General features: G+C 52.9%; 8 protein-coding genes, 1 long non-coding RNA gene, 1 other non-coding gene and 1 pseudogene across 23 annotated transcripts in view; 3 read left to right on the top strand and 8 right to left on the bottom strand.

The window, feature by feature from the left end:
• Positions 1-10048: 10048 nt before the first annotated feature.
• Positions 10049-10781, bottom strand: LOC101443393 (large ribosomal subunit protein uL30 pseudogene; annotated as a pseudogene).
• A 10053-nt stretch (positions 10782-20834) lies between these two features.
• CCDC65 (coiled-coil domain containing 65) lies at positions 20835-31268 on the top strand. Its single transcript, XM_004446937.3, has 8 exons — positions 20835-21170; positions 21767-21934; positions 27313-27482; positions 28451-28589; positions 29650-29847; positions 30052-30270; positions 30588-30740; positions 30851-31268. The coding sequence occupies exons 1-8, from the start codon at positions 21039-21041 to the stop codon at positions 31166-31168; spliced, it is 1497 nt and encodes a 498-aa protein (XP_004446994.2). The 5' UTR covers positions 20835-21038; the 3' UTR covers positions 31169-31268.
• On the bottom strand, positions 22954-23057 carry LOC111762541 (U6 spliceosomal RNA). The gene has a single exon (XR_002795643.1). It is a non-coding gene; the product is annotated as a U6 spliceosomal RNA (small nuclear RNA).
• Positions 31269-31729: 461 nt separating the features above from the next.
• Positions 31730-35002, bottom strand: FKBP11 (FKBP prolyl isomerase 11). Its single transcript, XM_004446936.5, has 6 exons — positions 34760-35002; positions 34499-34564; positions 34024-34111; positions 33691-33724; positions 33246-33316; positions 31730-31975 (listed from the first exon to the last, which is right to left on the bottom strand). Exons 1-6 carry the CDS (start codon positions 34883-34885, stop codon positions 31755-31757), a joined length of 606 nt encoding a protein of 201 aa, XP_004446993.1. The 5' UTR covers positions 34886-35002; the 3' UTR covers positions 31730-31754.
• Positions 35003-35083: 81 nt separating this feature from the next.
• Positions 35084-40624, top strand: LOC139440142 (uncharacterized). The gene is made up of 3 exons (XR_011650229.1): positions 35084-35220; positions 35845-35981; positions 36779-40624. It is a non-coding gene; the product is annotated as an uncharacterized lncRNA (long non-coding RNA).
• A 1116-nt stretch (positions 40625-41740) lies between these two features.
• Positions 41741-61112, bottom strand: ARF3 (ARF GTPase 3). The gene is made up of 5 exons (XM_004446938.5): positions 60782-61112; positions 46644-46885; positions 45712-45822; positions 45376-45500; positions 41741-44667 (listed from the first exon to the last, which is right to left on the bottom strand). The coding sequence occupies exons 2-5, from the start codon at positions 46789-46791 to the stop codon at positions 44506-44508; spliced, it is 546 nt and encodes a 181-aa protein (XP_004446995.1). The 5' UTR covers positions 46792-46885; positions 60782-61112; the 3' UTR covers positions 41741-44505.
• Positions 61113-64473: 3361 nt separating this feature from the next.
• Positions 64474-69950, bottom strand: WNT10B (Wnt family member 10B). Of its 2 annotated transcripts, XM_023586761.3 has the most exons (6): positions 69669-69950; positions 68685-68804; positions 68281-68543; positions 66235-66608; positions 65188-65638; positions 64474-65094 (listed from the first exon to the last, which is right to left on the bottom strand). In XM_023586761.3, exons 2-6 carry the CDS (start codon positions 68756-68758, stop codon positions 65036-65038), a joined length of 1221 nt encoding a protein of 406 aa, XP_023442529.1. In that variant the 5' UTR covers positions 68759-68804; positions 69669-69950; the 3' UTR covers positions 64474-65035. The 2 variants fall into 2 exon arrangements, with proteins under 2 accessions (XP_023442529.1, XP_058163893.1); XM_058307910.2 differs by having other exon boundaries at positions 65048-65638.
• Positions 69951-76748: 6798 nt separating this feature from the next.
• Positions 76749-79824, top strand: WNT1 (Wnt family member 1). Its single transcript, XM_004446940.2, has 4 exons — positions 76749-76852; positions 77581-77834; positions 78549-78814; positions 79324-79824. The coding sequence occupies exons 1-4, from the start codon at positions 76749-76751 to the stop codon at positions 79810-79812; spliced, it is 1113 nt and encodes a 370-aa protein (XP_004446997.1). The 3' UTR covers positions 79813-79824.
• Positions 79825-90650: 10826 nt separating this feature from the next.
• DDN (dendrin) lies at positions 90651-94700 on the bottom strand. The gene is made up of 2 exons (XM_004446941.3): positions 94492-94700; positions 90651-94069 (listed from the first exon to the last, which is right to left on the bottom strand). The coding sequence occupies exons 1-2, from the start codon at positions 94698-94700 to the stop codon at positions 92152-92154; spliced, it is 2127 nt and encodes a 708-aa protein (XP_004446998.1). The 3' UTR covers positions 90651-92151.
• A 2834-nt stretch (positions 94701-97534) lies between these two features.
• On the bottom strand, positions 97535-109377 carry PRKAG1 (protein kinase AMP-activated non-catalytic subunit gamma 1). 5 transcript variants are annotated; one of them, XM_012522505.4, is made up of 13 exons: positions 109279-109341; positions 105611-105659; positions 101951-102128; positions 100398-100507; positions 100131-100212; positions 99976-100034; positions 99792-99837; positions 99631-99685; positions 99233-99359; positions 98961-99126; positions 98774-98811; positions 98387-98533; positions 97535-98231 (listed from the first exon to the last, which is right to left on the bottom strand). In XM_012522505.4, the coding sequence occupies exons 4-13, from the start codon at positions 100467-100469 to the stop codon at positions 98124-98126; spliced, it is 900 nt and encodes a 299-aa protein (XP_012377959.1). In that variant the 5' UTR covers positions 100470-100507; positions 101951-102128; positions 105611-105659; positions 109279-109341; the 3' UTR covers positions 97535-98123. The 5 variants fall into 5 exon arrangements, with proteins under 5 accessions (XP_012377959.1, XP_004447006.1, XP_004447004.3 ...); XM_004446949.4 differs by lacking the exon at positions 101951-102128 and having other exon boundaries at positions 109279-109377; XM_004446947.5 differs by lacking the exons at positions 101951-102128; positions 109279-109341 and adding an exon at positions 109094-109165.
• A 111-nt stretch (positions 109378-109488) lies between these two features.
• KMT2D (lysine methyltransferase 2D) overlaps positions 109489-135607 on the bottom strand; it is a 39491-nt gene continuing 13372 nt past the window's right edge. For 2 of the 9 annotated variants that reach the window (XM_058307914.2, XM_058307913.2), the window contains exons 17-56: positions 135322-135486; positions 135121-135230; positions 134975-135022; positions 134140-134361; positions 133806-133925; positions 133615-133728; positions 133261-133391; positions 133028-133175; positions 132776-132841; positions 132519-132629; positions 132176-132322; positions 131988-132072; positions 131544-131785; positions 131362-131435; positions 131066-131116; positions 129143-130948; positions 128857-129039; positions 128631-128767; positions 126556-128402; positions 124883-125006; positions 124654-124738; positions 124482-124548; positions 124149-124381; positions 121204-124056; positions 120925-121065; positions 120633-120800; positions 120344-120503; positions 119471-119546; positions 119119-119294; positions 118881-119011; positions 118112-118244; positions 117906-118033; positions 116582-117722; positions 115284-115420; positions 115053-115183; positions 114491-114538; positions 113059-113344; positions 112773-112846; positions 112541-112649; positions 109489-112450 (exon numbers count right to left, since the gene is read on the bottom strand). In XM_058307914.2, coding sequence (XP_058163897.1) covers positions 112358-112450; positions 112541-112649; positions 112773-112846; positions 113059-113344; positions 114491-114538; positions 115053-115183; positions 115284-115420; positions 116582-117722; positions 117906-118033; positions 118112-118244; positions 118881-119011; positions 119119-119294; positions 119471-119546; positions 120344-120503; positions 120633-120800; positions 120925-121065; positions 121204-124056; positions 124149-124381; positions 124482-124548; positions 124654-124738; positions 124883-125006; positions 126556-128402; positions 128631-128767; positions 128857-129039; positions 129143-130948; positions 131066-131116; positions 131362-131435; positions 131544-131785; positions 131988-132072; positions 132176-132322; positions 132519-132629; positions 132776-132841; positions 133028-133175; positions 133261-133391; positions 133615-133728; positions 133806-133925; positions 134140-134361; positions 134975-135022; positions 135121-135230; positions 135322-135486 — 12301 coding nt within the window. In that variant the 3' untranslated portion in view covers positions 109489-112357. The remainder of the gene's footprint in view (positions 112451-112540; positions 112650-112772; positions 112847-113058; positions 113345-114490; positions 114539-115052; positions 115184-115283; positions 115421-116581; positions 117723-117905; positions 118034-118111; positions 118245-118880; positions 119012-119118; positions 119295-119470; positions 119547-120343; positions 120504-120632; positions 120801-120924; positions 121066-121203; positions 124057-124148; positions 124382-124481; positions 124549-124653; positions 124739-124882; positions 125007-126555; positions 128403-128630; positions 128768-128856; positions 129040-129142; positions 130949-131065; positions 131117-131361; positions 131436-131543; positions 131786-131987; positions 132073-132175; positions 132323-132518; positions 132630-132775; positions 132842-133027; positions 133176-133260; positions 133392-133614; positions 133729-133805; positions 133926-134139; positions 134362-134974; positions 135023-135120; positions 135231-135321; positions 135487-135607) is intronic. The other 7 variants (XM_058307916.2, XM_058307915.2, XM_058307918.2 and 4 more) reach the window with 7 other exon arrangements.

The raw sequence follows: 135607 nt of genomic DNA on the forward strand, positions 1-135607 counted from the left end.
AACAGACTCTCCAGGGGGGGCCGGGACAACTGGCTTGAGAACATAATTAGGACAGTGATCTCTGCTGCAAAAATGTCGTAAAATGCACTTCAACTCCAAAAAGTCTGTCGTTTACAAAAATACATGTGTATTTATATTATATGTGACAATTTGAAATTCTTTTATGAATCCCAAAAAGAGGAAGATTATGTTTTTTAACTAATCCATGCCTGTGGGTGTGAGACCCTTTTTGACTGGACTAGTCAGTGAGGTGTGACTCAGGCTGAGTCTCCGCCCTCTTATTGGAGCTGATACAAACGCAGACTCAAGGAAAGGGAGCTGCTATATTATATTTTATATTATATTATATTACATTACATTATATTATATATATGTTTTTTTTTTAATCCCTGCCTTGTGGCATTTTGTGTGCTGTCTGCTCTCTGTGTCCATTTGCTGTCTCTTCTTCTGTGTCTGTATTTATTTATTTCCCCTCCCCCCTTGCTGCTTGCTTGCTGTCTGCTCTCTACGTCCATTCGCTGCGGGCTCTTCTGTGTTCTCGCTTGTCTCCCTTTTTTGTTGTTGTTGTTGCATCACTTTGCTGAGTCGGAGCTCTGCAGGGTGCGGGCGAGCCTGCCTTCACAAGGAGGCCCCGGGACACAAACCAAGGGCCTCCCATATGGTAGACAGGAGCTCACCTGACTGAGCCACAGCCGCTTCCCTACATTATATTATATTAATCCTGCCAAGCCCTGACAGGCTTAAGGAGCAGAGGCCCAGGGAGAGGTGAGCCTGATAGATATGCCTGATAGCTCAGAGCTGAACTCGATCAGAAAGGGGAGAAGTCGAAACTGATAAAGGAACCTGGCAAAGAGACAAGCCCTCTTCCTGGCTGCCCACAGTTGAGCTCTGGGTGACGGTAGACTCTGGAGGGGAAGGCAGAGCTCTGTGGCCGTCTTCATCATGGCAGGATGCTGGGATAAACAGTGGCTGACTGGTGAGAAAGCATCTCTGACAGTGTCTTGGACATTCCACAGCCTTGGAACTGTAAGCTTTTCCCCAAATAAATCCCGTTTATAAGAGCCAACCCATTTCTAGTACTTCGCATTGGCAGCCCTTTAGCAAACTAAAACAACATATAGGGCATTCATTATTGTCAAATCCCTTCAGCCAAAGACCACCAGCAGACACCTGTAATTGAACAAAACTGGGTTTATTGAATCATCACAATAAGAGAGAATGCACACCACGCAGGGGACTGTGGCACATCCAGCAGGAGGGTGTTTAAAGCACTTGGGATTGGGGCTTATGTTTGTTGATTTGGGGGAGAGTGCAAGGAAGCAAGGCTTTGCTCTGCTTTGAAGCTATCAAAAAGTGGGGATTATTCTATGCGGGAGTATCTTAAAAAATCATCTCTAGAAGGTGGGAGGATGAAGCAAGTCTAAATCTGTAATTGGTTTAAAAAAAAAAGAGCAGTCACTCACATTAGCTAGGATAGGGGATGTTTGATCAGTGTTCTTGCTTTGTCAGAGCTGAGACAGAGTGGTCTTGGTTTTGTCTTGCTCTGCCGTGGTCAAGGAGTGGCCTTGTCTGAGGTTAGTATTCTGTGAAGTTATGTTCAACAGAACACCAACGCCTGGCTGTGTGTGCCAGGCCAGGGCACAGCACACCAAGGCATTGCTGGTGGGGTCAGTTCCTGCCTGGCAGGGCCTGCTCTTCTCCTTCTCTTCTCTTCCTGAGAGCTGGGCATTGCTTTTTTTAAGTCTGGTAAGAGCAGAAGGAGAAACCAAAGGAAAGGGTAGAATTTTCCACAAAACTAGCATTGAGTTATGATGCAAAACAAGACTAGGATGCAGAAAGGTGGGCCAGAGAGCAGGGCATGTTCTAGGGGAGTGCGATAGCTTGAAAGATGGAGGCCTGGGAAAGAGGACCTGTGTGGGTGTGATTTAAAGTGTTTATAGAAGGAGCAGAGGGAAGTGGATGTGGCTCAAGTGATTGGGCTCTACCATATGGAAGGTCCAGGGTTCGATTCCCGGGGCCTCCTGGTGAAGGCAACCTGGGCTGAGGGGAGAGCCAGCCCACACAGAGTGCTTGGCCTGCATGGCAAGCTGGAGCGTGTGGAGAGCTGGTGCAGCATGGCAACACAACAAAAAGAGACCCAGAAGAGAGACAACAAGAGACGCAGCAGACCTGGGAGCTGAGGTGGCACAAGAGATTGAGCACCTCTTTCCCACTCTGGAAGGTCCCAGGATCAGTTCCTGGTGCCACCTAAAAGAAGACAAGGAAACAGAAGAACACACAGCGAATGGACACAGAGAGCAGACAATGGGGGAGTGGAGGGGAATAAATAAATAAATCTTTAAGGAAAAAAAAAAAAAGGAAGAAACCAAAAACCCACCCAAGCTGGACTAGCATAGGAGGGAAAAACAGAGATGACTGAGGAGTGGGGGGTGCCGAGGGAGGTGGGGAGACAGAGCCATGAAGCAGCCTGCGTTGTCTGGTGAGGGTGAGCTGTGGGCAGGGAGGACGTGTAGGAGCAGGATGTAGTTGAAGGGAGTTCAGCAGGGACAGACAGGAGCAAGCGTTTGGAGTCCAGGGCGTTGGAGAGACCACAGCAAGCAGGACTCCCGGCCTTCCTTCACCCCAGGGCGTGGTCAAGACTAAGGTGGCCCCTTGCTGAGTGGGTGGTAGGGAGTCCTCAAATTTGGAATTCTAACTGCGGAAAGGCCTTCGGAACACGAGAGGGAGCCGAGAGGGGAGGCAGCCTCTGAGGCAGGTCACTCCCTCTTCAGGCTTCCAAATCCAGCTACTTCCTCATCCTCTGGTGAAGCAACTCCCACACTCTCTCTCATCCTCTTAAGGTTCCTTCCGCTCGCCCCCCACTGCAGTCGCCCTGGATATCTGCATATCTTCTTCCTTCCACCTTCCTCCTGGGCGTCTCTGGGAAGCCCTTCTTGATATGGCAAAGGTGGAACGAAGTGTAATTGTCCCCCACACACACTGTTTTCCCACTTTTTTTTGGCGGTACCAGGGACTGACCCTGGGCCCTCATGCATGTGAAAGCAGGCACTCAACCCCTGAGCTACACCCGCCCACCCCCTCCACGGCTCCCCGCCTGTCTGCTCGTCTCCCTCAGGAGGCACTGGGAGCCGCACCCGGGACCTCCCGTGTGGGAGGCCAGTGCCCAATTGCTTGAGCCGCTCGCCCCCTCCCCACGTCTTTTGACTACAGATATAAATCTACTATGGTGGGGAAATGACTGGACCAAGAGTGAGGAGACTCAGGCTTTCTGTTTCTAAATGGAAGGGTTAAAAACCAAAACAAAACGCCTGCATAGATTATGTCCATCCCCTGCTTATAGGCTTCCTATGGGTCATGTCCACTTCACTTCCGACTCAGAACGCTCCCTGGCCCGCCCTGCCTCCCTGGCTGACCTCATCTCCTACTGTTCTTCCTCTGGGTTCCAGCCACGTTGAACTTCTTTTGATTCCTCAGTAATGGCTTTCCAACTTTTCTGTTGACAACTCGCAGTCAGAAATACCTGGTACATCACAATCCAGAACACACCCGAAACTACAGTTTCATGTAACATTTGCCTTTCCTAAGTGCAATGCACTCTCTTTTCTTTCCCCTTCCCCTCCTTCCTCTCCTCCTTCAATGCTAGTTAGGACCCACTAAATTGATTTCATTGCCCATTCTTCTCTGCCATACCAGGCTTAGCCTCAGAGGCTATTCACTAGCTGTTCCCTCTGCCAGGAACTCTCCTGAAGTTCTCATAACTGGTTACTTTTTATCTCTTAGATCTCTGGTTAAAAGTCATCTCCCCAGGGGGCGGATGTGGCTCAGTGCCTGCTTCCTGGGTTCAATCCCCCGTGCCCCCTAAAAAAAAAAAGAAAGAAAGAAAAGAAAAGTCAACTCCCCAGAGAGGTCACCCAGACTAAAATAGTCACCTGATCATTCTCTTTTTCATTCTCCTTACGGCACTTATCACTATGATATTTTTCTGGTTGTGTTTTTTCATTTATCTGTTTTTTGGCTGTCTTTGTCCCATACCACGAGGAGGCAAGGTCCTTCCATGTATTGTTCAGCACACCGAAGAGTGCCTGGTGCTCAGTAAATACTGGTGGAAGGAAGGAATGGACTGAAACATGGCCTCTTTCTCTCTTAGGCCCTCAGGGTTCTTAACTACAAAAGGAGACGTTGAAAAGAAGAGATTGGGCTCCCTCTCTGAGAGCCCCTCCAGCTCTAGCTCTCAGTGTACAGTTTTCCAGAACGTTCGAGCCTGTGCTCCAGACTCCCATTCTACCCGCCCACCGCAACCCTGAGCACTGGCTGAGGTCAGACGCTGCAGAGGCTCCTCGCTTCCAGGCCGGGGAAGGTTAAGTGTATAAACCTAGACACAGCAAATATTGTGAAGGCAGAATTGGAACCAACTGGAAATCGCACAGCAGCACTGAAACAACCAGGGTGATGTGTTTGCCGTGTGCTCACTGCCCTACCCCCATCACCTCACTTAATTCTCACCCCAGTCCCCTGAGGGCAGAAGAGGTGGTACTGGTCAGGAGTCAGCCAGACCAGATTCAAAACCTGACTCTGGCACTTGCAGCCGCAGCACAGCAGAGAGGTTGAGAGCCCAGGCTCGAGCCACACTGCCCAGGATTGAATGCTGGCCTTACCAGTTCCTAGCTGTGTGTGACCTTGGGAAAACCCCTTAGCCGCTCAAATAGCAATGGCATTTATTGCATCACCTCATGCTCTTTCCAGCACATCACCAGGAAACCTTCCTGGGAATTGAGAATCTTAAGCAAACTGGGAGACTCCAAACGGCCTCCCATCCCACCTGACCCCGTGGGGCTCTTGGCCTCTAGACTGCAGTGCGGGAGTCGGAAGCCGTGGCTCTGCATTCCGCAGGCTGGGCTTTGAATCCAGGTTCCAGCACTTACTAACTGGTGACCTCAGACAAGCCACAACCTCCGTGAGCCTTGCTTTCCTCAGCAAGGACTATTTCCTGATCAGAGCCGTGGGTTTCATCCACAGCTGGAGAATTCCTTCTAACAGCCAGCCTCAGTTTTCCAACCCCCAGCACTTCTGCCCCGAGGGAAAGAAAACAAATTGCCAGAGAGAGCCCTAAACCCTGTTATAAAGGGTCTTTCCTTCCCTCTTCCGGTATTCTCCAGACCAAATAATCCAAATGCCTTTCTCCCGCCCCCACAAATCTCAGAACTGGATGTGGCTCAAACAACTGAGCTCCCACCTACCACATGGGAGGTCCCGGGTTCGCTTCCAGATGCCTCCTAAAAAAGGAAGATGACCACACAACAGATAGACACAGCGAGCTCAAACAATGAGGTGGGGAGAAATAAATAAAATAAATCTTATTAAAAAATAATCTAATTCTCCAGCCCTTCCCACCTCTCTCCTTTGCCACCTCCTCTCCCCCACTACTTTTTTTTGTAATTACATTAACATATGTTTCTGTGAATGTGTTTATCTAATTATTTCATATCAGTGAGATCATACAATCTTTTCTTTTTGTGTCTGGCTTATTTCACTCAACCTGATGTCTTCATGGTGTTGTATGTGTCATCAGAACTCCATCCCTTTTTACAGCTAAAATTTCATTGCATGTATATACCACATTTTGTCTCTCCACTCATTTGTTGATGGACACGGGTGGCTTCCACCTTTTGGCAATTGTGAATAATGCCAGTATGAACATCACTGTGTAATTAACTGTTCAAGTCCCTGCTTTCCATTCCTTGAGAATATACCCAGAAGTGGGAGTGCTGGGTCAGATGGGAATTCTGTACTTTTTAACTTTCTGAAGCACCACCTTCTGCCGTGGCTGCACCATTTCACATTCCCACCAATCATGAATGAGTGTTCTTGTTTCTCCACATCCTCTCCAACACTTGTAATTTTCCAGCTTTTTAATAGTGGTCATTCCAGTGGGTGTAAAACGGTATCTCACTGTATTTTTATACTCTTTTTAAAACTTTTTTTTAAATTAGAGAAGTTGTAGGCTCACAGAAAAATGTTGTAAAAATAGTGTTCCCATATACACTCCCCATTATTAACACTTTGCATTAGTGTGGTACCTTTGTTACAAATGATAATAGAATATTGTGTTGTGATGAAACCACAACACTGTGATTATACTAAAAGCCATTGATTGTACACTTTGGATAGATTGTATAGTATGTGAATATATCTCAATAAAATGGCTTTAAAAATATTGTAATTGTACTATTAACTATAGTCCAAGTTTACATTGAAGTATATTTTTTCCCATCTATCACTCTGTTATTAACACTTTGCCTTAGTGTGGTACATTTGTTATAATTCATGAAAGAACATTTTTATAATTGTACTATTAATTCTAGTCTTGTTTTTTAACAGGTTTACTGAGTTGTACAGTACTATGTTTGCTTTTTTAATTTTTATTCTACTAACATAGACATGACCTAAAATTTCCCCTTTTAACCACACTGGCCATACATGTGGGGTTGATTTCTGAACTCTCAACTCTGCTCCACTGTCTGTATGTCCGTCTTTGTGCCACCTCCCTTTATCACCTGTCTTCTGACACTCAGCACCTAATCTAGCCCAAGACTCTGGCTGAGGTTTGAACTGAGCTGAGCTGAAGAGGGCTGGGAAACAGCCCTGCTGCCTGGGACCCGCGGGTCCAGGGAGGAGCGGCTCCCCTTTCGAGACTTTTGCCACCTTCAAGGCACTGTGCTGAGGACTTGCCTTCCATGATTTCACTTAAAACTCCTTCAACTCCATTAGTTAAGTCCTTTTTATTTTAGGAGGTACTGGATATTGAGCCCTTGTATTGAACCCAGGACCTCGTACATGGGAAGCAGGCGTTCACCCGCTTGAGCCACACCTGCTCCGTTAAGTATATTTTATTGATGACGAAACGTAAATGTAGTAAATGTAGCTGGCGGCGCCCGGGGTCCTGGGTTCATCCGACTCCACAGCCCCTTCCCCTAATTGGCACGACCAGCCGGCTGAGCCAAGAACTACAGGGATCAAGTTGTGTTTTCTGAAAGGAGGAGAAAAATGCCACAGTGGGGAAGTTTCCAGGAAGGGAACAAGATTACGAAAAATATAAAAATAAAAAGAATTAAGAAGCCAGAGACAAGCCCAGTTCAGAGAGAATAACCTGCTGAGGGGGTGGGCGAGGCAGCAGGATGGGAGATGGGCGGGGTGAGTCTGGGAATCTTCAGCAGAAAGTAAGGCTGTCTGGGGTGGACAGGTTTGAAGAACAAGCAGGGGAAAGCAGCAGCCCCACCCTCACGCCGGTGAGGCGCTGAGAGATCAGGAAGGTGCCAGTGTGTGAACTTGTGCTTATTTTTTCCGAAGTCCAAAAATACAGTGAAAAGGAAACACACACAAACAAACCTAACCAGAAATGGGAAAAAGTGGTCACGGCGGCAGCTGAGAAATCTGAGACAGGAATTTCAGGAACTGGCATAACTCAGTGACCTGACTTGGAAATTCCACCCCGTGACGAGGCTTTTGAAATCTGCCGGCTTCCGATCAGAGTTTGGAGTACTTTCCAGCAGCCTGGGCTGGGGCAGAGGGGGTAAGAGGGAAGGAGGGCAGGGCCCCCCACGGAGAGGCAGGCCTGTCACCCCAGGGGCTGCGGGCTGCTCTGTTGCCAGTCTGGCAGGGGCCACGTAAGCAGGGCCCTCCATTTAGCTCTGTCTCAGAGTAATAATAATTACACAGCAATAACCTCCTCCTGAGTGCTCTCCAGATGCCAACAGTCTGGTGAAGTAAGTCTCATTTTCCCAGCTTTACAGATGAGGACAGAGGCGCAGAGAGGTTAAGTAATTTGCCTAGCTCTCTCAGCAGGTAAATGTCAGAGGGGGGCACCTTTTTGAGATCACGGATCCCGTTTGAGGATCTGACGAAAGCCATGTACCCAGTACCCAGGAAAAAGCTTATAATGAACTTCTGCACAACATTTTACAGTTTCAGGGGGTCCAGGAGCCCCTAACCCTATTCCATGGTTAAGAAACTGAATAGTGGGGCAGTGTTGAATTATCTCCCACCCCTGTCCCCAACCTGATAGTCCAATGAATAAATCACCCGTGAGGGCAGGGGGGACGGGGACTTACAGCAATTGCCTGCCACCCCTCCTAGCCTGCTGTCCTGGGACCTGGGGTCTGCCCAGGCTGGGCACTCTGAAGTGAGGTGGGCACAGGGTGGCAGGTGGGAGGGGGCGGCCTGGGGAGCTATAAGGGACTCTGTGGGAAGCCAGCGTTGTGCTATATTGGAGGATGACGCTTTTCCCTCACCCCCTCAGGGTATCCTTTTCGGGTTGAGATTTGGAACTGCCCAGCCTGGAAGAGATGAAGGCCTCCTCCCTTAATTAAATGCCCAGGAGTTGCTATGGAAACCGGAGCTTCCAAATCCTGGCCAGACAATGGGGAGAGGAGCTGTCTCCCGCCCAGACGCGGGAAGCTCCGGGGGCCTCGCGGGGGACAGGAACGGGGGGCCGGAGGGTGAGAATGAAAGGGGTGCCAGCCGAGGAGCCCGGCCTCCCCTCCTGCTGGAACTGTGGGAACCGGCCTCTCAGAACCAAGGGGGTCCATCCGAGACCGGGGCCAGCCTCCCAGATGGGGAAGGGCCTGGGGGCGGGGCGGCGCGGCCAGGCGCTGCCCAGGCCCCAGCAGCTCCTTTGTTCCCAGGGGAGAGAGCCAGCGAAGTTGGCAAACAAAGGCAAGAGGCCCGAGGGCAGACGCGGGCGTCAGGCCTGAGTGACGTGCACACACAGCCGCCCCGGGCCACGAGGGCTCGCAGAAACCGCGGCCCCTGAAAGGCCGGTCTTCGGGACTCTCAGACCCCTCCTCCTGTGTCCCCCTAACCCGCCTCTGGGGCCCCCTTGAGGTCGCCATCCTGTCTTTGTTTAGGGAAGGCAGAGGGCAATCCTCCCTTGAACAAGCTCAGGCTCGGGCGATGGGAAAGTGGCCCCTGCTCAGGAGCTTCTGCCAGTCAAAGTTCCAGCTACCCAACCCACCCCCCCTTGGAAAACAGGGCAGCACCCACCCATCCCGGAGCACCCACCCTGCGCCGGCCCCGTGCCCAAGGCGATAAAACAGGCTCTCGTCCAATGCCCCAACAAGACCGCGCAGTCGAAATTAGGGTCTTCTAGGAAAAGGAGGGGTGTGAGGCTGAGTCAGATAGGTCAGGTTGGGGCTCGCAGTCTGAAAGGGGCAGATTTTGTGTCATCTACGTATCTTTTAAAAATAAATGAAAAAGATACTAAAAAAGAGAAGAAAAGAAAGGGGCAGAGCTGGGACTTGATTCCAAATTCATCCAGTTCTAAAGCCTGGGTGCCTTACTAACTTTTCCCACCTTTGCTTCAAAAACTTCTCGGAAATTTTTGTAAGTAAACCCACTCTGTTCTTATCCCTTCACTCTCCCACTCAGTGTTACTCAAATACTTCCATAGAAGCAGTTCCCACTTTATAAGCTGGTTATTTAAAAAGGTTTATATAATAACTCGGCTGTTTGGAACCCAAACATATTTTTTCCTGGGGAAAAGGTGTTAAATGGATCTAGAAAGGCCACTTGACCCAGAATGCAGCTGACAATGGTACATCTAGTTCAGGAATAGCCTGGAGCCCCAGCCATCATCAGTAACATTGTTTTCCTGGAGAACTACATGCCCAGCTACAGGTCACTTTCTCCTCCCTCTTCTCTCTCATCCTGTTGGACCTGTACTCCAGTTGCTACAGTGCATGGAGGGATAATAATTCATAAATCAGGCTACATCCTGCGGACTGACCAAAGGTAGTGTTTCTTTAGAATGGGGTCCAGGATAAAGAAAGAGCCAAGCCTTCCAGAGCTGAAGGAACTGTTTAGATGGAGAAAAGAAGGTTTGAGAGTGGAGGGAGAAAGCAAGATGGCTGCTCGCAACCACAGAGGGCTGCAGAGGGCCAGGCTAGGATCAAGAAAAAGGGACAGGGCATCAGATTTTTTTTAATTTCAATTTTAAAACAATCGCTGTTATTAATTGACCAGATTATAAAGATAATCACGGTTGTACCTTAGTTCATCCTTCTATAAGCCTATTGGTCTGGTCTTCCCTGTTGCCAGCATCTCGCCCTTCTACAAAATGGGAGACCTTCTTCCTTCCCCTCCAGGAGAAGATTATTTGAAGGGCCAAAGGAAGTTGTTGGCTTCTTTGAAGCATTTCCCAACAGTATAGATCTCATGAATCAGCTCCTCTGTGTAGATGATACCATGGTTACCAAGAGGTCGTGCAATCAAAGAATTATCTGTCAAGGCAACCCACTTTTTATTGATTTTGCCATAACCGTGCTTATAGATCAGTTCAGTCACAAGCTTCAGGTTCGGGTACCCCCATGCAATACAGGGTACCACAATTTCCAGCGTGTTCACCGAGGCCTTGTTGAGTTTACCAAAGGTGTCATTGAAGATCTGGCAAAGGTGAAGAAGTTGCAACACTTTTCAGGTCTTTGGGCTCACACCACCATCGATACCTCTGATCCTGATGACAAATGCCAGTCTGGGTTCTGCAGGTACGTAGAAGTTGCCAGTACTGCTTTCCATTCCGGCCATTAGAATCTCAGTTCTCTACATCTGCCTATATTCCTTGATAGTGCTTAGTTTTTTCATCGATAAGCTTCCTCCTGGCCTTTTGAAGCACCTCTGGGCAAACTTCCTTCTCAAGCGCTTGATCTTCAGTTTGGCAAAATTCCTTTGCTTTTTGTTAAGTGTTCTGGCACAGCAGGAAACTACTTCTTCTCTTTGACATCCTCCATGGTTCCAGCCAGAAAAGAGACAGTTATTTCTTTGATAGAGAAGAACTTTCTAACTATGAAATCTCTTTGAAAATGGAATGGGCTTCTTGGTAAGGTGGTGAGTGTCTGCTCCCGGGAGGAGTATTCAAGGAGAAGGTAGGTGACCACCTATTGGGCATATGGTAGAGGGAAAGGAGCAGTGGACCGGTCGACCTCTGTGATCCCACTAAATTCATGTGCCCATTTAGCAAAATTTTATAGAATACCTATATATGCCCAGAACTTTGCTGGGGACAAGGTTTCCAGTGGAGAATAAGACAGGGTTCCCACCCTCATGGAGTTTACAGTCTAGTGAGAGAACAGACTAAATAAATGAACAAACAACTGGATATGCCATTTCAAAATATTATTGAGGTTATGAAGGAAAATAGTAGGGTACAAGGAAGGAATAGCAGCAGGGATCAAATTAAGAGATGGGTTTTCAAAAGGCCTCTCTGAGGAACTGACATTGATGCTAAGATCTGTTGGATGAGTAAGCCCAGAAAAATGTAGGGTGTGCTTGAGAGAGGAATACAAGAAGATCTCTCCAGCCATCCCTTAACCTGATCTCCTAACTAGCTGCCTCTCTCCAGAGTTGGGTCCCTAGGCCTTGGAATCTGGCTGCTCTCCCCATTTGCAAGGCCATACCATTGGCTGCAGCTCCTCCTACTTCCCTGGGGCCACGCACGTAGCAGGAGTTCTCTGTACCTAATCAGCGTCCTGGGAGGTAGAGTGGTAGAACTTTCATCTTTCTTGTGTAGGAGACCCAGGTTCAATGCCCTTGCAACTACCTTACACCTCAAGAGGCAGCACAGGAAAGCAGATATGGCTCAAGCAGTTGGGTGCCCACCTATCACGTGAGGTCCCGGGTTCAGTTCCCCGTGCCTCCTAAAGAAGACAAGCAAGACAGCAAGCTGACACAGAGAGCTGAGGCAACAGGATGACGCAACAAAGAGACACAACAAGGAAACACAGTGAGAGACACAACAAATAGGAGTGGAGAGGGCTTAAGCCATTGGGGCACCTCCTTCCCACATGGGAGGTCTCTGGTTCGGTTCCCAGTGCCTCCTTAAAAGAAGGCAAGCACACAACGAAAAAACGCAGAGAGCAGAGAGCAAGTGCAAAACAATGGCAGTGTGTGTGTGTGAGAAATAAGTAAATAAAATAAATCTTTAAAAAAGAAAAAAAAAGAGTCAGCACGGCTTAGTGGTGAAGACCACAGACTCTGGCCAGACTGCCTGGGTTCAGATGGTGGCTCTGTCACCTGTTTGCAGTTACTGAGCTGCTCTGTGGCTCGGTTCCTACAAGTATAAAATGAGAATGATGATCACGCCTCTCTCCTAGGAGTTATGAGTTCATCTCTCTTTAAGTGTTTGGGACAGTACCTGGCATATAGTAAGTACCCTCTGAGTGTTAAACAAAGTAAATCATTGACAGCAAATCACGGCAACATCTGCTTTCCCGTCTCAAGCACCCTATTCCCTGGCCACACCCTCCAGTTGCGCCTCTTCCTCCCCTGTGCTATCACTTCTTTTCCTCCCCTCACTCCCCTGCTCCCAGCACGGTGCTTTGTGGAGTGGAGAAGGCTTAGGGAGAAGCAGCACACATTTGCACATTTGCACATTTGCGTCAGCTCTGCTGAGACCACCCCATATTCTCCCAGACTGGAGCCCGGGGCCTCGCCTGCTGCTGCCCTCTCTCCCACACCTCTTCGGCACTTAAACCAGGAGGCAGAGCCGAGCTCAGCCCAGCCCAGCCCTCCTCGCCCCTGGAATAAATGATGTTCCTCGTGGAAGGCTGCAGCCAAGCCACAGGGCCCTCGTGATCCCCCACCAAGGCTCCAGCTGTTTCCAGAGGCTGCGAGTATCCTGACCACACTGAATGCATCGCTGACCCATCCTGCTCCTGGAGCTTCGCTAACTGGACTCCCGGCTTGATGGCGAGACTGAATTGACCACTTCGCCCTCTTGCACACGCACCACCCTGCACGTATTCCCAGTGGAGACCTTACAATTCCGCATCATAACCACCGGCTTCTTCGTCCGTGACCTTGAAGGCAGCAGCCGGCTCCCTGTGCCCTGTTGCCCCGCAGGGCCTACATCTGGCACCCACCCCACAGCCTCATCCCTCAGTCCTCTTTGGCGTCTCTGAGCCAGGAACACCGACCTGCTGTCAGCTTTTCAGGTTTGCTCTTCTGTCTCCTCAGGGCGTTTAGGGTTCCTTCGCTGGTCCTTGCCTGGCCAGCTCCTGCTCCTGCATCAGGTCTCGGCTGACTCATCACTTCCTCCTTCAGGCCCCTGGTCTAGGTGGTGGCCCTGTCTGGGGGATCTCAGCACCTGCATTCCCCCCCTCTACTTGAAGCATCTCACCCCCACCCCCAATGGTCCCCTCATCTGTTTGCTCATTGTTTTTGCTACTCACTGTTTGTGCTCATTGTCTGCCTTTTCTTTTTCTCATTGTCTGCTCATTGTCTGTTTTTTTCTTTAGGAGGCACCAGAAATTGAACCCAGGACCTCCCATGTGGGAGGCAGGCACTCAACTGCTTGAGCCACATCCGCCCCCCCAGAGCATCTCTTTACTTGTCTTTGTCCCTTTCCTGTCTGCGTAAGCTCAGGCAGGGCAAGGACCGTATTCATCTAATTCACTATTGTATCCCCAGTGCCCAGCACAGGGCCTAGCCCATAATAGGCCAGGGTTTTAAACCCTGGGGTCCATGGATGGGCTTCCAGGGGTTCATGAAGCTTCCACAATCACGTAGAAATGTTTGCAGGTTTGCAGTTCATTCTTTCCGGGAGAAAGTCTGTATTTTTTATCATAATCTCAAAAGATATGTGACACGCTCCCCACCCCAAAAAAGACTAAGAGCCACCGTGTGCTTTCAGTAAATACTTAGTTTTGATTAGATGCTTCCATTCATGAATATAATAGCCGATACTCAATGAACAGTTACTACATGAATGAATAAGCCTCCCCATCAGGGTTAGGCTTGGATGTGTTTTGTTTTGTTTTTTCCAATGGGCCAAGAAAAATGTCAGAAGAAATCTTTGCCAGTAAAAGTCAAAGTGCCCCTTGTCTCAGCCCCTGACTCTGTGGCCCTAAATAGCCATCCTCCCAGGGGGACCAGCTTAAGACTAAAACTTCACAGGCTCACAACCCCTTCCGGAACCCATCTCCTGTCCTGAAATCCACCTACTGCCCCTTTGCAGCCTGTCTGCTGAAAATAATCCTGGCGAAGGCAGGGGGTGGTGTGGGAGCAGCGGAGGAAGTGCTCCAGGAGCTCTTAGCGAGGGAGACGCTGCCCCCTGCTGGCGGCTCAGCTCCTCTTCAGCACCCGGCTGGGTGGCTTGGAAAATGAGGTCAGAGCTGGAAGAAAGGAGGGGCGCAAGGCAGAGGGGCCAGGGCAGCGGGTGGCCCCCAGTGGGCAGTCTTCCCATCAGTGATTAGGCTTTGTCTTCAAACAAGTCAGGGGCGGTGGTTTCTGCTCTGGAGCTTCCTTAGGGCTCCTATGTTCTACCCGCTTCCAAATTAGGAGTTTGGGGAGGGCAGGGGGCACGGGGTGGTGGTGGAGGGTCTCCTGGAGCTCGGAGGTGGTCCGGTCACGCGGCCTTGGCTCTCTCATCAATCTGTTTTCCCAGAGCCTGGCTACCGCCGGCACCTTTGGATCCTGAGCCAATTCTCTGCCTCGCCTACACTTGCGTGTGGTGTGCCAGCCTCCCTGTATCACCATGGAAACAGGAGCCTCTGCATCCATCCCAGAGCTGATTTATGGAGCTATGAGAAGAATCTGGATTTCAGAGTGGAGCTGCAGAGAGAAAGAGGAAGGGCAAAAGGGAGAAGGTTCCATGGAAATTATGGAGAGAGAGAGAAGTCAGGATGGAGGAGGGACGGCTTTATAAGGGTTACTGGAAGCTTGTCAAGACGGTCACCTCCTTGGCAGGCCACAGGGGCGGTCCTGTCATCCCCGGTCAGCCCACCCTGACCAACCCCTGCCCGTGGGCTGCCGTTTAGTAGCTGTGTCACCTGGAGGAGTTAGTCTCTCTAAGCAGCCTTTTTCTCACCTGTAAACTAAAAATAGTAACAGCACTTACTTCACAGAGTTCTTGTAAGAATCCAGTGAGGTAATGCACAGTGAGTGCTTCGCACATAGTGAGTGCTCAAAAATGTAGTTATTTCCGCACCTGCTTATGTTTCTGTATTTGTTATTTCTGTCTCCGCAGCTGAATTGCCAGCCCTTCTATAATAATACCTTAATAATGCCTCACAATTTTCAAAGTGCTTTCACGCACGTTCTCTCATTTGTCCCACTCCAATTCTGAGAACTAGACAGGGAAGAGAAATTACTCTTCCCACTTTGCAGGGAAGGATGCAGATGCAGAGTTGAAGCTTGTCCAAGTCCCAGCTCTGGGCTGGTGCTGTAACTCGGGGTGCTGTAGCACCAAGGTGCATCACCCTCTTCACTCGTCTCCCTTCTGCTCGTCCCATGCCCAGCACGGTGCCACGGCCAGCGCCTCACTGCTCACTGGCGCTCATCCCCTGCTGCAGGAGTCTCAGGGGACAGCTAATCCTGAAGTGTGGGCGTTCAGGTTTGACCATGAAGGAAGCAGAAAACTCTTAACTGAATCTGTCATTTAAAACATTCCCACAAAAGGGGACTGACTGCTAATGGTTTGGGCTTTCTTTTGGGGATAGGAAATATCTTAAAATCAATTGTGGTGATGGCTGCACAACTCTGTGAATATACAAAAACAAACTAACAAAAAAACCCACACTGAATTGTACACTTTAAATGAGTGGATTGTACAATGTCTAAATAAAGCTGTGAAAAATAAAATTCCAGACCTAGATGTCGCACCAGTGAATTCTACCAAATATTTAAGGAAGAAATAATGCCAACTGTCACAAATTCTTCCAAATAATAGAAAGAAAAGGTAGTCTCTCAAACTGATTATGCAAGCATAACCTTGATACCAAACCTGACAAAGACATTGCAAGAAAGGAAAATTAAACCCATGGTCACAGATGCAAAAGGCTTATATGAGATATAAGCAAATAGTATCTAGAAATATATAAAAAAGATAATTTATCATGACTATGTTCACCTTACTCAGAAAAGGAAATGAAGGAGCGGGTATAGCTCAGTGGTTGAGCGCCTGCTACTTCCCATGTATGAGGTCCCCTGGGTTCGATTCATGCCACCTCCTAAAAAAAAAAAAGGATATTTTAATATTTGAAAATCAACCAATGTAATTCACTATGTTAACCAGGCACGATCAAATGATTTTGGCCACATGTACGGACACTTGATTTATGACAAAAGAAGCAGTGCAGAGCAATAGATGCAGAAGGCATTTGGTAAAATGCAACATCCATTCATGATTTAAAACAATCAAATCTCCTAGTAAACTAAGGAATAAAAGAAAACTTTCTTAATTTCATAAAGAGGAACTTCATAATACCTATAAACAAACATCATACTCAATGGTGAAATGTTGAAGGTTTTCCCCTTGAAATCAGCAACAAAATGCCTACTGTCATTTTTCTAGTCAATATTGTTTAGAGGTTCTGACCAGTACAGGAAGGCAAGAAAAAGGAATAAAAGATTTGAAGATCAAAAAAGAAGAAGTAAACCAGTCATTATTCACAGGTGATATAATTGTGATATAGGAAATCTACAAAAATCTATAAATAAACTAAAGGGCTTATTAATGAGTTTAGCATTATTGCAGAATACAAGATCGATTTACAATAACCAATTTTATTCCTATATGTCAGCAACAAACAGGAAAAGATGTTTACATTAAAAGATGTTTACATTTGAATAAAAAATATCAAATACCAAAGAATATCTCCAACAAAATATGTTCAAAATATCTACACAGCAAACTGTGTAATAATATTAAGAGAAATTATAGAAGTCCCAAATAAATAGAGCAATATATCATGTTCATGAATTGGAAGACTCAATATTGTAAAATTGGCAATTCTCCCCCAACTTATCTAGAGATTGACTGCAATCCCCACATAAAGCTCCAAACGGTTTTTTATGGAAACTGACAAGCTGATTTATAAATTTATATAGAAACACAAAGGGCCAAGAATAACCAACCCACCCTTCAAGAAGAACAAGATGTGGGAAGCATATTTGGCCCAACGGATAGGGCATCCGCCTACCACATGGGAGGTCCGAGGTCCAAACCCCGGGCCTCCTTGACCCGTGTGGAGCTGGCCCATGCACAGTGCTGATGCGCGCAAGAAGTGCTGAGCCACACAGGGGTGTCCCCCGCATAGGGGAGCCCCACGCGCAAGGAGCGCACCCCGTAAGGAGAGCCGCCCAGCGCGAAAGAAAGTGCAGCCTGCCCAGGAGTGGCTCCGCACACACGGAGAGCTGACACAACAAGATGACGCAGCAAAAAAAGACAGATTCCAGGTGCTGCTGACAAGAATACAAGCGGACACAGAAGGACACACAGCGAATGGACATAGAGAGCAGACAACTAGGGTGGGAAAGGGGAGAGAAATAAATAAAAATAAATCTTAAAAAAAAAAGAAGAACAAAATGTGAGTTCTTGCTCTGGCACCTACCGAGACTTAGAATAAAGCTATAATAATTAAGACAGCATGGTACTAGTATAAGGAGAAACAAATAGGCTTGAGGAATAGAAGAGAGAACCCAAACCCAAACACATATGGACACTTGGTTTATGACAAAGGGGACAGTGCAGAACAGTGAGGAAGTATCACTGATGCATATACAAAATCACAATATACAAAAATCAACTCCAGGTGACTTATAGATATAACTGTAAAAGGCAGAACAGTAAAGCTTCTGGAAACAAGGTAGTAACAAATCCTCATGGCCTTAGGCTAGGGAAAGACCTCTTAAACAGTCCACAATAATAATAATAATAAACGTAGGAAAGCTGATGTGGCTCAAGCAATTGGGCTTCCGCCTACCACACGAGAGGTCCTGGGTTCGGTTTCCAGTTCCTCCTAAAGAAAAGACAAGCAGACACAGAGAACACACAACAAATGGACACAAAGAGCAGACAGTGACCACAAACAATGAGGCAGGGGCAGGGGGAGAATAAATAAATTTTTTTAAAAAAGAAAGTGAAAAGGATGAATATTAAGGTATGTGAACTAAATCTCAATTTAGAAAAAAGAAATTTAACAGGTAAGCTGTAGACTTGGAGAAGACATTTGGAAAACATGCAGTTAATAAAGGACTTAAACCCAGAATTTACATTGAACTACTATGAATCAATAAGAAAAACACAGATGATCTAACATAAAAATGGGCAAGAAACGTGAATAGACACACCACAAAAGAAGATATCTGAATGGCAAATAAGCTTTGGAAAAGGTGCTTGACTTCATTAATCATCAGGGAAATACTCGACAGAAACACTCAAATTAAAAAAGACCAAAAATATCAAGTGTTGAGGCGGTTGTGGTGCAGCAAGAACTCTCATACACTGCTGGTGGGAGTGTAAATTGCTACAACCACTTTGGAAAACACCTCCGTCTTTTCTGATAAGGTTTATTATGTGCATACCCTATGAAACAACACCTGCGCACACCCATAGAAATGGATGTATTTGTGGCCCCAAGGAACATGTCCAAAAATATTCATTTTAGCATTATTCGTAAAGGCCCGAACTGCAAACAACCTGAGTGTCCACTGACAGTAGTTGAATAAATATTGTGGTATATTTGTGCAACAGAATTATACACAGTAATGAAAACGATAGACAAATCTTCCAAACATAATGTTGAGCTAAAGAAGCAATAGGCCAGGGAAGCGGACTTGGCCCAGTGGTTAGGGCGTCCGTCTACCACATGGGAGGTCCGTGGTTCAAGGCCCGGGCCTCCTTGACCCGTGTGCAGCTGGCCCATGCGCAGTGCTGATGCACGCAAGAAGTGCCGCTCCACGCAGGGTGTCCCCCGCATAGGGGAGCCCCACGCGCAAGGAGTGCACCCATAGGGAGAGCCGCCCAGCGCGAAGGAGGGAGCAGCCTGCCCAGGAATGGCGCCGCCCACACTTCCCGTGCTGCTGACGACAACAGAAGCGGACAAAGAAACAAAGAAACAAGATGCAGCAAAAAGACACAGAAAACAGACAACCAGGGGAGGGGAGGGGAATTAAATAAATAAAAATAAATCTTAAAAAAAAAAAAAAAAAAAGAAGCAATAGGCCAATGAAACATTCTTATGATTTCATTTATATGCAGTTGCCCCAAATAGGGAATACTGAATTACAGTTTTCAGGGAAGCAAGCTTGGCAAGAAAATGACTACCACAGCAGGTTCTCTTCTGGGGTCGGGGGCAGCTAACAGTGATTGGGAGGAGGCACGAAGGGGCTTCTGCAGGGCCGGGAATAGTCCCTGTAGTGGGTACGCAAGTGTAATTAGTGAGATAGAAATTGAGCTAAATTGTTTAAGTTTTCTGTTTGAGCATTAGATTTCACATTTAAAAACTTTATTGACGCATTTTTGTCTATCATATAGTTCACCCTTTTCAGGTATACAACTCAGTGGTTTTTAGCATATTCATAGAGTTATGCAACAAATACTATGTAATTTGAACACATTTTTGTCAATACGAAAAGAAACTCCATACTCAGTAACCTTCGCTTCTCAGCTCCTAGCAACCACTAATTGACTGGCTTCCATGGATCTGCCTGTTTTGGACATTTTGTATAAATGGAATCTTATAATATGTGGCCTTTTGTCACTGGCTTGTTTCACTGAACTTAATGATTTTGAGGTTCATCCATATCATAGAATGTATCCATAATTCATTCCTTTTTATTGCTTTATAGTATTCTATTTTATCGTTATGCCACATTGTGTCTACCTATCATCTATTTATGATCGTTAAAAGTTTTTGCAATTGGGCTACTATGAATTATATGGTTAAGAACATCAGTGATGGGAAACGGACTTTGGCCCAGTGGTTAGGGCGGCCGTCTACCACATGGGAGGTCCGCGGTCCAAACCCCGGGCCTCCTTGACCCGTGTGGAGCTGGCCATGCGCAGCGCTGATGCGCGCAAGGAGTGCAGTGCCACGCAAGGGTGTCCCCCGCGTGGGGGAGCCCCACGCGCAAGGAGTGCGCCCGTGAGGAGAGCCGCCCAGCGTGAAAAGAAAGAGCAGCCTGCCCAGGAATGGCGCCGCCCACACTTCCGTGCCGCTGACGACAACAGAAGCCGACAAAGAAACAAGACGCAGCAAACAGACACCAAGAACAGACAACCAGGGGAGGGGGGGGGAAATTAAATAAATAAATAAAATCTTTAAAAAAAATAAAATAAATAAGAACATCAGTGATGTGGAAGGAGTGGGGGGTGTGGGGAGTGGGCTATATGGGAACCTCATACTTTTTAATGTAACATTTTGTGTGATCTGTCTCTTTTTTTAAAAAAAGAAGCCATAAAAAAAAAAAAGGAACATTTGTGTGCAAATCTTTCTGTGGATATATGTTTTCATTTCTCTTAGGTAAATACCAAAATACCTAAGAGGGGAATTTCTGAATCATATGGTAAATTTGTATTTAACATTTTAAGAAACTGCCCAACTGTTCCAGAGCCGCCGTGCCCTTTTACATTCCTGTCACCAATGTATGAGGGTTCCCGTTTCTCCTCATTCTCTCCAATAATTATTATCTGTATTATTTTAACGACTTTTTGTTGTTGTTGTTAAGGGAGTACTGAGCTACATCCGTTCCGTGTTTATGGCCATTCTAATAATTTAAATTAGGAGGGGAAAAAAAAGGTTTTTGAAGGGTGCAGCGAGTGTGGTGTGTTGGTGAAGGGTTGTTGTGTTGAAATTCTACACAAGCGCATGATTGCTTTGTAAGTTCACAACTTCTGTAATAAATATACATACATATTTAAAGGTCCAGGGGGAAGAGTAGGGCTTTTGAGAGACAAGACGACCCTCTCTGTCAAAAAACGCGGTCCTCCAGTGGGCAGGGGGCGCTCACGCCAGGGCGTCCCCTCCAGCCTCTCCCCGCGCCATCTTAGCCAGCCCCTCGTTGCCAGGAGACCTAGACGCATTGGCGACTGGCGAGCACCTTCTAGCCGCTAGCCCGCGTTCTCGCTTGTCCCAGGGCGCGATTTAAGGACTCACTACCATCTAACAGCAGTTCCAGAAGGGCTTTTTCGGCATTTTCCTCCTACCTTTTATCACGCGCGCCAGGCGGCCGAGTTTCCTTGCTCGGATCCTAACACCCGCCCAGCCATGTCCAAGAAAGGGAAAAAGGCCAAGACCCCCCTGTCCGATGAGGAGCAGCTGCTTCTGTTTCAGCAGAAGTTGCTGGCAGAGGAGGAGATGGCCAAGAAGAAGGAGAGGCTCCTGAGCCAGTTCTTGAAGGTGATTGCCTTCTGCATTGCGCCTCGCTCAGCCTCTCTTGCCCCCTGCACTGGCCCTGTCTCCTCGGCTGCCATTGTCTTCTTGGCCCTGCCATTGTCGCAGCCTAATTTTCATATCAACTCTCCTTCTTTGGAAATCTTGAGACCCAGATGTACTCAGAGTTCAGGCAACCTTGTTGGAGAGAAAGATTATTTGCAAAGCATGGAGGTGTGGTGGCTTAGGACTTCGATACGGCTAAGCCCCAGAACTGGGACAGTAGTTGCTGACAGCTGTCCAAGCTGCCTGAAGTTCTGATATTCTCCATGGAGATGGGTCATTAAACACAGCATCCTTCTCTGATGGCTAAACCCTGAGGGAAATTCACCCTTGCTTTCCCTAAAATGCCATAAAGCAGTTCCCTTCTTACTTCAGACTCTCCCTAAACAGGTCCCCCCCCCCCCCCCCCCCCAGTGTTAGCCATTTGGAGCTTTGATCCCTCAGAAATGACAAGGGCTGGGGTGTCAGTTGACCAACTAGGTGTGGTCTTGTTTGTTGTACAAGTCTTGTGCAGGTCAAGAGTCCTGACCCCCTGGGGGTATATTTATTCCTTCACACAGGACAAGCTGGCCAAGGAGGAGCACAACAGTGCTCTGAACCTCAATAAGATTAACACACAGTGGAGAACCGTCCTTCGAGAAGTCAAGACCAGAGAGCTTCATAAAGACATCGAGATCCTCAGCCAGACATTTGAACGCGTGGTGGACTGCAAGAACAGTGTCATCAAGGTAGGCGCTCCGCCCTAGGAAGCCCCCGAGGGTGGCAGTCTTGACCTCCGCTTTTAAGAGAATTGGTCTCCGGAATTTAAGCAAGTCAGTCTTAAGCCCTGACAAGACCCAGGCTATTGGTAAAAACAGTTTTCACTAAAATGAAAAATAGAATATTGGTCTGTCATCCCTCTCCCTCTCTCAGAGGAGCCATTCTCTTTGGTCATTTACTGCCCCAAACCAGTACAGCACAGTATTAGAGTTATAAGGCACGGTATATCATCACCTGAGTCCGAAACCATTAATATATCATTACATGTTATGTGTTTGCCTTTTAGACTCTTTAGGAAGTGAAAAGTAAGAGTTACAAATCAAAACACAATACTACAGGTATTTATATTTACCCATGTCCTTATCTTTATCAGAGACCTTTATTTCTTAGTCTGGAAAAGAAAGCTTCAGTCAAGTGTCTAACATCCTTTCCTTTCAGTCTGCAAAAACTCCCTTTAGCATTTCTTATAGGGCCAGTCTAGTGGTGACAAAGACTTCAGCTTTTGTTTACCTAGGAATGTCTCAATTCCTCCCCCATTTAGAAAAAAGTTTTTATAATTAATTTTCTTTATTTTTAAAGAAGCTTTAAAACATGGATGAACCTAGAGGACATTATGTTGAGGGAAACAAGCCAGACACAAAAGGACAAATACTGTATGATTACGTTACTATGAACCAAATGTATTGTGTAACATATTGTATGATTAAAAAAAAAATCTATAGATATCCAGTACATTTAATTGAGGAATGTTTTTATTCAACTGTGTTTTCTTTTTAGTTTTTAATTGTTTATATTTTCTATTATTAAATGTACAAAATAAAGTTAAAAAAAAAAAGAAGCTTTAGATTACATAAATGTTACATAAAAAATATAAGGGATTCCCATATGCCCCACTCCCTTCTCTTCCTATACTTTCCCATATTAAAAACATCCTTCATTAGTGTGGTACATTTGTTAAAATTGATGAACCCATATTGAAGCACTGCTAAAAAGTATGGAACACTTCACAAATTTGCATGTCATCCTTGTACAGGGGCCATACTAATTTCTGTGTCGTTCCAATTTTAGTATATGTGCTGCAGAAGCCAGCACCCTCTTCCATTTTTGAAAGACAGTTTAGCCAGATACAAAATTCTTGGTTGACAGTTTTTTTGCTGTCAGCGCATTAAATATGTCTCCCCACTGCCTTCTTGCCTCAATGATTTCTAAGAGAAATCAGCACTTAATCTTATTGAGGTCCCCTTGTATGTGACATGTTGCTTCTTTCTTGCAGTTCCCAGAAGTCTCTCGTACCTTTGGTATTTGACAGTTAATAATGTGGTGTGGGCCTGTATGGGTTTATCCTGACTCGAGTTTGCTGAGCATTTTGGATGTGAAGATTCCTGACTTTTGTTAAATTTGGGAAGTTTTTAGCCATTATTTCTTTGAATATTTTCTCTTCCCCTCTCTCTCCTGCTCTTTCTAGAACTCCCACAATGTGTATATCACTATGCTTGATAGAGTCCCACAGTTCCTCTGTTCATTTTTCTTCCTTCTTTCTTCTTTTGCTCTCAGATCGAATGATTTCAATAGTCTTATCTGCAATTTCTCTGATTCTTTCTTCTGTCTGGTCCAATCTGCTGTTGAACCCCTCTAGGGAATTTTTAATTTTTGTTATTTGTGGTCTTCAACTCTGTTTGGTTCCTTCTGATAATTTCCATCTCTCTATTGATATTCTGTTTGTGTTCATCTATCACTTTCCTGCTTTCCTTTATTATTTGTTTTTGGTTTTTTTTTTTTTTGAGGTACCAGGGCCAGGGAGTGAACCCGGCACCTTGTATGTGGGAAGCTGGCACTCAACCACTGAGCCACATTGGCTCCCCTGAGTTGTTTTTTTCACCTGTTTTGCTTGTTGTTTGTTTTTGTTTTTTTAGGAGGACCTCCCATGCGAGAATCAAGCGCCCAACTGCTTGAACCACATCTGCTTCCCCTGATTTTTCTTTAGTTCTCTGTACATATTTTCCTTTAGCACTTTGAGCATATTTAGGATGATTTTTTAAAAAGTCTTTGAAATATCCCACTTCTGGTCCTCCTCACTGATGATTTCCAATGCTTTAATATTCTCCTTTGCCTGAGCCATCACTACATATTTCTTTGTAAGTTTTGTAATCTCTTGTTGAAACCTGGACATTTTCATATTTATATAACAATATGTTATTGTTGGAATTTAGACTCTGAAATATTTGTTCCTTCAGCCTATATCCAGCTACTGTTATGATAGAATTCTTCTTGAATGCCAGGCACTAACGAAAGAAAGAAAGAAAGAAGAGGAAGTTAAAAAAAGCAACTTTCCCAGTCTTTGCCCTTGACGTTGATGGTTGATTGTGAGTGTTCTCCTTCAGCATTTATCTATACAATGAGTTTGGTTGGAGAATAGCTCCAGGCCCCAGTGTACGGGCCTCCCCAATTCTTTCCACCCATGCCTCTTGTCTTGGGCATGCTTGTGCGGCCCTGGGCCCTGGGAATTCCCCCGTTTACACTGTTCCAAATGTCCCCAGTTATCTGGGAAACAGTTTCCTCGTGGTCCCGGTCCCAGGCACTGCCCTGTATGTCCTACAGCCAGCTTGTCCTGGAAGCTTGATTTAGCTGCTCTCTCTCAATGTTCTGTAGGAGAGCTCGGTGTGCTACCTTCCCTACACAGGGCCAGTTCTGGGACGAGTCCCTCGGGCCACCACCAGACAGATTGGGCCAGATATACATGCACCTGGTATGTGTGTGAGGGTTGCTCTGTTTCCTCCAGAATTGGGACCAGTGATAATTTATTAGCTTAAATACCTCTACGAAGAGCTACTTCCCCTCATTTACTATCCAATTATCCAGCTATGTAGTTTGTATAGGAAAAGCAGGATAATCTTGATACTTTCCCATTCCCTTACTTTACCATTGGGGGAAAAAAGACAAAGAATTGGCATCATCCAATGGTAACTGATTTTTTTTTTTTAAGTATCCTTTTGAACTCATAAATCAAACATATTTGATAGGTTTCAATCCATTGTTGTTATCCTTTTTTTTTTTAAGATTTATTTCTCCTCCTGCCCTGATGTTCTTGCTGTCTGTGTTGTCCTCTCCTCATTTTCTCTCCTCTAGGATTCATCAGGATTTGATTCTGAAGACCACTGATGTGGAGAGAGGTTCCCTGTCAATTGCACCACCTCCTGGTTTCTGCTATGCTTCACCTTGCCTCTCCCCTTGTCTCTCTTTAGATGTGTCATCATCTTGCTGTGTGACTCACTTGTGCAGGCACTCATGCAGGCACTGGCTCACCGTGGGGGCATGCTTTCTCTTCTTCTTTATCACCAGGAGGCCCTAGGGATTGAACCTGGGTCCTCCCATATGGTAGGCAGAAGCTCTATCACATGAGTCACATCCACTTCCCTATCCTTTTTAAAATATATTTTTATGTATTTTTAAAAGATACATAGATCACACAAAATATTAGGTTAAAATATATAGGAGGGTCCCATATGCCCCATTCCCCACACCCCCCCACTTTTCCCACACCAACAACTTCTTTCATTAGTGTGGCACATTCATTGCAATTGATGAACACATGTTGGAGCACTGCTACACAGCATGTATTATAGTTTACATTGTAGTTTACCCTCTCTATTTCCATTCTGCAGGTTATGACAGGATATATAATGTCCTGCATCTGTCCCTGCAATATCAATCAGGACAATTCCAAGTCCTGAAAATGCCCCCATATCACACCTCTTTTTCCCTCTCCCTGCCTTCAGCAACCACAGTGGCAACTCTCTCCACATCATTGATATAATTTCTTGCATTGCTAGAATCTAATAACTCTATAGTAGAATACCAGTAAATCTACTCTAGTTCATTACCTTATTTCCCAATCCTGAGGACTCTGAGATGGTGATGCCAACTCCATCTCTTTATTGAGAGGGGACGTCTATCCCACATGGCTGATGGATGGCACTCTCCTGTTTGCAGTTGTAGACTCTCTCAGTTCCTTGATGTGGTGGTTGTCCATTCTTACCTCCTTGTTAGCTGACCTGGGTGAGTCCAACGAACTGGAGTGTTATTATCATTTTGATGATCACACTTTTTTTTTTTTTTTGGCCAGTGGAAGTGGTTTAGTTATCTATTGCTACATAACACACTGACCCTAAGTTAGTGGCTTAAAACAATTTATTATTATATCTCATGGTTCTGTGAGGTGACTGAGCTCACCAGGTGGTTCCTGCTTGAGGTTTCCCATGCAGTTTTCATTCAGATGTCAGCTGGGGCTGCAGTCATCTGAAGGCTTGACAGGCTGGACACCCAAGATGGCTGTAATGATTCTGGTTGTCAGCTGGGAGCTCAGTGAGGCTGCTGACTGAGGTGCTTCCATGTGGCCCCTCCACACAAGCATGGAAGCTGGGTTCCTGGAGGGAACATCCCAAGAACAAGTGTTCCAAGGGGCAGGAAGCAGAAGTTGCCAGGCCACTTACGGGCTATTCCCAGAACTGGCACAGTGGCACTTTGCCATATTCTATTGGTCAGAGTAGTGCCAGGGTCTGCCCAAATTCAAGGAGGTGGAAGAAGACACTCCCCTCCTTGATGGGGGAGTGGCAAGGTCACATCGCAGAAGACTGTCCAATGGAAGATACTGCCGTGCCTATCTTTGGAAAATACAACCTGCCGCAGTGAGCCCGAGTTGGTTCATGAGTCTTTTTGGCACAATCGCATCATTCTTTGAGAGCTTCTTTACTCTCTTGCATGACAAGATGCCCCAGGCTCAACTTGCTTATTTTCTGCCTCAGACCCCAAACAGCCATTTCCCTCCCAAGAATCACTGGTTCCTTTCAGTGGTAGCTCCATCAGTTTGAATTTCTGTGGTCCCTAAGACACTGCCTGTCCCCATGTATACTTGTTTTTCTTTTTCTTTTAATTAGAGAAGTTGTAGGTTTACAGAAAAACCATACATAAAATACAGAGTTCCTATATACCATCCTATTAGTAACACCTTGCTTTAGTGTGGTACCTTTGTTACAATTCATGAAAGAATTTTTATAATTGTATGATTAACTATAGCCCATCATTTACAGTAGGGTTCCCTGTGTTGCACAATCCTGTTTTTGTTATTTTTGTTCTAATAACATATATACAACCTAAAGTTTCCCCTTTTACCTGATGTCACTCTTGCTTTACTTTCAAGAGTGGGAGCCAGCACTCCTGCAGCCAAAGAACTGGCATAAGGAACTAGAGGGAAAATGACATTTGTGCCATTCGACTAGCCAGCTGAATACATTTCATTTTCCCAGGTGGATGTCATTTAGCGAGGATAGTAACTCTGTTTCCTGCCCAGTCTTTAGCTAAAGACCTGTCAGAAGCTGAGGAGCAGTACGCCCATGCCCTGCGCAGCCACTTGCACAACCTTGACCAGCTCTTGGCTCTGCAGAGGCGCCGGCTCAACCTCCTGGAGGAAAGCTACGACACGGAACTGGAGACCCTGACCAAGGAGTTTGAGACAGAAAGGTATCGGGGGGGGGGGGGGGGGGGGCCCTAGGAGAGTTAAGGAATCGAGGTCCAGGGCAGCAGCCAGAACACGTGTCACAGGCTTGCCTATTAGCAGGTGGCCGGTACCCTGGAACATCTCACCTTGATTATGACCCGGCCCCAACTAGGAGAATCCCAAGTGCCTTCTAAACTAGCCCGAGTTTAAGCTCACAGCCTGTGCCTCCCCTTACCGCTGTCAGGCCTTGGTCTGTAACCCCTTACCATCCACTTTTTTTTTTTTAAGATTTATTTTTATTATTTATTCACACACACACACATACACCCCGCATTGTTAAGGCTCGCTGTCTGCTCTCTGTGTCTATTCATTGTGCACTCTCTGTGTCTGCTTGTCTTCTCTTTAGGAGGCACTGGAAACTGAACCCGGGACCTCCTGCGTGGTAGGCGGGAGCTCAGTCGTTTGAGTCACATCCGCTTCCCCACCATCTACTTTCAACTATCAAAATCCTACCCAGCGAAGCAGATGTAGCTCAAGTGGTCAAGTGCCCGCTTCCCATGTACAAGGTCCCGGGTTCAATCCCCAGTACCTCATAAAAAAACAAACAAAACCAACTCTCATTGGGAAGCGAATGTAACTCAGTGATTGACTGTCTGCTTCCCAGTACCTCCTAAAAAAAAAAATCCTACCCACTTGGTAGGGAACAGCAGAGATGGGAGGTAGGAGGGAGACTTCCTGCTGCAATCTTTTGTACATTTCAACTTTTGTATTACATGAAGTTATTTCCTGTTCAAAAATCAAAATAAAATAACCCTATTCATTCTTCCTGGTTCCTAAAAAAGTAACAGAGCCTTCCCTCCCTCTGTTCTCTTTCAGAACCTAAGAGTTTGTACCATTCATATTACAGTTTCATTACCTACTGCTTTGAGTTGTTGTTATTGGTCCATATACTTTATCTCTTGGAGCACCGACAGTGTCTTGTCTCCCATAGGAAGACAATCATTGACCAACACGAGAAGGAGATTCACTACCTACAAGACGTCTTCATGGCCATGGAACAGAACTATATAGATGTCGAGTATGAAAGCAAACTGGAGTTCCAGAGCATGTGGGACGATCTCAAAAACAAGGTACAGGGGAGCAGATGTGGCTTGAGCAGTTGAGCTCCTGCCTTCCACATGGGAGGTCCCGGGTTCAGTTCCTGGTGCCTCTTGAAAAAACCAAAAACGAACAACAAGCAAAACAAACTCAGAGAAGCTGATGTGGCTCAGTGGTTGAGCCTTGGCTTCCCACATACGAGGTCCCAGGTTCAATCCCTGGCCCTCAGTACCTTAAAAAAAAAAAAAACAGATGGGCAAGAGCTGGGAGAGACATGAGGTAAAATATGCTCAAGGCTACTAGAGCTAGGAGAGACCCCTTTCACCCAGTCTGGAGACCAATGTTTCAGACAGCAGCACAGTCAATAAAATGTACGTGGCCACTTTAGGTATCCCTACTGGTTTTAGTAATTTTGTGAAAATTGGTTGGGAGGTAGAACCCTTCTGAAATGCTAAGGGAATGCATTTTAGAGCTAAAAAGCACCAAGGAGATCATCTGGCTTCACTCTTGTGGTTTGTAGGAAAAAAGTAAGGCCCAAAGAAGTAAAATGTCATGCCAAAGTCATGCTGCTAGTTTGTGGTTGAGCCAGAAGGAGAATCCAGGTCTCCTGCACCTTGGCCCCAGTGCTTTCCATCATCCTGGAGGCTGCAAACTTAGCCAGCCTGCACACTGGGTTTGGATATGGGGTTCTCTGTTTTTATTTTGTCCTACAGTGTTTTATAAAAATTTTTAGTAAGCTCCTTACATTTAAAAATTGGGAGATTTCAAATATAAATCCAAATTTTCAGCCTCCATTATAAAATGGATAGATCTGGCAACACCGGGCCACATTTCCAAGTGGCACCACTCATGTGGCGCTGAGCAGCCATGGCCCCCTTCTGAAGGAGCATTTCCTCTCCAGTTTACAAGCCCTACCCAGCCCATAACACTTATTTATATCATCTGCCTGCTCTTTGTAGGCATTTTCATTTGAGATCCCTGTACCATACTATGTCACGAACAGTTCAAGAGGGTAAAGTTGCTGTGGGTGGAAGTCAAAGGACACTTAAAACGGTCATTCCAAGCCCTGGTTATTTGGGGGCCACTTCTTAGAATTTAGAAGAGAAGCACTTTCTAAGAATGCAACTGGAGAACACAGTGGAAGATCTGTGGAAAAGGTTCCAGGAGGCACTTAAGATTTACACTGATGCCACAGAGGATCGAAAGATCGCCTTTGAGACCCTGAAGGTGAAGGATGAGAAGAACTCCAAAGAGATTGAGAGCCAGATGAAAAAAATACAGAAACTGCAGGTTAGTGTACCCAACCGGAAATAGTGCTTCAACTGCGCCCTCATCCCCTGTTCATCTTTCCCCAATTCCCTTCCCCTGGGCCTCATCACCTGCTGGGGAAAGATGGATTCACTCTGATTCCAGGGCCCTCAGCCCTTTTCCCTCTCACTGAAGAGCCTCAGCTCGGCAAGTGTTTCCTCTAATCGACTGTGATCTCCCGAGCAGGATTCCATCAATGTTCTGAAAGGCAAGATCTTGGTGCACAGCCGTGAGTGTGAAGATCAGAACCAGGATATCCGTAATGACAAGGAGTTGGTACTTGCCCAGCTGCAGAAACTTAAGGCCCAAAGGACTGCGGCCAGGGGAGTATCACAAGAGAAGCTGGTCAAACTCACGCTGGAAAGTAACTCCACCCTCACGACCCTGAGGAAGATTGTTGATAAGGTAACAAAGGGGAGAGGGAAGGGCAAACAAAGCCGAGGAACTTGGAAAGGATTTGGGGGAGGCAGAGGAGGGCAGAAGATAACCCTCTGCTTCCTGTCTGAATGGGACACTGGAATACTTTTAGTCCATGTTTATTGTTATTAATAAATATAAAACACTTGGAAGTATGGCCCACGGTAAGCACTCTGTTAGGTATTTTTATCACTATTGTCTCCCATTTGGAGAGTAACTTCCCTGGGCACAAGCAGGGGAACCAATTCTACTAAGTCCCCTCCCCGCCCCACTTCCCAATAAAATGTCTCTCTGCTACCCAATAGGGTGAAAAGATCCTCAAACTTGCTGAAATATGTAGGAAATTTGAAACAGAGGAAGAAAAAGTGCTGCCTTTTTATTCATCAATATTGACCCTTGAGGAGCAGTTGGAGATAGAGGGAAATAACCCAGAAGAGCTCATTGAAGATCTCGCAAAGGTAAAGTTCCTAGGGCCCAGAGGCCATCATTCAAGGCTGGGGATGAGGCCCTGGGCAGCATTCACTGATGGGTCCAGCTGCACACCTTTTCCCTTTAATTCAACTCCCAGGTGATGATGGACTACACAGGGCTGGAGAATTTCTGGAAAAGATACAACAAAGTAAAACTGGAGCAACTGAGCCTCCAACGCAGAAAAGCCCAGCTGGTGGAAATCAACAGGAAGCTGCGGGAGATGCTTAAGCAATACTTGGATGGCATCTCAGTGAGTGACGAAGTACTGAGCCAGCTCAATCCACTCTTCATTGTCAACCATCGGAGCAACTTACCCCAACACTTATTCCCCCCTACGGCCCAGCCAGGTGGCAAGAAACCTCCAGTCACTTACAATGTCATCGAAGCAGCCCATGTGATATCCCACACCCTGTGAGCCCAGGAGAAGAATCTCTCCCCACCCCACCCCCACCCCCAGATATTCGGGGGAGGCCTGAGGACTTTGCTATTAAAAGTTTCCACGTGGAGTGGGTTTAGCTCAGTGGTTGGGTGTGTGCTTCGCATGTACAAGTTCTTGGGTTCAATCCCCAATACCTCCTTAAAAAAAAAGTCCCCATGGACTTTATGAGCTCCTTCCATCTTTGTATTGGACGGAGCAGTCCACTTGAGGACACTAAGAACTGCGGTCCCAGGGAGTAGAGTATAGCTGGGCAACTACCAGGAGGCTTACTGCTCAGTGAAAACATTGCTCCTCGGAGTTCAAGGCAGCATGGAAGCCAACACCCTTACCTTCAGGATCTAGAGATCCTATGGGAAGATCCAGGCCCAGGTCCTGAGGTACGTTAGGAAAGCAAGAGGCGGCCAGGGGAGAGGTAGCTCCAGGCCTCCCACAATCCCCAGGCCAAACAAGACCCAGCCCAGAAAGCCTCCTTCCCCAGCCCTTTCCCTCCTTCCCACTTAGAAGAGCGCCTCAGAAGGTCTCAGCTGAAGAATGCAAAGCAGTCTTTTTTTAAAATAATTATTTATTGTTTCTTTTTGCTCTTGTTTCGTTTCTCTTCCTTGAGCTTCTTTTTGGACACTTTGGGTCTGCTGGCCTTTTTGTATAGGTGATAACCAATGAGGCCCAGAAGGGCCGGCACCATAGCCATGCCTATCAGAGGCAAAATGCCCTTCACCAACTTCTGCCAGTAGTTGGCTCGGATCAGGGCAATAAGCTCCACATCAAACTGCAGTACTGCATCCGCTGGAGAGGCAGAGGGGGATAAGGGTTAGGATCTTCGTAACAGTTTTATCCAGGGCTCAGAACCTGACTGAAACTAGGGAGGTGGGCTGCAACAAAGCCAACAATGAAGCTGCAAGATTTAAAAGTGGGGCCAAGTTCTCACAGACAAAGGCAGAAGAGGGTTATGAGTAGAGCTTAGGGATAGCCATGTGGAGCCTAGCTAACAAGTGTGGTTTAGGCCCAGTGCATGTCTTTGACAGCACAGGAAAATTTCTGTGCACTTGACAAATAAGTGAGAGAATCATCTATACTAACTGTACCTCCACCCCACCCCCGTTTTCAAACAGCCACATTGATAGAGTCTTTGCCAGGCTAAAATGAATTGCATGTAGACTAGAACGTTTTTGAATTCCACCAACCAATGAGCCTAAGCAATGTGATGGCTAGAGAATATAGGTGTTTCAACATAAGAGCAAGAGAGGAAGAAGGATGTGGTTTAAGAATAAGGGTGCAGGGGAAACAGGAGTGAGGGGGTGGAGGGGTGCAGAAAGGAGCAACCGAGCAGCACCAGGAATGGGGAAAAGAGTGAGCTTTAGGTTGAAGGCTTTTCCGTCCCTGTAAGCTGGAACAAGGGTAAGAACTATGATAAAAAATTTTTAAAAAAACAACTATGACTCTGGAATACAATGCATTTCAGCCAACAGAATGTGTGTAATGATAAGAAGCAAGAGAATTGCATCTCGGGAAATGTGTCCACTCTCAGGCCTTTAAGAATACACATCAGCAGTGACCCATAAGGGCATTTAAAAGTTATGGGGTTGACTCAGATTTTAAAAGTTGCTTTCATTTTATTTTATTTTGCTTTGAACTACTTGACTGTGTTCATTTTTACTCTCTCTGGTGGAGGCTGAAGGGGGTGGGGGGGAGGGGAGCATGCCAGCTGGGCGGATGACACCATTTGAAATCACAGGAAAAAGGCAGGAGAGAAGTCCACATTCTGTGAAGGAGGGCACAGGGAACAGACCCATGTAGCCCCAGCAGGTGTCTCCTCCCTAAAAAGTTGCTGGCCATGAGAGGACAAGCCAGGCCGCCATAACAGGTAAATGTGTCTCTAATCTCTGGTGGTGATCTGAGGAAGAAAAAAGTGGCCCAGCAGAGGGCAGCCCCAGCTACTCCTGCCCCTCTCAGCAAGCTGGGCCCAGACCTTCTCAAGCTCCAAAGTGTGTGGCTCCCTGTAGTTCTCCGGGGCCGGGGGTTTTGATGGCCTGAGAAAAAGGCCTAGTCAGATTACCTGGGATAGACGGTGGAAATCCCCGTTTTCCATAGGCCAAGTGAGAGGGAATGATTGCCCTTCGCTTCTCTCTGAGGGAAGGAATGTGAGTCACAGCCAGAGGCAGGAGCAGGTAGACCAGGATCCTCAGTCCAGCGGAGGCCCCATCAGCAAAACCTGCAGCTACCCTCAAGCTCATTCACACCCCAAATAACCAACTCTCCCACCTGAGTACTGAAGGCGTCCATCTCCCCCCAGGCCTCAAATCCTCCAACAAAGTGCACAGCCAAGGAGGCACACAGGTTTTGGATGCCCTCCGGGTCCCACTGACATAGCCTTGAGCAGCGCGAAGCCATGGCCCTTTAGCCCACGTTCCCCTGCCTGCTCCAAGGGCGAGGATGGCAGAAGAAGCCTCTACTTGAGCAAAAGGGGGGGGCCAGAAACTCACCCCCGCCGGGATACTCACCCCACACACATGTCTAGAAGGCTCTGCTCCAGACCTTGAGGAAAAAGACATAACTGATCTGGAAGCTACCCAGCTTCCCCAAATCCTGCAAACCGGTCCAAAGTCTCCCCTTAGACCCGTGATTGTCTCCCCACCTCTCCTATCCCTGGCTTCCAGTGGGTTGTAGGGCCAGAAGAGTGCTGGGAGTGAGCTCAGAACCTCAGGAGGTGGTTGGTAGAGCCCTGGGGTCTTTATGCATTCCAGGGGGCATTTCCAGGGCACCTTATGGGTTGAAAGGGCAAAGCAAGGAGCTTAGCTTGGGAAGAGGTGGGATGGGAGGCACAGGACACATACCTGGGATCACCTGCTTTTGGCCAAGTTCTATAACCAGAGGGTCTCGTGTCAGGGAGGTGTCAATAATGCGTCCATCTACCAAACTGCCCTATGGGAAGAGAGCATCAAGAGCGCACACCTAGCACCTCTCCCTCCCAGCAGGTGCGAGTCACACACCTGGATCTCCGGAGGCCACAACCCTCTTCCAGCTGCAGCCTAGCATTTCCCTCAGGGCAGAAGGGAACAGGAAGCCCTGAGGGCTGGCACTTCCCAGAGATCTCTCCGCCCTCCACTTCTCAGTGCCCTAGAGGAACTGGCGGAGGAGCGAGAAGGGGAAAGAGGGGCGCCCCTCCCCCCACCACGTGCTCGGCGACCCCAGAGCCCGGTGTTTCCTCCCGCGAACCGCGAACCGCTTGCCACGTGTCCAAACCAAAGCTGACGTGTTTCAGCAGGGCCCCGCCCCCCAGGCCCCGCCCCGGCCCCCCGGGCCCCTCACCGTGTAGTGTATGTGCAGCGTGTCTCCAAAGGCGGCGGGCTCCGCACACGGTTCGGGGGGCTCCACCTACGATCGGGCTACAGGAGTCATGGAGGCGCCTCCGACCATCCCGTTCTCGCCCCGAAACCCAGCACCCCAAGCCAGTTCCCGCCACTTCCTCTCCTCCCGGCTCCCGGGCTCGTTCAGACCCCCCACGAGGCCCCTGCAGACCCCCCACGAGGCCCGGGCCGCGGGTGCGGGGGGCCGCGGCTGCCTCCTCACCAGGGTCTCCACTTGGAGGGTCCGGACGGGACTTTCGGTTTCGGGCTCAGCCTCGGCCCGGCACCCCGCCCCGCCGAGCAGCAGCAGCAGCAGCTGGAGCGGGAGGAGTGAGCGGCGCGGGGTCATGGCTGCACGCGGGGCAGGGCACCGGGGTGGGCACCAGGGCAGGCTGCGCGGGTGGCGGCGACTAGGACAGCGCTCCCCCTGAGCCCAGGCCTGACTGGACGGGACGGGGCGGGTCGCCAGGCGCCAGCTCCTCCTCCCGCAGCCCTTCCTCCACCTTGTCCCCACCTCCTGGAGGGAGGGGGCCGGGGGAACCTTCCCGCCCTCTGAGAGGTCAAAGATTGTGACCGTCTGTTAGCCCTTCTATTCCATTACGGTTGGGTCGCATAAGGGCAGGCATTGAAGATTACCTACTTTGTGCCAAGCGCTGTCTCTAACCCTCCAAGCCACCCTGAAAGGTAAGGAACTGGGAACTCAATTTGCCTAGGGTCATCTAGCCAGTGGGGACTGAGATGGGATTCAGACCCAGGACTGCGGGAGTCCAGTGTTTGCTCTCTGCCTCCCTAAGGCAGGGTCTCCTCACACCACGCCGTGTCACCGCAGCACCCCTCTCGCACCTCCACTCCTTCAGCTTGAACTTCTGGAGTTCCTAAACTCCCAAGGAGGCAGGGAGTTGCCCTGTCCTTTGGAAATCAACTGAAAAGGACAAAGGGCCATTTTCCTCCAAGAAGGTGATAAATTCCTGCTCTTTTCCTTGACATTACCATTTCCTTCTCCTTTCATCAACAAACTTCTCAAAAGAACAGTATAGGGCAGTGAGGGGGAATGGGTGTAGCTCAGTGGTTGAGTACCCGCTTCTCAAGTATGAGGCCCCATCCCAATCCCTGGTACCTCCTAAAAATAAATAAAGTATGAATAACCCTTTTGAAAATTGTTTCATGTGATCCTACCCGTCCCCTAAACTCTCACTGCCCACTCTGGCCTTGGCATCTGGATTCTGCTCCCCCCAAAGTCACCAAATTCATGAGTCATTTCATGGTCCTAATCCTCTTTAGCTTCTCTCTGGTATTCAATGCTTTCAGCTCTGACCACCCTCCCAAGCTCTAGACACAAATGCCTACTGGGTTTTTCCACCTGGATGTTCTGGCCAGAAAGACAAGCAAAAGCAATGGAAGACGCCTTGGACTTCCAGGAAGGCTCCTGAAGGGAGTTAACTGAGGTGTGTCATTACATCCCTCCCCCTACCGCCCCTCCCAATTTCCCTTCCTCTCTTCTTTTTGCTCCCTGGAATGTGGATGAGATGATGTATGTTCTAGCAGCCATATTAGACCATGAGGTGACCATAACAATGGAAGTTGTGTGCTAGATGGTGAAGCAAAAAGACAGAAGTCTAAGTCCCTGATAACTGTAAAGTCACCATACAGCCCTGGATTGCCTACCACCAGACACCTTTTAACTGCAGTGGAAATACATTTTCTATCTTGTTAAAAAAAAAAAAAAAAAGGTAATAAGCCCCTTCATCCCCAGTTTCTCCCTACTTTACCCCATTCTGAACATTGCTATCTGTACAGCTTTGGTCAGATCACCTGACTACAAAAAACTCCACATTGCCTGCTGAATAAAATCCAGATTCCTCACACACCAACTGAGAGATTCCATCACCCGGCTGTCTTCCCAAACTTGACTTTTATTCCTTTAAACTGAAAGTCTCTTAGAGACAGCAGCAACCTTGCCTTTCTCGTTTCTGGATCTCATGCCAGGTGTGGTGCCTGATGCACAGTGGATGCTTGATAAATGTTAATGGAACTGAACCAAACTCCCTTCCTGCTCGTGTCCTGTGATCTGGAATCAGCTGAACCTGCATTCTGTTTCCATCTGTCCAGCTCTTTCCAGGCCAATTTCGAATACCACCTCCTCTGTGAAGTCCAGATTCTCTTAGCTAGAAGTGACTTCTATTTTTTTTAACTTGAAGGCCTATTCTCGGGGACATTTATTATATTCTTTCTTGTGTTGCAGTTATTTGTGTCACCTCACTCCTCCCTCCTCATCTCCCACGTCTGCTCACTGACAGCAAAGACGAGGTTATGTTCATGTATGAGCCGCCTAAAGACCAGCTGCACAATGCCCTCATATAACAGATCCAGACAAACCTATTTCACTTTGAACAAAGCATTATACTATGAAAAACTGTGAAATCAGTAAAAAGGTAGGTCGAAGTACACTAGAATGGAAATTTCTTCCCCTTAAATGAAAAGAGCAAGAAGCCCAATAGATATTTGAGCCCATTTATATTTCAATCTCTCTCCAAGTGTGTGCAGACATATTTTTAGAATTAGAAGGATGCACACCTAATAGCCGTATGTTTATGTATTGAGTCTTTTACAATATAAATTACTTAGGATTGGGGATTGAATCATGCTCCCCCCCCAAAAAAAAAGACATGTTCAAGACCTAACCCCTGGTACTGTGGGTGTGCACCCATCTGTAAAGAGGACCTTTGAAGATGTTATTAGCTAAGGCATAGACAAACTGAACGAGGTGGGCCTTAATCCAGTATGGCCGAAGTCCTTATAAGCAAAAGAAATTGAACACAGAAGTGGAAACCGGAGGAGGAACACAAGGAGACAGGTCACCATGTGATGGAGGACTGCAGGAAAGCCACCACCAGAATGCTGGACCTGGGAGAAGGCATGGCCTGGTGATAGGATTTTCGCCTTCTAGCCTCCAAAACTGAGATAATAAATTCCCGTTTAAGTCAGTCAGTGTGTGGTAGTTGTCAGAGCATCTACAGCAAAACTAAGACAGTTTTTGTTACAATAATTTTTAAATTATTAAATGAATGACCAAGAAGCAGTAACACGAGGAGTACATGCGGGAGGTGTTGGGTGAGTGGTACTAACGGAGTTAAGGGAGCCAGCGGGGAGGGGAGCAGTCAGGGAGGAGAAAGTGGTTAGAGAAGTCACGGGAAGTTTTGTGGAGAAGGTAAAGTTAAAACTACATCCTGAAGGAAAGGTGGGGTTTTTAAACAAGTGAGAAAAGGGGTAAAGGCAGAAGGTGGATTATTTGAGAGAAATGAGAGGAGCACTTTGGCAAAAGCAAAGGGTCTGGCTAGAAGAGGGGAGAGAGAGGTAGTTGGAGAGGAAAGTAAAGGCTGGTTGCAGACAGACTTGAATGTCAGACTGAAGCAGTGGAGATCCAGTGAAAGTTCCTGAGCCAAGGCAGTGACAGTGCATCCTGTCACGAAGGAGGAAGATTACTGCTTTCCAGGTCTGAGACTTTTTTGTTGTTGTTGCGTCATCTTGTGTCAGCTCTCCCGTGTGTGCGGCACCATTCCTGGGCAGGCTGCACTTTCTTTCGCGCTGGGTGGCTCTCCTTACGGGTGTACTCCTTGCGCGTGGGGCTCCCCTACGCGGGGGACACCCCTGTGTGGCACGGCACTCCTTGCACGCATCAGCACTGCGCATGGGCCAGCTCCACACGGGTCAAGGAGGCCCGGGGTTTGAACCGCGGACCTCCCATGTGGCAGACGGACGCCCTAACCACTGGGCCAAGTCCACTTCCCAAGGTCTGAGACTGTTATCTGGGAAACTAAATGGGAAGGGGCTATGGGGGAGTGGGGTGGAGTGAGAGAGGGTGTTAGTGGGAAAGAAGAGAACTATCTGAACCCTCTCCACTGGCAGAAGGCAGCGCAAGCCTACCTCCACCGAGGAGGGACCAGGGAGAAAGGAGCTCTCCCCTTGGGCCAAGTTAGGGAGAACAGGAAGGATAGAGGGAGATGAGATGGTTTCTGAAAAAAGTAGGGACACTGGTACAACCTGACTGGAAGCACCACTTAATCAAAGGACCACTCATAGAAGAGGTGTCTCGGTGTGGAGGAGAAACCTCACCACAGTGCCCTGCTTCCAAGACCCGGGGGGCACCCACCATGCCCCGCATCGTTAGACAGTGATACTTTTCACCCATTTGTCCATCAAGGTTGAGTGTCTAATATGTGGCAGATAGTGAGCAGGGCTCTGCTTTAGTTGTTTTTAAGATGTTTATTTTTAACAGGTTAATAAAAAGCCCGCAGTCAGCACGTGCAAATCTGGGAGCAAAATTTGAGGCCATATTGTCAAGGGCATGTATGCCCTAGCTGGTAAGATGCTCCCTTTTACGTGTGGTTATGTACTCCATCCAAGAAGGCACAGTTACCTCCCTCCCCCACTCTCCTCTATGACTGGTCAAGCCATAGAAGAATCACCCCCATCAACGCAAGATCTGACACAGGTAAAAAGAGATTCCCCATCTCCCAGCTATAATGCAGAGCCAAGGAGCACCCCTCTTTACTATATTCGGAAGCCAGAAAGAGGCTAGCATCCAAAAACCCTGTTCAGAGCTCAGGCTAAGCCCCTCTGCCCTTATATGGCCTGCGCTCTGGTGGCTCTCACCGATGCTGTGGAATAGAGGGACAGGGTGGGGGAGCTGGAGGCAGGGAGAGGGCACGCCATACAGACAAGCTCATTATCAGACCTCCGTCTTGGCCTTGACTGACTGACCAGACCTACTCAGAGACAGCTTTCCATGTGCTTGCTTTGCACAGGGTGGTAGAAGGAAGGGTGCCTTGGTAGAAAACAAGGCATAGGTCAGCTCTAGGCAGAACCAGGGTTCTGGCTTGAGTGTCCCCTCTCCTCCACCAGGCTCAGCTCAAGAAGCCAGGTTTGCTCCTAAAACAGAACCCGTATACTCTTCTACAGCTCATGGCTAAGGTGACACACACCAGCAGATGCCTTCGAGTCTTGAGGGGTAAACAGTCTCGACCCAAGTTCCTCACCCCCAGGCCTCCAACTAAGGAGGCCCTCGGTGACTTTGCTCTTTTTACCACACTCAAGGCTCAGTCCTGGCCCTCTCTCCTTCCCTCAGGAACTCACGGTCTTCCTTACCCATACTAGCAACCACAGCCAGGAAACCAAATCAGAATGAACCTACAGAGGAAGCAGGCATCTGGATCCCTCAGCCGTGACCAGCATGATGCTCCCTCTCCAGCTGCTGGGCTAGGGAGAGCACTGGCTCTGGCCCTCCTCCGTCCACACCACTCCACACTGGAAGAGAGGCTGCTCTTAGCATCGGGCCTGCCCACCCAGACACCCCACTCCCCGCACTGGGCAGCAGCACGGGCAGCAGAAACGCCCTCCAGGGTTACTCCCCAACCCTCACTCCCCACAGGGATATCTCAAAGGATTTCGGCGCACTCCAGAAACAGATCCCCAGGCCCTTCCCTGAGCAGAGTACCTTAGCCTATTCTAAAAACAGCCTGGACACACTGAGGTTACTAAATCAATACCAGTCAAGACATTTCTGCTCTGACCCATGGAAACATCCGACCTGGAAGTGGTACAGTCAATCACCAGAGCCTTCAGAACTTACGCCTTTGTGTGAAAACATATCAGACTCTTTTACATACTCACCCACACTCATTCTGCCATTGCCCCATACTCTGAAATGAAGACGGCTGTGCCCTCTATCCTACATGGGCCAATCTAAGACCTTCTGCTGGCTTTCTCCAGCTTCATTTTGGAAGCTCCCTTGCCAAGGATATTCTGAAGTGGACACTGGGCCCGGGTCCTCTACCAAACCAGGACTCTTAGGCCCCATGAGCTAGGGGTTAAGCATTTCCTTCACAGTCCTCTCTCCCCCTCCCGCAGTGTCCCCCCAAAAGAGATGGACGGCTTTAGCAACTGCCACAAGAGGGCTCCCTCCACTTCTTTCCTGGCATCCTAATCAAGGACTGAGGGATGGAAGGGAACACAGCTCATCCTCTCAAGTTGTTCAGGGGTTAAAAGACTCCATGGCCTGCCATTCAGCTGAAATCCCCTACATTATCATCTTACGAGAGACTGTATACCTGGAAGGTAGCTATTTAATAATTTACAAATAAAGCACTTGGGAAAGGTGCTCCAAACTTAGCAGCGATCTCTGTCACCAAGCAGGGTTCTGAGGAGACCAGAAGGGTTAAGTAGGTAATGCTCAGGGAGCTATGCTCCAGCAACAGTGATCCTTGATCCTTAAATAATTGGGGAGGAGTGGAAAGAAAACTGGCAGAGGCGGCAGCAGGGAGGTAATGAATACAAATGATTTACTTGACACTGGTATCAGAGGCTCTCAAACTTCTTATATGCTTAAACCCTCCCTCTTTCCCACTACAGCAAGGTGGGACACCTCAGTCCTCAAAGCTTATGAAAAGTACAAAGAGGGGGATCCACCCGGCCCACCTCAGCCACCCAAGAGTGGCGCCACCCCTTTCTTTGCCTGGAGCCGACAACAGCAGCAGGAGAGGAATAGAGTAGTGAGTGGTAGTGGGATGGGAGCACAGAGGCTTGATGCAAAATGTGTTTCCCCAAAGATGTGTGTGGAATCCCTGGATGAGGCTTGGCATCCTGACGATGGTGAACCACAGACCCGACCCAGAACTGCTGCAGGGCCATCAGTCATGAGGATCAAGTTCATTACACTGCCCAGACCTTACCCTTCATGCGCACTCACTGCTCAAGTCCAGAAATGGGTGGGTGAGGGAGACTCCAGTCTATGGATCAGCTGGGGTCATATCAGTGAGAGACCCTGCTGCAATTGGAAGCACCTGAGCACAGCACGGGCACCCCAAGTTCAGGATCCTCCGGTCCCTGAAGTCCCTGAAGTCTAGCAACAGGTGATAAGTATGGCTAATTCGGGGTTAAACCCTTCAGAACCAGAAGAGCAAAGTTACAAAGCCCTGACACTCTGGAGCCCAATTCATTCAGGCTCCTGCCTGGAGTATGACGGGACAAGGAAAGCCGGAGAGATGGGCCGCAGTGTCTCCACAGCCTCCGGCTCCCTCAGCCAAGTGTGCCCTTGACCCCTCTGCTGGAGACGGGGTGGTCTGCAGTGGGGATCAGGAACAGAACTGCCCTCACCATCAGGCCACTGGACCACAGCTTCTGCACATCAAGGAGAAAGTCCTGCTCCAAAGCTGCATAAAACAAGTTTAATTTCCAACCAGGGTCACAGTCATTGCGTATCCCACATTTTGAGCAAGGATAGAGGAGTTATTAAACATATACAATCTACATTCCAGAGAAGGAAAGAAGAAAAGAAAAACCAGTTCAGAACTGCAGTTACCATTATAATATCACAAACAAACTTGGGGGGGGGGAGGGGATCCCCAGGGAGAAGGGAGATTGGAACAAGGGAAAGAAAATTAAAACCACCAGAAAGGAGAGAGTGGGCAGAAATGGAATGAAATGCCCAATCCCAAAAGAGCTCTGAGGTGAACGGGAATGTAAAAAGGCCCACCCCGGCCTGGGGGACCGCCCTGCCTAACACCCAGCAGCCAGGGATACTCCCAAAGTCGCTCACTGTCCCCTGCTGGGCAGACCTAGAGCGGTGCCAAGGCCAACCTCCCAGACTGCTTCCTCACACCCTCAGCCCCAAACTGGTCCCTGGAGCCCCTCAAAAACAAAGGTGGGCTGGGGGTTGAGCCTGAAATGAGGAAAACCTATTTTGAATGGCTTCTCACTAGGGAGGGTGAGAGAGGGAGTGAGGCAGGAGAGAAAGCCAAGTTCTCGCCAATCACAAAGAGCGGGGAATCACAAGTAGTAAAGTGGCAGGGAAAAGAGACAAATGGCAACATCAGTGAATGAGCTGAGAAGGCAGAGGAAAAGGTTCAGGGAAATAAAGGCAACAAGGGCAGGATAAAGAAAATCAGAGCAAACAGACAGAGGCAAAGGAAAAGAGTGTGGAGGGAGCATCTGCGGGGTCAGGGGAATGAATGCATTTTAAAATGAAGTAAAGCCTCCAGCTCCACCCCCAGTCCACCACCCCCGCCGCCAAACACACAAACACACACACATACACACACACACACACAAAGGCCTAGAGAGCAGATACCTGTACACACCCACTGCATCTTGGGTAAGTAACATATCACTAAGTAACTGGCACTGAAGGAGAAGATACCCCTGGAACCTCTTTCACAGTTCAGTCTGGGGTGGGGTGAGTGGGGAGTACTGATCTGCCTTTTGTAGTCAAAGGTGGCAGGAAGCCTGGCCCCATGGGGGGGCCCTCTAGGAAGGGGTCCCTTGGCCGCACTGGGCGCTGACCTGAGGATGAGGGTTGTGGACGGCCATCTTGGAGCTCAGGGCGCAGCCAGCACACACACGAGCCCACAGAGCAGCCACGGCTTCACAGAAACCGCACAAGGCAGGCCCAGGCCAGGACCACAGGCACAAGCGCCCCCTTTAGGCAGAGAAACGCAGTAGCAGCAGCTTCTGAACGACGACGTCGTATGGGGGAAGGGTCCTGCAGAGCCCTGTATCCCCCCAACACCAACCACCAGGGCAGTGAGGGTTCTGGCTTCACTCCAACCCCCAGAGCCATTTATGGGAAGTGGGCGAGGAGGTTAGGGGAAAGCTGTTGGGATGAAGGATGGTCCGAGGGCCTGGAAAAAGGACAGAAAATCTCCATCCTTTAGCACATCCTAGACTAGAAGAGAGAGTTGAGGAATGAGGGGTTCATGTAGAAATCTGCTATGGCACCCTCCCCCTCCAGCTCCCCATTATTCCTCTCAGCCAGCCCTGGTCAGGCCAGCAAGTCTACTACGGTGAGAAAACTTCTGACAAAGCACAGATGAACCACCCGGCCCCCAAGATCAGAAGAGAAGGGTGAGGGTGGAGCAGTTAGGAAGGCAGGAGGGGACCGATCCAGACCGCACCTTCCCCTAATAAGAAAAAAAACGAAGACGGAAAACCTGAGGCCCTCCCCCCAGTGCCCTGAATCCCACACACAAACCACAGCCTTGCTACCCCCACGTCCCCATCAAGCTCCTGAGGAAGAGATCTATGCAGCTGAACACTCCAGGCTGGCAAGAGTGAGTGGGTTCCTCTCTCCTTCCTGCTAACAAGGCAAGGCAGAATGGCATCTCCTTGGGAACAGTCCTCTAGAGATGAATGCCGCCACCACCACCCCACCCCACACGGGAGGGAGAGGGGTACAAGGAGTTGGTGGTAGAGAATCCATCATCTGTCCTATCATTCAGGAAAAACTACCTGCAGAGAGGAAAGGAACCAGCCCAAGACTGGGGCAGCCCAGCCCGACTACAACCCTGCTACCTTCCTCCCTCTAGCTCACCGGCCCAGGAGGGGGCAGGGGATGGGGGAGAGTGGGAAGTGTGCCGGCTCCAAGCCCTGAGTCGTCCTCCGCCCCTCCGCCCTTCTCCCTGGCCCCCACATATATATCTCTCTATACATGTATATACACGCGCACACATGCACGCACACACAGAGGCCCGTGCAATTTCCACATAGAACAGGGAGAGGGTGGTGAACGAAGGGAAGACAGGGAGTAGGAGAGGGGCTTGTGGGGACAGGGAAGGGACTCAGATGCCAAGAGCACAGCAACCAGAGCCAAAGGAAGCAAACAGAATACCCCACCCCACCCCCTGAACCCTAGGGGCTGAGAAAGGGGGGCCACCCCATGAAACCATAACAATCTTGTTTTGTTTTGTTTTTTTGTTTAAATCCAGTAAATTGGAATGATTCATCATCAGGACAGCAATTGGGGGACTGGACTGGTCATGTCAGAGGACAGGGGAGGCAGGGCTCTTGCAGGGCATGCGGACACGATACCCAGGGCCCTGGCCGCACTTGCAAAGGGAAGGAAAGTGTAGGGCTGGGGCAGGGAGACAGTGGGTGTGCGGGGGGTGGGTGGGGCAGCCGGAAAGGGCTGCCTGGCTCTCATTTCTTGTTTTTGAGCTGATTGGCCAGCCAGTCCAGGCCTTCGTACAGCCCGTCACCGCTGGTGGCACAGGTAGCCTGAATGTACCAGTTGCGGTGACGCAGGGAATGCAGGCCCAGCTTGTCCGTGATCTCGGCTGCATTCATTGCATTAGGCAGATCCTGGAGCACAAGGGAGACACACAAAAAGGAACTTTGGGGTCTTCGGAAGACATCTGGGGTACCCATCCACCGAAGAGACCGACACCAGTACCCTCCTCTCCTCCTCCTCCATTTTAGAAAACCCAGAACAAGAGCCCAAGGAGCTGCTTTGGATTTAGTTATCCTAGAACACCAGATCCCAGGTCTTAGAAGTCATTCCACTGAGGAGAAAGAAACCAGAATGGAGGTGGGAAGCAAGTGGGGAGGTGATTCGGATGGGCAAAGAATTAGGCCTGTCAGACCCTAGGAGTAAGGGCGATTTCACTAAAACAGACAAGGGTTTTTGGTTTTTTTTGTGTTTTTTTTTTTTTGAGGAGGGGAGGTTGGTTTGCGTTTTGGGGTAAGCAAAGGAATAAAGAGATTATTAAGAAAACAAGAAAACTAGAAAAGCACACAATCTGAGACAGATTGTGGGTGTGCTGCAGGGTTGAGTTGTGCCTGAAAGGGGGTTTTAAGGTCTATCAAACAGTGGTATGTATCTCACCAATCCACAAGGACTGAAATGTTACCGAATAAAGCTGGGCTAGGAGACAAGAAGGACATAAAGAAGCCAACTGCTAATATTTCCCAAACTTCCAGAACTGAGAGCACGTACAATGAACCCAAAGCCCCATGATTTTCACAGCTGGGTTGCCCTCTCCCAAATTCAGAGGTGGGGAGAAGTCTCACCTGTTTGTTTGCAAAGACAAGGAGCACAGCATCCCGGAGCTCATCTTCCGCCAACATCCTCATCAGCTCCTCCCGAGCCTCATTTACTCGCTCCCGATCGTTGCTGTCGACCACAAAAATCAAGCCTAGGGAGGGAGAGAATGGGCAGCAACAAAGATGACAGATGACCCCACCACCACCACTAACAGATAACACCATCCTTGTATCTTCCACGTATTTGCTCCCTTTCCTCCTCCTTTTCCCCCCAGGAGCTGTAGCAGGGCAAGGAAGATAGCCACGTTCACTGCTCACACACAACCAACCCATGCCCATCCCTGGGTGGCTGATATACCATACCTTGGGTGTTCTGGAAGTAATGTCTCCAGAGGGGCCGAATCTTGTCCTGGCCACCCACATCCCAAACTGTGAAGCTGATGTTCTTGTACTCCACTGTCTCCACATTAAACCCTTTGAATAAAGCAGGAGTTGGTCACTTGGCCTGAAACACAAGGCCTGCAAACAATGCCCAGTGGCTGGGTTTCTCTCCCCCCACCCCACCCCCAGACTTGGCCAAGACCCCAGCAATGGAAAGAAAACTGAAGGTTTCCCCAGCCCTGGTATTCCTTGACCTGGTAGCCTGGAGGCCAAAAAGAAATGGAAGACTATGAGAAAGGCTCTCCAGGGGGTGCACGACCACCTGGGTCACCTGAACCACCCTTCCCCACCCACTCCCTCAGCCTTTCACTCTCCCAAAGAAATGATTCAGCTCCACTCCTGCACCTTGGCCATCAGAGTCTGCCTCAGCTAAGGAGGAAGGCCTGAGAGGCACATGAAAAGAGAGGAGGAGTTACAGTCCTGGAGCCCAAATGCAGAGCCAGGTGATGATCTGGAGACCCGATCTACATGGCAAATGTTCTCCTTCCCATAGGCAGGACTTAACCAGGATCAGGGCCACCGAAGAGCTAAACTAAGCAATTCCAGGCCTCTGGCAGGAACATCAAAGTCCTTCACCTGCTTTCCAAACATCAGAGAGAATAAACCAACTCTAATGCCTGAGGGCAACAGTTGAGTGCCAGGTGGCGGAAGTTCCCGCATTAGGGAGGGCCAGGGTAGGTGGGCAAACAGCAGCCCCAGCACCTGCTAGTGAGCTAAATAACCATCCTTCCCTGCACACCCCAGATCGCATGGACTTGTCCGGGGAGAAGAGGCCAGATGGGGGATCTGGGAAGAGGCCCCCTGTTCTGCCTCAGCCACTGGCATGAAAGCCAGTACCCAAGCTGTGCCCTTACCAATGGTGGGGATGGTGGTGACGATCTCCCCTAGTTTCAGCTTATACAGGATGGTGGTCTTTCCTGCAGCATCTAGGCCCACCATTAGGATGCGCATCTCCTTCTTGCCAATCAGGCTCTTCAGAAGATTTCCAAATATGTTCCCCATGATCACAGCAGCTGCTTTCTGAGGACAGTGGGGCCCAAGTGGGGGCAGTGGCTGTCGAGTTTTGGCCCAGCCCCTGGTATAGAAGACTCTGATCCTAGGCAAGGGAAATACAAACTTGTTACCACCAGGTGCTCGTCAGGACTTCAGGTACACAGGTTTGCCAAAATCATGACTGGAGTTCACTCATGACAAACTGAGAGCCCACAGGGACTCAGGACTATCGAGTCCCATGCAGACACATGCTAGCCTTCGGGAACATAGATAAAGCAGTGAATACTCAGGATCCCTGCTCTGCCACTAATTTAACTGGTGACTTTGGGCAAGTTACTTCACTTTCCCATCTCTGCACTTGAAAAAAAGGATTGGACTAGAAGATTCCTGAAGTCCCTTCACAGTTTTGACATTCTGTACTATACCCCGAGGCACTGTGGGAACATCATTAATGCCCCTCCCTCCCCCAGCTCTAACCTAAGACTTCTGGAAAGGGTGGGAAAGGAGGGAGTGGAATGAGGCGTGGCTCTCTGTGAATCCCAACAAGGTTCAGGCTTGCCAGGTTCCCAAGGTTTGTGCTCTCTGTTCTACTCAAGAGAATCTGCTTCTTCTCTTTCTATACACCAAAAAGAACTAGGAAAGCAGCAAGCCTGAGAGAGACTGATGCCTTCTACTCTGTAAAATGCCAGCTGCTACAGCTGTACCCTGTTCCTTCGACAGTGCACTGAGAGTCCCCGCTACCCCCCACTCCTTGGCTGGGTAAATCCTAGGCTTCTCTGTGGCCCATCCAAGGAGAGCTGCTCCACAGAGTCACCTGCCACGAGGCATGCACCCCATTCCCTACTTCCTTCCCTAACCCCATTCAATCTATTCTCCACAGAGCAGCCAGAGTGGTTTTAAAATCAAAATCAGATCATATTTCTACTCTGTTAGAAACTTCCCTATGGCTTCCTATCTTCCTTTCTGTAAAATCCAAACCTCATGCCATGTCCAAAAGGTCCTGCCTGATCCGCACTCTCCCTTCTCTTTTCAGCCCATCTCCTACCACTCTCTCCCTTCTGCTTATTCCATTACAAATGCCCCAACACTTGCCAGCCTCAAAGCCCTTGTACTTGCTATTCCCTCTGCCTGGAAAGCTCCTTGCCCAGGTAACCATGACGAATTACTCCCTCGATTCCTTCAAGTGTCTGTTCCAATGTCACTTTATCAAAGAGGCCTTCCAAAACCACCTGTAACACACATGCGTCATAGAATTTATCACCAACACATCACATATTTGTTTCTTGTATTATCTTACTCCTCCTCCTCCATCAGCTCCCTCTATATTTTGCTCACTGCTGTGGACCCCAGTAGTTGAATAAATGAACTAATAACTCCTAGCGTGTCTACTGACCCCACCTGCAGCCCACTCAGACTGGACTTAGTCACAGAAGGCACTTAACAAATATCCAATGAAAGAATGAAGGGGAGCAGTAAGAAACCACTGTGAAGGCACAAAATGCCTACCTGCTCCCCCAATCAGAATACAGATTCACTCATTCATTCTCTCTCTTCCTACCCCCTTCTCTACAGCAGAGAGCAGCCACAGAAATGCCTCTCTGAAACAACAATGAAATGGGAGGTCAGACTCACCCGTGCCAGCCAGCCCTCTATGCCCGCAGGAGGCATGCGTCAGCGGGCAGCTTATTCAGCAGTCACCATATGCCAGCTGCTGGCACTCTCCATGATTCTGGGAACCAGAGACACACACACACCCCAAACCCAGCAGGAGGAGGAACAGGTCAAGACAGGGTGCACCCAAACCCAAGAATGTGAAAGGTGGATGGGGAAGAATCCTATTTACAAGCTAAAGCATGGGGGTTTGGTGGGAGTTTGGTTGTTTTTTCCAAAAACTTCTTCAGGTTTTTTTTTTTCCTGCTCTTCCCAGTAAGCAGTAAATTCCAGACCCGTGCAAAGGAGCCAGATCAACAGGCCCTGGAGACTAAAGTACTACTTTGTCCAAAAAACAGAAACAATGAGCACTTACGGAGTGTTTCATCTTCAAAGGGCTCCCCAGACATCCACTAATGAGCCAGGCGTGGTGCTCCGGGTAGGTACCCTCAGATTAGCCCTGCCTCTGACCCAGAGGGCACACACCCCTGGGAGAGGGCCTGGCTCAACTGCAAGCTCAATCTCAGCCAAGCCACCCACTAGGTATCTTCCCTGTTCTTCCTGCTTCAACCCACCCAGGCAGACAGACTCCCAAGGATCCCTGAGGCAGGAGGGGACAGCTCAGCAATAAGACTAGATCCCATCAACCTTGGCGACCTGGGTAGACTGCTGGTTCTGCTACCATCACCTCCAGAAACTGAGACCTTCCCAGGCCCTCCTGCTCTTTACCCTGGCTCCTGCTCAGGTGGGCTTTCCTTCAGCTCCAGATGACACTGTGCTTTAAAGGTGTGGTAACAAGTTTTGGCCCAGATTCTGAACTAAATCTATACCACACATTTATCTTGCTGTCCTTCAGAGTTGGAAGTACTGTTGATTAAATGATTACCAACCGTGAGCTGAGCAGTGGCCGAAAAGGATGTAAGAGGCCAACATCCCTTGTCCCAAAACATATGTACACTAACCTTTTGGGTTGTTCTTTGCTAACCTACCATGCCAAAGTCTTGGTTCAAAAACTGATCCCATGTTACACCTATTCTATTTCCTGGCATACCAAATCAAGGCTCCTGAAGTATCTGAATCACTCATGTGGCACTTAGTACCTTGTAGAGTTAGTTTTTTCGTCGTTTATAAATCTGAACATTTAATATCTACCAAATTAAGACTGTGTATCCCCCCTCTCCAGGCAAAGATTATGCCTTTTTTATTTTATTTTATTTTAGGTACTATGGCCAGGGATTGAATCTGGGAACTCGTATGTGGGAAGACAGCGCTCAACTACTGAGCCACATCCGCTCCCTATGCTTTTTCTTTTAAAGAAACAGACCCTTGTATCTATGATCAAGTGATTTTTTAAAATTGCTTTTTTAATGATACACAGATCATAAAAAATATTACATTAAAAAATAGAAGCAGTTCCCATATACCCCACACCCCACCCCACCCACATCAACAACCTCTTTCATCATTGTGACACATTCATTACATTTGGTGAATACATTTTGGAGCACTGCTACACTGCATGGATTATGGTTTACATTGTAGTTTATACTCTTCCCCAGCCCATTCAGTGGGTTATGGCAGGATATGTAATTTCCAGCATCTGTCCCTGCAATAATACATAGGACAACTCCAAGTCCCAAAAAGGTCCCCACATCACATCTCTTCTTCCCTCTCCCTGCCCTCAGCAACTACCATGGCCACTGTCTCCACATCAATGATACAATTATTTTGAATCTGTCCTTACTCCTAGTGCCAAGCCCACTGTAGGAGTTCAATCAAGCACACTGGCTGATTAAGCCTCGTTTCAGGATGTACTTACAGCATTTCTTCTGCCCTAACTGTACTCAGTACCTCTATGTAAAACATAGATGGCTGATTTTGGCCTTCTCCATACATACCTGACACCACAACTGGTTTAGGTATACCATAAAAGGAATAGAAGGGAAGCGGACTTGGCCCAATGGATAGGGCGTCCGCCGACCACATGCGAGGTCCATGGTTCAAACCCCGGGCCTCCTTGACCCGTGTGCAGCTGGTTCATGAGCGGTGCTGATGCGAGCAAGGAGTGCCCTGACACGCAGGGGTGTCCCCCGCGTAGGGGAGCCCCACGTGCAAGGAGTGCACCCGTAAGGAGAGCCGCCCAGTGCGAAAGAAAGTGCCGCCTACCCAAGAATGGCGCTGCACACACAGAAAGCTGACACAACGAGATTACACAACAAAAAGAAATGGTTCCCCGTGCCGCTGATAAGGATAGAAGCGGTCACAGAAGAACACACAGAGAATAGACACAGAGAGCAGACAACGGGGTGGGGGGTGGGAATTAAAAAAAAAAAAAAAATGAATAGAAGACCAAAACTGGTGGGAATTTTCTCTTACCATTTAACATGCAGTGAGTCTGATGGATGCCTGATGAAATAGCCTGAGTAGCTACCATGTGCCCATGGGGCAGCCCAGGGCCTAGAAATTAATGGACATTATGACTCTCCTTTAAGTGTAATCAAGAGCTTAACTCAGCATGAGCTTTCCGAAGAGGATGCTGGCTTTCTCTGTCTCTGCTTATCACCAGACAGCATGCTCTCCCGCTACTAGGATGGTGCCAGCTTTTTCGGCTTTGTGCCATGGTCACAAATCTTTGGCTATATAGCTATTTCTCACCATAATGAATTCCTAGAGAAAGCCCTGAAAAACAGTATGGAATGAAACAAACAAACAAAAGCACACAACTACACACACCCTGGCCTGTATCCCTATGTACTGTACTGTATCATCTATAGTTATTCTCTTTCACCACAGATGGCACCCCCGTGTAGATGGGGCAAAATGCCACAGTTCCAGGGGCTGATGGAAACCAGGAATTAGCAGTTAAAACTGAAGATGAGTGGCTCAAGCAAAAAAATGAAATATAGTAATATGTCTAGTAACAAAGAGGATATCTCCACAATCTGTTTTATGGGCAGAGACTTTGTTATCAGAGGTAAAACTAGCAATTGGAGCTCTAAAAATGAACTTCCCCTGTGGAACAGTCCTGCTTCTGTGGACCAGTCCTCCTCCTCCTGCCTCTGGGAGAGGCAGGCTGTAGCTCTAACTGGCTCCTTAGCCACCTTGGCTTGTGTGTGCTGCAGGAACACGCCTGCCTACCTCCCCAGGTAGTCACTCATGAGTCATGCTCAGTCTGCCACACACACTCCCCAACCTGATCTCTGCGAATGACCCAGGTACAGGTCTGTCCTGAGACATCCAAGGCGACTCCAGGGCTGACACCATCTCCTCCACCTGTACCTGCACAGGTGCTGGGGAAGGAAGACCAGAGCTTCCCAAGTCTCCCAAACCCTCTGCAGCCAGGTGGGGTGTACGCTAAAAGAAGCGTTGCTCCCTATGCATCTTCAAATTGAGATAACTGATAGAGATGCTATTTTTAGCACAGCTAAATGAGCAGACCAATAAAAATTAAGGAAACAAAAGCAGGGTCTGCCTGTTTTTACAGTTTTCTTAGTACAGCTGGCTTATGACCTCTGTAAACTTTCCAAGTGTTTTGTCTCAAGAGCCTGAAACAGCACATAAGAACTGCTAGATTAGTATTTCAATGACTTCTATTGGATTCAAGTATTTCCCAAAGCCAAGAAACAGCTTCTGATGTCAGCTTCCATCCATTCATCAAACATTAACTGAGTGTACTGAACTAAGGATATAGAGAGGAAAACAGTTTCTGCCTTCATGAAACTCAGTCTATTGGAGAGAAAGACTATTAAGCAGAGGATCATAAAACAATGTAAAGATGAGGGGGGTGGGGAAGGGAAGTAAAGGAAAATGCCGAGATCAGCCTGAGCTGACTCCTGAAGAAGGAAGAGGAAGTAATCAGGCAATAATTAGGAGGGAATAGCATATGCAAAGGCATAGAAACCTGACTGACAGCACATTTTATTAGCCAAAACCAGGTGCAACTGGGAGATAGTTTATTTGGACCCAGCATGGTGAGTAAAAGGAAGGGAAGAGGGATGAGGCTGCAGGGATACGCAGGGGCTAGATCAGAAGGGCCTCAAAGGCCCCGTTGAGTAACATGATCAGGTAGGTCCTTTCGGAAAAGACCATTCTGGCAGCAGTAAAGGGAATAAATTAGAAGGGGGAAAGCCTGGAGGCAGAGAGACCTCGTGGGAGGTGCAGTAACACAAATGAGAAATCTGGAAGCAACAGAAAGGAGAGGATGGATTTGAAACATCAAAATGGCAGAATCCACAGCATTTAATGACTGATTGAATGCAGGATGGAAGAGAAGTGTCGGAGATGACCTGGTGCCGGGACTAGGCAACAGGGGTGACATTTCCCCAGGCAGGAATAGAAGAGGAACAGGTCAAGGGGGGGAAGATGTTTGTTTTTAGATAAAACCGTGATTTTGAGGTGCTAAGGCATGGACCTCAGGAGTCTGGGCTGGGTCCTGGGAGTCATCTGTGCAAATGGTCACTGAAGCCATAAAAGGAACAAGATGGTCCATGTGGCAGCAACTACTGGCTACCTGTCCAACAGCCATTGTTTTTTCTTCTAATTGAGTCCCCACTGTGCTAGGATACTAGGGAGGGGGGAAGGAAGATACTGAGGTGGGGGAGTTGGTTATGAGATGTGCTTCAGGACAGATGGCCCCTCCCCGGTCCTAGGGAATGAAAATGGCTCCGCCTAAGGAATAGGGCATTCCATTTCCCTTGCCAAAGACTGAGTCAGGAATGGGCATGTACTAATTCTTGTCAATAAGATGTGGGGAAAGTCTTCTGGGAGCATCTGGAAAAGTTTTCCTCAATCTTAAAAAAGGGACATATGGTAATGTTCTCTCTGTCCAGATTTTGGATGTTGATGTGTAAGGATGAGATGCTCAGAACTGCTGGAATAATCTTGAGACCACGGGACAGGCCAGAGAATACTAGGATGTCAGAGCAGAAAAAATAGAAAAAAACGCGGGTCCTTAATGACACTTTCAAACTGGTGGATTGAAAAAAAGAAGTGCTATTCCAAGACTTCTTCTATGTGACTAATCCCTTCTTTATTTTTCCTGTCTGTGCCCATTGGCTGTGTGATTTTCTGTATTTATTTCTCTTTTTGTCTTCTCTTCTCATCCTTCTCCTCTAGGATTCACCTAGATTTGATCCTGGGGACCTCTGATGTGGAGAGAGGTTCCCTGCCAATTGCGCCACCTCAGTCCCTGTTCTCTGCTGCGCTTCACCTTGACTCTCCCCTTCGTCCCTCTTTTGTTGCATCATCATCTTGCTGGGTGACTCACTTGAACACGCACTGGCTCACCATGCAATCACCCATGCGGGCAGTCTGCTCACCACGCGGGCACTTGGCTCGCCACAGGGGCACTCGCGTGGACACTCGGTTCACCACATGGGCACTGGCTCACCATGCAGGCATGCTTTCTCTTCTTCTTTTTCACCAGGAGGCCCTAGGGATTGAACCCAGGTCCTCCCCTATGGTAGGCAGAGGCCTTATCACTTGAGCCACATCCAGTTTCCCTAATCAGCTTCTTATTTGAGCCACAGGTATATTTCCTTTTTTGCAACAGAAACCCTAACTGATAAAATCTAGAGAGAGTATGTACAGTAGTAGAATGTGAGGAAAAGCCCAAAAGCAGAATCCTGGGGCACATTTAAAGTAGTTGTCAGAAAAGGAAGCCAGGAAGGAGACTAAGAGCCACCAGAGAGGTAGAAGAGGAGTCAAGAGAGCAAGACCATCATAGACACCAACGAAGAAAGAACATAAAAAAAGAAAAGTCAATTTAATTTTTTTTAAAGTTCACTTTAAGATTGAATTTAGCTACGAGGAGATCAGTGATGACCTTTGTATAAAATAGAACATGTCTAACTAAAATTAGGCTCCATTTAACTCAGTTAGTGGTGTTTAGGTCCTGGGTTCAATCCCTGGTATCTACTGCTCCAATGTCCACATCTATAGCCTTAGATATCCAGAAATCAGTGCTTGCCCAATTATGAAATCACTGAATTCCATCAATAGTTGCCCTAAAGCCCTAAACCTTTGCCCTCATCCTAGTCCCCACTGTGCAGGTCAGGAAGCAGCTGACAGTGAACAAATTACATAGGAAGTCCTGAGACGGAGAAGGGCAACCGTTACAGAGCAGCTATGGATGCAGATGACCAGGAAACAGCCCACCTTGGGGAAGAAGAGCTGTCTGTCCTCCCTCAGCAGCTCAAACAACTTCCATTCTAGGACCTACCACAGTATGTTTTATTTACATGTTAGTCTGTTTCGCTCTCCAGAGCAAGAGCTTCCCAAACGATGAGCCGCTAATGTCTTACAGGCCAGCTGGAGACACTGATGCCTTCAGCCACGGGATGGCTGGGCTGGGTTTGGGGTAGCTACAGTCCTTGAGCCGGTCACCTCAAGTTTCAATCAGCTATGTCTACATCACTATCACCATTTTCTGAGTATGCCGTGATGGGAAAAAGAATGGGAAGTACTTCACTAGACTATGAGCCTCTTGCCAGCAGGGACCATGCCTTATTCATGTTTCATGCCTCCAGCATCCAGCATCATGACTGACCTGAAGCTAGCAACTGACTTTTTTTTTTTCTTAAAAGGAGATACCCCCCCAGCGTGGGACACGACACCCGGGGATGAGCCTCCCTGGCACCGAGGGATCACTACCACATACCAGCTGAAGAAGCAACTAGAAAATGACCTTGAATCAAAGATTCAATGCGGAACAGCAGAATATACCTGTCTACATATAATAACATGACTTCGGGAAGCGGTTTGACCTAATGTAAGGGGGAAATGGAAAGGAGAAATGAGATTATAAGGCTGTGAGTCTCTAAAAAAGAATCTGGAGGTTGTCAGAAGGAATACCCCTATGTACAACTGAACAGAGTCTAAGAGACAGATAAGGTAGATACAACCCCAGGTATTGGTTCTTTTGAGGGATAAAGAGACCCACGGGTTCTATGGTCATGGCAGAAGGGGTTCACTGCCATGACAGATGGCCCTTCTTTGGAGCTGGTGTTTCTGCGTGATGGAAATGGACTCAGAGGGGATCTCTTTTCACAAGACTTGCATGCTACTTTATTGGAATTGTAGTTGGTGCTGGGTTTAAGATATATGTAGGGGATTTGAATCTCTGGACTGATAATATGACACCCAGGCCCAGAGCCTCAACAGACTTCAGCTCCTACACTTTGACTTATTGGACTTACTCCACTCAGCTAACATGGAGTTGAAGAAGGTCAACCACCACAACATGGAGCCTAGAGTGTCTACAACTAGAAGCGGGAAGAGTGCATCCAGTACCCATGTGCAATCTAAGCCCTCACTTGACATAGGTGTGCAATGGACACAACCAATCCAATGTCCACAGAGAAAATGTGGAATGGGTGTGGGAACGGTAGCCATGGGGGCTGCTGGGTGTGGGGAACGGGAGGAAGAGATGAGATGTGGAGGCATTTTCGGGACGTGGAGTTGTCCTGGATAGTGCTTCACGGACAATTACGGGACACTGTAGATCCCCCCAGGGCCCACTGGATGGAACGTGAGAGAGTCTGGGCTATGATGTGGACCATTGACTATGGGGTGCAGTGATGCTCAGAGATGAACTTACCAGGTGCAATGGATGTATCACGATGATGGGAGAGAGTGTTGCTGTGGGGGGAGTGGGGGGCGGGGGCGGTGGGGTTGAATGGGACCTCATATATATTTTTTAATGTAATTAAAAATAATAATAATAAATAAATATTAAAAAAAAAAAAAAAAAAAAAAAAGGAGATACCAGGGATTGAACCCAGGACCTCGTACATGGGAAGTAGGCATTCAGCCACTAAGCTGCAACCACTCCCCATAACTAACATTCTTATTGTTAAATGGGATGGTTCTACTGATGTTGGCAAAACATTTGTGAGGAAGACAATATTCTATAGTTTTCTTATACCTGACAAACTAGGGAACGAGTTCCATGTTCTCCGAGCCCCTAAAGCTCCTTGGATGGGATTGAGAGGCAGCTGGAGGAAGGACCATCTACTTTTATCCATTTTATGTACTGGACTTGAAGATTTTACTTAAGGGGAGCACCTGCTTCCCATATACAAGGTCCTAGGTTCAATCCCCAGCACCTCCTAAAAACAAAAACAAAAACAAAAAAACAACTCTCATTGCTGAGATGTGGCTCAGTGGTTGAGCACCTGCTTCCCATGTACAAGGGCCTAGGTTCAATCCCTGGTACCTTCTACCCCCCACCCTCCCAAAAAAAGATTTTATTTAAGGAAAGGTTTGACTGCTTTTAAAAAAAAGGGGGGGAGGGGGACAGGGGGGTGGAAACAGGACAAAAACCACTGCACCAGAGAGCAAATGCTCTACTGCAGCCTAAATTCATGTTTATGTTTAAATGTTCATGCTTGACACTCTCGTGTATAAGCTAATAAAGGAAGGGTTGTAACGGGCTCTTACCAGTAAAGGAGTGATAAATGGTACCCCAAAACCTGCCACATCCAGTTATCTCACCTTTCTTTAGGAATATGGTGAAAATTTGGATCCCTGTAATCTCAAGACATTTTCTTTCTGGTGCATATGGTGTGGCAGCCTTTGCAGAAGTCTCTAACAAGCTCTAACACATCTGCCAAATCCCTACCTCGATCATTTCTTGCCCAGACTACAAACCAAAGCCTTCAGACATTTGTGGGACTCTTTCCAAATGCTCCCCCAGTCTTTTCTTTATTGAAAAGTACTGCCAGCACTCCACCGATAGTCACGACAGATCCTGGCAAAAGCACATGATTCAGAGAATAACACAGCTATCACAATCTCTGGTCCTTAATACAGTACATTCTGAAACAGATACTCAAAGGTAGACATTTAAAATAGATACGACTAAATGAAAAAGAGAGGCCTAGAAAATGGAGGATCCTGAAATACCGGTTAAGACTTAAAGTAAGGGGCTCCAGGAATCTATATCCCTGACCTAAGTCAATCAGGGTGCTCTTTTATGGAAGGGTCGAGCTGTACCTCAGCACTGTTGGCTCTTCTAACGTGAGCACTATTCTTGGCCCTCACATCCTCACCCGACACCCAAGTTGACGGTTCAGGGCCCCTGCCTTGCTCTATCTACACCTCCCACTCAGGCAGCAGGAGCTGCCTCTGTGAGCTGATGCTGAAAAAAGATTTCATTGCTCATAAGCCTACGACCAGCACACAAAGTCATGGCAACAATCATCCCTCCACACAGGCACCTTAGGCAGCAAGTTGTTCTTTTGTAAACCTCTCCTTTACAGCAGTCCTGAGTGTTCATATTATTATTACTGTTATGATGATGATGATTAATAGCAGTTAACTTTTTTTTCCTCTCCACTTTCCCCACCACCCCAGTTGTGTGTTCTGTGTCCATTTGCTGCGTGTCCTTTGTCCGCTTCTGTTGTTGTCAGCGGCCCAGGAATCTGTGTTTCTTTTTGTTGTGTCATCTTGTTGTATCAGCTCTCCGTGTGTGCGGCACCATTCCTAGGCAATACTGAACTTTCTTTCGCACTGGGCAGCTCTCCTTATGGGTGCACTCCTTGCGCGTGGGACTCCCCTATGCAGGGACACCCTGTGTGGCAGGGCACTCCTTGTGTGCATCAGCACTGCGCATGGGCCAGCTCCACACGGGTCAAGGAGGCCCGGGGTTTGAACTGCAGACCTCCCATGTGGTAGGCGGACGCCCTATCCATTGGGCCAAGTCCCCCACCTCAGCAGTTAACTTTTTTTTTGGTGCTTACTATATGCTTGTACAATACTTAAATGCTTTACACGTCATTTAATTCTCATGACAACCCTATGAGATTGGTAGTATCATTAACCACTTTATACATGAGGAAAATGAAGCTAAGAGAGGACAAGTAATTTCACCAAAAATATGCAACTAGTAATTAGCAGACGCAGAATTTGAACCCAATTTTGTCTGATTCCAAAGCCCACATTTTATACCACCACACCATTCTGCCACTAAATTAATCTGCAACAAAAATGATGAGGAGAGCCGCACATAGTGACATGCTTTGTGTCTTGGGCCTCTTAGCTTCTATTTTTAAAGGTATTTGGGAAAGCAAAGTCCACCACTTCCCTCAGTTCCATGTTCAGGCTTAGCAAATCTGGTTTTAAAGAAGTTTCTTCCTTCTAACCAATAAATCCCGCCCACTGTCCTGTGAGCCCATTTCCTCTTATTCTGAGTCCCGTGGAAAAGACAGTGGCACAGATGAACACACACCACAATATGATCCTTTGTGTGCTTAAGATTGCATTTCCACTCTTTCCAGCCTGCTATCTGCTTTCCTTTATATTTGCATTCAGTATAATTACAGTGGTAGCTACCATTCACTGACACCAATTCTGTGCCAGGCACCAAATACACACACTGGCCCCTCCTCCATGATCTCCAGTTTACAGGCGACACAGTAAGGGATTTAAAGTCTAATATAGAGACCACTTAGAACACAATGGGGAGGCAAAAGATCTGGAATTTCAGATAAATATTGATTCTGCATTCCAGTAGTATTTTTCTTTTTGGCTCTTAGGGCCCATTATCCATGCCTGTGTTGTGCCTCTCAGGAAGGTGGAGAGATCAAGACTTAATTCAAGTCCAAGAGTCTTTATATCCTTGCTTGGCTATCTCTAGACCTCTCCCTGAGGTCCAAGCCATCTCTTTCCCTTTCCTTTATAATCAGAAAGCTTGTTGAGTTCTATCCACTCATACCCGGTATTCATTGATGCATTCAGCATGAGTGCCTGGATGCATATACACAGTGGGAGACAAGAGATGAGATCCAATTTCCCACTTAATAAGCTTCTCATCTCTTTGGAAAAGCAAGACATACACTTATAAAATTTTTTGACCATGCAAGGTGGAACGCTGGAAGGCAGGAGGCATCTGAATACGTGATACCTGGGGAAATTTCCTGGCCAAAATCAAGACCAGTGATTCATTCTGTGAAAAACTGAACCTCAAGGGATCAGCTTCGTTCTTAGAATGACCTTTTACAGACACAGTATTCAACCAACCTCAGGTCGAATGTGCAAGACCACTCCATTGCCCCATGCCATACTTGGTAAGTGGACACAACAGGTCCAACAACAGTCCCAAGAGAATGACAGCAAAGACTGTCACTGTCTGCCTGACTGGGGACAAGGAAGAAGGTATGCAGAGACTAGATTCTGTCTGGTTACACTGACCCAAGAAATCAGACTCCGGAAGCAGATCTCCTCCCAATAAAACTTTCATGCCATATACCAGGGGTGACCCAATCCAACAGCAGCAGAGACAGGCTTTAAGTTACACTTCTCCCTTGTCCAGATGACCTCACTATTTCTTCTCACTTTTGACCACATACCACACTCCTCCACCTCCACCACCACAGCACTCCTCTTGGCCTGGCGAGATGGAGAAGAGCAAACGGGTAGTAATACCACCAGAAAGAAGGAAACTACTCAAAAACAGGAGCTACCACTTTACTAATCAAGTGGCCCGCTTTAATGGGGAACTCCACCTCATCCTCCTTCCATCAAACGGCTGATGTCTGCAATGGCTCCATTTTCTGTTCTGGGAATCCTGGTACTGGTACTCCATAAAGAAAGAAAGCGGATTGGAAGACAAACTCGGGGCCAGCGAAGGCCGCTCCCTCCTCCTGTGAGACCGCCCCCGCTTCGCCTGGGGGAGGAAGGCCCCACCTCTCTTCTCCAAACCAGATTAGATCCCCCTCCCCCTTCTCTAGCCTTCTCTCCTCCTGCTCCCCACCTGCTGCCCTCTGCCTCACCTGCGGTTTCCAAGACCTGAAAGCACTGCCTCCTCCAAAATAGTGGTCCTGAGTGCCCCACTGGCCAGGCTTGCCGACTAGCCCCCACACCCCCTACACACCTCTGCCCCTCGATGGGGAGGGTCACCACAGCAAGGTTTCTCTCCGGTCTCCAATTGCTACCGGGTGGGGGAGGAAGAGGGTAAGAGAAAGCTGCATTCCCTAGCCTTTAACAGAAAAAAAAGATACAAAAGAGCGACCGCCGCCCCCGCATCACCTCTCTCTGGATGGTTTTCCATCCCCCCCAACCCCAACCACCTCCCGCAGGCGAGGAGAACCTAACTGCATCCCAGGTGGCCCCCTTAGGCGAGGCGGAGGACAAATCCGCGCGTGCCCCCCACCCCCACCCCGGCTCCGCGTCCTTCAAACGCGGGGGCCAGGCATGAGGTTGGCCCAGCACCCCCTCCCCCAAGCCCTCGAGTGGGAAGGGCACATCGCCCCAGGCCAGGCAGGGAGGTGGGGCAGGGGGTCCTGCGCCCTCGGGCCCCGGCCCGAGCCTCTTCTCTACCGGGGCCCGCCTTCCCTCCCCAGCCTCTCACCTGTTCCTGCTCCCGCCTCCGCCGCCTCCGCCTCCGCCGATTCCGCCCGGCTCTCACTCCTCGCTCTCCGGCTCCCCCGGCCGACTTCGGCGCGGCTGCTCCCCTGGCCCCGCTCCCCGGCTCCCTCCCTCCTTCCCACTACCTAGCACCGGAAGCCGCGGCGGCTCCTGGAGCGGTGCGGCTCACCCCCACCCCCAGCCCGGGATACTTCCCACCTTCCCGATCGCGCGAGAGCTGCGCGGCGGCGAGCGGCAGTTCTCGCGATATCCATCACCATGGCAGCGGCTGCAGCAGAGGCAACCCGGCGCTGGCGCTGCAGCCGGGGCGGGGGTTGGTGTGGGGGCTGGAGGCTGCTGGCGGTGGAAGCGAGAGCTGGGGAATGGGGATGAGGCAGTGGGGACTGAGGTGAGAATGCCACGCTCGGGGCCGTGCCTGGAGTTTGAAGACTGGGACTCCACACCTGGCCGCGCTGGAGACCCAAGGTGGGCTGCGGAGTCAGGAGCCGGGTGCGGGTGCGAGTCCTTGCTGTGGCCCGCTTTGCGCCGCCACACCTCGTCTTTATTTCATGACTAGGGCCAGCCGTATCCCCCCTGAGAACTCTCACTGCCCCCAGCGTGACTGTTCACTACTCCTAAGACTAGGTTACTCTGGGGTCTTTCCCATTGGAAAGAGGAGAGACAGTGATGAATTGAAGAGATGGAGGAAACAACTGGACTCTGGGCCAGTTAGGAAGTTGGAACAGGAAGGACAAGGTTGGTTGAAGCCTCCTATTCAGAGGTGGGGTTTAGGAAGTATACCTAGATGAGTATGGATTTTAGTATCCCCAGGAAAGTGAGGGACTTTGCACCCACTGTTTCTCACCTCCGACCCGTCCCCACTTCCCTCACTCATTTTTGCACCTGGTCTAGACACGCAAAGCGACCTTGGAGCAGTCACAGCTGTGAGTGAAGACCAGCATTAGAAATGCTAAGAACAGAAGAGGGTTCTTTAAGTGTCCTCTCTCCTCACAGCAGTGAAAGGGAACACGTGACCCTTCCCTAAGGCTGGAGCTGAAACTGTTGCTTTTCTGGGTTTGTTGCCATTTTTCTTGTCTCCTTGTAAGAACTAGGCTGGTAGACAGCCCCGCAGTGTCTGTCCCCTCATCCCCATCAATTCCTGCTGTGTACACTCACCAGTTCCTTCCTCTAAACCCAATTTCCTCTTTTATTTTAACCTGGAGAATAACATCCAGAATGTGAAGCCAATAGGACCCTAGTTTAGGATCGTGAGGGATGGAATGGATGACTAAGAGCCTGTTCATAATGAAGAAAGTTATCTGTCCTGGGCTGCTGTTATTAAGGGCCTTTGCCTTACTGAGATTTGCGCTTTTAAAAGCAGAAGGCTCCTCCGGATTCTGGGCTCTGTTATTCCTCCACATGCCTGCATTATCCTGTCCACTTCTTTTCCTAGAATTTTCTCGTAGCACTCCTCTAGGTCATGCCCCCACCCTCTGACCACCAAAATTATGCTTTACAACCCCTCTTCCCTATTGCCCCAACCCCACCAACATGTTTGTGAGGCTCTAACAAGGATGTGGAACCTGTTGATGTTCCTGTCCAAGATGTCACATCCTCTGGAGTTGGGTCCCAGCTGTGACAGAAGGATGGAAATGATGACTAAATATGGTTAGCAACAAGTACCGTGGTATTTGAGTCAGACTGATGAATGGGACTAGAGACTCTCTAGCCTTTCTGTCCACCCCTCTAGAGAGTGGAGAGAAAAATGTCTGTTGCAGCATCAGTGGGGGGTTCCCACTGAGCAAACAGGAGCACAGACAAAGCAGTGCTGCCTAGATGGCAACTAGCCAGCCACTGCCACTCCCCAGCTTCCCAGCCACTCGGTAAACCCTAAAGGGAGAAGAGCTCATCCAAAGCTGAAGGAGGCCAAGGGCCTGACTTACAATTCATCAGTCTTTCTCCCTCCCTCTGGCTGCCATCTGAGCTAAGCAAAAGTTAAAATTGCAGCCACCAGCTCCGTGAGTTGCACACTCCCACTCCTGTCACTGACCCCAGGCCTGGGCCTGAGGCCAGTGTGTGTGCCCATGTGCTGGGAACAGGGCAAGGGCGGGAAGAGGGTGTTGGCCTTGCTGACAAAATCCACTTGGAATCTCTCAAGGTTGTGGTTTGGGGCTTCAGTTTGCCACAAAGTGTGTCTGACGAAAGCAGAGGGAAAGCTAGAGAGAGGGAGCCAAAGCTAGTACAGAGGAAGGAAACAGGAAAAAGCTGAAATATTCTTGCTGTGACTCCATTGGAGATTCTTCTCACCTTTCCTGAGTGTGAGAAATTCCCATTATGAAATTCTCCCGTGTTGTTCTCCCTCACATGCTAGTTCATTCTCGCTGTACTCTATCTCCCTCACCCCCTGCCCCAGGCCCGCTCCCCTCCATACTCACACTAGGCTCAGTCAGTGCTTGAACTAAGGATGGGATATCTTCCTGCCTCCATCATATTTCCAAACCCAGAATTCCCAATGCTCAAGTGAAAATTCACATCACAAAATTTTGACATAAAGTATTGCCTAATCCTAAACTCTTCAAAATATCCTTGCTACTCTGGTGCACCTCCGCCTATCACCTGATTTTGAGGGTGATTTGGGTAGCAGATGTATCTGTTGCCTAGCAGTGAAGAGAGAACCATTTCTGCCTTCCCTGGCTGAAGATGTGACCTGTTAGAGATGCCTCTTGCAGCCTCATAAGTATGTAATCATTTGTAGAGTTCTAAATATATGATGCATATCCCTTTTCCACATTGAATCTTGGGAAGATAATTGTGTTTTCAAAGATAATTGGGCTAGGAATAGAAGGATTAGAAATAAAAGAAATGCTGTTCTCTGTAATTATGGTAATTTCTTAAAAGTTAAAGGAATTACTTTTGCTAAAATTAAATGCAGAAAAGCCCCAAGCAAGGAAAGACAAAACATACACAAGTAATTCAGGAGGAGACCATGCTGGTTTCCAATAAAATTTTAAAATCCCATTCTGAACATAGGCATCCCTTTTATATATTTCTCATAAGTCTTGCATCTACCACCCAAGTTCTCTGATATGGAGCCAGAGAGAAGAGCACCTGCTATTTTGGGTCTAAAAAATAGTTCAATGTTGAGATACAACTGGGAACTTGAAAACCCCAGCACAGAGGTGCTTTCATAGTCTAGTTGCAGGGGTCAACAAACTACAGTCTGAGGATCAAGTCTGGCCCTGCAGCCTGGTTTTTATGAACTTTTATTGGACATAGCCACACCCTTTCGTTTATGTATGGTCTATGGCTGCTTCTGATCTACATAAACAGAATTGAGTGGTTGTGGCTGAGATGAGTAGTTACAATAAAGCCCACATATTTACTCACTACCCCTTTATAGAAAAAAAAGTTACCAATTCTTGTTCTAGGGCAGTGACCAAAGTGAAGTCTGGAGTTGAGGCACAGAGAGAGTAAACAGGATCTAGGCTTGAATCTCTAACCCTTCCTACCTAGAAGTTCCTCCTGGTTTTCCACACTGCAAGTTGCCACCTAAGTCACCAAGGACCATTTCAGATCCTTCGTGGAACCAGGCAGAATATACTCAAGGTGTAGGGGGGTAGGGGAATTCACCTGGGAAAGAAGCCATGGACCGGGACCTCAGGAGTGGGCAGCAATAACACCATCTGCATCCACCAGTCCAGTAACTTAATTTATTTTCATTACAAGAACAAGTCTCAGTACAATAAATTATCCATTCCCATCCCTCCTACTGAAAAAGGAAAAAAAGTCTCAGAGTCTTAGGTTAAAACCCTTCCTTAACATCTGAATGGAGACTGACAGCTTCTGGAAGGCCTGGACAGAACTCTCTGAGCACTCGGGAAAGCTACCCCTCAAAAAACCTCTTGATTGCTGTCTCCCATTACTCCACAGGAGAGGTCCCAGGTTGCAGCAAAGGAGTTTGGGAACAGCAAATAGGAGTGGTGGTCACTTTCTGGATATAGGTCTCATGGTTCCATACGATGCCTGTGGCTACGTCCCATGGGAGAGAAGAGTGGTCAGACTGCGGGGACTCCGCAGCCAAAGGAGAATTTATCAGGGTTACAGGGGCCCCAGAATCAGGGATGGGGTGGGCAATACAGTGCATTACATCTTAGTCCATTCGGGTGTTTGAAGAGCAGGAGAGGGATGACATTGCCCCACAAGACCCTTCTACTGTGGGTAAAAGGCTGCACATCACAAGGACTCCACCTGGTCCCTGCTACCCCCAAAGCTGTTTTCCAGGGAGATGCTTCAAGCTCTCAGGGACCAAGATCAACCCTGGACAGAAATCAGAGCAAAGGGCTGAAAGGGTGCCCCCCGCATACACACACTCCCTTCCCCAGCCCCACAGTGAGGCTGCCCCTCACTTACACACGTTGACCCACTCTGTGACCTTGCACTCATCACACAGCACGTAGCAGCACCAGTGGAAGCGGCAATGGCAGCGCTCGACTCGGGTCTGCCGGAGAACGTTATGCCCACGACCACAGCACAGGCTGCCACAGCCGTCCAGCAGGCGGCTGGTCTTGTTGCAGGCACGGCCCCGTGTGCCGGGGGAGCCCACAGTCGGGTCTCGCTCACAGAAGTCCGGAGACTTCTCAAAGTAGACCAGCTCTCCTGAGAGACGGCGGGGACGCAGGCGGGGTTGGAAGGCTCCTGAGTTGCGGTTGTGGGTATTGATGAAGACGGCCCTGCCCAGCCGCTCCCTCAACGCTGCCCCCACTGCCGGGAACTCTGGGGCTGCCCTCCAGCACGTCTTGAACTGGCAGCTGCCTGAAGTGCCATGGCACTTGCATTTCCGCTTCAGGTTTTCAATTACCACCTAGAGCATAGGGGGAAGGGGGAGGGCAGCAAATGAACAGATCACAGAGGCACAAGAGAGGGAAGGAACAGAAAGCACAGGGAGGGACAAACAAAATGGAGGCAAGAATGACCGCAGAACATCAGAAGAGGAAGGGCACTGTAAGGTTAGCTAGCAGCCCCACTCCCTGGTGTTATGGTTGAAGGACTAACGCCTGAGCAGTGTGATTCGCCCACCATCAATCAGTAGCTAGTAACAGAGCCAAGACTCCAGTTGTCTTGACTCCCAGTCCAGTGCTCCTTCCAGAGTGAGCCCTCCTAATTTGGAAGTCCAGCCAGAGCACTTCTAAAACTGTAGAGAAGGCAGCGGTAATAATAGCCACCATTTTTTAAACACCTGCCAACTACTAGGCATGATGCTGGGTGTACTACTTGCTAGCTCAGTCTTAACATTACAAAGTAAGTGTCATTAGGCTCTGATTACAGATGCAGAACTGAGCCACCTGGCTGGTGAGTGAACACCACCTTGCACACCTCATCCTGCTGTCTGCTGGGCCTCTCAAACTGTAGCTCGGCCTCAAAGGCTAGGGAGACCCAGGACGAGAAGCACACACATACCTGGCGCCCCACCCTGTTGTTGTGGATTCGCATCCGTGCTTGGATGTCCCGGGGAGCTTCCCTGGAATCCAGGAAATCTCGAGAGAACTTCTCTCCAAAGTCCATGTCATGGTCACAGCCCCCCCACTCCCATGTGTCCTGGGGGCCAGGACTGGAGCCTGAGCCAGGGCCAGGGCTGGGCAGGGAATGGGGGAAGCTCTTGCCCCGGGACAGTGCCTGCAGCTGCAGCAGCTTGGCCCTCAGCCGATCCTGGTCACCACTGCCCTTCCAGCCACAGCCGCAGCTCACCAGCTTGCCCAGACTGCAGGCCGTGGCTACCGCGTGCATGACCCCGGCAGCCAGCATGGAGAAGGAAAAGGCACTCTCACGGAAACCTGGAAATGAGAAAGGTGTGATGGTAGCGAGGAGGCAGGAGGAAATAAGTAGCCATCCTCCAACTCCAGGGACTGAATCCTGGCTCTGCCATTTTTTAGCTGAGGAATTACTCAGAAAATCATAGGAGACTCAGGGCCTCAGTTTCCTCATCTATAAAGGGATGATCTCTTAGGAGCATTCTTGTCCTGTTAGTCTGCTTTTGAGGTGTGAATGCAGGATAGCCCAGTGGGAGAGACCCCTGAGGTTGGGAAATGACTGAGAGGGAGCTCTTGAGGTCTTTGAAGATGTGTTCACTGAGTTTTACATCTGAAAGTCGTAGAAATTCCCCAGCCCAGCAGGGAGCTTGGGTGGGGTGGGGGCAGAAGCATTTGGGACTTTTTTGGGGGGGATGGGGTGGTGGCTTCAGGGTACTTTAATCAGTCTTTAACCAACCTACCCTCCACCACCCAAACACTTTCAAAGACTTTCAAAGAACTGGAGCTGCCAAGTTCTAGTTTTATATTTGCCCTTCACGTTTATCCTATCCTACGATTACCGTATAAAACACTGGGAGGGGAACAGACAGAGGTGATTTTTTAAAAGGGGGTACAGGAATTGAACCCAGGACCTTGTACATTGGAAGGAGGTGCTCAACCACGAGCTACATCCACTCCCCGCTAAGTAAAAGATTGGCTTCTTTATTATGAATGGGGATCACAGAGGCTCAGGACGACAAGCCTTTCCCAGGCTTAGATAGACCTGCTTACATCGCCCTGTGGAGAAACACAGGGTCCCTCACTTCCTTAAAGCCGAGGTTCTCTAGGACTCTGGGACCTTGAGTGACAGCACCTCCTTAGGGGCCAAGCCTCTCCCACCCCAAGATGCAGGGCTCCTGGCCCAGCCTCCTGATCCCCTCAACCCCATCCCTCCAGGGCTGAAGCTGTTTGCACACGTCTCGGGAATTCCCCGCAGATGGCAGCTGCCTATTAACCCCATCGTCCCCAGAGCACTGCCCACCCCCTGCCTCTCCAAAGCAGAGCCTCTGGATCCTTACTCTTCCAGGGAGTGAACCAGACTGGGACTGGGGAGAGGCAGCGATGCTTCCCAGACCAGGCCGGCAGTGACCTGTTCTGGCCCCTCCAGCCGTTCCTCACCTGCTCAGGTGAGCGCCACCTGGGGCCCCCACAGCACAGAGGAGGGGGCTGCTCCCCAGCTTCAAAGCCATCGGGGTCTTTGTTCCCAGCTTCAGCTCCTGGGAACCCCGGCAATTAGGGGAGTAAGTTTAACCCTTAAACGACCGGGGGCGGTCTCCCCACCCCCGCCGAGACTCTGGGGACACCAGCCCAGGCTTGTCCCTCAGAGAGGGAGAGTGGGGGAAAACAGGAGAGGGACTGGGGAGGGGGGCGTTTGAAGTTTCCAGGGCTGGGGGCATCTCTTGCGCACAGGTGCAACCCAGGTCGAGCTGGGTGGAAACAGGAAAGGGGGCCCCGGAGTAGGGGAGTACGGCCCCAGCTGCCTTGCCGGCAGCGCACAGGTGGAAGTCGGGTGCACAGGGGGCCAGACGGGTGGCCAGCCCCGGCTCAGCGCGGCTCCAGGGGGAATTCCCGGCAGAGGCCCCACCCGGAGCGGGGAACCCGTCCCTTCCCGCCTCCGCTCGCCTCGGCCTGCCCCCAGCCCCGCGCCCCAGCTCACCGCGCTTGAGGATGGCGCTGTGGTGCGGCAGGCGGCCGCCGCCCTCGAGCGCCGAGCAGTTCCAGCGCTGGTCGCGCAGCTGGTGCTGACACTCGTGGACTGCGATCTGCAGGCCCTGCAGCGCGGACGCCGTCACGTCGGGGCTGCGCAGGCACAGGCCCAGCTGCCGCTTGCTCAGGCCCGACAGCGTCAGGCACACGGTGTTGGCCGTCAGCGGCGGCTCGCCGGGCAGCTTCAGGCCCAGGATCTCGTGGCTCAGGGCTCTGCGAACGCAAAGGCGGCTCGGGGTCGTGGTCCCCAGGCCCGGCGCCTCCTCCCCCAAGCCCCGCCGCGGGTCGGTACTTCCAGCCCAGGGCTCTTCTCCCGTGGGAGCCGGGGTGGGGGGTGGGCGTGGGGGTGCTCACCGACTGCACAGCGCGAGGAACAGGAGACCCGCGAGGCCCGAGGGCGGAGGCCGCGGCCGGGGCTCCTCCCGCATGTCGAGGCCCGGGCCCCGAGGCCCCGGAGGGCAGATGGATCAGGGCCTGCGGGACAGGGAGGCGTGAGGCGGGCCCCGGAAGGGTGCCCTACGTCGGCTCTTACCCCGCCGGCTTCACCCCACTGACCCTTCTCACGCCTCCCCAAACCAAACCAAGCGCAATAAGATTCACCCCTTGATTCCCGGGTCCTGGAGCGCCGGGGGCGAGAAGCCGCCGCCTGGCAGCTCAGCCCTCGCCAGCGCGCCTGGGCACCCAGGCACGCACGCACCTGCGGACACCGGCAGACAAACACCCGCTCCGCCTTCTCGCCCAGCGCTGCCTCTTCCAGGGCCCCACGGCGCGCTTCCCCGTCCTAAGACTGCTTCACGCCCCCACTCGGCCAGGGGGCGGGGTCCCGAGGGGCTTCCCCACCGCCCACAGCGGATGGCGGGGGAGGAGGGGTGGCTCCTGCAGGTGCCGTCGAGGGCAGGCGGCCTCAGAGAGGAGGGTCGAGGGACAGGCTTCCCCCCTCACTCTACCCCCCCCCCCCACGCTCCCCGCCGCAGCGAGGGAGGAGAGCCTCCAGGTGCTGCAAAGGCCGGGAGGGGACGTGGTTCCCACCTGAACCTGACCGCGGCGCGCTGAGTCCTCTTCTGCATGCCTCCCCTCACCTTTCCCAGCTGCAGGCGAGCCAGCCGTCCCATCTCTACGGGTCTCAGCCTCGATCCCCGGCCCTTTGCTCTCGCGCTCAATGCCCTGCAAATCTGGGGGCGCTCCTTTATGCGCGGTCTTTACCTCGGGCGATATCCCTAGCTCTCTCTGGTTCTCTGTGCCCCGGCAGGCGAACGTGTGTCTGTCTGTCTGGCCCCGAGCCTTTCGCGACCCGGCGTGCGTGTCCCTGCCCTCCCTGCTTTCCCAGTTCCCGATTACCTCCAGCGGCTCTGGGGCGGCGGCAGCGTCCCGCACGCGGTTGGGTCGCCCGGGCTCCGGCTGTTCACACCGCAGAGGGACCACGTCGGGTTCTGCGCCTTCGGCAGAGCCGCATTCTTCCAGGGCCGGGCCACTCCTCTTCGCTGCTGCCCCAGCGTCGTCGCCGCCGCCGCCGCGGGGAGGAAGGGAGGGAGGAAAAGAGGGAGCGAAGCGGAGAGCCAGCGATCCGGCGAGCAGGGAACTGGGGACTCTGGCTGCGCTCGCCGCGAGCTCACGGCGGCTCTGGCCCAGCAGACGGAGCTGCGGCCCCTCCCCAAGCCCGGGGCATCCCCACCCCATCCCCCGCACGCCCCCCCGCCGCCCTGACCCGGGGAGCGCAGTCGCTCCCCCTTCTTCCAGCATACACACACACCCTCTCCCCCGACGCCTGAAAGGGAAGGTGGCCAAAGTTCCTCTCACCTGCTCTGGGGGCGTCAGGGCTGCACGGAGGGTGTAGTGACCCAGATTAGGGCGCCAGGGTAGCCAGCCCAAGTGGCCAAGCCTTGTAACATTTCTTTTTGCCTCAGTTTCTCCGTCAAGAACGGGCTGGCTGGAGCGCACATTTGGCAAGAAGAGGACGGAGCCTAGAATCGACAGTCGCGGGTAGAGTGCGCAGCAGGAGCGCACAGCAAGGCACTCGGAGAGGGCTGGAGGGGCGCGCGGTCTGGGCGGCTTGGCTTCCGCCCACCTCCCACCACCTCCGAGCCTTGCGCCTGCCCCTTGGGAGGGGTCAGCCTCAGCCTCAGACTTTTGCCAATGCAACGGCTTGGATAGCCCTAGACTTCCCTTGGCTTGCCGGCATCCTTGCCCGTGGAGGACTCCTACCCGATCTCCGGGATCCCGGGATCTACACTTCAGGTGCCGGGCTTCCGGCTGCAGGCTCGCAGACTTGCTTCACCTGGGGTGAGAGGGGACTCGGTCTTCCAAACTGTGCCCAGTCTGAGAGCAGCGGGGAAAGAGGCTGCTCTCCGATGCACAGACGCAGGCAAACAGCCTTAGGCTGCATCTGCGGCAGCGAAGGGGTTAGGTGCCACCGCACTCCCGCCTGACTCACTCTCGCAGCTCTAACCACTGTGGGCTATTTTTGCCAAAGAGGGGCCCAGGCTTTCCAGGCGCACACCCCCCCCCCCCCCCCGCAGCCACCCCTGCCAGACCACAGCCCAAGGCATGGCTGGCCCTGCGCGACCGAGGTTGGTGCGTTGACTCAGAGATTGCCTCCGGGGAAGGGAGCCACGGGGCTGATGCCCACAGCCACAGTCACCTCTTCCTTGGCGGTGGCCCGCGCAGCTCTACTGGGACAGCCAGGGTCAGACTCATCTGTGCTGCTGCAGGTCCTCCCCCGTGATCCAGGGGGCACTGACATCCAGGGGACATTCCTTGGGATACTTATGGACCCAGGCCTCGAGCAGGCTGGAGAGGGGCGAGTGTCAATATCCCTGACACTGGACAGCGGTGACCGTAGACTTGCTTTTTTCTTCTTCCCTATCTCTGGGGTGAGTGGTGGGGGGTGGGGAGGTGAGCCTTAAAGCTCCTTTCGCTTCTTCCCCTTTAGGCACCAGCCACCAGAATCTGTAAGCGCCTCCTTGACAACTTTTGCCCTTATACTGGGTTCAATGACACACCCCCACCCTCCCCGCAAGCATCCTCCCCTTCTCCCTGATCTTCCGCCGGGAGAGGGGAAAAAGGCTTCCTAGGCCCTCCTTCTCCACGGGGACTTCATGGCCATTTGTACTTCCCCATGTGTCTCCTCGTCTCTCTCAAGTTTTGGAATTTTTCCCCCATCTGATTCTATTCGTGTTGGGTTCCAGTATAGCGTCAGGTGCCAAGGAGGGGCCAGAGTGAGAACCACTGCCCCAGGTCCCAACTTCTCAGTGACTCCAGAGCTCCCCGAGTTGGCCCGTGTTCCAAGTCCAAGGAGCCACACTGCTGCTCTCCCCACTGGAGCCCGGCTCTGGGACAGGAGGCCACAGGCAGGCAGACTGGGTGGCCTGGGCTGGCCCGCAGTGCCCTCAGCCCGACCGGCTGGCCTGCGCGCTGACCCGCAGGAGGCTGGGGGGCGGGGGCAGGCGGGGTCTGGAGAGGGTTGCGGGTGCACACCCATTGCCTAATACCCCAAGCACGCAGCCAGCTCCAGGAAAGGGGAGGGGCGGGAGCCAGGGAGACCTCGACGAGGGTTGGGGCCACGATAGAGGGGGAGAGTGGGCGACTGTCATCACTGAGGAGCTGAGGCGAGAGAGCCGGAGCAGCTTGTTCCCTCCGTGAGAGGAGCGGAGGACTGCCCCGCCCATCACGGGATGAAGGGTGTAGTGAGAGTCATCTGGGAGGAACACGGGGGCCCTGGAGGGTGGTGGTCAAAGGAAAGAGTGGGGGCTCCTGGACATTGGGGGGTAGAGCAACCCAGGCGGTCGCTCAAGCCAGGCACAGCCTCCGGAACCTCCTTCTCCTCCTCCAACCCCTCCCCTGTGTTTGCCTTGGCCCAGGGTCCCGGGTGACTCATCTGCTGCTGGGCCGCTGATAGGGGCGCCAGGCCGGGGGAACCCAAATTATAGGCCCGGGAGAACTGGATGCACCCGCGGTGGTGAGCTCAGCTGCACTGCCCACCCTCCGGCTCTGCCTTCTGCTGCAGCCCTGGAGGCTGCCACCTGGAGGCACCGAAAGATCCCCAGCCCAACTCCACTGACTCTTGGGGAATCCCCCCACAATCGGCAGTCTGCCCCAACAAATCTGTGGGATTACCCAAGGCAGAACTGTGCCCGCTTTCTCAACTGGGACTGACGGATGGCCTGTGCCTCTGGCGCCCGAGGAGGTGGTGCCGCCTGCTGGTGCTTCTAGGGAAGGCAGGCTACTCGGCCCACAGACTCTCAGCTCCGGTTTCAGGCTTCCTCCCCGTACCCCAACATCACCGCCAAGTCCCTTTCCTCTTCAACAACCCCCCCTCTATCCCCATCGCCGGGGAGGGGGCTGGTTTTTTATTGAGTTTCTACTTCAAGCAAGTTATTCATGGTCAAATGTGATACAGAGAAATAAAGCAGGGTAAGGGAGATAGGTAGTGGGATTCTATTTTATATGAGGGAGGGAGAAGGAAGTGAGGGAGCAAATTCATAGAGATATCTGGGGAAAAGCATTCAAGAAGGTAGAAAAGCTAGTGCAAGGACCCTGAAACAGGAGTGTGCTTGAAGTGTCCAAGGAATTAGCCTGGAGGCCGGTGTGGCTGGAACGGAGTGATCCACAGAGGGAGAACGGGAGGCCCTGAAGCTGGAGGACAAGGAGCAGGATCTGATCAGATAGGGCGTTGTATGCCACTGTAAAGATTCTGGCTTTTACTTTGAGCGAGGTGGGGAACCATTGGAGAGCGTCGTGCAGAGAAATGGAATGATCCAACTTCTGTTTTAAAAAGGTTGGCTCTGGCTGCTACGTGGAGAACAGCCTGTGGGTGGCAAGGTTGGCAGCAGGAGAGCTGTCATCTAGGTGAGAGATGATGGTGGCCCTGACCAGTGTTGTAGCAGTGCAGTGGTGAGGATGGGTCTGGTTCTATCTTGAAGATAGAAGGAGAGGGTTTGCTGATGGATTGGATGTGGAGTACTAGAGAATGAATATAGACAGAGAAGAAAAGCTCCAGACTGAACCTGGCTGCACTCCCATATTTAGAAATTGGGGACATGAAGAGGAACCAGACAAGAAGACCGAGAAAGTGAACAGCCAGTGAAGTAGGAATGACATTCCAGAAATCAAGTGAGAAAGTATTTCAAGAAAAATGAAGTAGTCATCTGTACCTGTTGTTCCAGAAAGGTTGGTTAGGACAGATAAGAACTGAGAATGGACTGTTGGGTAGGGGAATATAGAGGTCATGGATGATCTTGATAAGAAGGAGTAGTAGGTTCCAAGGCCTGATTGGGGTAGAAAGAGAGAATAAAGAAAAGAACTGGTGCTAGTGATGAAGGAAAATCCTTTGGAGTTTTGCAGTAAGAGAGAGCTGAGAAATGGGGCAATCTTGGAGAGTAATGTGGGGACAAATGAAGTTTTGGGGCTTTTAGATGGGAACTATTACTGCATGTTTGCATGCTGGTGGTTATCATCTAGTCATTTTAAAAGGGGGACAACTGATAGAGTGATGATCTAAATAGAAATTTAGATCACAGAGCCCCTGCCCCCTCCCCGCCTACTTCTGGTGGGGAGAATGGTGGAACACAGGACACTGACTCCTTTCTTCTCTTCCCACCTCTGCTTGCCCCCAATGGCCACAGATAGGGCTTTCGTGTCTTCCAGCCTACCTCTCAGATTGTGTCAATCCATAGGATATGACCCAGACCCTAATGGGGAGAAACTCCGAAGGGACAAGTGACGGGCCGCCGGTGGTACATTGTCCACCCTCTCAAGTCCTCTGTAGAGGCTACCGGGCTTGGGACCTGTGAAGGATGCCCAGGCAGTACACCTTGTCCTTCAGGGATGAGTCCTTGGGGAAGCCAGGTTAGTGGGGCTAGGCAAAGGGCCTGGGAAAGACAAAATAGCCTCCCTCAGGCTTCACTTGGATTATGAGGTATCTCTTTTCAAGTGCGAGTGCCTTAGAAAAGTTCATTAAACTTATCAGGCATTTACTCCTTAGAGTAATTTCTCCGCCTTGGAGGAAGGCTTTGTCATTTCTGAGTCTTGAGACTCTTTGCACTCAGGTCTGGGTAAATAACCCAGTCGGAAAGCATCCTAAAAGGCAGAGGAGATGAAAATGAGAGAATCTAAAGGTCCTGCTGATCATTTGTACCTACCTGCCAATTTTGAGAAAAGCCCCACCTCCTATTGCTGCACTCTCTCAAGCAGCTGATAATGTGGGAAGAGTGTGGGCTTTGAGTCACATCTGTCTGGGCTATTAGCTGTGTGGACATTAGAAAACTGTGTTATCTGTTTTTGTTTTTGTTTTTCCTCTTTAAAATGGGGTAAGAGGAGAGCTGTAAAGAAGGAGATTCTGGGAAACGGACTTTGGCCCAGTGGTTAGGGCGTCCGTCTACCATATGGGAGGTCCGCGGTTCAAACCCCGGGCCTCCTTGACCCGTGTGGAGCTGGCCATGCGCAGTGCTGATGCGCGCAAGGAGTGCCGTGCCACGCAGGGGTGTCCCCCGCGTGGGGGAGCCCCACGCACAAGGAGTGCGCCCGTCAGGAAAGCCGCCCAGCGTGAAAAGAAAGAGCAGCCTGCCCAGGAATGGCGCCACCCACACTTCCCGTGCCGCTGACGACAACAGAAGCGGACAAAGAAACAAGACGCAGCAAATAGACACCAAGAACAGACAACCAGGGGAAGGGGGGAAATTAAATAAAAATAAATAAATAAATCTTTAAAAAAAAAAAAAAAAAAGAAGGAGATTCTTCAGGGGCCTCCCGTGTGTGGTGGTGAAGCATGATAACCAAAGCTGTCAGTGCCCCCTATGTCCCATATCGGGAACAGCAGGCACTTCTTCTATAGGCTAATGTGGCCTTAATGGCTTGAGTTGAAATCCCTACAAGGGAAGAAAAAAAACATACTACGACGGAGATGGCCGCAGGCACTCCGGGTATTCCTGCGTGGTGAGAGTGGAGAGAGCCAGAATTTGGGGGGAGGAAACAAAAACTGGATGATAGAAAAATCCCAGGAGAAGCAGACACATGAGGGCACTACGTCACTGCTCTGTTCAGCCAGCCGCCCCTCCCTGCCCGCCCTCCCCTGCCGTCTACTCCACTGCCCTTCCTTTCTGAGCCTAGCCCCCAGGGACTCAGCTACTCCTGGTCTTGTTCCCTGTTCTGCCTCCTCCCCTAGTGACATGCATAGGTTGACACATGCCCCAGGGTGACACACCGTAGCTGATGCAAGGTACACAGGGCGACAGTGACACACACATGCATATTTAATCTCTTCCCCCCACACACACACTCATCCAGTTGCAGACGGCCCTCAGTCAACCTTCTGGGTCTCCTCCTTCCCTGGGTTTTTGCCACCTTCTTCCCGACACATAGGAGATGAGCTACCTTGCTGTGACAAGGTGACTTGATGATTCCTTCCGACCTGAGCGGAATTCCAAGATTCTTTTGAAAGTTTCCTAACATCCCTCCTCAGAACGTGGGGTTTCTGCACATGCCCACACGCAGGAGGGGGCGCCTTCATGCACATTCTCACGTGCATTCACACTCACATTGTTACACTTACACACACTGACACACACACACTTGGCCGCTGCCTTTCCGCCCACATGCGCAAACTGCCCATGCCTCGGGTTTCTCTCCGCCAGGCTCCGTTTGGACAGCTCAGCCCCCAACCCACCCCCGGGATTTCCCTGACCACAGCCCCACCCTCAGTCTCCCCCTTTTCCTTCCCAGTCCAGCCGTCGGGGGTTCCTGGGCGAGGAGGCGTCTCCCCGGAGTCGCTGCCCAGAACCACAGGTTTCCTTCCGCCACTCAGGTTGGGTGAGAGAAGGGGACGCCGTCAGGGCCCAGGGTGACGTCGAGGGGACAAACCCACCGCGGGCGGCGAGGCCACTGGACTCCAGGCGGGTTCTCCCCGCAGTACGTTCTCGCCGCGCCCCCTGGCGGACGCGGGTCCCCGAAGGGCTCCGGACGCGAGGAATGAGGCGGGCGCGCGTGGGAGGGCGTCCCAAGGGGAGGGGTCCGCGGCCAGTGCGGGCCCGGAGGCGGGGGCCACTGGGCAGGGGGCGGAGGTGAACCCCGACGGCCAGTCCGTGAGCTCTTGGCCCAGACGGGCGGGAGCCACGGCCCCGCTCGCTGCCCATTGTCTGCGCCCTGACCGGTGCGCCCTGGTGCCACGGCGCGGCCCGGCGGGGCAGCCTCCTCCCGTCGCTTCAGCCTGCGCCGCAACTATAAGAGGCGGTGCCGCCCGCCGTGGCCGCCTCAGCCCACCAGCCGGGACTGAGAGCCATGCTGCCCGCCGTCCGCCCCCGGGGCTGTTAGAGCCAGACTGCGACCTCTCGCCACCGCCGCCACCGCCGCGTCGCGTCCCACCGTCGCGGGCAGCAGCCACAGCCGCCGCAACTGCAGCACTGAGCGGGCAAGGCCAGGCAGGCCATGGGGTGCTGGGCGCTGCTGCCCGGCTGGGTTTCTGCTACGCTGCTGCTGGCGATGGCCGCTCTACCCGCAGCCCTGGCCGCCAACAGCAGCGGCCGATGGTGGTAAGTGAGCTGGCACGGGGTCACCACTTGTCCCGGGGCGCACAGCCTGGGGGTTAGCCGGACCCAGATCCCACCCTCTGAGATTCGTCGGCAGACAGGCTCCCCCCAGCACTCTGACTTCCCACCGCGACACCAAGCGGCGCTCCGGCGCGGAGCTGCCCCAGGGGCTCTCAGCCTGCTGCAGTGGGGGCGAATGACCTGCCCGCGGCCCCACGGTGCCCCAGGCAGGGAGCCCATCCAGCCCGGCCCTTCCTCCTCGAGCCCAAACCTCAGCCTCGCGGTGGCGGCTGCACCACAAGTTTCCCTGACTTGGGAAGCGAGGAGACAGGCATGCGCTCAGAGAGAAGGCGAGAAGAGGGACCCCTAAGCACGTCAAGCCGTGGGCGGGCAGGGACTGCAGGCCACGATTTCCTTGCCCAGGCTGCCTAGAAGCAGGTTCAGAGAGCCAAAGTGGACACCTAGTCTCCAGGCTCCCAGCCCTCACCTGTCCAGACCCTGGAGTCAGCAGCCCTAGGACTCCTGGGCACACACAAGTCTAGACACCCAGTCCTTTCAAAATAGTGAGCCTGGGAGCGTGCAAACATTACCTTGTTAGGACTCTCCCACCGCGCTCTCTCCGGACAACTAGACCCAAGAAGAGGACGGGGGTGGGGGGAAGGGACACCGCTTTTTTGATTAGGGTGCTGGTCCCCCTCCCGGGCCTAAGCGTCCATCCTCCGTCCCACCAGGGGCATCGTAAACGTGGCCTCCTCCACGAACCTGCTGACCGATTCCAAGAGTCTGCAGCTGGTGCTCGAGCCCAGTCTACAGCTGCTGAGCCGCAAACAGCGGCGGCTGATCCGCCAGAACCCGGGGATCCTGCACAGCGTGAGCGGGGGGCTGCAGAGCGCCGTGCGCGAGTGCAAGTGGCAGTTCCGGAACCGCCGCTGGAATTGTCCCACGGCTCCGGGGCCCCACCTCTTCGGCAAGATCGTCAACCGAGGTGGGTGCTCAGGAAGGCGATGCTTCCGGGACCGGGGGAAACGCAGGGTCATACCCAGGGCATGCGCGGGTGAGTGCAGAGATGTCCCAGGCGCCTGCGGGGTCACGCAAGCAACGCGCCACGAGCCTCTTGCTCTGCGCCAGCTCCGGGCCAGACTCTTGTTACCAGGAGCACTTAGTGGTGCACCTTGAACACGAAGCTTAACTTTTCTGACCCAACGCCACAAAGAAAGGGACGTGCCCGGCTCCTGAACGCTGGCCGACCGCCGCTTTTCCCTCGCGTCTCTGAAGCGCGCTCAGGAAGCTCTCCTTAGAGGCGCGGGTCTTGCCTCCGGCCCATTCCGGCTTGCAGCGCCGAGACTGCCCGAGTGTTCGGGCAGCGGAAAGGTCCCGGCGGTGCAGCGCCCTCCCATTCCCCCGTTTCGGGTTTTCTCTTTGGGACTGCTCCACTTCCGCGCCGGTGCCAAAATGCACCCGGGGTCCCCGTACGGCGTGTTTACGAGCGTGGCTGTGGGTGCGTGCCCACGAACGTGTTTTTTCTATGAGGCTAGCCGGCAGCTTCCCAACCCGTGCCGGCCGCCTGGCTCTCGGGACTCCCAGGGTGGAGTCCCGGCGCGGGGCTCCAAGGTCCCAAGCCCTCCGCGGAGGGTGCCGGCCGCGCCCCGCGTTCCGCCTCGTTGATTCCGGCTCCCTGGCCTCCCCCTTGTCCCCACAGGCTGCCGGGAAACTGCGTTTATCTTCGCCATCACGTCGGCCGGAGTCACCCACTCGGTGGCGCGCTCCTGCTCGGAGGGCTCCATCGAATCCTGCACGTGCGACTACCGGCGGCGCGGCCCCGGGGGCCCTGATTGGCACTGGGGAGGGTGCAGCGATAACATCGACTTCGGCCGCCTCTTTGGCCGGGAGTTCGTGGACTCCGGGGAGAAGGGGCGCGACCTGCGCTTCCTTATGAACCTTCACAACAACGAGGCGGGCCGCACGGTGAGCAGGCTCGCGGGGGGCCGTGCACCCAAAGCCGAGCGGCGGGGGTCTCCGGGTCCCGCACAGAGGCTGATTTCGGGCTTGGGACGTGAAGGTCCAAGATAAGGCTGGGATAGGGTGCCAGGAGAGGGCGTCCTCAGGGAGCAGGAGGTTGGGAAAGAAGCCGCAGAATGGGAACGAGTGGCTGAGAGATGCCTTGGACCGAGGGCCGGAGAGGGTGGAAGAGGCGAAAAGTCCTAAGCCCCAGAGTACGCATTGCCTCGAGCTCCCCCATTGTACAGATTAGCAAATGGAGGCTGACCGAGCGGGCTGATCGCGGGCTTGGAGCCTCGTCGGGGCCTAATCGAGTCCCACCTCTCCGCTGGGCATTTCGCGCCTGGCTGCCCCTGCTCTCGGCCACACTTCGGCTTTTGCCAAGGTCCCGGCGGCGTCCGGGAGGGGGCGGTATCTGGGGCGGTGGCGCGGGCTCTGACGGTGCGGGGGGCCGCCTCTCTCCCCTCTGCTCTCAGACCGTGTTCTCCGAGATGCGCCAGGAGTGCAAGTGCCACGGCATGTCGGGCTCGTGCACGGTGCGCACGTGCTGGATGCGGCTGCCCACGCTGCGCGCGGTGGGCGACGTGCTGCGCGACCGCTTCGACGGCGCCTCGCGCGTCCTCTACGGCAACCGCGGCAGCAACCGGGCCTCGCGCGCCGAGCTGCTGCGCCTCGAGCCCGAGGACCCGGCGCACAAGCCGCCCTCCCCGCACGACCTCGTCTACTTCGAGAAATCGCCCAACTTCTGCACGTCCAGCGGCCGCCTGGGTACGGCCGGCACGGCGGGGCGCGCCTGCAACAGCTCGTCGCCCGCGCTGGACGGCTGCGAGCTCCTCTGCTGCGGCCGCGGCCACCGCACGCGCACGCAGCGCGTCACCGAGCGCTGCAACTGCACCTTCCACTGGTGCTGCCACGTCAGCTGCCGCAACTGCACGCACACGCGCGTGCTGCACGAGTGTCTGTGAGGCTCGGACTCACCCCGGGAGCGCTCTCTTCAGGCCCGCCGCCCCTCCCCTAACTAACCCAAGACCCCGAAACGCGCCCACGCGGTCCCTCCTGGCACATTCCCAGCCGTTCAGACTACCCCATCACCCCTCCTCCTACCTGGGGACTCCTCAAACCACTTGCCTGGGGCGGCACGGGCATCCTTGCCACCCTGACGGAGCTGTCCCGGACCTACCTCCCTCCCTCTCCGCGGGAGATCCCTTGTTGCACTGCCCCCTTCGTGGCCAGGAGGTGCCAGCTCCTGACGGGGTTCCTCTGCCTCTTCCACCGCACCAGCGACCTCTCTGGTTCTCCCCTCCTCCCGGTTTTCTCTCTGTCCCTGTGCCCTTCCCCACTCTCCTGCCAAGGGCGGGGACCCTGGACGCACACCCGGGCCTGGGGCCTTTCTCCTTCCCACCTACAGCTGAAGCGGGAGGTCCCGGGGTGAACGGGCAGCTGTGGTGATATGGCACATGAGTTTGGGGGCCCGGCGAGCAGAAATGCCCCCATCCCCCCAGCCTCTGTCGTGGAGCCATTGAACAGCTGTGAGCCATGCTTCCCTCTGTCACCTCCTACCCCTTCCTGTCCTGCCTCCTCATCAGTGTGTAAATAATTTGCACTGAAACGTGGATACAAAGCCACAAGTTTGGTTGTTGTAAATAAAACTATTTATTGTACTGGGTTCCAGCCTGGTTCGCAGAGACCACCCCACCCCAATCCAATCTCTCTCCCTTCTTTCCTTTTGCCTTCCAGCCTTTTCTCTTCCCCTCTTCTCCAGTTTTTCAAAGATGCCTTTGCCTACGGTAATCGGTATTTCCTTCCCCTGTAGCTATTAGTAGTCCCTCACCCCCACTAGTGTATCTTCCTCTGCAGAATAAAACTATTTTTATCAATGACTTGGTTTTTCCTTGAATCCAGAACACGCCATTGTTTGTGGTGCCCCTTTTTGTCTCCTTTTACCACTCCCAGGCTTGGGGTTCCTATCTGTCTGGTTTCTTGGCCCCACCAGAGGCCCCTGAGATTCTGACCCTCTGATGACCCTCATGAGGCCACTGGAGAGCTTGGTCTCCCGAGAGAAGAGCCTGATCAGGAGCCAAAAGACCCTGCAGAGTTTGTTTCTGTTTGTTTTCCTATTCTCACACCAACTGGCCATGTCGTATTTGGCGAGGGCCTACCTGTGCCTCAGTTTCTTGCTGGGTGGGCTTAACAACACATCGGCAGACTCTGAGCCTGCCTTTCCTACCTGGAAGAGTTGTGGAAATTGGTGAGCATAGCTACAACTGAACCATAGCTGTGATTGTGATCTGAAAAGTAGGAAAAGAAACCCAACTGAAAAGGGGCTGCAACCCCCCTAGGTAGACCAATTGGTCCCTTGAATCTCTCTGCTTTGGCTGCAGTCAGGGCACTGGGCAGTGGGAGGGTATCCCCCAGCCGCCTCCCAGACAGGGAAACACCGTATTAGCACCAGGCTCCGGTAACGTGGGCTCAGAAGGATCCAGGAAATAGGTGATGGGCTCTAGATCTGGACTCGAAAGAGATGGTGGTGGAAGGGAAGAAAGGGGCAGGAGTGTTAGAATCCACCTATAGGTGGCCTTAAACCAACGTAACCCAAAGGAAACCCAAGTGTGGTCCCAAACCAAACCAATAAGCTAGCTATTCCCCTAAAGAGCCCGGATGAGGATTCCTTTGCCAACAACACCGAGACCGCTGTGTGCACATTCACCAGAGCCGGCGGGGCCCTAATCCTGCCCCCAGCTCTAAACCCATCTCTAACTCTAATCCTCTCCCCGTCCCTAGGTCTAACCTTAGCCTTAACCCTAACGTCAGACAAACACTGGCCCCTTCCCCAGCCCTAAAGCCCGTCCCTAATCCGCACGCCTCCCCTAGGGGAGAACCAATGCACCCCTAAGGGCCACGACTGAGCCCACCGACTTCAGATTTCCCCCCTCTCCCCAGGACCCCTTTGCTGTGGTCTCCGCCTCCCACCTCTCCCTGGATGTGTCACCTCTGACCCCAGCTAGCCTTTGGGGTGGGGTGTGGGGGCAGGGGCATGGAGCCCTGAATGGCTCAGCCCTTTCCCTCTCTCTCCATCCCCCAAGCTCGCCCCGGCTCTGATGGGCCTACAGAAGAGAGAAAAACCTTATTGACCCGGGATAGAAGGAGGCACCTGAAAAGCCTAGAGTTCCTAGTGAAGAACGTCTGCAGGGAGAATGCCCAGTCTACAACCCAAAGAGCTATTAGATCCCCCAGCTCCCAAGCAAGAAGTTAATGGACAGCCAGAGGCGGGAGAGGGTGCACGGGGCCCTGCTCGACAATGCTCAGAGTTGGGGAGAAGCAGCAGGGCAGGAGCCAAAGGGTTGGAGACTGTCTCCAACCGTCCTCACCTGACTCCAAGGATTAGCGTCAGTATCAGCTTTCAGGGCCCGAAATTTAGGGGTCTGTGGGCTGAGCTGACACACAGGATCTGGGAGGAGAGCAAGGAAAGACATGAACCTAGTTCTGCCTCCACGAGACTTTCAATGACTCTCCTGCTTTCTCGGCCTCATTGGCCTTGTCTATTTAACAGGGGTGGTTGTGGCCACTTAGTCTTGCCCTTAGGGAGGCAATGGGGTTCAGATGATGTCTGGGAAGGCTCAAGGCACGTGAACACCTCTTTGGAGCCAGACACTCAGCCAGATGCTGAGAATATTGCGATGCAAAAGGCACAGGAACTGCTCGGAGGGCTTGCCAGCCTGGCCAGGAAATCAAGCACATCCATAGCTCTTGCTCGTTTAATGCAGGGAGAGCAGCGAGGGCTCATTGAAGTGTAAAGGCCTTTGCACATGCCTGAGGTCTAAGGACAGACTCCCACACTCACGGCCTCAGTTTGGAGGCCCTTTTTCTTCCAGGGGGTGCAGAGTGGGGCTGAGGCCTCACGGGGCACGCATAAACTGGGGAAAGTAAAAGGACTGCTGGGCCTGCCAAGCGCTGCATGGCAGGTAATCATTAAGGTCCCCTGGGCTGTTTTGGGGGTGGGGGTGATGAGAGGGGTAAACCCTGGGAAGGAAAGCAGCAGCTGTGCCCAGAAAGAGGGCTCAGAAAGTGCTCGGGCCCAGGGTGGGCTCGGGGTGGTCTGCATCAGGAACATGTCTGATGCCCCCGCTCTACCCTGTCCTTCCAGGCTGTCCTCCAGCCCACCTGGGATCCTCAGGTGCCAGGTGTCACACACCCAAGGGGACCTGAAGCTGGCCTTGATGCAGGAAGGAGGGACTATTCCTGAAATACCCTGGGGTGGGGGGAGCGGAAAAGCTGAGAGCACGGAGAGGGCAGGCCATGCGCAGTCTCCAGGGGGTCAGCACGCCCGCACCACACACGCCCTGCCACACGCACCTTGGAAAAACCCTGTCAACGGGGCCGCAAATACCCCAGGGTCCAGCCGCCCCCCCCACCCCCTTTCTCAGGCTGGCTCAGTCCTCCTCTCCAGGCCAGAGGGAGAAAAATAACAAAATGAGGAGAAAATAAGCTGTTTGGCTGTGGTGTGAGCAGGAATATCCATGCAGGGCTGCCCACCACTCACCCTTACTCACTCTTTCCACACCCAGCGGGGCGCCCAGCATGAGACAGACCACCCCCCTGCCCCCTCCCCCGTCTGGGCTAAAAGCAGACGCTGGTGAGCGAGCAGCAGGTTATAAATATGCCCAGGGAACTGCCGCCAACTCGCTCCCTTGTCATCCCCTGGGAGGGGGTGGGGTGGGTGGCTCCCAGGGAGGAGCCAGGGCTGCCCTGTTCCCCGGGGGGCCCAGAGAACCGGCCTTCCAGGAGAGAAATGCTTTTTTTTTTTTTTTTTTTGCCCTTTTCCAGAGGAAGGAACCACCGCTGCTCTGTTTTCTGTGGTTGTTTGCTCATCTGCTCAGAGGTGGGGTCCCCACCTCCTGGCTGTGGCTGGAGGCGCGTAATGAAAGGGCAGAGGCCACTGTGTCATGGTGCAGCCCGGTGCCACTGCCCTTCCTCACACCCGATGGCTCTCGGCGAAACCGAAGTTCCTTGGTTCATTCAGCAGGCACTGACCGGGGCCCTGGGGAGCAGGCCGGCACCCAGGAGGGCACGCGCACACACCCGCTCACACTCGGAGACCTCCTCGCAGTGGTCACACAGGCTCCAAGCCCCCTTCGGGGCTTCCGGGCTCTGCCCTGGCGGCCTCCTCGGGAAGGGCAAAGCTTCAGGCTCCTGCTTTCGTCACGGCCTAGGTTGGGGTGGAGGTGGGGGGCCAAGAACAGGGCACCCAAACAGTCCTGCTTTCCCTGCGCCCCTGATAAGTGACAGGGTCCTTTCTCCCTCCCCGCCCACTTGTCCTCTCAATGCAGGTGCCCTGGGGGGAAAGAAAGCCCCTCTGCGGGATGCAGGGGGACACCTGCCCAGGCTTCCAGAACTTCCCACTTCTCAGCTACTTGCCCGGTCGGTGCCGAGCCGAGCAAGACGGGGGCAGTGCCACCCTGGGAAGCTCCCCGCTCTCCTCCCCCAGGGCTGAGACCCCTCCCTCCTCCCTCTGCCCCATTAATCCTCGGAAGTGAAGGGGCCGTCCCCGGCGGCCCCTCAGCCCTATTGTGGCCCCTCGCCCTCCTCGGCTGGCGTCTAATTAACTCCTCCTGCCCCTGGTTTTGTGCGCCCCCCTTACCCCACCTTGTCGGCTCCGCCCCTCCGCTCGGCCCGCTCCCCCCCACGGACATTCCAGCCCGGCCGGGCCGGCGAGCCAGGGCAACCAGGGCCGGACCGAGGCCTAATCCCCCCGCCGCCGGGCCCGGCCAGGGGAGCCCGGCTCACCTCCCCGCTCTCTGGGGGCTGCCCGGCTCTGCTGTGGCGGAGACACACAATCGGGACAAAGGCGCAGCCCCCAGGGGGCTAACTCAGCCTTCACGCCCAGGTTGGGCGGCATTTGGGGAGTTTAATGAATTGTCCATCACGCCTTTCAGGGCCCGCCCGTCAGCCGGGATTAATCTTCGGAGCCCTGGTGGGGTAGGAGACACTAAGCCTGTATTTATTACTCTCCCATTGTCACTAATTGAGGTAATTATCTGTGACTCTGGCCCGGCCAACAATGCGGCATTCACTCCTGGGACCTCGATGGGCCCGGCTCCCACTCTCAGCACCGACCCTCCCTCCCCTCCTCTCCCCGACGCGCCCAGGGCTAAGTTGGGCCCTGGAGCATGCTGGGAAAGCGGACAACGTCCCACGAAGCTTCACACGGCACGCACACACAACCAGCGTCTCCCACAACCACCGCTAAGAAGCGTTGCAGGGAGGGCCGCGGTGTCCCGAGGAAGGCCAAGGAACGAAGGCAGCCTCTGCCGGGGGCCGGGTCTGCCTGGCAGCGTCCTCAGGCCACCGAGCGGCATGTCTCTGAGCCTTTGGTTTTCTGGACTCCTCATCTCTGGGCCTGTGGCTCCAGACCCTCCCAAGGCCCTTCTGTGGACCCACCCTCATATCCCTGCAGCCTCCAGGACCCTAAGATGTGGGAAGGCCCTACCCCACTGCAGGCCTCCTCTGGGGAGGTCCCTAACCCCGCGGGGGCAGGCAGTGTGGCCGTGGGTTGGATGGGGGGAGGTTGGGAGAGAGAACAGGACAGGAGGCTCAGGGGAAAAGCAAGAGGGCGTTCCGGGGGTCACGACATCCCCAGGGGTGACACCAATGTGGCCGTGCAGTAGCCCCGGGAAGGAACTTGGGTTTGGAGGGGTGAGCAGCGCGCAAGGGTGGATTTCACGTAGAGAAAGCTTCCCAGGGCAGGGGGTTGGCCCTGGGAAACAGGAGGCTGGGCGTGTGAAAGAGATAGAGAGATGAGAAAGGAAGATTTGGGCAGGACTAGACTGTGAGCGCCTTGAGGGCAGGGATTGTGTCTGGGTCACTGTTGTTCTTACAAGAATCTAACACTGTCCCTGGCACATAGCAGGTCCTCAAGAAATACCTGTCCGATGAACAGATGGCTAGATGAGGCTTGTTACTGCCTGGGGGTTGGGGCCTGCCTGCCCTTCTTTTCCACAGCCGCACTCAGGCTCTTCATTCCCTCCTGGGACCTGCTGGAAGGAGCTGTCTAGCCCACCCTGGGACAGTCCTGGAATGGGCACTTCGGGGCTGGAAACGCCAAGGACCCTGGCAGAGCTCAGGGCTACGATTGGAACAGCGCCACCTTGTGGTGCCTCTTGGGAGAACCTGCTGGTGAGACCCCCGCCAAGCAGGCAGCCTGGTTGGGGGAGGGCTCACACCAGGAATGGGGCATGGTTCTATCTTGTGTTCTTTCCTTCTCCCAGGACTTACTGAGAACATTCTCCATGCCAAGCTTGTAGGGGATGCAGATCTAAATGGAAGGCTTGGACCAGCAGGGGATTCCACAAAGTAATAGGATCAACAAGGGTCATAATCAAGCAGCAGGAAGCACAAAACAAAACAACGCTATGGGTATTGAGGAGGCAACTAGGACATCCCCAGCTCAAAGTCCCTGTTTCTCACCTCTCCTTCAGTTCCTCTCTAAAGCTCAAACGTCATATCCTTGCTTTCCAGAGATATATCATAATTTGGCTCCCGGATACCTTCTGCGGAGCTCATCCCTCTGCACTTCTGCGCTCCCCAGAGCCTGTTTCCTGTGAAAGCCGAGTGTTTTCCCACCTCTCTACCCCTGCCCACACCATTCCCTTCTGGCTATGCTGGATCATCCCCTGGAATGCACTGTTCCCCATCTCCTTCTGCTGAAATGTAATATGTACCTTCCTCTAGGAAGGCTTCCCCCCCCTTTCCTTTCCTTTTCGTTTTTTAAAATATCTTTTTATTACAGAAGTTGTGAACTTACAAAACAATCATGCACATATGTAGAATTCCCATATAACACCCCTTCACCAACATACCACAACGTCGTGGAACATTTGTTACATATTATGAAATAATACCACGAGATCATTACCACTAACTATGGTCCATAGTGTACATTTGGCATATTTTCCCCATACCCCCGATTATGAACACAGCACATCTTCGGCACTGATGCAAGAATATTACAGCATTGCTGTTGACCACAGTCCCTAGGTGGCATCAACTATATTTTTCCCATGCTTCTCCACATTCCCACCACCCTGCAGGGGTGATGTACATCCTTTTTCCTTCACAGGACAATTCTTATCCACCTCTGGGCTCACTGTATTGTTCAGTCCTTAGATTATTTTCTAGCTTTCTTTCAATTGACATTTACCTCCCTAGACTTACAAAGGCCTTTTTGATTTCCTTTGGCAAGGCGGCCTTGTCTCTTTTTGAGCTTCTGAAGCACCTTCTTGGTAGAGCTTTCATTGACAGCAAATATGGCCTGTCCCATTGGTGGCTATTTGTGTGTGATATTCACCCGCCTACTAGGCTTTCGGCTCCTTGAGGACATGGGCTCTGTCTATGTTCACCTGGGCATCCCTTGCAGCACTGCGCTAGGCATATCATGTGCCCTCATTAAGAGGTGGCTAGAGAGGTAGATGATTGCTTGAATGAATGGATAGATGGATGGTTGGATGGATATGGGCGTGTGGGTGAACGGTTGAATAGATAGATGGACAGATGGATGGCTGGATGGCTGGCTGAGTAGATAAATGAATGGTTGGATGAATGAAAAGATGGCTGGATGGCTGAAGTCTCTTATCTAAAAGGACTCACAAAAGGCTGTGTAGGGGGGGCCAATGCATATCAGAGTGTGAACACTTGCCTCCAATGTATGAGGCCCTGAAAAAACAAAAGTCTATGTGGTACCAGGGACTCCAGCGGAGGGACTTCACCCCGTGCCAGGATCAGCAGGAGAGGGGGCAGCGTCGAGGCTGAGCCTTCCTCCACTGACATATGCACCCTCGCCACTTACCTTCCTGAGGCCCGGGGATGTTCCCACTGCCCAGAAGGCACCGTCCGGGAGCCCGTCCTTCTTTCCTGCGCCACCGCAGCCCCGCAGGCACGCTTCCATTAACAAGTATGGCGCTGCTCTGCCTGCGCTGTGATGATTCTGTTGGTGTTCTGGTCAACCACCCCTCCCCTACGCCACACCATCGAGTGTGCGCTCCCTGGAGGGAGGAAACACACCTGAGTCTCTTTTGTGTGCCCAGGGCCTGGCGAACTTGTTTAAGGGTTATGGGAACAAATGAATAAGAGGATGCCTGCTGACTCTTCTCCCTGCAGACACGCTTTCCACTCTCCCTGCACCCTCACAGTCAGTCATCCCTCCTGGTCCTCTCCTCCTCACCTACATTCATACACTGGCACCCCCTACCCTGAATTTTTCTGAGGTCTCAGGGTCCATAGTCTGGTTCCTGATTCCCTTCACCCATTTGTGGCTGACCAAGGGAAAGCCCCACCTCTCTCTGAAAGGAGGAGACAGCGCCGAGCTCCTCTCCCGCGTCGGAACCGGGCCCATGTGGGGCAGAAAGGGGCTCCTCTGGGAAGAAGCTGCCTCATCGGGAGCACAGCGGAGTCTTGGGGTAACCTGATGACTGCTGCCCCAAACTGACCGTGCCCTGCTGGGTCTGCCGCCCCTACTCCTGCCCTCCAAAGTTGTCCCAAGGTAGGGGGTGGCTGTGTTGTGGCCTCTGTCTTTAGGCGGGCCGCCTGTAGACACAGCCGGATTTAGAAATCATTTTCGCAGCAGGCAGCCTCCAGCCTCCCACCCACAGGGCCCGTCTGAGATATGGCTGTCCAGGCCTGGCCCCTAGACCTGCAGTCGCTCCTCTCCTCCTTCTGCTCACACTCCCTGTCTGCCCAGAACGTTGGCAGCTGGCACTGAGGCCAGCCGTCAGCAAATGTGGAGAAGATCCTGGAGACAGGGGCACTTCTCCCGGCACCCGAGCCGCCCAAGTGCTCCCAAGACGCCGCTCGCCCATTCAAGGGGGCTGTTTGTCCCACCTCAGAGCTCCCCTCCCCGCTTGACCTGGCCTCTGCTACTTGTTCCTCCTCCTCCCCACCCCTGCTCTCTTCTCCACACCTCCCCGCTAGGGAAAGCGCCCTCGAGAGGATGATAATCACAGCCTACGCTGCTCATGTATCGTTCACTCTGCGCCAGGCACTGTGCCGAGGGCTTTGCGTGCTTTGCGTATCGACCCATTTAATCCTCCCAACCAGCGCATGAGAAAAGCACTAGCAATAACCCCATTTGATAACTGAGCACATGGAGGCACAGAGAAGTTGAGTAACTTGCCCAAGGTCACACGTCTAGTACGAAATAGAGCCACGATTTCAATCCAGGCTGCAAGAGCTTGGAGTCCGTGCTCTAAACACAGCACTGCCCCGGTTTTCTGTTGATGGCAGCGGTGTGGGTGAGCTCTTAGAAACCGGCCTCGTGGGTGTTCATTCTCAAAGGGGCTTAGGCGGTGTGGGGGAGCCCACGGCCTCAGGGCCAGCCCCTGAATCCCAGGAAGCCCCCCTCTTCCACCAGCCGCAGAGTACTGGAGCCCCTGGTGATAGCGAAATCCAGGCCGGGGCTCTCCCCACTGCTCCGGCCTCCCTGAATCTTCCTTCGGATCTCAAGTCCACCCCCTTCCCAAGTCCAAAGGTCCAAAGCATGAACTCCGCGTCTTCCCGATACGGCCTCGGTTTTCACTCCCGCCTTATCTTCCACAATTCTCCTGACGTCCAGTCCAACCAGCCATTTGGTAATTCCCTAAACATACCCTGTTTCCCCATACGCAGGCCTTTTTTTTTTTTTTTTTCTGTTTCCTCCTCCTGGAATGCCCTTTCCCCAAATTCTATCTCAGACGCCACCTCCTCCACGGAGCCCTTCCCTGATCTCATAAAATACCTACAATCTACCTTGTCTGGCCCCCTGATAGCACCTAACACTGCTGGGTACTTTCATTACTTGTGTGTTTTCATTTTCACCCCTTCCTTAGGCTATAAACGCCTCCAGGCCATTATCAGGCAGGGCTGACTCACCTTGACCCAGGAGACCAGCCCAGTGCCTGGTGCCCGGTAGATGCCCAGGAAATGCTCAGGAGAGAAAATTGGGTTTGTAGGTGGCAGGGAGCTGGGCCTCAGGCACCTTTGGGTCTCTGCCCAGGGCGATCCCCACTTCCCTTACCTCCTCCAGCTAGAACTAACCAGAAATCCCCGAGGCTGAGTTCCAGCAGGTTCTAGCCGGGCTTCTCTTGGGTGGCTCTGATCAGAGTGCTCCCCTCTGGGGCAGAAGCCAAGAGTGGAACCCCAGTCTGTCCCTTTCCTCCAGCCCCCCACCCTCGCCAGCCCACCCTCCGGACCCAGGCCAGCGCACCCCGGCTTCGGTCGGGTGCAGAGGTCCCCCAGGTGGCCCTGCCACCCTTTGTCCGCTTGCCAGGAGCCTCTCCCGGTGCTGCTGGGGAGTCAGGTCGAGATAATTGGAGACTAAAACCGTAGGTGGTTTCGGAGCGGGGCTGGGGACCTGAACGTTGAGCCGGGGCTGGCGGGATCGGCGGGGGTAGGGGCAGAGGCGGGGCCCCGGGGGCCGGGCCGGACCTGGCGACTGAGTCTGGGCTAAGCCCCCGCGCCCGCCAGGGCCGGCGGCTAAATTTACCCAGGCTGACTCAGCCCTTGCCCGGAATGGGGGGCGGGGGGAGTGCGCCGGGGCAGCGAGAAGAGCTGGAGAGAGTGGGGGGGGGGGGGCGGGGGGGGGACGAGGAACAGAGAGTTCGGGCTGGGGGAGACAGAGGTGGGCCAGGGATGGGGCTGGGGGTTCCATCAAAGGAAGGAATTCTTTCCCCCCCCCTTGCACGCCCCACGGTCGAGCGGGAAGGAGAGGAGGAACGCTGCGGGAGAGCCATCGTGGGGGAAGGCCAGCGAGAGGAAGACGATGTCAAGCCCGGAGCAAAGGGAAGCTTAGATTTATTGAGCGCCTACTGTGTGCCAGGCACCGTGCTAGGCGCTTTACATACATTACCTCATTAAATCCTCACAACAACCCTGCGAGGTAGGTGTTTATAAAACCCCCATTTGACAGATGAGGAGACTGAGGCTCAGGGAGGTGAAGTGATTTTGGCCAAGTTCACGTGGCTGATAAAGGGCAGAAGACGGAGGAGGCGCCCGGGATCGGTGAGCGAAGGGAGTCAGTGCCCGAGTCCCAAGCCGGTTGGCGTGATGAGTACCGAGGGAGGCGCTCGACGCGCTCCAGAGGCCTGGGAGGCCGGAGGCCTGCTCCCGGTCCCGCGCGGGTGGAGGCGGCCAGGCTCCGCACCCGCGCGCGGGCTGAGCAATCAGTCGGCGATTAGCTGTCAGCGCCCAGACTCGGGAGACGGGCCGCCGGGGAAATCCGCGACCTGCGCGCGCCCCGTAGTGGCTACGGCGAGCATTACACCCCGCGCCCACAGGGTTCTCCCTCTTCCTTGCCTCACCGGGGTCAGCGAGAGGCAAGGAAGCAAGACATGCTCAGGGTTCTTTCAGGTGAGCAAGACCACTTGGGAAACCATGGTAAGTCGTCAGAGCCTCACTAAGGAATGTTGGGGGCGGAGGGGGAAGGCCTAGAGGGGTCCCAAGCTGATCCGCCCTGCTGCCCTCCCCTGCCCTGCCCTGCCTCAGGGAGCCCTCCCCTGAACCTGGGAGACTTGGGTAGGAGCCCCGTGCCCACCTGCTCCGCTCCTGAGCTGAGGAGACGTGCAGGTGGCAGGGAGGCTGCCCAGGCGTCCTCATTCCCAACTCTTGCTTGGTTTGGGGAGGGGAGTATGAGCTAGAGCGCTCCGCAGAGATCCCAAAGTGTCAGAAATGGAAGGATGGGTCTTGACGCTCCCGCATGGGACAAACCAGGAGGCCTGGAAGCCTGGGAACCTGGAGCGGGCCAGTGCCTGGCCTTCCCCAGGGACCCGCCAAGTCCGCCGTAGGGTTGGGATTGGAACCCGAGACTTGCAGCACGGCCCTGAGCCCTCTCCCTGCTTTCCCGGCCGCGCCCGCACACTTCCTCTTCTGCCAGGAGCTCCTTTGGTACAGCTGCTGTACCAAGTCTATCCACCTCCTCCTCGCTCCTGCCCTGGCCCTCCCGGGACTGCCGCCGTCCCTGCCCTCATGCCTGGTGCCCGCTGGGCTTCTTGCTCAGCCCCACACCTAGTGCATCCGCTCTCGCTGAAGGCCCACGACCTCCCCGCCCCTGCGCCCCGGGTGCGGCAGGCCATGAAGCCTCCTGCTCACCCTCCCCTCTCCAGAAAAACAAAATCCTAAGTACGCAGACGGTCCCTGTCATTTCATGTGCGCCTTCTGTTTCGGGGATGGGAACGGGGATGGGCAGGGGAAAAGAGAAGCTAAAGGAAGTCTGTGGCGGGAGGAAGAGGATCGGTGGGCCCAAGGATGGGTTGGGGGGCGCATCTACAAGAAGGGGCCTGTTACTGCCGCTCCCTCTTGCCCTTTGGGGTCCCCTTAGGGTCCCCCGCCCCAAAGAGGGTCTCCTCGGTTCGGCCGATGACGTCCAGAATCTCCCGGATACCATCGCTCAGCTCCGCTGTCTTCCCGCTTGCCCGGGCTGGGGTGTAGCCCCCAGACCCGCACGGGGTCCGCTCGCTCCGCCAGGAGGCGCCCGAGGCCTCGGTGTCGCTTGCGTCAGAGGAGCCGCTGTGAACGCTGAGCTCCGCGGCTTCGTCGGAGTCCGAGTCGGGGGCGGTGTGGCGGCGGATGCGGGACACGGCCTCCCGCAGCGCCCCGGCGTAGGGCCCCGGCGTCCGCACCCAGCCCCGCGCGGCGCGCGGCGCCCCAGCCGCCGCTTTCCCCCAGCCCCGCGCGCCGCCCGCAGCCTCTGGGCCTAAGCCTGGGTGCGCTGGGCTCCCGGCCTGCGTGGGGGCGTCCCGCAGGTTCACTTCGCTGACTGGGAGCCCCAAGATGCGGGAGGCGCGCTCCTCCAGAGAGGAGTCCGCCAGCTCCTTGCCCTCGGCTTCGCCCCCGCCGGGCCGGTGCGCAGGGCGACTGCTCAGCAGCAGCTTTCGGCAAGGGGAGGGAAACGCCGCGGCCCCCTCGCCCTCCTCCTTGCTGGGCCTCCGACGGCCGGGAGCACCCCCGGCAACGCGCGGCCCCCCAGCGGGCAAAAGCTGCCCCTGCTGGGGCCGGGGGTTCGGAACGTACTGGGACCGTATCACCACGCACGTGGCGTCAATGACAAAGACGCCTTCTCCACGGGTGGGGCGGCGGGAACTACGGGGCAGGGTGTTGGGGCGTCGGGGCGCCTTCCAACCCGCCAGGGTCTCGGGTCCTGCGCGCTCTCTGGGACCCAGGAAGTCTCTCCAACCCGTGCCTCCTGGCGCCCAGGGCCTGGGGAGACTCTGGCTGTGCTGGGGCGGCTGCCTTTTGGGGGAGGAAAGCCAGCATTTGGGGAGCCAGCTCTCTTCTCCACCTTCTTTCCCCTCCCTGGAGCCCTTGCGGGGCGGCCTGGACCTGGGGGCTGGACGCGGGGGGCTGGGGGTCGCAGTTGCAGGTCCCACGGGAGCTGCCTCGGTGCCCGGGCTCCGTGGAGCCGGGGGTGGGGACCGGCGGCCGCTCCCACTGTGCAGGCCAGCATCGGCCAGCCCCGGGCTCTTCCCCGCGGCCCCCTGGCGGGCCTCCGGCCTTGCCCTGGCCGCCCCACAGCCGGGAGAGCCCCCCAAGAGGCCCCGCCCCTGTCGCAGCCCCCAAGCCCCGAGGACGTCCCGGTAGATTCGAGGATCCAGCCTCTTTTTTGTGCGCCCTCCCTCTGTCCTGGCCGGGGCCGGAGCTGGGGACGAAGAGGCGGGCGCCGGGGAGGGCCCAGGGCCTCGCTTTGTCCCCAGGGTCCTGTGGGGGCCATCGTAAGACGGTGGAGCCACGTAGGGCGGCGGCCGGTCCCAGCGGCGTCGCGAGGCGGTGCCGGCGGCGCCCCTCAGCAGCAGGTGAGCCTCGTAGCTGGGGGGCCCGAGCCGCCGGCCTCCCCAGGGCCCCGCGCCCGCGCCCCCTGGGTCGCTCTGTGGCTGCGCAGCTGGACGGCACGGGCGCCCCCCGGGCCCGAGGCGCTCCGGCCGCAAGGGGGCCGGGAGCCCTGCCGACGGGGCCACCCGAGGGGCGTTCCGGGGCTCCGGGCGGGGCCGACCCGGAGGGCTCCGCCGCGCCCCGCCCGCCTTGCGCCTCTTTCGCTCGGTCTCCTTGGCCTCCCGCTCCTGCGACGCCGCCTTCCTTTTCTCCTGCTCCCGGGCTCGGGCCTCGGCCGGGGGCCCCGCCCGCCAGTTGGTCGCCTCCTGCAGCACCCGGGCAGCCCAGGGCCGGCGGGGCGGCGGCTCAGGGGATCCCGCGCGCTGCCCACACCTGGGACAATGAGCAGGAACCCAGGTGAGCAGTTTGTGGGGGAAGGGAGCCGAGATCCGGGGAGCTGGGAGGACTGGAGACCACGTGGGGCCGCCGCGCGGAGGGGCGCCCGGGAGTGTGTGCCCGTGCGCACGTGCGTACAGGGCAGGGCCGCAGTCGAAGCCGGACTCCTCACCCTCTACCCGGGCGCACTTCCAGAGCCTCTGCCCCATCTCCACTGTCCTTCCTCACGCCCACTCCTGCCCCCCCCCCCAAAAAAACGACACGGGGACGTGTGGGCCCCAACCCTCGGGATGGGGGCTGGGGGGCGGGGAGGCAAGGAGAGAGAAGAGGGACCAGCAGCGCTGGCTGGGGCGAGCCGGGGAGGTCGGAACCCCACTCCCCGCCCCGCCACGCTCGCCCCTGACCCCTCCTTCACTCACGTGCGGCTCTGGAGCCCGCGGGCCCAGTGGGTGGCCTGGGAGTCCATGGGCTGTCGAGAAAGGGCGCGGTGACTATAATGACAGGAAATAGTCTTCACCTCGATCACCAGCAGCTTGGACTTCTGCACCCAGAGGCAGCTGCCAGGCTCCTCCTCGTGGGGCTCCCGGGGCCTGTCCGGCCCCTCGGCGAACAGCGGACCATCCGGCATCCTGCCCCACCCCACCCCGGCCCCCCACCCTCCCACCCGCCCCGAGAGCCCCTCCCAGCCCGAGGAGCTGGCGCCCACTGCGGAGCGGCGGGCCCGGGGACTCGGGACTATATATACCCGGGCACACGTGTGTGCCTGTGTGTGTGCGCGCGCGCATGTGACAGGGCGCGGACGGCTGTGCGCGGCTACCTCCCCCGTGTGCACGGCCGCCCCCTGGGGCCCGGGATTGGACGCCCCTTCCCAACGCTCTTGTCCCCAAAGCCTGCTGGGACCCGCACGAGTGGGCGGGGGACTTCTGCTTCTTTGCAAGCTGACAGTGGCCCCCCCCCCTTTTTCAACAACCTCCTTGTCGTTAATTTTAACCCTTCACTCTCCTGCTTGTCGGGGTGCCCGGCCACCCCAGCAGGGTTTTCGGTCTTGCTGCTTCCGACTTCAGTTTCCCTGACGGTGGCGGCGGTGGGAATGGAGCTCAGGGTCTCTGCCTGCCGCTCTGCTGGTTCTGAAGGGTTGGGGTGCAGGAGGGGTAGGCCCACGACTGGGGGGCTATTTTTAGCGGCAGTGGCATTCGGGTGCAGAGATGAGATGAGTAACCAGCTCGCCTGCGCTGGAAGGAGGCGGTGGCTTGCGAGCAGCTTTTGTGCGACTCTGGGGCAGAGCCGCCTCCCCCCATCCTCAGAAAGGGCACCCCCCACACCCTTAACTCCTCACCTTCTCAGTGCTGCAGCTCAGGGCAGCTGACAATAGGACACAGGAGTCGGTCTCGGCCACCAAGGCTGCCGCCCTACTGCCATTCTAGATATTTGTCCTTGAGCACCCATGGAACCCTCCCCCCAATCCAGAAGCCGGGATATTGGGGTCACACTGTTCTGTGCCCGCACAGCTCTGCCCAGCCTCGTGGAGGACAGGATAGAACGCGTATGCACTCGCACACTTTTGGGGGGATGGAGGGGGAATGGTGTGCTCCCTTGGCAAAACCAATCCCCTAGCAACTGAAGCGGTAACAGCCGCTTACTTCCAGCACAGAGCTCCCCCTCACACCAGCACAATGCCTAGCTCCCCCGGCCCCCGCCTGAAGGTGGCTCAAGATGCCCGCCTCGTAGGCTCCTTCTGTCCTGGGGGGTTGTCACTTCCATCCGCATGATCCCTCCCCCCAAGCCTATACCAGGTGTCCCTCGATTCACCATGGTAATGTTAGTGGCAGCACAGCCCACGCCAACCCTTCCATGCAGAGACTTAGCAACCATGCCTGGCAACCATGGCAGCAGCTCCAGTGGAGAGGAAGCTGGGGGGAGAGTGTTTATGGCAATGGCTCCTGAGGAAGAAAGGATAATTTGCCCCTCCTGAGAGGAAGAGGTAAGAATAGGTGGTTATGAGGCTCCCTAATGTTGTCCCTTGTCTTTCTCCCTGCTCCATCCTCAGACCCTGAGACTGGTTGGTTGGGTTTCAGGGGGGAATGGGAGAAGCAAGAAATCCCAATTTGTTTTATCACGAAAGTAACTGCAGCCCTTTGGGTAAGACCCTTTCTTTTAAGGGGATGGGGGCAGAAGGGTTGTGTGGGGCAGAGACCGATTTACTGGGAACAAGCAACAAAACCTAGGCTTCTTCTCCCGACCACTGGCCTTCAGAGGGAACTTAAGGCAGCCAGTCCCATCTACCCACGCCCCCACTTGAATCCGTGTACCTACCAGCTGCACTGACGATCTTTGCTTGAAGGTGCTTCCTTCCAACCCAGGACCCACCAGAGTCCGGCGGCTTTTTAAACTCCTTGCCTCCTCCCGAGCTAAACCCTCCTTTCATGATGGAATGTGACATGAGGAGACATCTGTCCTTTCCACCATGCACCCACCCACACACACATAAACATACCCAATTCTAATTACTTGGAAGCCCCACTCCCTCAAGTTGGGGAACTGCCGTGAGACCCGTGAAGGGGCGAATGCAGAAGCAGACTTTTTCAGAGTCGAGATGCGGCACTGAAAACTGAGCTCTGAGTGCTTTGATGCTTTTCCCTGCTCCATTAGGAAGCTGGTTTGGGGGAACCAGGATGTAGGGGTGGGGTTTCATCAAGGGCTTAGGCACAGTGAGGATAGGGGCAGGGAATTACTCTACAAGAGACGGTACCCACAATTTGGCTCACACCCTACCGAGAACAGCCCTTTTGGTCCACATGGTTTCCAGCACAGGAAAAGGGTCCCATGAGGCAACCATAGCTCTGCTGCTCCCCCACCGCCTAGTCTCCAGCTCTTCCTCGCATTGAAAAGAAGGCGAGATTTGTAGGTTCAAAGCTAGTGCCGCCTAGTCCAAACACAGCTCAGTCTTTCCTGACTGGGAAGTTAAATGATGGTGGCAGGTCTCGCTGCCTAAAGTCTGTCCACTTTCTGGGCCTTTCCTTGGTCCCAGTTATAATCCAGGCAGAGGAGAAAGTGAGAGAATAAGAGAAGCCACAGGGAATAGGGCAGGGAACAGTTATGAAAGGAGAATTTGAGAGGCAGTCAATCTCATGTAGCAGTGAAGAGCAATAAAGCTGGAAGCAGACTGGCTTCAAATCCTAGCTCTACTTTTAACTAGCTGTGTGACCTTGGGCAACTTACCTAACCTCTCTGAGCCTCCATTTTTACTGATCTGTAAAACTGGAATAGTAATAGCACCTACTATTGTTCTGAGAACTAAATGAACTAATGCAAAATGCTGAGAATGGTACCTGGCACACAGTCAGTCTTATATGTCAAGGTATGTGTGCTATTGTTACTTTTGATGAGGTAAAGAAGCCGTATGAAGTAGGAAGGCTGGGGCAATAGGGCCTATCAACTGCAAAAATCAACCACGCAATAACATGAAGAGGTTCCGGTCATTTTAATTAGCTTCGCTGGGACAAGCAATAACCGCAGCTAACCCCTCCGCCCTCCCCCTCCGCCTGATCCCCAGCTGCCTTCCCGTGAACACAGCACCGGACCCACAGGTCCTCCTCCTGACCCTCCCCGCTGCTGTTAAGGGAGGAAAGGCCACTAAAGGGACTGAGCCGCTCCCACTCAGCACGAAACAGATGGATAAAAACAGCTTTGGAAGAGTTTTGTGCTATTATCTTAAGGTGGAGGAGGGGGGCAAGGAAAGGGGCAAAGGCTGGTGAGATCTGGGGATCTCTTAGAGATCAGAATTTTCCTGATGGCCACGGAGCCCATCGTTTACCCAGAAAGGGGGTGACGTCTAAGAGGACAGGGCTGGGAAAGGCTAGGTTGGAAGTTCATCTCAAGTGTATGTGTGAGCGTGAGGGCAGCTAAAACTCCATTCTCCTTCTTCCCCCTACTCCTCCCCAAGCTCCCAGGTAGAAGCTCCTGAGCAGTGAAGAGTCACAATTCTCTCAAGGTGTCATCTGTGATCCCAGCAGGGCACATGCCCTGATGCTGCCTGATCCCTTCTCCCAGCTCAGGGTTGCTTCTCTCCACCTCTGAGTACCAGAGCCTGCAGGACGTCAGACAGTGATACAATTCCCTTGACCACATTGTTCTCATCCACCACCACAAGTCGGTGAACCTGGCGTAGGGCACAAAGAAGAGAGGGTATTTAGTGCCTGCCTCAGTTAGGGTGGGCTCCTCACCCTCTACCCTGCTTGCCACACCCCACTCACAAGGCTTAGGCCCCTCGCGGCTTGTTCCCCCCAGCTCCTTTGGGTTCTCTGGCCTCCCTACCTCTGCTTCCACCAGCCTGTTGATGATGGTTTCCAGTGTCTCATGCAGGTAGCACTTGAGGACACCCTCAAAGTAGTGTGATCTATGTTGCAGGGCTTTGGTTACAGACACATCTAAGTTGTTGTAGGTCTTTTCTGCTGCCAGATTCTGGGGAGTCAGAGGAAGGAGCTTGCAGGGAAGCAAGGGAGCCAGCCCCCAAGCCCTGAGCCCACCCAACTTTGCTCGGCCCCAAGCCACACCCAGCTCCTTCAATTCTTTTTCAAATAAGATTTGAAAACTTGGAAGCTTTTAAGCCCCTTAGGTCCCGGGAGAGACGCCCCTCTTCTCCCTCTCCACATTCAACACCTCCTCCCTCCCCTCTTCCCTACCCGCTCCACAATCACTCACGATAACATCAAACTTGGAGTAGATGTCCACCACACGCCCTAGGGGGACAGAGGCAGTTCAGCGAGGGGTATCGGGCGTCCAAGGCTCCGCGTGCCCACAGGACCACCCTCCTGGCTAAGGCAGAAGCAATTTTCCCAGAGTCACCCTGACTTCCCCAGAGCCCTCCCTCTCCTGCCCAAACCCTCACCTTTCTCGTCCACCACTGGCAGAGCAGAGACTCGGTGCTGCACGAAGATGCCGAGAGCCACGTAGACGGGGGTGGTGGTGCGGACCAGAGCGATGTTGGCGTAGGTGCCAATCCGCAGCTCTTCCAGGGACTGAGCCATGAACTCTGGCTTGGGAAACTCAGTGATCTGAGGAAAGAACCACCAGTTTGGTTTTCAAGGCCCCCAAACCGCCCTTAGATACCCCTCCAACTCAGTATATCCAGAAGTGAGAACTGGGCAGAGGCGCACTTACAAACAATTTGAGGAACTTGAGGATGCGCTTGTGGGTGAGGATGTACAAGGTGTTGCCTGATTCCGGGTCAATAACTGGCAGCCGGTGGATCTTGTTTCGAATTAATGAAGATACAGCGTCAAACAAGCTGTGGGAAGGTGGTGGGTCATGATCGGTTCCATGGTGCTGGGGCTGAGGGTGGTTATCCCACAGGGTGTGTTTATAAAGAGGAACACTGCCCACTGCAGAGGGGCAGGGTTCAGACCAGGCCTCGAGTGTGTACGGGGTCTATGTGTTGGGGAGGACTGTCTTTCTCTCTCCTGCTCCTTTCTTTCCCTGGATCTTTGGGGGTATAAGGCTTTAGCTATGCCGCTGGCAAGGTCCTTTCCCTTCTAGACAAATGGGTAGCTGGCACTCACCTGGCATTAGGAGAAATGCAGACAAGTGGTTTAAAGGAGTCCTGTAGGTACACCTCTGAGGGGAAAAGGGATGGTTCACATACAAAATACCACGGCAGAAAACTGTTTCCCACGAAACCCCCTACGCCTTTATCATTTACAACCACCAATCCTCTACGTACCTCTCCAAGTTTCTATCTTGTGCTCTTCTAGCTCATAGATCTGTACCTGAAAGCAGAAGCAAAAGAATTTGAGACCTGATCTCCCTGCTTCAACCCCCTTGTGGCTTGCATAAAGGAAAGGAAATGAGAATGAGGGACTCTGGGCAGGGCAAGTGGTTTTGGTCACTGGGCTAGGGTTCCTTACCAACGCTGATTTATAGTAGCGGTGCAGGATATTGATGAAATCAGTGATGGTGAGCATGCCTAGAGGCCAAGACAAAAGCCCTCAGCGCTGCCCAAGGCTTCTCCCTGTCCCGCACAAGATGCCAATACTACTGTGTCCCAGAAATTTTTGCTTACCCACAAAACTTTGCTTCTTACTATCCCACAAAGGGGCAGCTCGTACACCATTAGTCACCAAAGCAAAGAAAGCTTTCTTCACCTGTTGCCAAGAAAGTAATAATCACAAAGGGAAATGTACAAGAGACAGGACTTTAAAAGGAAAGGGGCTGGATATGTTGGGGAAAACATGAGACTAACCCCACAGAAGGTCAAGGATGAGAGAGGATGAAGATATTGAACCAGAGGCTCCAAGGAAGGGGGAAGGGAAAAGAGGATTTCACCCACCTGCAGGGAAGTATCAAATACAACCAGTTTGGAGCTTGTGGGAATCAGGTCATAGCAGCGATGAGACTTCATGAAGGAAGTATACACGCTATTGTTGGATTCTGGGGTCTCTGCATAGGGTGGGATAGTTAGTGACTCCTTCCATGAAACAACTCTCAATCCAAAAGAGGAAGAAAATAAAACACTGCTGTTGTTTCTCCAATATTAAGAGCATGATTTTCTTAGAGATTCCTATTCTGTTTTGTTCCTACTGTTCTCATAAACCTGGATAAACTCCTTAGAAACCATTTCGCCCAACTTCAGTCTCCAGGTAGGACTGTATCTACTGGCTCCTTAGACGAAAGATGGCTGGCTAGAAGAGAAACTATAATCTCTCATTAGCCTGTTCTAGTGTTTTCTCACCTTTAGCCCGAGTTTTTCCTTTCATATATTTAGCATATTTTCACTTGTTTTCTTTTCTCAATGAAGATGAAAAACTAAGAAAGCTTCTTGACATTCTTCTGAGACCTGCAGATGGGGAAGTCATGATCCAAGCCGGGCCCTTTATAATCAGCACTAAGCTGGACCCCACACTCAATCGTCCTGACCTCAAACACCCTGAGGGGCCATTCTTGGGTCATCCTTTGACTCCAAATTCATTCCACCTACTCAAATGGGAATTCCTGACTGCTGCTTATTACACCTCTCCATTCCTCTGATTCTAACTGCTTGCTCTAAACTGAAGAAGGAATGCCCCCAAATTAATAACCTAAATGTACGACATGCTATGCCATGTGTGCTTAAAAATATTATATCATTTAATCCTTCCAACAAATCTGTAAGGTAAATACTATCCTTATTTTTCAGTCGAGAAAACAGATTTAGAGCAGGTAAACAAACTGCTCAGGGTCATACCATTAGTAAGTGACAGAACAGTCAAACACTGATCTGCCTGACTCCAAAGCTCATGCTCTTAAATGTGATGCTAGTTTTTGTTTGCTTTTTAGTTTTTACCAAAGTTATACAGGCCCACAGCTCAAAGAGTCAAATAGCTCTACAAATTTTGTTAAGGAAAACAGTCCTTGGCACTTACCTCCCTACACTACCTTCTCTGGAGATGAACACACTCACTTCTTCTAGCTGATTATTTTGGTACTTACGTCCACAAATACTATGCTCGTGTTGCTTTTTGATTTTTCATTGTTGGGCATTATCTATTATCTTCCTATCCAAAGATGATAATTATTAGTTCTCTTTCCTACCATCACAAACATGCACCCCCAACCCCTCATTCTTTCTGAAATCAAATCATAATGTTGGTTACATCAGTATGTAAATCATTTTGACCGTCTAAACATTATTCCGAGCTAGTTTTTTTCTTTCTTTCTTTCTTTCACAACTTTGTTTCCCCTGGAGTCCTTTGGTTTGCTTAATTTCCTATGTATAGTACTTTCAACTAATCCAATCCCCAAACTCTTCACCAATTGTCTAAATCTCCTCTCAAGAAGTTCAGAAGTATTAGATATTCTATCAATTTAAACTACCCGAAGAAGTCTCTCGCGGAGCCTTCTGACCTGCTCAAATCTGGTTTGTCTGGTGTGCACTGCAGTCATCCTGGGAGCTTTCTTCACACCATCCAAGGGACTCCTTTCACGTGTCTCCTGTGTTGGCACTCCTATTTCCTGTATTCCATGTTTTCATCTTTCTTGATTTTTCCCCTTGTTTTGGTGGAACACATCCTCCAGTAGCTTCCTGAGAAAGGGTGCATGGGAAGTAAATTTTTTGAGACCTTGCAGCCTGCAGACAGCTTTACACTACCCTCATCCTCGATTTAGAATTTGGCTGAATTCTAACCTGGAATTTATTCTCCTGCAGAATGTAGAAGGCATTGTTCTATTGTTTTCTAGCTTCTGGTATTGAGACTCCAAGGCAGTTCTGATTCTTAGTATTGACTTGTTTTATCTCTCTGGAAATTCATAGGGTCTTCTCTTTGTTCCCATGGTTCTGAAATCTCATGATGATTGTGCTTTGGGTAGGTGAGCTTCATCCAGTGTGCTGAATATTCAAATGGTACGTCCAAAAAACGAAAAATCAAGTACTTCAGTTCTAAGAAATGTTCTTGAATTATTTCCTTCTCTGTATGCTTTAATTTTTTTTCTTTCTATAACTCCTCTTATTCAGGTATTAGATCTCTAGACTGATCCCTTAAGGGTTGTTTTGTTTTCATCTATTTGTCTCCTGTTTTCCACCTCTCTGATTTCTAACTCTATGTTCTAGCAGATTTCCTCAACTTCACTTTACAAACCTCCTACTCAGTTTTAAATTTTTGTTGTTACATTTTTAATTTCTAAGAGCTCCTTTTTGTTTTCTGGAAATTCCTTTTTTTGTAGTGTGTCCTGTACTTGTTTCATGGTAGAAACAGGTTCTTTTTATCTGAGTATATATTAATGTTATCTTTTAAAGGTTTCCTCTCTCTGCATTGATTCTTTCCCCATTTGCTTTTCTCTGTTTGTTTCTTTTGGTGGGTGGCAGGTTGGATCACTTTTTTTTCATGCTAGAGGTTCTCTTCAGGTGTCTGGTAATTCTTGGTTTAAAGGAGGATTAAAGTCATATTTTAAGAATGGAGGCTTTAAAGCTGATTCGATATAAGCTCTAAGCATGAGAGTGAGGCTTGTTGATTGTGAGATAATTAAGATGGGGAATTTTCAGTATTTTTATTTTTAGGACTTTCCCCTTGAGCTGATCATATTCTGGAGAGAATAAATATTCAATTTTCTGCTTGGAGTGTGAAATTTTTTCTGCCCATGTTCTGGAAACTGAAGATGGGAAGAAGGCTGGGGTCTCAGCATCCAGTATGGATAATTCACTTATGCCCGTTTTTAGTACAGCAACTCAGCCCTCAAGTGTGCCTAAGTCTCTGCCAAAGTTGGGAGGGGGATGTGTCCAGGCATACCAAGTGGGGAAGGAAATCTTGGGATCTGACTACTTCCTAGACCTTTAATGCTTCTTGGCTTTCCCCACTGCCGTTTATAACTCAGTTTTCTCAGGTCTGCTAAGTCATTTATTACTCTTCCATCTACTTTACAGTTCTAAAAATTTGTTTGTTTTTTCTCCTCTCTTGTTCTCCCTATCCTGGTAGGTTTGCGCCTTTTAAAAGAATTCCTTTATGGTGGTCTTGGTGGCTTCTTGTGAAGGAGCCAAGTAGACATGTGTATTCAGTTCACCATCTTTACTGGAAGTCAACCACCATTCTTCAAATTAAGAATTCACAGAATCACAAGAACACATCTTTTGACTCTGTTTAAGATGCACTACATTGATAGTTAAATACTTTCATTTTTAGTGAGAGGCCCATAAACATATTTGATTTGGCTTTCCCCATATTTCAAAAATAATTTAAATCAGTTGTCAAATTTTAAAAAATGAGATTTACACAAAAATCCAAATTCCCTGCTTTTGAAAATCAGAAGATCTGGCAAAACAAGATCTGAATTCCTGAATAGTAACAATTGACTAGACTTGGACAGCTGCTGCCTCCTTTTAGGTGGGACATGTGGTTGTCAGAGGCAAATGCAACCTACTTCACTGCTTGGTCCACGCAGACAATTTGACTTTACCTTGGTGCTAAAGCAAATGTACGCAGAACATAAATATAGGTACTGATGTCATATGGCAATATTAGTAGTGAAGGTAATTCTGAATATGACTGTATCAACTTTTTTGGATACCAACAAAATGAAAATAGAATATTGTTAAATCCTTATGGAAAACTCATAGGGTCTTAATAATATGCCCTAGTGTCCCCTACACTATACTACCTCTTGAAGTTTATACTCAGCCCATATTTTAGTTTTCTGGGAAAGTGTATACCCCTAGTGCCATAAACATGTCCTAGGAAGACCTAGGAGTGTTCCTGGGCAAAATCCTTTACCAGAGATGCCTGTAAGTTCTGCTTCTCTCTAAATGGTCTCCAGTTGGAACTTTCCATTCAACCAGGTATTAGCATTCTCCTGTGCCCTGGGGTTCAGTGGCTCTATTTCCAGATTGGTCCTAAGGACTTTCAACGCCTTTCCAAAATTTGTTGTGTGCACGCAGTGACTTTACTGCACTCACTGGGTGATAAAATCTTGGTGGCAATATTTCTGGACTACTCGGAAAACTCAGAAGATAACAGGGACCTTTTTTTAATTTTTGAGGTCCTGGGCCTGGGGATTGACCCTGAGACCTCATATGTGGGAAGCTGGCACTCAACCACTGAGCCACACTGGCTTCCCTGGGTTGGCTTTTTTGTTTGTTTTGCTTGTTGTCTATCTTTGTTTTTTCAGGAGGCACCAGTAACAGAACCTGGGACCTCCCATATGGGAGGAGGGCACTCAATCACATGAGCCACTTCAGCTTCCAGCAGGGACCTTTAAAACATGGCTAGCCAGCCCAGAGTTGCCTATGGAAGTTTTCCCTATATCTTAGAAGCTTGTTTTAAGTGTTTTTTTGTGTGTGCTTCTTTTTTGAGGTACTATGGCTGGAGATTGAACCCAGGACCTTGTATGTGGGAAGCCGGCGTTCAACCACTGAGCTATATCGGCTCCCCCTCAAGTAGTTTATTTTTGTTTTTGTAAAGACTTATTTATTTTATTTATTTCTCTCCCCTTCCCCTCCCTGCCCCAGCTGTCTGTTCTCTGTGTCTATTTGTTGCATGTTCTTCTTTGTCTGCTTCTGTTGTCAGCGGCATGGGAATCTGTTTCTTTTTGTTGCGTCATCTTGTTGTGTCATTTCTCCATGTAAGTGGCACCATTCTTAGGCAGGCTGCACTTTCTTTGGTGCTGGATGGCTCTCCTTTCAGGGAGCACTCCTTGCACATGGGGCTCCCCTACGCAGGGACACCCCTGCATGGCATGGCACTCCTTTCGCGCATCAGCACTGCACATGGGCCAGCTCCACATGGGTCAAGGAGGCCCGGGGCTTGAACTGCAGACCTCCCATGTGGTTGGCGGATGCCCTAACCACTGGGGCAAGTCCGCTTCCCCTCAAGTAGTTTTAATAAATGAAGATATCTTAATCATCTCCACCCTGCCCAAGATTTATTCTTGGGTGACCTTACCTAAACTATTGTTCCTGATTTGTATGGTTTGATACACTATCTGGCCCAGCTTTGATTTTCCCAGCTGTTACCCTGAAGATAAGTTAGAGTCTGGCTATTGCTTTCATACCTAGTCTTCTTTCTTCAGGGAACTTACCTTGAGGATGTTCATTGTCCAGAGCTGGGGAGCTGTCTGAAGAAGTGACCTGGAAAGACAAGAGAAACACAGATTCAGCCTAACCTACATTCCATCCATTTCAGCCTGAAACTATTGGGGAAAGGGTGGTGAACTAATGACTTCTTCTAATGCATCTATTAAGACTCTTTACACTTATTATCTCATTTAATCTTTTTTTTTTTTAAGGAGGTACTGGGGATTGAACCCAGGACCTCATACATGGGAAGCAGGAGCTCAATCCTTTGAGCTACATTCACTCCCCTCATTTAATCTTAATAACCATCCTGAGGTAAATACTACTATTAGCTTTATTTTCACAGTTTAAGCAACTGAGGTTCAGGAGACATTAAGCAACCTGCCCAAGGTTACATGGCTGGCAACGAGTGAAGTAGGGATTCGAACACAGAATGATCTGATTTCAAAGCTTATGTTCTTACTTCTTATATACTCTACTATCTTTCTAATGAAACATTAGGTCTTAAAAGCTGAGGTAGAAAAATGTGACCTTAGGGCTGGCCCACAAGAGTCTCCCAGATCTACTGTATTAAAACATGGAAGCCAGAGAGACACTGCTTCCCCTCAAATACTGACTAGGCACAGTTGTGGGCACTAGAATCACATACATAACCCTTACCACTGATACAGGACTATATCTGGGGAGGAGCTCAGCAGCTGTTAGTGAAGTACATAAATGTCCTGAGTCCTCTCAGCACCCGTGTGAGACAAAAGCTGCTATAGCTAAGGGATAGATGCTGGCTTTCCAAGTTTCCTTTCCCAAGACAGTCTGGAATTGGGGAACACTTTATAAATACAAAGAAACCTTCAGAACTATCTCTGTGCTCCCTCAAGTGGGAACATTTGGAAATTCCACTGTTATCCAGGAATCCAGGAGAGATCATGATCATTTTCATACATTAGAATCAATAGTTTTGGCTCAATTTGCTCTATGTAATATCCCCAAACTAACTTAAAGCCATACTTCATCTCCACAGTTTCTATAGTAACACGAAGTTAAAACTTCATGTAGTAACGTGAAGCCTTAGTTTGAACCTGGGAGGTGGGCTGGCAGAGTCAAGTTTGCAAGCAAGCCTTAAATTTCCCTCCCCTAATGGGCAATGGAAGGAGGAGATACTTTGCTTCCCCCTCTCTGGGCCACATAAGACTATCAGCTTGGCTTGGCATTTTGGCAAGGCTATTGGAACAACAGCGTCATCACTTGTAAGTAGGAAGGAGAGCTGTTTAGCAGTAAAGACATTCACATGATATAATATGGTTTCACAGAAATCTATACAAAGGTATAGAAACAGCTACTTCTGTAGAAATTACTGTACCTATCATAGGATACTTACATACTGTATACTATGCTACAGTCATACATACATTTTGCTCATTATCTATCCAACAGATTATAAATTCCTGGAAGTCTGGAACTGCCTTATCTGTCTTTGTATCCCCCCTAACACACAGAGAGACCTAAGATTAAGTTACACAGAAAGAAAAGATATACAGCTAAATAGAAATATAGACACATAATAGAGTCAGACACAATTGAATACATCATTTTATCTTTCTGTTTCTCCACCCAGGAGTGGGGGTAATTATATCCACTCCTCTGTACTTTTAATAACATAGGGGATCTGTGAAAAGTACCACTGTACTACACAAGTACAAAATACTATTACAGAGCTAAAGGCTAGATCTGACAAACTTACAATTTCTTCTGAACTTGTGATTCACATTTCCAGTTTTTTGCTTGACATCTACAGACGTCACAAAGACTCTTCAAATGCATCAGTACAAAAGAGAATACTATCTGTTCCTCCAATCCTATTTTTGCTTTGGCTCCTCTCTTTGATTATTGCTTTGCTGAATTCCCAGGTGCCTGGAATTGAAGCCTTGATTCCTCCATTCTCCTTAACATTTATCAGCCATGCTGATGTTAGAAACTCCTGGAATCCATCTCTCTACTTTTACTTTCACAGCCTAATCTTAGGCTTTTACCTCTCACTTCTGCAACGTTCTCTAAACTGGTCTAACCTGTCCCAAATCTAGCTCCTCTTCACTTCATCTTTTATACTGTCACAAAGTTCTCTCAGGTTTGAAAGGGACTTTCATCTCCAACAACATGGAATTTACTACTTCCTGAAATAGCTCAATCCATTTACCAAAAGCCATTAAGAAAATTCCTAAAGCATACTCACTGCTTTGCTCATAAACTTTCCTGTGGGTCACCTTATCACAAAACAAAGTTCAAACTTAGCATGGTATGTGAAACCTTCTGCCTGACCTCAGCCTACTTTTTCAGTTTCCTCTCTCACTATGACCAAAATCCAAAGCTCCAGCAATATCAAGCCACTGGTTCCCTATGCTTCCACAGCCCTTTGTATACATCTGGATTACAACATTTATCTATCTATATGTATCTATCATACATAGCTGACACCAGCTTGTCCTTACCCCTATCCCCCACCCCAGGTAGTCTGAGCATTTTCAAAAAAGGGGTAATCTTTTTTTTCATTTTTAAACAATTTACATTTCCAGAAATTAATCCAGTACATAAAGTGTGAGGGCTAAATTAGACAAATTTGTATTAGAAATTCTTTATACATTATAATCCATCTGTAAGTTTAAAAATTTGCAATTAATAGAATGAGACCCTTTAGTCCTACTCAAGATCCTCTCAAGTCTACAGGAACTGACTCCCTTGCCTGGGTGACCACCTGCAAATCACTTTACCACTTCAGTTTCAGTGTTCTCATTTACAGCCTGAGGGACAACTTCCCCACAGGCAGGGAAAGGGTTCAGCAAAGGAATTACTCTTGGTTTACAACTGCCCCAAGGGAAGGCAAAACAGAAGCCCTTTCACAACTACAGAAGCAGATTATAAAGCTAAAATGGGAAGAGGTGACTGCCTGACAGGGAATAGGTAGCTAAAAACTGTGAGGAGGGAACTAGATGGGAAGGGTTCCAGAATGAGAGAGAAAGGCTCCTGCGAGTGATGGGAGTTCCAACATGTACCAGGCAATCTGCAGCATCTCTGAGAGAGTGTGACAGGGACCTGCCACAATTGGTCAATGCCTGCCCACCAAGTATGAGCTCTACCAACTCGTCCGCTAGAAGCGCAGAGTAGGGCATGACCTAAACTTGTCCAGGGAAACACCGGCGTCTAACATTCAGGGAAACCCCACTTCTTGGTCTTACTAAGGGAACGTGACCTCGGTGAAAACCACGATAAATATAAGAGCCTTTCAGGTGTTCCTTCTGTCCGGACTGCAGGGATCACAAACAACTGGGAGCCAGGTGCTACCTGCAAACGGGAGGCCCCTCCGAATTCCCCTGCCCCACCCGGGGAAGCCGATATCGCTAGGCAAGCCTCTAAGCGGCTTGAGGTGCTGCGAGAAAAGGAGGTCTGAGGTCGCCAGGGCGTGCCTGGGCTCCAGGAGGGAGGTCGGAGTCACTGACCGCTCCGGCGGCGAACGCGACTGACGGAAGGCGCGGGCACGGCCCAGTGAAGGACATGTGCCCGGCGACGGAGCGGCGCCTTTCCGCCTGCGCGGCGCCAGCGCCGGCTCCTGCCCGGCCCTCCTAGGCCCCCAGAGGGGGTCGCAGGCTCCACAGCGCCCCCCGCCGCCCGCCCGAGCGCTCACCGTCTCCATCGCGCGGCTCGTTCGCTTTAGGAAGCTGGCGCGGGGATCGGCCCCGCCTCGCGTCCGGTACCGCGACGCCACTTCCGGCGCGTCACGGCGTCGCACACCAAGGGCGGAAGGCGGGGAGCCCGCCCTTCCGGCGCCGGCCTGGCCTCGGGTCCCGCCCTCCCCCGGGTCCTCACGGCGAGGGTGACGGGACGGAGCCGCGTGTATTTAAAATGTTCTTTTTTTATTTGTCGTTTAAAAACAAACTTGGAAGAAGCAAAATCCAAAACTTGCCCTTTGCCTCTCGCAACATAAATTATGTACAGTTCAGAATGATCGCTGATATAAAACATGCCAAGGACAGGGGAGCTGGGGTGGAGGGGGAGAGGGCGCTTTAAAAAAGGGAATCATTTCATCCGTTGTTACGAAGGACAAACCTTGCTGTACAGGATACACACAACACAAAATAAAGTCTTCACGGGGTTCACACTTTGTCAGCGATTTATTTTTTAAAAAGGGGGAGGGTCCTGGAGGTGAGAGAAGACCGTAAAGGGGAAAACTGAAAATCGAATATGTGCAAGTGTAAACCAACCCAAAATACAAACATGGAGGGGGAGGAGGAGGGAAATCTGATGCAATTATACAGGCGGGGTACTTAAAAAAAAAAAGAGAGAGAAAAAAAAAAAGAAAAAAAAGAAAAAACCAACAACCAAAATTCCAACCTGTAGCTTGGGTCTGAGTTATAGTTTATATAAAAATTAAAAACTGTATAAGGTTTATTCACTAAATTCTACAGGACTATCGGATACCTAGCATATGCTTACAAAGTCTGCGCCATCCCCTTTTCCCAATCCCAGGGCTCAAGGCCCACCAGAGCCTTGACTCACAGAAGCCAATCTCTCCCCTTCTCAGGTGCCTAGACCTTTTGCCCTTGGAAAAGGAACATCCAACAGCTGTGGCTTTGGGGGCAGCTGCCCAGTCCTCTCCACTGTCTGATTTAATTACAGCGGTTCCTGTGTGTGTGTGAGTGTGTGTGTGTGTGTGTGGGGGGGTGTTATTCTATTAAACATTTGCAGCTTGAAATAGTTGAGGAAGCAGCTTAAAAAAAAAAAATCTCCCTACCCCCATCAATCCACACCCCTCCAAATTCAAAAAACAAAACCAAACCAAACCTAAAATCACAACAGCCACCGTGCTCCCCCTCCAGCAGGCCTGCCGCCCATCCACCGCCACCAAGCCCACCCCTACACTCCAGACATTTGATTCTTGAAAATAGTAATTACAAAATGCGCTTTGCCCACAGGCCCTAGGAGAAAACTGCATATAAGCTTCATCTTCATCCCCATGGCTCCCTACCAGAGAGGGGTCTGGGGCCTCACCCACCCCCTCCCTTCCCCCACCCCCAGGAAGAGGTTCAACTGCAGCACAAGGTTGGGTGGGAAGGGGAGGGAGGAGGGAGGCAGGGGACCCATCACTCTCTGGCTCCCCCTGGGACCAGCTCACTTTTGTGCGTTATACCATAGTCCAACTATACAACAGGGAGTGGGAATCGCCCAGCCTCTATACCCCCACCTTACAGCAGTCACAGCCAGGGGGTGGGAGTGGGGGGGAGGGGGAGGAAAAGGGCGGTAGGATGGGTAATGGAGGGGGCCCCCCCACAAGGGGAGCTCTATGTGTCCGCCCCACACCCCCCTACCATTTATAAACTGGTTTTGTAAAAAGAAAATAGATATATTTATATAGAATATATAAAGCACAAAAATTAGTAGTTTTACATTTGCTCTCCCCGGGGGTGGGGGGAGAGGGGAGGGTTCTCACCTCCAGCCGGCTCCCCCATGCCCCACAAGACTATGTACAATCCCATGTATAAATAGATAAATACCCCCCACCCTCCCCACGCTGACACTAAGCTCCCCCACCCCCCATGTCACCACCCCTTCCCACCAGACCAGCAGCAATTTGGTGACTGAGGGAAAGTGGGAGCTCCGGGCCACACCCTGCCTCACTGGGTATGGGCATGCCACTCAGGGATAGCCCTCACCCGACCCCCCGACTCACCCCATCCAGGGGCTGGAGGGCAAATGAGTTCATGATGGGGTTGGGAAACAGGAGGGAGATATCCTGGTCCTAGGTTAGCACACCCCTCCCACCCCCATGTCCAGATGGAGAAGGAAGTCCTGGAGCAACTAGGGGCCAGTCATCCCCAATCTTCATCATCATCAGCCTCAACCACCATCCCATGCCCATAATTAAAAACAAAGATGGATTTTTTTTTGTTGTTTGTGTTTTCTTCCTCCTCCTACCCCCCCTTCCACCCACTCGAAGAGGGCAGTGAGGTGGGGGAGAGGGTTGGGGCAGTGGGGGGCTTAGAGAGGGTCTCACATTTCAAAACAGCAAAAAATCCAACACTTAAATGAGGTAGGTGTGGGTGCGGGGTCTCCTTGCCCGGCTCGCCCGGCTCGCCCTCTGGGGCAGCTAGGCGCCTCTTTCCCGTTCATGTTGCATTTGTCAGAGTGGAAAACAAGGAAACACAACCCATAGAGAGACAGAAACACAGAGGAGAGGAGGGAGACAGAGACAGATTGCGAGGGAAGAGGGTGGGGGTGGGGGTGGGGGCAGGACCCGGCAGGCAGGGCCAGGTGTAGGACCCGGCCTTTGGGATTGTCAAGCTTAGTCAAGTCTCTGTGCAGCCTCGCGTTGGGCCGGAGAGGTGGGTGGGAGCAGCAGGGCTGTGAGGCCCGGCCACACATCCTCCTCCCCTCTCCCTGCTGCCTCCCAGATGCTTCTGGGTAGTTCCCGGCCCATAGCCCCCTCAAACCTGAGATGCCCCATGGCTGCTTCTGTCTGGCCCCTCCTGGAGCTGGGGGCAGAGATGCCAGCCTGGGGGCCGGTGGCGGGGAAGAGGGCTGTCCCTGGTGCCCAGGGTGGGCCTGGCCTAGGCCCACTGGCCCAGCCTCCTGTTCCAGGGGCTCCGGTCGGCCGGCAGCCCCAGCCCTGGGTCCCGGCTCTGGCTGCTACCTCTCTTCCCCCTCGTCCCTTTCAGGGAAGAGGTCGGGGGTGGGGGGACTCCCCTGCCTGGTAGCCTCAAAGCTTCTCAGTTCATCCATTTCCGACAATTCCAGGCTCCACAGTGGCAGGGGATCTTGTGCTGATCGTCCTCAAAGTCAAACTGATAGTCATAGGTCAGCTGGAAAGAGAAGAGGGCAGCATCAAGGCCTGCCCCCCTGGGCAGAGAAGGGGAGCCGCCCTGTCACTCCCTCGGGGTGCTTTTCCTCACCTCTTCTCCTTTAGGGATTCGCCGGCTGGAGATGATGATGATTTTATCCTCCTTATCGAATGTCACGACTTCCGCCACACAGTTAGGGGCACAGGAATGGTTAATGTACCTGGACAGGGGAAGGGAGTAAGAGATGATAAGTAACTCGGTTGGGACAATTTTGCTTCCTTGCAGGCCTCCTCCCCGTGGGTGTCACCCCCGGGCAACCCTAAGTCCCTCCTTCCTCTCTCACCTGGCAGGGCCTCCAGTCAACGTCGCATCAATCACATGTTCATTGTTTATTCGGAACATGTAGATGCCGCGATTCTAGAAAGGTAGACGTTGTGGAAGAAGGGGCAAGATCAGAATGGCAACTGTGGTGGCGGTGAGACAGGTTCAGGTTCAGCAGATTCAGGCGGCAGACTTACCGTGCCAGTTCTTCACCTCTCTCACCTCTCCCCTTCTCTCACATGCTGCCTCCTGTGCCCCCGGCCCCAGCCTGGCCCACGCACCACACGGGCTCCGCTGCCAGCCCATACCTGCTCCTCATAGATCTTCTCCCGCCGGTTGGCCACCTCGTTGCGAATGATAGTGCCGATGTACTCGATGACCATGGTGTGCTTCTCGAGGTCCTTGGCCGCGTAGAGCCCCAGGCCCTGGATGCGGGAGCGAGCCAGGTAGACGTTGTTCTTCCACTCAGTGCGCAGCCGCCGGTACTGAGACGACTTGGAGTGCACAAACTGCTTGCTGTACGGCGTGTTGGTCTCGCCTGTGAAGGTGCTCTGATAGGCCTTGGACATGCTGGTGCTGTTCAGGGTGTGGGGCCTGGGAGGTGACACAGTCCATGACAAGAAGCTCGCCCTTGGCCCACGCACACACCACCCGTGGCCGGCAGGCACTGGACGTGCTGCCTTGGGAATGGAGTAGAGGCATCTGGGTCTCTGCCTTGGTGAGGCAGCAAGTAGCTACGGGGACCCCTCTGACACACTGAGCGGCACGGAGAGCCCGGGATGGGGTGGGGTGGGGTGGGGCATGGAGGAAGGGGGGGCACCAATTCCCCTACACCGAGCCTGCTCCCATCTCCCCGCCTTCCACCAGCCTCCTGCCAAGCCATCCTCAAGGCCGTGCTCCTCTGGGAGGGCTTCCCCAGGCCTGGAATTCAAGTTGATAGTTTGCTCAGATCTCTGAGTCCTGCCTCCTGTGCCTCCTGGAAGCCCTCAGAAGAGGGGCTGTGTGTACTGCATTGCCTTGGTTTGGATTTGAATCGAAACTGGCTGTGATTCACAGCCTAAAGGTGGTGTCCTTTCCTCTCCCCACACTGTCCCCTTCTCTGACCTAACACCGGGCTCTGTGCAGATGGCTCAGTGCAGGGGAATGGCTGCGGCCTGGTGGGAGGCCTTTTCACCACCCGAGGGCACAGCCACGTCTTACCCATCCCAGGGCAGTGGTTTTCAAACGTGTTTTTTTTTTTTCCCCGTCTAGCAGAAGTCTTTTGATTTATCTTTAAGAACTCCAGTACAGAAGCTAGGTGAAAATGGAGCTCTTCTGGGTGAATCCGATTCAGGGAAGAGGGGGTATGCATGGGGTGTGGGGAAGGGGTGTCAAGTTCTGCCCCCCGTGTATGTGTGCCAGAGCTTTTGGGGACACACACGCTCACAGTCTCAAACAGTTTGAAAACCACTGTTGTAGAGCATTAAGGACTCGGGCTGACTAAGGGTGGAGTCTCTGATGCCCCACGACAGCTCAAGGAGCAACCGAAAGCCTTCAAGAGAGCCCTGCTACCACGGAGTCTGCCTCCCTCTACCCCGGGACCGAGGTCAGGCTACTGGGGTACACAGAGAGAACAAAGAACCGCAAGTCAAGAGGCAATGTTTTGGTCCCAGCCTTGTGACCTTTGTCTAGTCACTTAACCTTTCTGGGCCTCGGTTTTCTCAGCTGTAAAACGGGGGTCATACCACCTGCCCTACCTACCTCATAAGGTTGTTGTGAGGATCAAATGAGATAATGGATGTGAAAACGCTTTGAAAAAAAAAGTATAAAGTGCTATACAAATGTAAGGTTTTTTTCTTTTTCTATTATACTTCTAAGTATTTATTTTTGACACCACCTCAGCCGGGGGAAGGGAAGATGACCCTAGCACTCATGGGGCATCTGAGGTTTGGGAGAATCATAGCCCCTGCCCCTCCCCCGGGAAGCCAATCAGGAGAGGGGAGAGGTGAGTGGTTGACACATTTCATACCTTGGCATAAAACTTCACCTCTCTCTACCCAGAGCCTCCCCAGCAGCCATTCCCAGGGTGCCCCAGGTAACACTATCCTAGATCCCATGTCTTCGCCGGACACCCGAGCAGGGGAGGGGAGGAAGAAAGGAATACCCAACTGAACTTGTGCACCCTCTAATCAGGAGTCCTAAGAGTGAATCCCCAGCCTCTCCCAGGGAACTCTAATCTGCCCCCCAAATCCTCATCATGCAGCCAGAGGGTCCTGACCAACCTGCACACCCACCGCCCTTGGCCCTGGCCCCACCGGCTCACCGTTTGTAGTGTGTGAGGATTTTGGGCTCTGAGCGGGCACAGCCAGTGGGGTTGATCATGAGTGGCAGCTCCATCAGGGGGTGGCGCCCATAGCGGAATAAATAGTTTTGACAGCTCTCCACTCCAGGCAGCTGTGGGCACAGGTCGGGCTCCACTTAGCCTGAGCTCTTCTGGGGCAGGGTCAACGTTCCCCGAGCACACTTGGCCCGCCAGCCCCCTGCCCTTCCTTACTGATTCAGCTATGCGGAGCACGGCGTGCACCGTCAGGCCGAAGAGTTCCTCGCCTTTCAGGTACTCAGGGAAGAGCCGCAGCATGTCAGCCTCCTTTCTCATGGCAGCCACAGGCTCGATGATGCGGTTCCACACGGCTAAGGCGCAGGGAGAGAGCAGGCCTCAGAGGCGACTTCCACTCACTGACCTCTGGCCCTTAACCCCAGTCCACCGCTAGAGTTGTCTTCTGCAGCCTTCACACCCCTCTGAAGTTATGTGGTTCTTCCAGACCCCTTCTTGGCCTTAGACCCACTCTCCCTCAACAAGCTAGAGGTTTGCAACCCTGGCAGAGCGTCAGGGGACCTTGTGACATTGAAACAAGGACCCAGGGCCCAGGAGACCCAACGCAGGCCAGGGCCCTTGCTGTCAGCAAGCAGAACAGGCATGCTTCAGAGTGGGGTCGGCTTGAGGTCAGGTTCCAGGACCGGTCACAGGACCCTGAACCAAATACTTAACCTAAGACTCGGTTTCTGGGTCTAATAACAGTGCTCACCGAATCAGGCTGCATCAACAAAGTAACCTAGAAACGTCACTTAGCTTCGTTTGTGACACATAGTACATGCTTAATAAATGGCAATTTTTCTTGTTATTTTTTTTTTAGGAGGTACCAGGAATTGAACCCAGGACCTCGTACACGGGAAGCAGGTGCTTGGCCACTGAACTATGGTCCACTCCCCAGTGACAGTTGGTTTTTGGTTTGTTCGTTTGTTTTTAGGAGGTACTGGGGATTGAACCAGGTACCTTGTACATGGGAAGCAGGTGTTTAACCACGTGAGCTACATCCACTCCCCTCTTACTGTTACTTTTATCATTAACATTAAATCTGATATCAAAAGAGTTTTGTCCACGTGTTAATTGCAGAATCTAGAGTATCTGCTGTACCATCCTTTCAACTATGCTTGAAATTTCCCATAGTAAAAATATTGGGGAGTAGAGAAAAAAAAAAAAGAATTTTGTCCAGGAAAAAGCAGCAACAAGGAACTCTTGGTTAGGATCAGGTTGGGTGAGGCAGGTAATAGGGTCTTGGAACTGTATCCTTTAGTTCCACTGAAGACAGAAAAAGGAGCCAGAGCAGGTGAGGTTAGACATGCAAAACATTTTCAGTTACAAGGTAATTTAAGGTGATGAAAAGAGGCTGCAGGAGAGCCCTGCCGACTGAGGTGGGGGAGGGGACCGCTCACATGGAGGCCCCACCACGATGGCGAACCCGGGAGACCCTTGCCCCACTCCATGTGACCATTTCACAGGCCGGTGCTCACCCTGCGGAGAGGCATCAGTGAAGACCAAGTCCTCCAGGCCCTGCTCCATGACCTTGATTACGAACTCGGGCCGCCCGCTGTTCTCACCGATGGAGCAGCGGTAGCAGCAGCGGCGGTTGTTGGTACGGAGGCTCCAGTAGATGCGCGTGGCCTCGTAGCCCACGGGATAGAGGGCGGTGGCACTGTGGAAGTCGGCCATCTGATGAGGGAGGAGCTGTCCGATGGCGTGGAACACGAGGCCCCCCACCCGGAACATGTGCAGCCGCTCGCCCCGCTGGATGATGCTGGCAATTTGCTTCACCTCATCCCGCTCAATGTAGACCCGCCGGAAGACAGCAAAAGAGCTCAGCTCCTGTTCACAGGGCCCCTTGATCTTATGCATTGGACAGAGCATGGTCTTGTCCTTGAAGAACATGCACTTAGCACGGATGGCACAGGCAAAGTGGTAGACATTGGGGCAACGCATGCGATTGCAGCTGCTGGTGGCACCAGTGCGCTGGCACAGGGAGCACTTGGTCAGCAGTCCTCGGTGCAGGGCCACCTCCACGTTCATCAGGGCCCCGCCCTGGGTCTCATACACCTCGGTGGACCACAGGGCACAGTTGAGGTGCACCCACAGGTCCAGGTCTAGGTTCAGGAGGCGGGCGGGCCCGTCGGTGGCCCCGTCGCCCTCCTCGTGACAGAAGCAGCAGCGCCGCATGTCCCGAGGCACCTTGTCAGGCCGCAGGGCTGTGCCAAGCTGCTCCATGAACTCTGCCACTTCCCGCTCATCCTCCTGCCGCCCACTACCCTTCTGGATGGTCAGCAGCAACCGGAGCCGCTTCCAGCGCACCCCCTTCCACTTCTTGAGGCGCGGGGGGCGAGAATCCTCACCTTCTTCGGGGGGCCGGGCTCGGGGCTTAGGCCGGGCTGACTCAGGGGATGAGGCCAGTGGCAGAGGCGAGGGCACTGGTGGCTCCGCCGAGGGTTCGGCTGGGAGTTCACCCAGGGGCTCAGTAGGGGGACTGGCAGGAGAGGGTGCCATGGGGGAGGGGGGCGGGGAGGGCTCCTCAGGAGGCGGGGCTGAGAGCTGTCGCACGTCCAGGTTGGAGACATTGTAGGTGTAGCTGTGCTGAGTGGGTGGCTCTGGGGCAGGGCTCTCCTAGGGGAGGGTGTCCTGTATGGTTAGTGCTAGCTCCTCACCTAACTAGTCCCTCGAGCACCAGCACGCTGGCCCCCTCCCTCCTCCCAGCCCAGACATCACTCTGCCAAAAGCCCCTTGTCGTTTCTGCCCCAGGCTGGCACCTTTTTCCTAACACCCGCCCCTTTTCCTCCCCCATCCCACCTGTTTCAGGAGACTCAAGATGTCCAGCTGGCTCTTGAGGGTATAGCCGGGCAATATGGCATCAAACTGCTTCAGCCAGTCGGGGCCAGCTTCCGGGCTCTTGCCTCCCAGCCCTTTCTCTTTCCCACCTGCAGGAGGGAAGGGGTCAGGGCCTCCCACCAGGCCCACTCCCCGCAGGTCCCCAGGGGCGTTCCTGCAGCACCCACCAGGGCCTTCGGCTTCCCCCTTCTTGGGCTCAATGCCGGCCCGGGCGGGGCTCTCTGGGAAGAGCACTTCATAGGAGTTGGGGATCTTCATGCTCAGCAGCTCTGCCACTGCTACCATCACACCGTTCAGGTTCTGCCAGGGCAGGGAAGGGATGGCACAGAGACGTTAACAAGAGTTTCTGGCGTGAGCACTACCGCCAGCCTGGTGGAGACAGGGACACCCGGAACACAACTCCCCAAGTGGCTGGTCAGCCCTGGCCCTGTTGTGACGTGTGCCCCTGAGAACAGCATTCCCTAAACATTAGCAGGACCTATGTCAGGTAAGCGTAGGAAGTGAGGCTGCTATAGCCACAACCTGGAAATTCATAAGTATCAGCAAAGTAGAGGATCTGAGGAGTCTTGTAAAAAGTAACCTGTTTTGCTTTCTAACTGGGTTTCCCAATTTTCTGACCACAAAACTCTGTTAACATTTTCCAAATCGGCAGAAAGAATTCCACCAGATGTGTCCGGGTAAATGGGGTCCTGTGCTGACTGTCGTGTTACTCCTCTTCTCGTCTGGGTGACTTGTCTGTCTTTACCTCTGGACTATAGAAATCTCCTTGGGAACAGGAATTTTGCCTCGTTTACCCCGGTACCCACAGCCTCCAGCCCAGGTTTTCACACACAGTAGGTACCGAGCATGCTTTCGAGTGAATGGCTATTTCTTTTTTATCCAGCCAAGTTCCAGAGCCAGGGTCTGCTTGGCGGCAGACGCACTCCCAAGACATACCTTGGCTGCAGCAGCAGAGACTGTCAGCATGACCGACACCTCACTTCCTTTGCCCTTTTCCCAAGTGCTGGCAGGAAGCTTTCCGGGCGCCTCCAGGTCCAGGGCCCCATAAGGTTTGGTATCTGGGAAGACTGAGTGAGGAAGAGGGATCTTGGTAAGGTCCCACCACCGCTTCCCCCAGCCTCTGACAACAACCCGGCCCAGCCTGCCCAGGCCCAGGCCCGGAGCAGTTACCTACCTGGGATGCTGGTCCGAGGAATGATGGGGATGACAGGGGAGAGGGCCCGGTCGTCCTGCTCCCACCGACCCGAGCCCAGCTGAGGGAATCGAGGGGCCTCCTCCCCCAGGATGCTCTCAGGGGACGAAGCTGGCACAATGCTGTCAGGAGAATCACTGTCCTCGTCACTCTCCATCCTACAGGCCAAAAATAGATACCCATCATTACAGCCCTGGGGACTCCCCCTCCCCAATCTAGAGATTAGGAGATGACATAGCTCCACTTGACATCTGCCATCGGTCCAAGGGAAACTGAGGCAACCTGCCCCCACTCAAGCCCCATTCCTCACCACCATCTCCAGCCCCAGCCCCACCTGACGTCCTCAGTCTGATTGTGAGGGGGTGTAGGCAAGGCAGCCAGCAGGTCTAGGCTCTTCACCTCTGAAGCATCTGGGTGGGGGGGAAAGTCAGGATGAGGGTGGCCAGAGCTGCAGGTGCTTTCTCCCTCCGGTTTTACTCGGCAGACCTTAGCTTCGCTATCACGACTATTCTCTACCTACCCTCCCATCTACCAGGCAGAGGCAGACAAGTTAAACTGACCGAGCCTTTCCTGGGTGCCAGGCCCTGAGCTACAGATAGACTTCTTTGTCTTTCAGCAAGTCCATTAGGTGAGGATCTCTTTTTTTGTATGTGGGAAGCAGGCGCTCAAACACTAAGCCAAGTTCCTGAGTTGTTTTTTTCATTTGCTTGTTTTTGTTTTTAGAGGCACTGGGAACTAAACCTAGGGCCTCTCACGTGGGAAGCAGGTGCTCAACTGCTTCAGGCACATCCACATCCCAAGGTGAGGATCTTAGCACCCATTTTACAGTGAGGAAATTGAGGCTTGGGCAAATCAGGCAAGTTATCTGGGTGTAGTACATTAACTAAATAAAAGCAGAAAATCAAACTCAAAATCCAGATGTCTCTAGCTCCATACCCACTAAAGCTGGCCTGTTCTTTATAGACAAAGCTGTATTAACCCTCTGCCTACTCCCCTCTTGCCTTTGATCTAGCCTTCAGAAGCCCCCTTGCCCCCCCCAATCAGTCCTGAAGAGGCTCTTCCCATCTCAGGTATCCTGTCAAGTCAGCACCCAGGGCATCATGCAGCAAACTCATTCCTCAAACTGTCCAGTCAGGACAGACTGACAAGCTTGGACCCCAGTCACCAAATCCTCCTGGAGAAGGACAGGCCCATCTGCTCGACCCACCTCTCAGCGCACCTTCCGTCTCCCGGGCAGAGGCGGCATCCTTGGGGTGCTCCCCCAGCTCTTCTGATGGGGTGACGCCATTCACCATCTTCTGCTGCACCGATGGGGGTGGGGTGGGGGGCAGCGACGAGGGTGGTGTCGGCGGGTTACTCAGGTTATTCTGGGGGTGGGTGTTGTGTGCAAGATGGCACAGGGACACTGATGTAATCTCCTGACCCCACACCACTCCCACCTCCCCACACTCCCCCAAGAACCTCATTATCCACAAAGGGGTCACCATTTTTCTGACCTTGGTGAGCAGCTGGGAATAGTAGTCAGGGCCAGTAGGCAGTGCCCCGTTTCCAAAGGCCCCCCTCAGCTGACACTGCCCGTTGACTGGGCAGCCACTGCCGAAAGGGGCAAAGAGGCTGAAATTGGCAGTGATGGTAGGCTCCATCAGGGGCAGCAAGGAGAGCTCCTAGGAGGGGCAAGACGGACATGGCTGTAAGCCTGCAGCAGTTGCATCTCCACCACAGCACTGCTAGGGGCCGGGGTGTCCCCCAATCCTGGGATGGGACCAGGGGCTGGCTCCTGGGGGTCACCTGTTTCAGCTGTTTCAGCAAGGCCTCGCCGGCCCTGACCCCGTCCTCCTTCCGCAGCTTCTTTCGGGAGCTCACCAACCTGTCGCTTGCTTTCTGTACCCTCTTGGGCTTCGGGGTCAATGGCTTCCTTGCTGCTGTATCCTAAGTCGGATAAGCCCAGTGAAAGGTGCTGCCCTCATGGTCAGAGCCCTCACCTCTCCTGCTGGCCCTGGACCTGCGCACTCCACCCCCGGGCTCCAGGCCCCAGCCTTTCTGCTCCAGCCCGGTGAGAGTACTCACCTCCTTGCTGCTGGGAGTACCCTGTAGTTTCTGCTCCAGGCCAGCCAGCTTGCTGTCAATGTGCCCGTTGATCTCAGTTCGCAGTCCCTCGGGCCCCCGCCCAGTGCTAAGTTGCACACTCTTTGCCCGTAGAAGCTTCTGCAAGAGCAGGTGCCCAGCCTCTGAGCGGGGGCCTGCCAGCAGGAGGTGGTTGCTGGTACCAGGTGCCCCTACTGGCTCCCCATTGGCCTCCCTCTTCACCGCCGGGGCTCCCAGGGCACACGGCTCTTCCCGAGGCTCCTGCTTGATGCTGAGATGGGGCGGCTCAGGCACTGGCTGCCCATTCACCTGCTCCAGATGCCCAGCTACCAAGCTGCTCTGTTCCAGCTTCTGGGCTTCTGCCAAGTTGTCTGGGGGGCCCCAAGGTCCCAGCCCCTTGCCAAAGAACGTGTCCACAAGCTGGGCAGCAGCAGGTGAGACCCTCCCAGGAGGCAGCTCAGAGGGTAGCCCCTGGGGCTTTGGGGTCCCTGGCTGGTTGGGGGGGAGTTGGACCTCGGAGGGGAGCTGGGAGCTGGGGGAAGGTACTTGTGGGGAAGGTCTCTTTGGCTCTTGGGGGCTGGATGGTGGAGGGGTAGGATGGACAGGGCCAAGGACTGGTCCTGTCGATAAGGCTCCTTGTGGGGCGGAGAGCCGGGGTGGGCCCTGAGGTCGAGGTCCTGCCCCTAGCTCCTGGAGAGGGCCCGGCTGGGGTGCAGGGAAGGCCCCGAGTTGGGGTTGGCGGCCTAGGAGGCCCTGGAGGGGAGAGGGCTGGGTCCCGGGCTCCTGGTAGGGTGGGGTGTGGCGGACAGCCTGACTCTGCTGCAGGTGCCGCTGCATGAGGAGCGCCTGCAGCTGCTGCTGCTGCTGAGGGCTCAAGTGCCGCAGCTGAGGGTTCTTGGCCAGGACTCCCTGGAGCTGTGCTCGAAGCTGACCCACTGTAGGCACGACTCCAGCCCCAGGCAGGCCCTGCCCAGACTGGGGGACAGGTCCTGCTTTGGGAAGCTGTGGCCCTGCAGTACTTTGCATAGGCCGCTCTAGAGCAAGGGGATGTTGGGAACCCAAGAGGTTCTGGCTCATGGGTCCAGGATGCTCCCCTAAGGAAACAGAGGGTGGGGCCAGCAGGTGGGGCACAGACGAGGCCTCAGAAGACGATCCGCTGCCGAGCAGCCCGTGACTGCCCCCGCCTGCTGTGTGGAGCACGTTAGCTTGCTGCTGCTGCTGCTGCTGCTGCTGCTGCTGCTGCTGCTGCTGCTGCTGCTGCTGTCCTGGGAGCCGGAGAGGGGGCTGCAGCTGCAGGGAGCTGGGCTGAGGCTGGGCCTGGGGCTGGGCCTGGGGCTGCACGAGCAGGAGCTGGGAGTCTCCAGAGAGTGGGGGTTTTCCCTCCCCTGGTTCAGCAGCCATCGATTCAGGCGTAGTCCCTATTGCTAACGGCCCTCCCTGATGTGTTGAGGACCCCTCAGTGACCTCTGCAGGAAGAGCTGTCTCTCCAATGCCCTGTTCCTTGCCCGTCAAAAGAAGAGTTGGGCCCAGAGCTCCAGGGCTAGAAAAGTGTTGAAGAGGCTTGGCTGGCACGCCAGGGCCAAGCGTCGCCTGCGGCTGCTGTTGCTGCTGAGGAGACAGTAAAGTTCGACTCTGATTCAAGAGACCCATCTGCTGCTGCTGCTGCTGCTGCTGAAACTGCTGCTGCTGCTGCTGCTGTTGCTGCAGCTGCTGCTGCTGTTGTTGAAGCTGCTGCTGCTGCTGTTGAAGCTGCTGCTGCTGAAGCTGCTGCTGCTGCTGAAGTTGCTGCTGCTGAAGCTGCTGCTGTTGTTGCTGAAACTGCTGCTGCTGCTGCTGAAGTTGCTGCTGTTGCTGCTGCTGCTGAAACTGCTGCTGTTGTAAGGTCCCCATGGGTTGAGCACTCAATTTGGGCTGCCCGCTGTGTGGCAGCAGACCCTGCTGAAGATGGGAGAGCCCTGCCATGGATCCCTGTTGTTGCTGCTGCTGTTGCTGTTGCTGCTGCTGGGCTGTGACCAACCGGTGTCCCATAAGGCCCTGACCCTGCTGTGCCAACTGAGGGGAACTCAGGACCCGGGACTGGGTCAGGAGCACTTGTCTGTTAGGGCCCTGGGGGCCCAAAGCTCCAGGATGCTGCTGGTGCTGCTGCTGCAACACTGCCACCTGGGCAGGGCCCAACATGCCCTGGGGTCCCTGGGGTGGTTGAGGGGACAGCTGCTGGACCAGGAGACCCTGATGGCTGCTGGGAGGCAGAAGCCCCGGGGGTTTGGGACCCAGGGCCTGGTTGGCCTGCACTCCTGAGCCCTGCTGCTGTTGCTGCTGGATTGCCACCTGCCCTAGGAGGTGCTGCTGCTGCTGCTGCTGCAGTTTCTGAGCCAGCTGCATGCGTTGCTGCTGGAGCTGCAGCTGTCTTTCCTGTAAGAGCCTCGAATCAGGTCCCAGGCCCCGAAGGGCCAAGTTGCCAGGGAAGAAGCCCCCTGAGGGGCCAGCCAGGGCCCCAGCCCCACCAGAATGCTGCTGCTGCTGCTGCTGCTGGGCCAGGGCTGTGTTGAGGAAGGGACCAGCAGGCTGTCCAGAGAGTGCCATGCTCCCAGGGGGCAGGCGAAGACCTCCAGCTTGCCCACCTGGGGGCCCCTGCGGAGGCTGCAGCCCATGGCCAGGGAGCAGCTGACTAGGGAGCTTTGTAAGCAGCCGGGGACTCTGGGAAGGGCTGAGGGCCAGCACGGCTGAGTGCTGCTGCTGCTGCTGCTGCTGCTGCTGTTGCTGCTGCTGCTGTTGCTGCTGCTTATTCCGATACTCTGCCATGAGATTAGTGTGCTCCTTCTGCTGTTTCCGGACCTAACACAGGAGAGTTGGAGAGGTCAGCCTGGAGCCTGTCCACCCATGCCACTCTCTGTCCCGGCTTCTACGTGCAAGGCTGCTTTCCTCACCTGATCCAGCTGTTTCTGGATCTTGCTCTGCTGCTCCGTAACCAGCTTGAGCTTCTCAGCATCGGCCTCTGGGAACTCCCGGCCGGCCTTTTTGGCGGTGCGTTGCTTGGCACACAGAGCTTTCCGGGACTTGCGATGCACACCAATCTGCTCCTCTAGCACCTTCAGCTGCATCTGTAGGAGCTGCTGGGTATGGAACAGCCACTCCTCATACTGCCGCTGGTCCGCCTCATCTGCAAGAACTGGGGAGTTGGCACTTGCAAAACGGGTGATCCCTCTTCCCCCACATATCGAGCCACTTCCTTGCATCCTCCTCCCATGCCCCATACTCACTGATCACTCCCTGGGCAAAAGTGGGTGGGTTTGGACGAGACTGGGAGGGATCACCGGCACTTCGCTCCTGTGATGAGAGACACTGCTGAAGGGTCACTGTTCTAGGGCAGGCCCTGAGAAGGGTATTCCCAAGGCATAGGACACAAGTTTCTAGTCCAATCTAGCCACTTACCTGACCACTCCCAGCTGTCACATGGTTTTGCAGGTCATTGCCAGACCCTCCAGAGAGTCGCTGAGCTAGGAGGGACACTTGCTGCCTGGAGTTCCCGAAAGCAAGAAGGTTAAGTGTTAGCAGACGGGAAAAGTAGAAAGGCAGAGAAGAGGTGGGTCAAGCAGAGTCAGAGAGAAGGGGGCCACCCAGGGAAGGGAACGGGTCACCCCCCACTGGCCTTGAGTCTCACCTGTTCATACCGGGTGCCACCCCAATGCTGCCCTGAGCCATCACTTTCTTGATGCCTTTCAAAGCTACCATCTTGGCCTTAGCAATGGGATCAATAATATCTTCGGCAGCAAATTTATCCAGGTCTGGGGAGGGAAGAGCCAAGTGAATTGGGTTTTGGGGTCAATACTCCATTCTATGTCTGCTGCTCCTTCTAACACCCTGACCTCCACCAAGCAAAGCAAAACCAGGGCATGGCATGGAAGAAAGATCACCAGACCAGGGGCAGGAGGCCTGGGTGACTTAGCGCTGTTACTCGCAGGATGTGTGGTCCTGGTTTTACTTGTGCAATGCTAGGAAGAGGTACTCCAAAAATATTTGTTCAGTCAATATCAGTGTCATTTCCTCTCCCTGAGCTTCTATTTGATAGAAATAATGATCCCCTCCCCCTCCCGCCTATCTCACTGCGCTGTTGAGAGAATCAAATGTGTCAAGAATACAAGTATATTTTATAGCCTGGAAAGTTCTTTTAGCATTCTTATGGCAACTAGTGAAGCCCCCGAGAACCCAGAAGGTAGACACTACACCAAAGCCTTAGAGAAGGACTCTTGATCTTTTTGTCCCGTGGACCCCTTTGCCAGTCAGGGAGAAAGCATGGACTCCTTACTAAGTCCACACCATACTGTGTTCTTTAATAAACATATCACATCCACACTGTGTCCCCACAAGAGCAGTATTTTTCTGAATTTCAATTCAAGCTCACAGACCCCTGGTTAAGAACCCCTGCCCCAGATGATAAGCTGTTTGGGGCGTGACAGGAATCACCTGTAGCCCTCTCCTGCCTGTCCAGGACAGAGTAGAAAAGTAGAAAACAACTACCACCCAAAACTTAAAACTCCCCCAAAATTCTACCTTTTGCCTATTTCTCTAACTGCTCAGGAAACTTATCAACTCTCTATACAGGACTAAACAAACCTCCTCCCCTAGCATTTGAGTCATGAAAACAGTTAAAGAGAGTCAGAATGCCAGGTTTAAACTAGCTCTGCTAGGTGCTGGGTAATCTCGGGCAAGTTACTTAACCTCTGTGTCTCAGTTTCCTCCTCCTAACGAGCCTGGCGTGATGGTTAAGTGAGATCAAACAGAAGACACTTAGCCTGCTACTTGGTGTAGAGTAGCACTGACTCAGTAAGGCTCTTATAATTTGAGAGCCTCCTCAGTCTAGCCTTCCTCACTACCTCAACAAGATCACGGCTGTGCCGGCTCACTTCCCTCTACATCAGCTCTACTCCAGTCTCTCCATGTCACTCATTGTTCTCCAAATACCCATCATCACTTTTTCTGCTGCTATGGCCTCACTCGCCTACCTGGATTTTCTTACACCACTCCAAGTCCTAAACTTTCAGCCTCACCACCGCCGCCAAGCCTCACTAATCAAGCTTCACCTGTCTGTTCCTCCCATTCATCCCTTCAAACACAGAAACCACCTGTGTGCTCCATGCTCCATGTCAGGCACTATTTCCCCCCTTCTTAAAAGCCACTGGCCTTCCGCTTGCACCACCTGTATGATATTCAGCCAAAGCTCCTGTGTCCCATCTCCCTCCACTAGGGGTTGTCTCCAGCTTCTGGCTCCAGCGCCCACTTGGTGATAAGGACAACCACCCCTGAGTAACTCGGCTGTGCCGCAGCTGGAGATACCTGTATCTGGGAAGAAGCTGTTGGCCAGCTGCTGCTGCATCGCCAGCTGCGGGGGCTTCATGCACATGGAGGGCGGCATGCTCCCCATGGGCTTCTGTGCCAGCACTGGCTGTGGGCCCTGCTGGGGCACCAAGCCTGCCTGGCCCCCATGCTGCCCACTTAGCATGTGCCCTTGGTTGGACATCATGGCCATCGATGGTGCCAGGCGCTGCTGGAGGGCGTGAGCGGGTGGCTGGGCCAAGCCTGGCTGCCGGGCTCCCCCGAGGCCCAGGGCGAGCTGCTGCTGCGGCCCGGCCAGGCCAGGAGAAGCAGCCTCAGGTGGCAGAGGCATGGTCTGTGCAGGGCCTGAGGAGGGCAGTAGGGAGTGTTGCTGCTGCTGCTGGGCAGGTTGCAGCTGTGCTGAAAGCTGTTGCTTCTTCTGCAGCTCCTTCTTCTCGTGTTCCAGTAGGTCCTCGATGAGTAGGGGCAATTCGCTGGCCACCAGTGAGCTCTCCATCTTGTCCAGTTCATCCCCAGATGGTGCATGTCCACTGGGCAAGGTGAGGGCTCCTCCCTCTAGATCAAACTTTTCCAATAGGGAGGACCCTCCTGGGCCACCCAGGGGGTTGGGAGTCAGCAGGTGAGCCGGTGGTCCTCCCGTGGCCCCAAAGGGACCCTTCTCAGTTGTGTGCCCACTGCCAGAAAAGGGTCCTGAGCCCATCCGGGGGTCCCGATTGCCGATTACGCTCTGTCCTGGCTTCAGCCCCAGGCCCAGGGAAGGAGTGGCAGGGGCTGGCTCTACCTTGGGGGTGGTGATGGCGAACTGGCAAGGGGAAGGGTGGCGCCCACTCTCCTCCACCTTGGGCTTCACCTCAGGGAGCACTGGTGCCAGGCGCGGCTCAGAGGCCTCAGGGGCAGGGGGAGGGCGCTCCTCGGGGCCCAAGGATCCCGGCTCCACCCCCCGCAGCAGGGCCTCCCGCTCGGCCTTCTCATTCGCCGACTCCACCAGCCTCAGATGTTCGTTGAAGATGTCCTTCTTGTCCCCAGTGTCCAGCTCAGGGTCGGTGTAGGCCAGCAGGTCAAACTCATCGCCATTGAGCAGGTCATCCAGGTGGGGATCGTTGGTCTCCAGGTTTTCCAGGGTGCCCAGCTCATCGTCACCCTTGGCCACGTCCACACCCAGGCCCAGGTGAGCAAGCTCCTCATCATCCTCCAGGGCCTTGTGGGCATCAAAGTCATCATCCAGCTCGGGATCCTCACAGGGCAGCTTCCCAGCTTCCAGGGCCAGAGCAGGGGGACGGCCCAGCTCGGTGCTTGAGGGGGGCCGGCCGACCAGCTCCAAGCCAGTGGGCAGAGCAGGGCCCTTGGTGTGGGATGTTGGATGGAGGCTGCTGTTCAGTTCAGGGGCCAGAGGGACTGAGGGTTTCTGTGGGGGAAGACCTGAGACCGCCAGGCTCCGAAGCCCTTCAGGGGCCAGTCGGTGAGGGTCCTCACTTACAGGGTAAAAACGGGGTCTCTGAGGGGGCCCCTGACCAGGGAACGGAGCCCCCCCAGGTCCAAGTCCTTTCTGCACATTGTGCCGCAACTCAATGAACTGCGCAGGACCAACCGGACCAGGCACCGGCTCACCGGGGCCAGGCATGCGGGTGGGAATTCCTGCCAAGGGGGATCCGAGGGCTTGGCGGCCAAGTTCAGGCCCAGGAGTTGACGGAAAGCGCGTGGACATGGCCAGTCGCATGGAGGTTGCTGCTGCTGCCTGCTGCTGCTGCTGCTGCTGCCACAGTTGTTGCTGCGGTTGTGGCTGTAAGGGCAGGGGCCCAGGATAGGGTGGTCGCTGATAGAAGGCTTGAGAGCCGCCTACCAGTTGCCTGGAAAAACACACAGTCGTCAGTAAGATGAAATCGGGATGAACGAGTACACGGGCTTAGGGCAGTGAGGGAGGATGAAGTAAAAGCAGTGAGGGGAAAGGAACAGGGAAGGAAAGGAAAGGAAGTAATTCTGGAGAAGGGATCCGAGAGGCGGGGACAGAGGCAGCATGCGACAGTGGTACACCTGTCCCCTTGCCTGACCCCCAGAGAGGCCCCCTGCAGCCTCACCGGCTGTTCACGTCCAGAGAGGAAGGGGTAGCTGATGGAGGTGGCCGGGAGAGTCGATCGTCGCCAGGGAAAGGCCCTGGCCCCAGGCCGGGGCCACTTAGCTTGTTTGGGGGCAGTCCCACGAGGCTGCTCTTGTCCTAGGGGAGACAGAGGCAAGCCTGCTGCCTGCAGCATACTGGCTGCACCCCTCAGCTGGGGCCTGCCAACCCTGTGCCGCTCAACCTACCTGGCTCCCAGGGAAGGGGGTCTGGCCTCGATTCAGCTGCTCAAAGGCAGGACCGCTGGGCTCACCAGCCCAGCTGCCCGGCGGCCCCACGGCTCCCGCGGCTGCCGCGGCCGTCTCCTTCTCCTGCCGCAGGGTATTACGCTGGATCTGCTGTCGAATCAGCAGCTCCCGCAGTCGCTGGCGCTGAGGAGAGAACAGAAAGGAGGAACAAGTCCGCTCCGCTGCAATCGTTGGCGGGCAGGGATGACAGAGACGGGGAGGGCCCAGCTCCAGGATGTCGACCCACCTGCCGCTGCTTCTCCAGCTCTGTCTGGCTGAGGCTGGACATGCCTGGATCCTGGGTACCTGGGAGTTCAGGTGCTGCCAGGGAACTGCCCATTCCAGCCCCGGGGTCTTCTCGCTTATCGACTGGAGAGGTGATGCCTGCCCGCTGCGAGGCTCCATGGGACAGGTAGGGAAGGGACCCGTCGGGTACAGGTGGTGGCAGGACAGACGGGGGGCGTAGCGGGGACAGCCCGTAGCCCTCTCCTGTGGACCCACTGCTGGGCCCCAGGGGGCTGCCCGACGGGTGGAAGTTCCCTGTGGCTACTGTGTAGTTTGTGCTTTGGGGCTTGGCCAAGGTAGGGCCAGGCCCAAAATGGCTGTTGATCCCATGGGGTGGGGGGAGACCAGGCTGAGGGGGCTTTAGGGACGGCTCCCCGACCGCCTGAGGGAAAGTGAAACGCATGGAAGAGGGGCTCCCCACAAATGCGCCTGTTCCAGGAGAGCGGGCGAAATTGGGGGGCTGCCCAGCTGGGACCTTGGCATGGAGCTCGCCTGTCGGCCCTGAGGGCAGAGCTGCTGGGAAGCCCCCAGCCCCCAGCGGAGTGTGGGCTAGAGGCCCAGCCTTGAAGGCAACTTCAGGGGGCTGGGGTCGCGGTGGCTTATGCAATGGGGCAAACGGGTCCCGGGACTGCGGGCGTGAGGGTGGGCGGGAATACGGGTCAGGGGACTGGAAGCGAGGGGTGACTGGGGACGGGCAGAAAGCCTCGGCAGACAGAGGACGGGGTGTCAGCGGGGACTGTGAGCTGGACTGGGACTGGGGGCTGGCGGGCACTCGGGAAAAAGGGTCGGAGGGCAGGGAGCGAGGGGGCAGGGCACAGCAACCCTCAGGGGCTGGGGGCTGAGGCCGAGGCGTGACTGGGGGCTGCGTATAGGGGTCAGGGTAGGGGCCCGGGCGAAAGATGTCAGGGTGGCTGGGGGGAGAAGGGGCCAAAGCCTGGGCGGCGGGTGGCTCCTGGGGCCGCAGGCCCAAGCCCGGGCTTTGGGGCTCTACCTGAGATGCCCGAGGGGTCAGGGGGGCTTTGAAGACATCAGGTGCCTTTAACTCCAGGCCACCCACGTGGGGGCCTGAGGAGGGTGAGTCAACAAAGCCCAGGTTAGGGGGCCCGTAGCTAGGCGAGGCAGCCCCAAGCTCTTCCTTCTTCACCTCTAGGGCTTTCCGGGGCTCCCCAAAAGGTGGGGGTGAGAGCAGGGGCTCGGAAGTCTTGCCTCCCCCTACCCCTGGGCTCTCAGGCACAGCCAGGTTGTCCAGGGAGGGACAGCGGGGTTTGAGAAAGGGGTCAGGGGTGGAAGGCTGGTGTCGGGGGGTGCCAGGTGGGGTGGTGTGGAATTCCCCTGGCTGGCCAGTCCCAGGACGAGATGAGGTGCCCAGCGTCGAGGGCTGTGCAGGGGCCCCAGTCGGACTAGGATACGGGGGGTAGGCGGGCGGTGCCGTGGGGAAGCGGGGCTCCAGGGCGTAGGCGGGGGCCAGTCCAAAGGGGTCCTGCGAAGGCACTTGGGCGGGCACCTGGGGTGGGAGCTTGAGGAAGAGCTCACCGGGCGAGTCGGGGCCGGGCACCGTGCCTGCTGGTGGCTTCAGGAACCCGTCCGCAGAGGTAGACAAGCCGGCGGGGGTGGTGGGGCTGCCAATGAAAATGGTGGGGGCAGCGGCGGGGGGCGGACTGCCCAGTGCCCCTGGCTGGGGGGGAATGCGGAGATGTAGGGCCGGTCGGTCAGTCTTACGGGCTAAGTCGCCCACCTTGGTCTGCTTGTTGATCTGGCTCTCAGCCTGCTACGGGGGAGACCAGGCACAGAGCAGTCAGGCTGCAGTGGGCAGGCTCCCTGCACCCCACCCCCCAAGAGGCCACCCACTACAGGACTGCGCCGGCCAGGCCCGGCCGCCACTCACCTTCTGCACCTTGTTGATGCGGTGAGCCGCCCGGTTATCTTTGGCCTTTTGCTGAGGGATGTGGGACACAGCCTTAGGCCTAGAGCCTGGGCTCATGCTCATGCCCAGCCCCCAGCCCCCAGCCCCCAGCCCCGACAACGTCACTCGTACTCCCTGCCCAGAAGCTGATCCCTCTGGCCTAGCTGCTTGGGGGGGCTACAGGTGTGGGGAGCAGAAAGCATGGAGGTGAATATCCCCAAGACACCTCCCCTCCATCCTTAGTTTCCTGCGATGAGCCATGCGCCTTTCTGTCTCACCAGATAGGGGGCTTTGTCAGCAGCTGGAACCTTTCTCCAGAGCTTCATGATTTGTTTGCAGCGGCTAGACCAGTCTGGAGGGCAGAAGGAACGAGGTAGAGGAGACCCGGCAGGGGGCCCCTCCCTCTGTCCACCATGCTGCCAGGTTGCTGCCCTCGTCCTCGCCACCCCGTCCCGGATACCTGGGTAATCTTGCTTGAGATTGGGGAAGTTAATGTTGGCATAGAGCACAGGCGAGATGGTAGAGAGCTGACCCAACTCCTCATCCTTCTCCCAGCGCTGAAGACTCCGCTGGTTATAGGAGAGCCCGTCGCCCTCACCCTCTGTGGTTGGCGTGGTGGGGGTGGAGGGCGTGGTGCCCCCTGAGCCTGTCCAGGGGCTGTCTGGCTCACCGGGTTCCGGGCTGAAGAAGCCCCCGCGCTCCCTGGGGCGCAGGGGCAGAGAGTCACAGGGGGCATGGATGCTGAGTCCCACACCAGACAAACTGCCCTGTCCCCTGCCCCGGGGGCCAGGAGGAGCAGGGGGAAGTGGTGCCATGGGAGCACCCAGCCAGGAGCCCCAAGGCATGGGCCCTGTCAGAGGGAAGGACAATGGGGCGCCCACAAAGGGTAGGCAGAGATACTAACCTGCTGTCCAAGAACGGGGACTGGCAGAGGCTCGGGTAGGAGTCCATGGGGCTACTGGAGGGGAGATTGCCCAAAGGGAGTCCACCTACAAGGTGCATCATCATAGGATCAGAGAGGAGGGAGCCACGGGCCCCCATTGGGGGCAAGGCTGGCCCCAACTGCCCACCCGGTCTTCAAAGCACTCGCACCCATGCCACCTTGGAGAAAGGGCCTCTGCAGGGGTGTACGGCTGCCATCCAGGCCAGGGGTTCCACATCCCAGGTGCTGCTCGCGCTCAGAACCCAAAACATCCTTGAAGAGCTGCTGCAGGTCCTTGGATTCCATCTTGGGCAGTTCTACGGGGGAACATTGGGGGCTCTTGCTGAGGACCAGGGAGGTGCAGAGCACCACAGGTCTACAAATGGTCATGGCCAGGGAAGGCCCCAGACTCCCCACCCAGAAGCTGTAACAGGTGACAGGCCCACAGGCGGGACCTTCTCCTTCTCCCCTACAGGACCCTCAGACACGAAGAGGTGCGGGTCACAGCCTCACCTTCTGTGGGGATCCTGTCTAAGTCAGAGCTAAGCATCCCTTCACCCGGGGTGCCTGGCTTCTCAGGGTCACTGGGCACTGGGGACGCCTTTACGCCCCCATCCTCAGGTCCTGCAATTGCCAGGAGAGACCCATCAGCCCCCCTGAACCAGAGGGGCAGGGAACCGCTTCCAGCCTCCAGCCCTGACGGTGCCCGGGGGCGGACGAGATCGTCAGAGGCAAAGCTGAGGCACGACACGTCCCCCAGGAGGCCCTACCTGGTGTATCGGCCTTGCCCTCGGCACCTCGGGATTCTTCATCGGCCATGTCGGGACCATCATCTCCTAGAAACAATTGTCCCCACTCCAATCAGAGACGCCCACCACCCGATGCCCAGGAATGGGTCCCAGCTCCGCCGGCCAGGGCCCTTGGGCCACCCGCAACTCCTGGAGCTAGCCCGTTCCCCACCAAATACTGAGCACGGAGGGAAGCTGCAGCTCTTCAGAAGCCCTCACCTCCAGGCGACTAACCTTTCTGCGAGGTGGGGGGCTCCTTCCTATCAGGGACTCCATCCACCTTGGCTTTTGGGGTTCCAAGTCCAAAGCTCGGTCGGCCCACCCCAACCGCAAAAAGGGCCTTACGGCTCAGGTCCAGCAGCTCCTTCCCAAAGAAGGCCTCCTGAAGGGGGAGTCAGGGAGAAAGAGGCTTCATCATGCCCTGCAGGGCCCAGGCACCCCCTCGCCAGGCAGACCCTAAGGCCCACCTGCAGGTAAGCAGGAAACATATCCTCGAGTTTGCTCTTCTTGCGCCCGCGCCGCTGCTGCTTCTTCTTCTCGTCCCCATCGGCCAAGCTCTGCTCCACAGGGCCCTCTGCGGGCAGGTCAGCAGGCAGCACTGCAGACGGAGCGGGAAGGGTCAGGCTCCCTGGGGGCCCTGGGCAGGCTGCTCCTTCCAGGACACTTTTTTCCAGGACACTTTCTCCCTCCCCTCTCCCTCGACTCCAGTTGGGCCCACCACCCACTTGCCCGTTTGGTGAGCCCACCGCCTGGGACCCACTGGCACTGCCCCAGGGGTCTTGTGATCCCCACCTTCTCCCAGGCCCCACTGGCGCCCTCACCCGTCTCACCCTCGTCGGGCTGCCCATCCCCACTCAACACCTCCGCCTGTGCAGCAGGCCCCTTTTTCACACGTGTGTGGGATTTCCGCTGTCGCACCATGAAACCACCAATGCCTATGAGGAGGATAAGGTGAGGATGAGAGGCTGGGGGGCCTGGTGAGCTCACCCACCGCCCCTTCCCAGGGCCTCACCAGGCCGGTAGGGTTTGCGCTTGCGCTTTTTGCTTTCCTCGGTCTCTTCCTTGCCAGGCTCCACGTCAGGGCTGACGGGGCCCTCCAGTTTAATTTCACATTCCATGTGCTCCACACCACCTGCACATGGGGACAGATGGAAGCTGATCAGAGGCATGGGCCCTTTTAACCTCGTCATTGTGCCACCCAAGAACATCTTGCCACAGAGCCATTTGGACAAGACCAGCAGTCGCTTCAGGGCGACGGGAATGGCAACCCTACTCCCACCCAATATCCCAGCGGTCACGGGGCCGCACTTCCTGCTTTGCCACTCCCCAAAACTCCCCAGGCCCACCTTCACCCTTGAGCAGCTCATCAGTGTCCAGGTCCCCATCCTTCTTGTCATCAGGGCCAAGGGCATCCGAGGGCTCTGAACCTTCCAGCCCTGCCTCGCCTGGGAGGCCGAGCCGTCCCCGCCGCTGGCGCCGCTTGTGCAGGGGTGACATGGTCAGGTTCCGCAGCACGGCCATGCCAGTTTCTGTCAGCCACACACCCTCGAAGCGGAAGTACTGAGGCTCTGCACAGGAGGGAAGAGTTCATGAGCCTGGATGGAGGCCCCAGGAAACCGAGGCTCCCCGCTTCCGCCTCAGTCTCCAGCTAACACAAAAGCCAAGTCTCTTGTGGTCTAAGGCCAGGCCACCACTGGGTACCAGCTGAGGCCTGGATTCTCCATGACGGATAGAGGGGGATTGTGAGAGGGGCTGCTACTGCAGAAGCCCGGCTTTGCTCGTGATTACCCCTAGGTCCACCAAACACATTCTCTCAACAGCTGGGGTCAGGATGAATGCTGCACCTGCTGCCCCAGAGGCCAGGAGCAGTGTGCCCACATCATGACGGAGGAGAGTGCCCCGGCCTCGTTCAAGGAGGAGAAAGAGCCGTGCTCTCCCTAGTCTTTGGAGACGAGATTCTGGCAGTTAAGGAGGCCACACTGCCTGACAGAAGTGCCAGGAAAACTTGGTTCTAGTCATAACTTCCCCACCAGCTTACCGGGTGACTTTGGACAGGCCAATCAACCTCCTGGGGCCCAAGTTTCCTCCCCTTAAAGTGAGGAGATGAGGTTGGAAGGGGGCAGCTAGAGCTGGACTAGATGGTGTCCTCTGACTTTGGCATTCAAACATTCCGTGACTCACCTGGCTCTTTCACCTTCATAGGCACCAACTCTGGAGGCGCGACAGGCACTACGGAGAGAAGAACAGAACCAAGGGAGCTCGACGCCTGCCCCAAAGCAAGGCACCCCCTAACCTGACTCCTCCACCCCTCCCCAGCACCTCCTCACCCGCAGGTTTTATCACGTAGGGCTGGCAGGAGATGCAGTCAAAGCCCTCGTCGGCTGCCTGCTCCACCTCCTCCTCCGTGAAGAGGCTCTCGCAGCCAGCATGCATCCACCTGGAAGAGGGGCAGCAGGAGATGTGCTTAGGCATCGGCAAGGCCGAGAACGGAGAAGAGGCGCCAGTGTAAGGAGAAAGAGTAACCTCACCGTTCACAGTGGCGGCACTGGATGAGTAAGTCCTCCTCCACGTATGGGGCATGGCAGATAGGGCAGGTCACCAGACTGGCGCAGGGCCCGCAGTGAGTGTAACTATTCTGCCACTCGCAGTGGAAGCCAGGGGAGGCAGCCCCACACTGCATACAGGACACACACCTGGTGGGAGCAGAGCAATGGCCCTCAGCACCCAAACCACCTGAGGCACCCAGAGGCACCCTCGCTGAGAACTGTGCAATCAGTCTGGCCTCCTATCCCACCCTCTTGTCGTGTATCTGAC

The sequence above is a fragment of the Dasypus novemcinctus genome, chromosome 12, assembly GCF_030445035.2.
Source record: "Dasypus novemcinctus isolate mDasNov1 chromosome 12, mDasNov1.1.hap2, whole genome shotgun sequence".
Classification (NCBI taxonomy): Eukaryota; Metazoa; Chordata; class Mammalia; order Cingulata; family Dasypodidae; genus Dasypus; species Dasypus novemcinctus.

Bases quoted from the DNA above. Each gene is read 5' to 3' on its own strand.
- CCDC65 (XM_004446937.3), top strand. From the start codon at position 21,039: ATGTCCAAGAAAGGGAAAAAGGCCAAGACCCCCCTGTCCGATGAGGAG. The intron at 30,271-30,587 runs GTAACAAAGGGG...GCTACCCAATAG, and splicing joins TGAGGAAGATTGTTGATAAG to GGTGAAAAGATCCTCAAACT. The intron at 30,741-30,850 runs GTAAAGTTCCTA...TTCAACTCCCAG, and splicing joins TCATTGAAGATCTCGCAAAG to GTGATGATGGACTACACAGG.
- FKBP11 (XM_004446936.5), bottom strand. From the start codon at position 34,885: ATGACCCCGCGCCGCTCACTCCTCCCGCTCCAGCTGCTGCTGCTGCTG. The intron at 33,725-34,023 runs GTATGTGTCCTG...TTTTTCCTCAAG, and splicing joins CCAAAAGCAGGTGATCCCAG to GTCTGGAGCAGAGCCTTCTA. The intron at 33,317-33,690 runs GTGAGTATCCCG...TCCTTCCCTCAG, and splicing joins CTTCTAGACATGTGTGTGGG to AGAGAAGCGAAGGGCAATCA.
- ARF3 (XM_004446938.5), bottom strand. From the start codon at position 46,791: ATGGGGAACATATTTGGAAATCTTCTGAAGAGCCTGATTGGCAAGAAG. The intron at 45,501-45,711 runs GTATGGTATATC...CTCCCTCCCTAG, and splicing joins TTACTTCCAGAACACCCAAG to GCTTGATTTTTGTGGTCGAC. The intron at 44,668-45,375 runs GTGAGACTTCTC...CTTGTGCTCCAG, and splicing joins TTGTCTTTGCAAACAAACAG to GATCTGCCTAATGCAATGAA.
- WNT10B (XM_023586761.3), bottom strand. From the start codon at position 68,758: ATGCGGGAGGAGCCCCGGCCGCGGCCTCCGCCCTCGGGCCTCGCGGGT. The intron at 68,544-68,684 runs GTGAGCACCCCC...TTGCGTTCGCAG, and splicing joins TTCCTCGCGCTGTGCAGTCG to AGCCCTGAGCCACGAGATCC. The intron at 66,609-68,280 runs GTGAGCTGGGGC...TCTCATTTCCAG, and splicing joins CAGCGCCATCCTCAAGCGCG to GTTTCCGTGAGAGTGCCTTT.
- WNT1 (XM_004446940.2), top strand. From the start codon at position 76,749: ATGGGGTGCTGGGCGCTGCTGCCCGGCTGGGTTTCTGCTACGCTGCTG. The intron at 76,853-77,580 runs GTAAGTGAGCTG...CCGTCCCACCAG, and splicing joins AACAGCAGCGGCCGATGGTG to GGGCATCGTAAACGTGGCCT. The intron at 77,835-78,548 runs GTGGGTGCTCAG...TTGTCCCCACAG, and splicing joins CGGCAAGATCGTCAACCGAG to GCTGCCGGGAAACTGCGTTT.
- DDN (XM_004446941.3), bottom strand. From the start codon at position 94,700: ATGCCGGATGGTCCGCTGTTCGCCGAGGGGCCGGACAGGCCCCGGGAG. The intron at 94,070-94,491 runs GTGAGTGAAGGA...TCATTGTCCCAG, and splicing joins CGCGGGCTCCAGAGCCGCAC to GTGTGGGCAGCGCGCGGGAT.
- PRKAG1 (XM_004446947.5), bottom strand. From the start codon at position 109,150: ATGTCCTTCACTGGGCCGTGCCCGCGCCTTCCGTCAGTCGCGTTCGCC. The intron at 98,812-98,960 runs GTGAGGGTTTGG...CTGTCCCCCTAG, and splicing joins GCCAGTGGTGGACGAGAAAG to GGCGTGTGGTGGACATCTAC. The intron at 98,534-98,773 runs GTGAGTGATTGT...CTGACTCCCCAG, and splicing joins ACTCCAAGTTTGATGTTATC to AATCTGGCAGCAGAAAAGAC.